Source organism: Tauraco erythrolophus, chromosome Z, assembly GCF_009769465.1.
Source record: "Tauraco erythrolophus isolate bTauEry1 chromosome Z, bTauEry1.pri, whole genome shotgun sequence".
Lineage (NCBI taxonomy): Eukaryota > Metazoa > Chordata > Aves > Musophagiformes > Musophagidae > Tauraco > Tauraco erythrolophus.
The window spans coordinates 44,735,432-44,857,327 of NC_141496.1; the positions used below are offsets into that span (position 1 = coordinate 44,735,432).

Below are 121,896 nucleotides of genomic sequence, written 5' to 3' on the forward strand. Positions count from 1 at the left end.
TGTGACACACTCTGTTCCTCAGTGCCATGAGAGAGCAGGAGGCTCAACGGAGAGGCTTATATCATACGAACAGGTGTGGCTTCAAAAGAAACTACAAACAATTTCCAACAGGAACTTATCCGCCACTGAGACTTTTCACTCATGAGAGTGGAGCTGGCAAACAAACTCTCATTGGGCAATAATGCTATGCATGGCATGAGGTAATCAGTCCATCAATCACACAGTGACTTACTCTTCAGTTAAAGGGCTGTGTGGCCAAAAAGTTGAGGCAGATTGACCACAGTGCTCCTCTCCATCCCTGCAGAGCAGGAACCAGGTGCCAGACCCTCCACAGGGTCCAGACACACCATGCAGGGTCTGAATGCAACCTCCTCGGGCATCTTTAGGAAAACCTGCTAGTAAAGGATAAGAGCACAGGCCACTGGTGTCCTACAGGGTTTGGGCACCTTGAGCAGGGAGATCAGAATGAGGAGCAAAGTTTTTGAAGAGCTAACTTGGTCTTCAGAGCCTGGAAGGCCTCAACACCCACCTCTCTTCAGTGACCCTGACGTCTGAGCACCTTTCTGGTTGCCAACACTCACTTTAGAACGTTATATGTGTGTTTATTGGCGTGGCACATGGACTCTTGTGGACACTATAGCTTGATGCTGAAGTTTCCAGCAATCTAATCAATTTGTGCTGTGTTCCTGTTCGACGGTCAAGAGCACCTACTGCCTAAACTTTGTTATATGACCCAGTAATTTTTTCATTTCAGTCCATCCAGCTTAATCTCTCTTATTTCCCATTTGAGATCCCTTTGCAGGCCCTTGATTTTTAAAGAGAGCTAGCCAAGGCACTCCAGCCTTTGTGATACAAATTACAGTAAAGTGAAGTACATCATAAGTCATACTTAAAATACAGGGTTTGAGATTGTCTGCCACAGGTGTGGCCCAGACAAAAAAAAGGTCATGGTAGCTGTAAACTCTCCAGGTACTTGGTCCTGGAGGACTAGCTGAAGTTCAAAAGTGTCCTGGCATGTTCTTACATGGTACAGGTCTGCTTAGACCCTTCCCAGCACATGCAGCTTGTCCAGCTTCCTCACCATCCCCAGCCATGCTCTGCCACAGGGCAGGGTTTCTGAGGAGGTCAAAGGCTCAGGGATCTGTCTTCTGAAATGTCTGCATGGAAGAAATCCTGTCCTGGCTAGACACAAGAGTTTTTCAAGACCTTTTCTATCACTCTTGCCTTAGATCTGCTGTAAAGGAGCGAAGATCTCACCCCACATAGCAGAAAATGGAAAAGGGATTCTGTACCAAAGAAGGGGATGAAATGAAAGGGTGGTAAAGTGTGAAAACAAAAAGCAGAGGTTATGATTTAAAACAAACAAACAAAGAAAGAAACCAACAATTTAAAAACAAACAAACAAACAAACAAACAACAAAACAGGAACAAACTTAAAAATGCTTGTTGTTACGGAACCAGCTTGGGTAGGCAACAGGAAAAGTGGATGAAGTCGGGGAGTTGCAGGCCTTCGTAAACCTTCAGTCACCAGAATATGTTGTAAGAATGTCGTTCAGAAAAGTATGTGGCAAGATTATTTGGAAATATAGCCATGTGCTGTACAGGTTTGGGGCACATCTTTTTCACACAGCCCATACGTGTGTCTGGCTTGCAGTAAGCCCTGTGTGTGCAGCTCACCAAACAGAGAAATCCTGGTTGCTGTTCTGCAAGCTGGAATTCTCATCAAATAAAAGAGTAGCCTGCTGGCACAACGATGTGCAGGAATGTTTTGCCCACAGAATTATATGTTTCTGCTCATATGTTGTCCTGGTTTTGGCTGGGACAGAGTTAGTTTTCTTAGTAGATAGAATAGCACCGTGTTTTGGATTTAGTATGGGTTTTGGTATGAGAAGGATGTTGATAACACACCGATGTTTATTGTTGGTGCTGAGACATCAGCTTCTCAAGTTTTGCCAGTGTGCAGGAGCACAATAAGCTGGAGGGGTACATGGCTGGAACAAAGGACCCACAACTTCTAGCTTATGATTTGAATTTAGATTTAGAATTGAGCGCCAAATTAGCCAATGGAATATTCCATATAATGCAACAGCACGCCCAGTATATAGATGAAGGTTGGCCAGGAAGTTTAATATTTCTCTTGGACTCGTGAGCTCTTGGAGTTCTGTCTTTCTCTTACTCCCTTTTCGGGCATCTTGTTTGTCAGGATTGATTTTTTGGGAGTTCTCTGTTTTGAGATTGCTTGCTGAGACTGGACTGGCATTGGTCACTGAGTGGTGGGCAAATACACTGCGCATCACTTTTTTTTGTATATATTGTTATCGTTGTACATGTTACCATATACTATTGTCATTATCGCTTTTGATTTTATTTTATTTTCATTATTAATTTTTTTTTTAATCTCAACTCATCAGTCTCCTTCCCTTTTCCTCTTTAATTCACTTCCCTGTTCCTTAGGGCTGGGGGAGGGTGAGTGAGCAGCTGCATGGTGTTCGGTTGCCGACTGGGTTAAACCGTGACATATGTAATGAAGTGCAGCATTAGGAGTCATTCCTGGCTAAGAACTTTACTGAGAATATCTGCAGCATACACTTGCATATCTCTAATGGCTGTGATGATGATGCATGAAGTGCCAATCATGCCATCAGCAATACAGGGCAGAAAACAAACCTCTCCGTCCTTCCTCAAGGTTCAACACATTTCTTACTCTTTCTTCCAACTTATATCCATTTAGTTTTCATTCTGTCTTTTTTAAGGGTGCCAGATCTAGAAAAACCTGATTTAAAAAACCTGATGGACAAGAGCGAAATGCTGTACTGATTTGCAGCCAGTAGGGTTTTGTTTCCAATCCTCCTGTCAGGGCAGAACCTTGTTTTTCTGTCACCAAGACCATAGTTGCTGTCACCCCACTGCAGCTTTTCCCCATTACAAACATTAATCTGAATCCTAGAATTACATGGTCTGTGTGTCTTTAGAGTCATTCCTTTAAAAATCTTTGAGAAAGCTTTCCAAATTTATGCCCAGACCTTGCTTTTTTCACTCCATGCTAAGCCCTGCCCCAGGTGGTAGGTGATATTTTAGTACTAACATAACATTCTATTGCCTTCTTCTTCTATATACATAGCCAGTTTCTGACAAACCTCCTTAAAAGTAAGATGATCATATTTATGCAACATATTTTGCAATCTTAGCTCTTAAAAAAAAGCTCATTTGCATCACTGTCAGAGAATGTGAATTCAAATGGTGTGAGATTTGGTGGTGCTGAAGCAAAACCTGAATGCATTGATCTGAAGTTTATGGCCAATGAGACCATGAATTTTGATTCCAAGAAGATTAAAAACCTTGGCTGTAGCAGAGAGAAGGAGCAGGAGAAATGCTATTCTCAGACAGTTTAATTGAGTGCCTGGGAAAAACGAAATGACAACTGTTTGGCTGATGGACATGAGCAAAACATTGATGTGAGATATCTTGACCAAGATTTTCACTTCTCTCTACTGTTCTACATCTGTTTGGCACTATTGGATTTTGAGGCCTGGCATTCCCAGAGCTCCTCAGCTTGAGGAACATACATTTTAGAAAGTGAAAACCTTTCTGTCTGGATGCAAAAAGCAATCTCAACTTGAGAATAATATATGCTCCCATATAGATGGAGGTGACTTGAACTGGTATCATCCATGCCAACAGCTGAGCATTGTCAGTGCTGTAACTATTTACACGGCAGTACAGATATCAGAGAATTTGACCATAAGAAGGTAGTGCATTATATGCTTTTTTATCTTGCCCAGTGCCTTGTGATGCCTTACTGTCTCTACGGCATTTTGATGAGTCTGAGTGACAGTGGGATCTTTCTATCCATCTCTTGCTTGCGTAAGGGTGTACAAACGTGCAGAAACTTGCTTGCCTAATTGCACAGGTGAAGCAACCATGTCCCATTTCCTGTTACCAAGTGTATGACTATCTGTAGAGCTCTGTAGTTTATAAATGTTGCTACAGCTTGTTAGCAGAACTACATCAACTACAGTATCTCACAGCTTCTCCATATGAAAATGTTCCCAGGTACCAGGGTGTGTTCAAAAAGGCCTGGGAAAAATACTGCCCAAACCCATGTTAAGCAACAGTAAACAAATGAGTTGCTTCTCTTATCGCTATATAATAACCCCCATCTTGTGTGCACATCCCATAGTGATCCTGACAAGCCATAAGCAGATGTTGCTGCAGTGCTGGCCTGCACTGGAAATTCTGCTAGGAGTGTCTTAGCATTGTTTTCATGTGCTTGGATTATCTTGTCATGAAGTGATTACTGTACTGGATAAGGAAACAGTGGAAAGTGCACCTGGGGAAGCAAGTTTTTACTATGAATGTTAACATTAACTGTTCTCTTCTCTTTTTGAATGTTTAAAAGGTATCCTTTTTCAGCATGCAAGCTGATTATGAACAGTAATTTATTCTCATAACCCTTCAGTGAGGCAAGTAGAATCATAGAATCATAGGGAAGGGACCTCAAAGATCATCTAGTTCCAACCTCCACTACACCAGGTTGACCAAAGCCTCATCCAACCTGGCCTTGAACATTTCCAGGGATGGGGCATCTACAACTTCTCTGGGCAACCTGTTCCACTGCCTCACCACCCTCTGAGTGAAAAATTTCTTCCTTAGATCTAATCTAAATCTGCCCTCTTTCATTTTAAATCCACTGCCCCTTGTCCTATCACTACACACCCTTGTAAAAAGTCCCTCTCCAGCTTTCCTCTAGGCCCCCTTTAAATACTGGAAGGCTGCAATAAGATCACCCTGGAGCCTTCTCTTCTCCAGGCTCAACAGCCCCAACTCTTTCAGCCTGTCTTCATAGCTGAGGTGCTCCAGCCCTCAGATCATCTTCATGGACCTCCTCTGGACCCGCTCCAGCAGCTCCATGTACTTCTGTGTTGGGGATTCCAGAGCTGAACACAGTATTCCAGGAGGGGTCTTACCAGAGCAAAGGGGCAGAATCACCTCCCTCGACCTGCTGGCCACGCTCCTTTTGATGCAGCCCAGGATACAGTCGGCTTTCTGGGCTGGCCGTGCACATTGCCGGCTCTTGTTGAGCTTATTATCCACCAGCACTCCCAAGTCCTTTTCCTCAGGGCTGCTCTTGATCCATTCTCTGCCCAGCCTGTACTTGTGCATGGGATTGCTCCGACCCACGTGCAGGATTTGCACTTGGCCTTGTTGAACTTCATGAGGTTCTCACAGACCCACCTCTCCAGCCTGCCAAGGTCCCACTGGATGGCATCCCTTCCCTCCAGCGTGTCCACAACACCACACAACTTGGTGTCATCTGCAAACTTGCTAAGGGTGCGCTCAATCCCACTGTCCATGTCACCAACAAAGATGTTAAATAGCACTGGCCCCAGTACTGACCCCTGAGGAACACCATTTGTTACTGACCTACACCTTAACATTGAACTGTTGACCATAACTCTTTGAGTGCGACTATCCAGCCAATTCCTTATCCGCTGAGTGGTCCATCCATCAAAACCATGTCTCTCCAGTTTAGAGACAAGGATGTCGTGTGGGACAGTATAAAATGCTTTGGATAAGTCCAGGTAGAGGATGTCAGTTGCTCTTCCCCTACCCATCAATGCTGTAACGTCATCATAGAAGGCTAGCAATTTAGTCAGGCAGGATTTGCCCTTAGTGAAGCCGTGTTGGCTGTCACCAATCACCTCCTTATTTTCTACGTGCCTTAGCATAGCCGCCAGGAGGATCTGCTCCATGATCTTGCCGGGCACAGAGGTGAGACTGACTGGCCTGTAGTTCCCTGGGTCTTCTTTTTTCACCTTTTTAAAGATGGGGGCTATGTTTCCCCTTTTCCAGTCAGTGGGAACTTCACCAGACTGCCATGACTTCGGAAACATAATGGATAGTGGCTTAGCAACTTCATCTACCAGTTCCCTCAGGACCCGCGAATGCACCTCATCAAGTCCCATGGACTTGTCCACCTTCAGGTTCTTTAGATGGTCTCGAACCTCATCTTCTCCTACAGTGGGTGGTTTTCATTCTCCCAGTCCCTGCCTTTGCCTTCTGTGACTTGGGCTGTGCAGCTGGAGCTCTTGCCAGTGAAGACTGAGGCAAAGAAGTCATTGAGAACCTCAGCCTTCTCCATATCCCGGGTAGCCAGGACCCCTGTTTCCTTCTGGAGAGGGCCTACATTTTCCCTAGATCTCTTTTTATTACTGACATATCTATAGAAGTTTTTCTTGTTGCCCTTGATGTCCCTGGCCAGATCTAACTCTATCAGGGCTTTAGCTTTCCTAACCTGATCTCTGGTTGCTCAGACAATTTATCTATATTCTTCCCAGGTTATCTGTTCTTGCTTCCACCCTCTGTAGGCCTTCTTTTTCTGTCCAAGTTGGTCCAGGAGCTCCTTGTTCATGCACGCAGGCCTCCGGGTGTTCCTACCTGACTTTCTTTTTGTTGGGATGCACCGCTCCTGAGCTTGGAGGAGGCGATCCTTGAATATTTACCAGCTGTCTTGGGCCCCTCTTCCCTCCAGAGCTTCATCCCATTGTGCTCTACCAAGGAGATCCCTGAAGAGGCCAAAGTCTGCTCTCCCGAAATTCAGGGTAGTGAGCTTGCTGTGCACCCTCCTTGCTTCCCTAAGAATCTTGAATTCCACCATTTCATGATCACTGCAGCCAAGGCTGTCCTTGAGCGTCACGTTCCTCACCAGCCCTTCTTTGTTGGTGAGAACAAGGTCCAGCAAAGCACCTCTCCTTGTTGGTTCCTCTACCACTTGGAGAAGGAAGTTATCATCCATGCATTCCAGGAACCTCCTGGATTGCCTATGCTCTGCTGTGTTATCCTTCCAACAGATATCGGGGTGGTTGAAGTTCCCGATGAGGACCAGGGCTCGTGAACACGAGGCTGCTCCTATCTGTCTGTAGAAGGCCTCATCCGCTCAGTCCTGCTGGTCAGGTGGTCTGTAGCAGAACCCTACTACTACATCCCCTGTCCCTGCTCTCCCTTTAATCCTAACCCATAAGCTCTCAGTTGGGACCTATCACCATTTTTCTGAAAGGATAATTGAGATGCAAAATTTAATGGAGTGCTTAAGGCCATGTGACAGTTAAGATCTTATTTTTACTTGCAGTTTTTTTGACAATTTGGAAAGTTGCGTTCAGAGAAGGGAATCTCAAAAGCATTGATCTGCTTTGTAGAACTGTAAATGAGATCATTGACCCCAGTCTAAATTACTTTTTTTATCTTATCCAGTAAGATCAGCACTTGGTTAAATTTCCTTTAACAGTCCATCTGACTCTCTCCATACCCAATGCCATCATCCTTCTCTGTGAGTGAGGTACTCAACAGCAACATTCAGCACAAGCTTTACTCTAAATTAGTTTGAAAGCAAGGTCATGGTATCACTGTGAAGTCTTCTGTCAGTAATCTTCACTCCTTGTAAACCTGTCTTCTATCATTCAATTTACCTTGGTGATGGAGTTCCTAAGCCACCTGTCACTTACTGAAGAGTAGGAGCACCTGCACAGAGGATCAGCTTGGAGTAATGATAGTAACTTCCCTCTTCTTGCAGATGTTTTGCTCTCCTGTATCTACATGACCCAACCATTCAATGTAGGAAGAAATCCCAGGAGCCATGAGCTTCTGCACTCCTATTTTCATCTTTGCACCTAATCAGCAATAGAGTAAGGTAAAACAGTGGTGTCTTACCTTACAGTCTGTTTTGTAGCAAAACAAAGTGAACATGCTAAGCCATGCCCAATGAAGACCAGTGTGCAATGGTCACTTCGTGTGCTAGCAAAAGTATCAAACTACATTTGCCAAATACATTCCTTTCCGAAGTTCTTTGAGGTGCTACTATATAAGAGACACTAGATGGAATATTTTTTAAGTCCGCTAAAGTTCAGACTTTCCAGGAAGGCAGAAATCAAATCATTCCCCCAAACTTAGCACGTAGTTTCTGCTACAAAACTTAGCTACCCGTTTAGCATGACTTCATTTAATCCTGGTAGGATTTAGCCAGGAGTATTACACGAACAAACTCGCCAGTAAGAACAGTGATTTCCAATTCTCATATTATAATTAATGCTTCATAAAATTCGAGGATACAACTGTGTGGTCTTAATAAATATACCGTTTGCCCTGCCAGCAAACAGAGCCTCAGGAAGCCCTGACACAGCTTTTACTTCTTCTGGGCAAAAACGTACTCCTAGTGTGGAAGCCCAACATTAGCACTGGTACCAAAGGAGCAGGAGCTAGGGTAATATACATGAGTGTCATCCCTGGCACTCGAGAGGGAAAACCTGGGCTGTAGCAAGGCACAGTTTCTTCGTGCACTGCCCAAAGCTAAGGACGCATTGCTGCTTCTTAGTTTCACATGCAGTGTCTGCATTGCTTGCACTTTACCCTGTAGAGCAAATTTTGCTCTTAATATGACAGTTTTAATAATGTGTGGAGCCATAAGCGTGCTATGTACTTTCAGCTGAATTTTGCCCTATATGGACTGCTGGGACCTATCGGTCTCATCTGCTAAAAAGACATAACTTACTTGTTGTGGTATAGAGATTTCATTTAAAAAGACTACAATTTCTTCCGTCCTGTCTCCTACCAAAACTTCTGTTGTTCTGTCTCATCTAGGCTACATGAGCTGCTTGCAGCTGCTCTTTTAAACTGGCTTAGATGAACTTTCTGAATATTTCCTTTCTCAGTTACCAGCAGCAGAGTCAGAGGTTCCCATGGAAACACTGGGAAAACAGTGCAAAGCTTATAGGATTGCTGCCTGAGCCCCAGCTTCAAATGGAGCTTCAGGGTTGTATCATGATTGTGCAAGGGTTGATGCTTGAAGTGCCTGTGCTAAACTCTTAGAGAACAAGGAAATGAGAACAGACTGACTTTTGAGATAAGAATTATACACAGAACTCCACGTTTTGTCTAGTATCATGGAATCACTTAAGAAAGGTTGTGATAATGTATGTTTTCTCGTCATTATCCTGTGTGTCCTTGTAATTCTAAGAACAAGCATATTTTCTTCATTACTATAGCAACACCTCTTAGTGAGGTGGAGCTGTTCAGCTCATCCTTTTTGGCCGCTGATTTTACCCAAACAGCTGCTTTTGAAACTAAAAGTTAAGAAGAAGTATCCAGTCTGTAGTCCTTGTTTCTCTGTTCCTCATGTGGTAAGTACTTGGAGATCGGGCAATGTGACCTCTTCCTTCCAGTCATTACATTACTCTGTCGGAACGTTAGGAAAAAAAAATTTTATCCAGTTATCGTTTTCAATATAAATAATCTTAGCAATGGTAACTTCATTTTTTGCTGTTACAAGGATTTGGGCAAGACCTGTGTCAGCTCTAAGTCTTGAGCTTGCAGATATGTCTATGTCCTATGAGTAAATTTAAGCTTAGGATCCTTCAGTTCTGTCTCCTTCCCTGAATAACAGTTCACCTGTCTTCCTGTTCTGCACCAGAGCTGACTGGCAGCCAGACGGGAGCTGGCTCAATGCCTGTCTTGTCGATGGGAGTTCATGGATGATGAGTTTTTATGTCATACGACGTGCAAGTAAACCTGGGGTGTAACACCACTGACAGAGGAGTGCCTGGGGGCTGTGGCCACAGGATTAGTGGTATCTTGGGTGTGCATGGCTTATGTCAGGTTTATGTCATGGACTTCTTCAGGGTGAGAGTGTTATCACTGTCATAGTGGCATCAGCTGACCATGCAGTGCACGGTGTCCTTAATCCTTACCCCTTGAGCAAGCTCTGTAGTATTCAGAATTTTATCTACAGATTAATCCAGGACAAGAATGGTTGCCATTATTCATAACTAAAACTATAAAATGTTAAAAAGTGGGCGAAATTCTGGAAAGTATATGACTTGAGATTTATGGAGCGCGATTTAAGAAGGGAGGATTCCACAGTTCTTTGTCATAGAATCATAGAATGGTTAGAGTTGGAAGGGACCTCAAAGATCATCTAGTTCCAATCCCCCTGCCATGGGCAGGGAAAAACCCTCCACTACACCTCAAACGACTCAGCTGCTGGCACACAGGAAAAGAGCAGACAGTCAGACAGCACTTACTGTTCTTCTTAGTTACTATTTACATTGTGGTCAACGCGTAGAAACTCCAAGCATGAATAGGGATGTCACAATGATTGATGTTGCACTGACAAAGGGTGGAAAGACAGCCTTGGTCTAAAAGGGCTTAATGTTTATAGTGCCATACACTGCACAGCAAGAAGTGACGAAGAACAGTAAATCAAACTTTGGATCAGCTCCTCGCCGTCGGGGCAGTTGGGCATTGTTGGTGCCAGAGGCATGTACCTGCTGCTGGTGTGCGCAGAAGAATGATGCTTAGCTCACACTTTGTTCTGTGTGAGGTCCACTGCAAAAGCAGGTGTAAGCATCTGTACAGGTTTTCTTGACACAATTGACTGGGTATGTAAGTGTTAAAGGAAGCAGACTTGGGGTAAAAATATTTCATTTTCATGGAGTTTTTCTTTTCCCTGAGGGAGCTCCATCAGCTCAGATGCCTGGAAAGAATGCACTGTATTTGCATACCCTGCCATGGTGCCTACAACAGGGCTCCACTAGCTGCAGACCAGAGGTGAGGTTGCTAGCCAGTGGGACTCCTGCCACTGTTCTGCAGGCGGACTTGTTCCCACAAGATGTTCTGTGTTTATGCTAGAGCACATACCATGTGTGTAATTTAAATGTGTCCATACATACAAATGTGTCCATATGTTGCAATGACATGGTCTTTCCCTGCAACTATTGGTGACACTAAGGCCCTGCAGATCTGAGGGTTGATAGCAGGCAGAGCAGCAAGATACTGTCTCTTCTCTACAACCTTCAAACAGAGATTTGTTCCAAACACACATCCTTAATTGGATGCCTGACCTGGCTCTTTAACAGGTGCTGGAATCCACCTGTTCTATGAAAATGAGGTAACACTTTCATCGCAGCCAGGAGACAGATTGAAAACTATTGTATCTGTGAGAACTACATTATTTCCAAGTCAAGGGATTAAAAAAATTAAAAAAAAAAAAAAGAGAAACATCTGATTTAAATTCTTTTTAGTTTAACTCTTTCTTTCAGATCATTTACCTTTTAATGATCTCCACCAGCAAATAAACCTACTTTTGATTGAAGCAAAAGCTGAGACTGTAGTGTAACTGAGACTTCAAGTAAAACAGCACTCATACCAATATTGTTTATCTGACAGTGCTTTAACCCTCTAGGATTTCTGTTTTGCTAGATACTGCACACACCATATTGAAGGATAGTCTCATCTCTATAGAGATATTTAGCTGCAGAAGACGAGCTGAAAAGAGGAATAACTATATTTTAACCACACAGTTTTGTAGATAATCAACTCAAACTTAAACTAAAACTTATAGATAATACATTTAACTTAGGCCTAGCTTCATATTACCTACATCTGATGACACACAAGCGAAATACCTGTCCTAAGTGAGACAGTAGATTTCTTCTATGGTAAATAGAGGGAGAGAGGGACATATCTGCAGAAGGGCATACAACTCAACTTAAATACATGTGAATAATCCCTCTTTTCAAGAGCAATATACACAAGTAGTTTAAATTAGACATTACTGCAGCAATAACTGGGGGGGGATGGATCTCTCTATGTGACTTGTCCAAGGTCACAGAGGAAGTTAATGCTGGAGTATGACTCAGAGTCCTCAGCCCAATGCCTCAGCTTTAAAAGCATCTGTCTTCTTTAATGTGCTGTATTTTACCTCCCTTCTGATCCAACAGGAAGCTCAAGATGTTGATGTTACGTAAGGAGTAAAAGGGAATTCATGCAAAATGTTAGTAATCTTGGGTCACTTCCGTTGCTGTCTGCTGTAGTAAAAGGTCATTATCTTTGCAATAATTTGGTCTGGGAAAATCGTATGAGGTTTCCTGTTCATCTGAAATATAGTCAGTTTCACTAAAGCTCTATGTGGTGTGAAATATAGTTTAAAAAATATTGGTACTCAAGCAGGAGACTAAAGCTGCACTTAGAAGCAGAGAACAGCTTTTTTAATTTAGAGATGAAGAAAAGCTATCTTTCCTCTCTACTGCTTTCATCATTTGTGTGCTTAGACACAAAAATGCTGCGTCTAATATTTCTGGGGTGATCTCTCTCCATCCTCTGACAGGAAGAGAACATCTGCAGTTGTTGGAGATAGACTAGAGCAACGTCAAGCTGGCATTTGATGTAGTAGATAGCCAGCATTGTGTCATTCCCTTTGTATTCTGAGGAATGCAGCTGTCTAAGGTGTCTGGGACTGGGGGAATGACGCTCTCATCATCCATGTTAACCTCTGGTGATGATCTGAAAGTGCAAGCAGAGGAGATAAAGGCTTGTTGTTCACTGACTGAGGTCCTCTGATTCTTCGTTGCACAGAGATGGCTAACGAGGTGGCCCCAATGTCCTTGCTGGCCATCTTTCAGCTGGTGGCCATCAGCAGTCTGTCACAAACCAGTGTTTCTTCAGGTTGTAAACAGAGCACAGAGAGTCCCTCAGTCCTCTTACATGGGACAGACTAATAGATTCTGATCCAGATTGAGAATTTCCACATTAGAGAGTCTAAAAGCTGTTGGTCACAAATGTGCAAATATCATGACCAAATTCATATCATTGGCTTTCTAAGACGACAGGTGGTAATGAAAACTACATTAAACTGCTGTCTGCAAGGAGCACAGACAATCACTTCCTAATACTAGGCTTGCAGGTGTACTGGACAGAGGTCTGTGGTTCTGCCAATACAGCTATGTATAATATCAGCAGATCTTCCAGCTTACCGAAGTTCCAGAGATGGTCTCAGAATTTCACCTTATGTTTCCTGTGTCAAGGCATGTTGCTACAAATGCTTCATGCAGAGAAACTGTAGAAGTTGCATGGGCAGTGACAACGTTTCAAACTATTTTGTCATACAACCTCCACACCACAGCATGGGAAAGAATATGGAAGAGATGGGGGAGAGAAGCCAAGTGCACTGCTCTACTGGAGCAGCTTTCTGCACAGTGCAAAATCAGAAAAGGGTACTCTCACTGGAACGAAATGTTTATTTTTATCAATGTGCCTCAGTGGAGGAGTCATCCACTGTTCTGTGGTGCTTTCTGTAAATCCTGGATGGATAATCTGAGGATAGCTGGGGGGGTTACTTTTGTCTGGGCTTTTTTGTACCTGGAAAAGAGCACACTGTGATGAATCTTGCAGTGTAATTCTGCAGCTAATAAAGAGCAGCTATAATCTTAGGCTGAGCATCAGTGACAGGATGCCTTGAATTTTTTATTGTTCGTGAATTCCCACCTTGTTTTTTTCCAACTGTATGCAGGTTTTCTGTCATAGGTATCCGGACTAAAAGACTGTAGGTTTGTAAATACCATCATTGCTTTGGTTTTGGTAAACATTCTTGTTACAGCAAGTATTTCACACATACAATCACGTATTTACTGCTTCCTTGGAGAGTTTCTATCTCATAAAAGACCTAAGAAATCCTGCAACATTCTGCAGACTTTGCTGGAGTGTCCAAGTCACAGGCACACACTCTTTGCACCTCGACTTCTGCAGTTACAACACTCCTGTAACCATAGCTGAAAGAGAGAACATAGACAAGTTGTTAATATGTTGGCTTTTTTCCTTTGGGTGTGGTTAATTCCTGACTGAACCCTCCTTATCAGAATCACAGGTGTTTTCAAAACAGGCTTTTCTTCAGATACACACATCTATGTTAGTAAACTGATCAGATGTAACACCATCTGCAGAAGCCACGTAGCATAGTTTGGGTAAGCAATTAGCTCAAAAGGCTTGGTTACTTGAAGAGTATCCTTGAATGTCGTTTGCTTTTCTCTTAGCAACAGTTCAACACCATGAAGTTCTTTGTGCTGCCTAGGCACCTTTGTATTGGAAATAAAAGACGACCATGCAAACATGACTTCAATGAAGGATCATGCCAAGAAGAAAACTTTCTTCCTTATTGATTTAGCTCCATGGACAAATATGACTCAATGCCTCTCTGATCCTGATTACATTAGAATTTATGTTTATGACACATAACTCTCCAGATCACTTTTCCCCCAGTACAAGCTTTTCATGTTCTTGTGGCACATGAAGGTTCAATATTTCATTAATGAGGCTCTTTGTCATAAGAAATTGGCTATATTTATAGGAGAAAAAAAAGAGTCCATGTCTCCCACCTGTTCTCCTGCATTTATTCTGTTCAGATGAAGCACACAACATCAATGCTGTGCTTCTGATAGACTCTATCATGAAAACCAAGGAAATCTCTCATCTATCCTGCAGGCTCTGTGCACTCCCCAGTGAGATCTGTATATTTAAAGACTATCTTATTTTGCAGTAGTTTTCTTGCATCTTTTTACCCACTCCGGCAATAGAAGGAGAGTGAATAACAGTCCTCTGAGCAGGGGGACACATCAGCCAGGGAATGTTTAATTGTAAGAGGACGTTCTTATACCTAATTGGAAGAAGTACTGCAAAAAGTTTTCTGGAATGAAGTAGTAGCCTGGTAGGGCACAAATGCATACAAGGTTTTGACCAGTAAGTTCCTAGTTCTAAAATAAGCACCAAGAACAGAAGAAAATGGAGTAGAAAAATGAGATAAATTTCGATCCTGTATGCTTATTTTGAGCTCAAGGGATATGGTAACACTCATCCCTTCTCTACCTGGAAACCCAAGCTGCATCTGACAGGACTGTGAACCTATTCTGCTTGCCTGTATGATACCGCCTTCACCTAAGATATTGTATAAGTAATGATAAATGCCATATCAATAGATTGGAGATTTCGTGTTTCTCACCTGTCTTCTTTGGAAATCATTTTGAATGAGACTTACCAGTTTGAACAGAAGTGTCTCCTTTCAGACACCAGCGTACCTTTATGATTATGTGAGCTATGCTGCTATTAAAATCACTGATGTGTCTATACAGGAGACAGAACCAAACTCAGAATGCAGAAAGCCCATACTTAGGACAATTTCCAAGCTGCAATTTTTCCAAACACACTATGCTTGCAGTTAAATACATCTGTGTGTATATTGACCCATTTTACCAATAAAGTCATGAGTCAGGACACCAAAATGATGATCTAGCCTAAAAATGAAGACATTTGCTTTTTTCTTAGTAAAACAAATTGGTATCTAGTTGCATTCAGAGCTTTTAATTTCTGCAATTTGAACTTTTGACCATACATCAAGGTAGCTCACATGTTCAGGCTTCTCTTTGTTTTGTAAAATATTGTATTTGTGGAAAAACCTCTAAGAAAAGAAAAAAAAAAGAGGAAGGGTGTTCCAAAAAAGCAGTGTAAAACATGGAAAGAAATTACAGTTCACTCCTATCATTGGTAATTATTGTTCTTTGCAGTGTGTTTGCTACACCAAATCAGTTTGGTGATCTTACAGTTAAGATCCAGTTTTAGCCCGCTGTGTCATTTGCATGATAATGCTACCAGCCAGTTGCACCAGAAAGTACTTTTGCTGATGAAATCTAATTATACAGGCTTCAGTTCAAAGAATCTCTGTAGTGTAAAACCAGTTCTGTGACAACAGTGAAACTGCCTTTATGCTTGGAGCTACCTATATATCTAAATGAAGTCAGTACCTTTCTTGTTCTTCCCCTTTCCCCAAGAAAATAGTCAATTCAGGTAAAAGAGACTTGAATTGGGTGGGTTAAACCCACCTTATTCCCATTCTTCTAAAGGCTGTACTTATTTATGGCACATCTTCTCAATCACTTTGTGCAAAGTATAGGACCAAAAACATTTCGGCTAATATATACAGCAAAAATTAACAAACAGAGCTTGGTAGCCTTAGAAGGGATCTTCTAAAGTATTTCACTAGATAAATAGCTATCTTATATTGAAATCAAGGAAGGTTTGACAATTGTGCATGTGAGTATCTTTATATCTTATTATTATTCAAATACTTTTAGAAATCTAATCTGCTCATGAGCTCAGCTGTTACTTATTCTTGTCTATCTGTACAAGATGCTATATGAGTAGTTGTTCCTTCCTGTTAATTTAAAATTAACAGGAAGGAACAAAAATAAAGCAAAATATAAAGTAACAGAAAACCACTCCGAGTTATAAAGACTAAGCCAAAGCTTGAATGAGCAGAAAACATTCTTTCCGAAGGTGCTACAAACACACCACTTAAAAGAAACAGGATAAGCCAGTAAAACTCTACAGGCTAAGTGGAAGGAACTATGCCTTCTGTTTCTCACATGGGCTGAAGGGAAAGGGCATCAGCAAAGAAGCGGTGGTAGGAGGGTATTTGAGACGAAATATTTGTTAACAAAAAAAAAAAAAAATCAGGCTATTTAATTCTATGCATCTCTGTGAAGTGTTGGTGCCGTGTGATATTAGCTGGGAATCCTCTTCAGCAAGCTGTTTTAAGTAGAGAGTGAGTTAGTTCATTGAGTTAGCCCTTGCTTAGAGTAATGACAGTTTTGAATCTTAAGTATTATTTTGTATTAGCCTGTGAAAAGTAGTCTTCCATTCAATTGAAATTTACCATTGTAAAGTAGGGAGGCAAAGCTGGTATACAAAGAGATGCAAAAAGTCAATTTGCAGCAGCTTTTACTCAACTCCAGCCTAGTGGCAAAGCTTGAACTGAAGATCTCCTTTTTGTGTCTGGAGCTAACTTTAAGGGAGGTCACTCTGTCGTTAGCATGTAATAACAAGTAAAAGAAAATTGCTATTCTCAACTGGATCTGAATCTTTTATTTATAAATCAACCCTACTTCAAGAATTGTAACAGTTATGATTTTTTTATTGCCCAATAATTTGTATGGCAGGAATACACAGGAGCGCAAAGAAAACTCTTTTCATATCCATCCCTTTTTCACTCAGACATAGATTTGTTGGAGCGTGTTCAGAGCAGGGCCACTAAGATGATCCAGGGGCTGGAGCACCTCTGCTACGAGGACAGGTTGTGGGAGCTGGGATTGTTCAGTCCTGAAAAGAGAAGACTTTGGGGGGACCTAATAGCTGCCTTCCAATACCTGAAGGGAACCTACAGGAAGGCTGGGGAGGGACTTTTTACAAGAGTGTCCACTGATAGGACAAGGGGAAATGGGTTTAAGTTGAAGGAGAACAGATTTAGATTAGATCTTAGGAAGAAATTCTTCAGTACGAGGGTGGAGAGACTTTGGAATAGATTTCCCAGAGAGGTTGTGGATGCCCCCTCCCTGGAGGTGTTCAAGGCCAGGCTGCACGGAGCCTTGAGTATCCTGATCTATTTGAGAGGCGTCTCTGCCCATGACAGGGAGGTTGGATTAGATGATCTCTGAGGTCCCTTCCAGTCTATGCCATTCTATGATTCTGTGATCTCCTTTTCCATTGCCGAGATTCACTTGAGGCTGAAACCAAAAGCACTTGGAGAAAAAGGTACTTGCCACAGTACTTTTGATCAGAACAGAACTAATAAATAGTATGTTACAGAACCAGGTGAAATTTTCAAGTTCATTTTAAGACTAGTCAGACAATTTTCTAGGGGTGATTTCCTCCTCTAAACCATCAATGTGCATTTGTCCCATTATTAATTTCAAGTGCCGACTGTGCAGAAGAAGGATACAGGAGTTGTCTTTCTGACTGCGGCAGAACATTCCAAAGGTTGGAGGCCCTTACAGCAAAATTAGGATCAAAATTCTATATTTAGAATGGATCTTGGAAATGGAGGAGAAAAAAAAAAACAATAAAACAAACTTGTAGCAGTGTCTTATTCTCTACTAATGCATATTTGCCACAGATGGCAGGGAGACATGTCTTCTGAAAGAGTTTTTCCAGGAACTGAATATTAGGATCTTATTTAGATCCTAATATGTTTGGACAAAAATGGTATGTTTGCCAACAACTTTTGCATGTAGAGACTAAGTGATTCCTGGAGCACCAGAAATTATCAGTCATGAGTATAACCACATATAGAAGAGTTTTTAAAAACAACTAGGTATTATAGTTGTCCCTCTTTTCCTGAAGTTTGTCAAGAGTAAACATGAATACAGAAAATTATTCCTCAAAAAGAGAAAGGTGGAAACTGAGCCCTTGGGTTTGAGACGCATCATGATCCTTTGTGCTGCATTCATAGCATGGGGGTGTTTGGAACTGAAGGTAGATACTGCCCTTACCCAGCATCTGCCATGTGACTGCAGGCAGGGTTGCATTCTGACCTGTGGCAGGGAGGTTGGAACTAGATGATCTTTAAGGTCCCTTCCAACCCTAACCATTCTATGATTCTATATGATTCTATGATTGTGTTCCTTGGTGCTAGGGGTATCCCATGCTGCTACTCAGAATCACCGACAGCAACCCTTGAAGTATCAGTAGAGAGATTTGCCTAAAACCATGAGATGGGCTTAAAGGACGCACAGTGCAAAAATGCTCTGGTTTCTTTCACTGGTTTTGGTTTCAAAGCCCAGGCTGCACTTGGGACACTTCTTAGCCTTCAATCTTGAGAGCTAGGAATGTCTACATAGAAATTGTGATTCTTCTGTAAGCATGTGAGACTGGAATCAGAGGCTATAAGGAGGATAAACAACTTCCCTGAGAATTGTGACATCTAAAATTCTGCTTGTAGTAATATTTCACTTCCTGTAGATCCAAGCTGCCTCAGTATGCAACTTCACAGATCCTTTTCTTGGCAGAAAAGCTGTCTTCAAAGGTTCCCTAAATTTCCCTAAATCTCTCACTGCCCAAACTCTCACTGCAGTGCACTGCTCCTGCTTTTGTACCGGTTTGAGGCCAAGCTATGAATTAGTGCACTGAAACGGTAAGAGATAAAAGTATGATTGTTTTCTCTATAATGTTATTTTTCATCTCTGTTGAGGGTTTACAAGACAGAGGCTGATGAGGCAGTTTCTGCTTTTTTCAGCAGTTTGTTTAGGCTGTATCACTTTTATCCTTGACTTTTGTGCAAGAATAATAAGATGAAGAGATTCTCTTCTGATGCAGAAGAGAGAAGCACTGGAAGGAATCACAGCTAAAGAAAACAAATTATGTTTACTTAAAAAATGTAATTATTTCGGACAAAACAGTGGATAAAATAACACTTCACTATATAACATCTCCTGATATTAAAATGAAAGGAAATAAGCAGTGATCAAGATAAACTTTCACATTTGTTGTGTACCAGCATCTCATTGCACTAGGACTTAAAGCAAAACAGATTTTTCAGCACTTGTAGGGCAAACAAATCTGTATCCAAGTTGATAAAAACTATTAATAGAGAGTCCCAAAGAAACTGCTTACTTTTCCTCATGATATCAGTGCAAATTTAATTAGTTAGGTGCACATTAATTAACCTGGAATTAGCTATTAATGAAGAAGCTGAACGAAAAGCTTCTGTGTTCCTCTTCTAAACCATCTACTAAGATCTCAGCTTGGACTTGACTCTCATGAACTTTGGCCGTACCTACCATCAGAAGTGATTCCAGTGTCTCACCACCCTCACAGTAATCAATTTCTTCCTAATATCTGATCTAAATCTCCCCTTTTTCAGTTTAAAGCCTTTACCCCTTGTCTTATCATGTCCTTTCAAACAGTTCCTCTCCAGCTTTCTTGTAGGCCCCTTTGAGGTACCAGAAGGATGCTATAAGATCTCCTCAGAGCCTTCTCTTCTCCAGGCTGAACAACCCCAACTCTCTCAGCCTGTCTTCAGAGGAGAGGTGCTTCAGCCCTCGGATCATCTTTGTGGCCCTCCTCTGGACTCGCTCCAGCAGCTCCATTTCATTTTTGTGTTGAGGACTCCAGAGCTGAACACAGTATTCCAGGTGGGGTCTCATGAGAGCGGAATAGAGGGGCAGAATCACCTCCCGTGACCTGCTGGCCATGCTTCTTTGGATGCAGCCCAGGACACAGTTGGCTTTCTGGGCTGCCAGCGCACATTGCCGGCTCATGTTGAGCTTCTCCTCAACCAGCACCCACAAGTCCTTCTCCTCAGGGCTGCTCTCAATCCATTCTCCGCCCAGCCTGTACTTGTGCTTGGGATTGCCTTTACCCACGTGCAGGACCTTGCACTTGGCCTTGTTGAACTTCATGAGGTTCTCACAGGCCCACTTCTCCAGCCTGTCAAGGTCCCTCTGGGTGGCATCCCTTCCCGCTAGAGTATCAACTGAGAAATACTCCTCTGTAAAAGACTCTGCTCAGTATTGAGCATCAGGACTGTTGCAAATTGCTTTAATTTTCCATATATGAGATACGTAACACTCAGCAGATGTCAGGTGGGTTTTTACTGCCACTTGCTACAAGTAAGAATATACTTGTATATATTGCAGTTCCGAACTATGTGGGGTGTTATCAGATACAGATGTTCAATCATCTGCAGCAAATTCTCCTTTCCCTACACATCTGTTTAACCACACAATCTCATGGAGTTGTGTGTGGGGAAGGAATAAAGGAAGGACATTTCCTGTTTTTTCTAACAAAACTCCCTTTCTGTTTCCAGGAAAGCTGCCTCACACTGGTGGAGTTCTGTCTTCTGTCTGTGAAAGACAGTTTCCTACATAAAATATTTCCAAAAGCTTTTCACAGCTTGCAGTTCCTCAAATAAAAGGATTTCCAACTCTTCCTCTGTGTGATCACCTCCCAGTCTGAAAGACAGAGTTATGAAGAAATATGTTTCCTGACAATCTGCCTACATATTCTTTAACTCATTTTATCATGTTACACTGTATTGTACCATGGAAATAAAGTGTTTCCTGGTCTTACAGCTCTAGGCAAAAGGTCTGATCAGGCCTGCTAATATCTATGAATATTATTAGAACTACAAGACTGGACTTGAATGAAGATATTTCAATACAGCTGTTAAAAATTAATTTTTTACAGTGTTTCACATCTAGCAAGTCAGACTTTATATGTAGTAGCAAATCAAACTTCATATGTAGCACCCAATTAAGGAATTGGGAATCTTTTTTCCTTTACTTCTTGTGTTTATATGTTCACATTCTTTTAGTTGATGAAGATGACCTTTTCTCACCCTCTGTTGAGAAAATGGTTTTCAGCTTAATCTTTCCCATTTCTTTGAATCTCATTACTCATTTACTTGAATCTCATTTCTGCTCAGAACTAGATTTTTTTATTTGTTTTCTTTTTTAAAATTTGGGGTAAAAGGAAGACAATGAGCTATAAATATTGGCTTACAGAAAAAATTGCTAACAAAATTGCCTTTTTTTAAAAAAAAAATGTCCTTCAGCTTCCAATATTTTGGGGTTTTTTTGTGTGTGTGTGATTCATGATCCTACAATTAAAAATAGGTCTCTGATTGTATGTAGTGTCAGCTACAGAGGTGATTCATAGATTGAGAATGATAGAGCACACCTAAATGTGACCCCACAGCATTTTTCAGCCAACTAATCTACCTTTTACAAACATGCTCTTCTTTAGGTAAGACATTATTTTTTAACAGGAACTACTGTACTCCATTCAAAACTTTAAAGATGACTGAGGGGCATAAGTTCAGGAAAAAAAAAATCAATTTCGAGCTGGTTTAAACAATAGGACTCTATTTCATTATGTGCTTATACTGAGGATCTAATCTTCACCATATCCTTTCAGGTGCTCTTTAATGCAAAAGGTAGAAATAGAAAGACGTTCTTGCAAATGGTTTAGGCTAAGAAAGCAGCTTTCATGCAGACTGAAATTATTTTACATGCACGTAGGCAGTCAATACCTGCTGTCATATAGAACAATGATAGACTACCTAAAAACATGAGAATAAGAATAAAAAAATCAAATAGAGAAATCAAAGATAGGCACTAAACATTACTTACCTTTATTTCTGTCTTCATCCATGGTGAAAGGGGTTTATTACTGCCTCCCTAACTTACCTGGGTGGTCATTTGCACAATATAGTAGAGATTCAGACTTTCATGATTTGAGCCTAGTTATACAAAAAATTGTTTGTCCACTAGGGATCAAACACAGCCTATGGATAGTATAGGTGTCCAGAGCCTCTTATATATGTAATTGCAAAGTCACTCTCTCTCTCCAAACCACCTTACCGCACTACATAGTGCTCAGCTCATGTGCCTTGAAATTAGGTCATAGAATAATTCAGACAGGAAAATACCCATATAGATCTTTGGTCCAACCCCTTCTCAAAGCAGAAGCAACTAGATCAAGTTGCTTGGAGTCTTGCTGAGTTTTGAGCACCTCCAAGAAGGGAGAACCCACAGCCTCCCTGGACACCTGGGCCAGTGTTGGATCACGTTCACAGTGAAAAATTTTTCTTTCATACGTTCTATTTTAATTTTCCCTTGCTGAAACTAGTGAATAATTCCTATTTCTTGTCTTTCAGTGTGCACCTCTGACTCTGTCTTCTCTGTGGTCCATCTTCAAGTGTTTGAATTCAATTAGATCTCTGCTCAGCTTTCTGCTCTGCAAGCTAAACAAACCTGCTTTTGCTAGCCTTCCCATGCATATCATGTGCTCTTGAATCATCTCAGTGGCCTTTCTCTGGACTGGCTCCATTTGTTGCTATCTATCTCTGTTGTTTTGCCCAAATCTGGGCGCTAGTGTTCCAGCTACAGCTTCATGAGTATGAATCAAGCGAATAAAAGGAAATAATCACGTCCCTTAACCTGGGACTATACTCCTGATCAATGTGTTCTCAATGACAAAGATGAATACCACCTGAATTTATCAATCCCCACTGGCATATTGATTGGAGTTCTGCAAGAATTTTCCACCACAGGAGCGGCTGGAGAAACTGATGCTGGCAAAACAATGTATTAACTGAGAAGCAAGAATGATGTGTTTTTACAGTCCAGAAAACAGGCCAGATAGGTCATCTTGGCTACAGAAGACTCATTATGGAGCATTCACCTGAGGACTAGGAGTGCAGAGTATTGCTCCTTAACAGGAATAGCCTACCTACAAATAGCTGTGAAGCTCAGCTTCCACCCACCACCTTGAAAAACTACTGTGTGTATATTTTCATTGAAGCAAGACCAGAATTTAGCAGGATACAACCCCTTCCTTTGGCTTTTATTAGTAAAGACACTAGTGTTTTTCCAAGGTGCATCCTAAGTCAGCCTGTGCCCAGTTTTAGGTAAAAAAGCAAATACCAAGAATGCAGTGTAAGAATGGGAAATCTCATAATCTTATTAGAAGACTGGAACTGCATCTGAAACATCTAAGCTAGCCACTCTGAAAAGCAAAACCTCTGTTGACCAAGCAGAGATTTCATGAGAAGTCTCAAAGCAGGCTTTTTCAGGCAAATCTGTCACCTTACTTCACCAGCCTAAAGGAAAAGAAAGGCCTTGGACTTTATAACACAGTCAGTGTATTTGCAAAGAATAAGTAGAGCCTTCCTCTTCTACCATCGATGTACTGTACTGCCCCTCAGGCTTCGAGATACTTTGTGTAAGAGAAGTGGTCTTCAAAGGTCAAAGAAAAACAAGTGGAGAAGTGACCTTCTCCTTCACAAGCCAAAAGTATGAGGAGTAGGTTGTACTGAGCTGTGGTTAACTTCTTTCACGTCCTGACATGGAGAGCAGCCAATGAATGTTTGTATAGAACCTGCCGAGCTACTGAGCAAAGTGTTGGCTGGGATCTAATCTTAAAACTAGCCATAACAAAAGATCCTGTCAAAAGACAAACAAATGAAAAAGACTGTACAGAATTTCAAGTACAAATTCCTCTGTCCTTGACCTTCCTCATATATGTGCCACCATTTTTCTGTCAGAACCCCACCTCTGAGCCTCCCCAGAGAATATATGTTAATTCTATGTTTCCCCCCCGATGTCTGTGAAAGCCTTCATTTGTTAAACTATTTTCAGGAACAGTAAGTACACTTACATTATTTATAGCATAGCTGAAGCTGTTTCCCGAATTGTAGCCGTTCTGTAATAATTTTCCTTCTCCTTTCCTTCAAGGTGCGTGGCAATTACTGTAACATTGCTCTTAGAAAATGTGCCAGAAACTCTCATCTCATCTAAGTTCAGCATTTATTTTTTTAGTTTTGACTTGCTGAAATACTTCAAGTATAGCACAGAAATATTTTAAGCATATGCCACCATACATACCACATGGAGACAATCAATAGATACTCTTTCAGAATATTAATTCCTCCATTCTGTCATACATGCACATTCATAAAACCTTGCTGATCCAACGTTTCTTTTACTAAAATAGATATAGCCACTTACCTCCCTGATAAAAAGTTGCTAATGCTGTCCTGTGATATGACTCCATCCATCCTGATAACCAAAATGAAGAGGCACAGCATAATTGGGCTCAGGCGTCACTCAACAGGAAAAAACACAAGCAGAGATTCTTGGCATGTTTGCAAATTCTCCATATAGACAGGAGCGCTCTCATGCAAAACAGAAGGAGGACTCTTTGGTAGTGGATGTGTCAAACAGCACTGATGTTCCTCTTACATCTCGAGGAGACACACACTTCCTCCACCAAGAGCTCTAGATGCAGTGGCTTGAACTCTTTTCAAGAAAGCAGGCACACACATTTACAGACGTTCACATTCCTCTCTCCTTGCTTTGGCAGTGCTTCTTTAACCACTCACTGATGAGTTGGAAGACCAATCTTGGGTTTATTTATGCTTTTCTGTTACATGACACCTAGCGCAAGGAAGTCAGATTAAGAGGAAGAAGAAAAGAAAGACTTCCCTTTTTGGTGACAGCTTCAGCCAAAGCAAGAAAATGCATCAGTAAGTTACAGTGTCGTGGCAGTGTAAGGAGAGACAACTGCTGGTTGTCCTTTCCGGGGCTGCAAGTTTCCTCCCTCAGAAAAGGGTCCAACAGATGCCAGAGCTTGTGCAAGGGAAGGGCTGGATGTACTCTTAGGGTGGGATCCAACCAGGACTGTGGCAATCACACCTTGTGCAGGATTGGGGGCTTTGATGCATACCCATTGAAGTTGTTAACTACATATAACTTCAAAAAAAAAAAAAAAAAAATCAAAGTGCTCTCTTAGGATGATGCTGTGCCACAGTGCTTACTAGGACACTAATTCTAAAGCTTCACAAAGAGGAAGCCAACTGTGTGTTAATTCTTCATTAGCTGATATTGTTACCAAAGTCAATGTCTTTTAAAGCCATCTCTCAATTCCCTTCCCAATCAGAAAAGAAATCAGCCCTTATATCTGAAATAACCCTACAGACCTCTGCAACATTAATGTGTAGCCCTATATGGTGATTAAAAATGCCCTGACTTGAAGATTCAATTCTTTAGTAGATATGAAGAAAACATAGCCAGCATGTTTAGCAGTTTACACTACAGACCTCACATTTGCAGACGTGTCTAAGAACAGACATTTTGTTCAAATGGAGAAGTGGTTCAACAGAGAATGATCAGAGCTGACATCTACTAAAAGCAGAAAGGCATCTATGGGAAATACATCTAAACTGAGAGACACCAAAAGGAAAGAGGTAGTCCCTTACTCTGAAGCAAGAAATGAAGTAGCTGAGATATGCACTTTCCTAAATACTCAGGGGATGACATTTTTTCCACAAGAAAATAAGATAGTAAAGCTGGTAGGTCAATGGAAAGTTAGGAAAACTAGATGACATACCAGCTGACAATACTGCACACTGGTAAAGCACACAGCCATCAAGCTTATCTTTTTGTAGCTGCAGTATTTGAAGCATTGTATTCAGTTGTGATGTATGGTTATAATTACAGTCATTTAAACAGTGGTAATACTTGGATAGTGTGTCCTACAATTAAGTATCTTCTGGTAGTTTCTCATCAGAACAAAAGCAGGATGACTCAGTGATACATTTACTCCAGTGATGAAGGTTGCCTGAGCAGCTCCTGCCTCTCTGTTCCTCCTACCCTGCTGCTCGTCATTTATGGCCCTCCCACACCCTGAGCCTCTCCTGTCCAGCTGTCGGGGGGGTTAAGAAATTATTTGGGTTAAGGATCAACCATTTTTTTCCTATCTGAGAGGGCTTATTTGAGACTCGGATAATTTCAGAAGCAATTCTGATCTCCCCATGTGCTTACGTGTTTATGCTCTGCCCCGTCGTTGTAGTTTCTGAATGCCATGTCATTTGACAAGCCTTACCTATGTTCCACCTTAGCAGGACTAAGGAGCGGGACTCATCAGTCATTATATCTATTATAAGCAACACCAATAACGTGTGTGGGGTAATCCTCGGGTGGGGTGTGGACACCCACATGGGATGGCCCATGAGGCACCCACACAATACAAACAATAAATAGTAACAAAAATAACATCAGGTCTTAGTCATCTTTGCTGGAAGAAAAGAGGACATGCATTCAAGTGGCCACCTTGTCAGCTGAAGGAAAAATAGCTCTCAGAGTCAGGGCACGGTACAAGTGAACGGCTTAAATTTTGGGTTGCTGCTGAAGACAACAGTTAAATTATCCAGCCGTCCCTGCTCCTCTCTCCCCTCTTCTGTCCTTGCTGCTCCTCTTTCACCACTTATTGGTGCTTGTTTGACCATCCTGATCACAGAGCTAAACTGACGTAAAACTGGCCCTACCAAATAAATAAGTGAATAGTTTCATCCTTTTTTGGCTTCTTAAACTAACTCACCTCACCCACTTGACTCCTGCAGCGGGTCCCAGTTGTTGTGCAGTGTTTACCTTACACAATCACGGCAGCAGTGCCCTATTTCAGATACAAGAAAGTATCATCATTAGCCTAGATTTATGTAAACCAGCAAGTATTTGTTTAATTTGTCTGGGTTCGCTAGCATTTGATCTGAGAGTAACATCTGTAAAAACAACCATGTGATGCTGAGGAAGTGTTTTGCTGAATGACTTAGCACAGAGCTCCTGAGGACAGACAGGATGGAAACTGAATTCCTGTAAGTTCAGAGAAACTTACTCAGCAATTTCCGCAACAAGCCTGTACCTTCTGCTTGAGAATTTCCGTACTTCTTTTTAGCAGATCACCAGTCCTGGAGGAAATGAAGAATCTCTGGGTAAGTGCAATTTCCAGTGATTAATTGGCTTCATTGTTAAAAATTCATGCCTTAGTTCCAGCCTGAATTTGGTTTGTACTGTTGGTCCACTGACACTGGTGTCTGTTCTACATAACTATGGAAACAGAGCACTAGAAAAAGCAGTTATATAAAACTGTTATTTCACTATCAGTCTCAAATGTCACTGATAAGATATATATTCACACTCCTGTGAATCTTCGTATTATATCCTTCACCTCTTTCCTAAGGGCTCTAGAGAGACCCGTTGGGGAGACACCTTTGTGCATCCACAGAATTTATCGCTCTGCAAAGTTCATGCAGTCACACTACCAAAAACCTGGAATGATTTTTTTTTCTGAGAATGACATACTCAGCTGCATGTATTAGGGATTTTTGTTTCTAGCCATTATCTGATGTGCTGGACAATGGCCACAGTTGGAGAAGAGACATCAGGTGATTGAGACCATGGGACAGGAGTAATGCCAAGATGTCTCTTCTTGGATGCTCAGATGATCTGTCAACCTCATCAGCATCTGGGATGATTTTTCTAAAGTTTGACTGGAAGGATCAGCTGGTTTTATACTTCTTTTGCAGCTGGGAGATAAATAATCTGGTGGATCATGGGTTTACTACATGGTGAGAAAAGAAAACAAAAGGAGTCCAGGCTTGCATTGGAACACATGCAAGCCACCCTGGTTGGTGATAGTTGCTTCTCCATTGGAATCTCATCTATTGTGAGGGCAACTGGGAATATCTATAGTCGACCTCAAGTCTGTGAGAGAAGCTTTTCTCTAATGGCTTTAAACTTCCATGCACAAAGACCACCTTCTCAGCCTTAGTGCTGCAAAAGATATTCATGACATTCAGTGAGAGAACACCCTAGGAGAAAGAAATCATGTAGAGCGCATCTTTTTTAAGGTTTAGGTATCAGTGATGCTTTGCAAATTATTTTTTCTTTAAAGTAACACATACAGAATCATAGAATCATAGAATCATAGAATCATAGAATCATAGAATCATAGAATCATAGAATCATAGAATGGTTAGGGTTGGAAGGGACCTCAAAGATCTTCTAGTTCCAACCCCCCTGCCATGGGCAGGGACACCCTCCACTACACCAGGTTGCCCAAAGCCTCATCCAACCTGGCCTTGAACACTTCCAGGGATGGAGCTTCACTTCCTCAGAGTGAAGAACTTCTTCCTTATATCTAATCTAAATTTCCCCTCTTTCAATTTAAAGCCATTGCCCCTTGTCCTATCACTACACGCCCTCGTAAAAATTCCCTCTCCAGCTTTCCTGTAGGCTCCACTCCTCAGATCATCTTCATGGACCTCCTCTGGACCCGCTCCAGCAGCTCCATGTACTTCTTGTGTTGGGGACTCCGGAGCTGAATGCGGTATTCCAGGTGGGGTCTTGCGAGAGCAGAGTAGAGGCACAGAATCACCTCCCTTGACCTACCAGCCATGCTTCTTTTGGTGCAGCCCAGGTTACTGTTGGCTTTCTGGGTTGCCAGCACACATTGCCAGCTCATGTTGAGCTTCTCCTCAACCAGCACTCCCAAGTCCTTTTCCTCAGGGCTGCTCTCAATCCATTCTCCGCCCAGCCTGTACTTGTGCATGGGATTGCCCTGACCCATGGGCAGGACCTCACACCTGGCCTTGTTGAATTTCATGAGTTTCTCACAGGCCCACCTCTCCAGCCTGTCAAGGTCCCTCTGGATGGCTTCCTTTCCCTCCAGCATGTCCACAACACCACCCAACTTGGTGTCGTCTGCAAACTTGCAGAGGGTGCACTCCATCTCACTGCCCATGTCACCGACAAAGATGTCAAATAGCACTGGCCCCAGTACTGACCCCTGAGGAACACCACTCGACACTAGCCTACACCTGGAAATTGAACCATTGACCACAACTCTTTGAGTGCGACCATCCAGCCAATTCCTTATCCACAGAGTGGTCCATCCATTAAAACCATGTCTCTCCAGTTTAGAGACAAGGACGTCGTGTGGGACAGTATAAAATGCTTTGGATAAGTCCAGGTAGAGGATGTCAGTTGCTCTTCCCTTATCCATCAATGCTGTAACCTCATCATAGAAGGCCACCAAATTAGTCAGGCAGGATTTGCCCTTAGTGAAGCCATGTTGGCTGTCACCAATCACCTCCTTATTTTCCATGTACTTTAGCATAGTTACCAGGAGGATCTGCTCCATGATCTTGCCGGGCACAGAGGTGAGACTGGCCTGTAGTTCCCTGGATCTTTTTTTCCATTTTTAAACATGGGGGCTATGTTTCCCCTTTTCCAGTCAGTGGGAACTTCACCAGACTGCCATGACTTCTGAAACATAATGGATAGTGGCTTAGCAACTTCATCTACCAGTTCCCTCAGGACCCGCGGATGCACCTCATCAGGTCCCATGGACTTGTCCACCTTCAGGTTCTTAAGATGGTCTCGGACCTGATCTTCTCCTACAGTGGGCAGTTCTTCATTCTCCCAGTCCCTGCCTTTGCCTTCTGTGACTTGGGCTGTGCAGCTAGAACTCTTGCCAGTGAAGACTGAGGCAAAGAAGTCATTGAGTACCTCAGCCTTCTCCATATCCCGGGTCCCCCATTTCCTTCTGGAGAGTGCCTACATTTTCCCTAGATCTCTTTTTATCACTGACATATCTATAGAAGTTTTTCTTGTTGCCCTTGATATCCCTGGCCAGATTTAACTCTATCAGGGCTTTATCTTTCCTAACCTGATCTCTGGTTGCTCGGACAATTTCTCTGTATTCTTCCCAGGCTACCTGTTCTTGCTTCCACCCTCTGTAGGCCTCCTTTCTGTGTCTGAGTTGGTCCAGGAGCTTCCTGTTCATGCATGCAGGCCTCCTGGTGTTCCTACCTGACTTTCTCTTTGTTGGGATGCACCGCTTCTGAGCTTGGAGGAGGTGATCCTTGAATATTAACCAGCTTTCTTGGGCCCCTTTTCCCTCCAGGGCTTCATCCCATTGTGCTCTACCAAGGAGATCCCTGAAGAGGCCAAAGTCTGCTCTCCTGAAATCCAGGGTAGTGAGCTTGCTGTGCACCCTCCTTGCTTCCCTAAGTATCTTGAATTCCACCATTTCATGATCACTGCAGCCAAGGCTGTCCTTGAGCGTCACATTCCCCACCAGACCCTCTTTGGTGAGAACAAGGTCCAGCATAGCACCTCTCCTCATTGGTTCCTCTACCACTTGGAGAAGGAAGTTATCATCCATGCATTCCAGGAACCTCCTGGATTGCCTATGCCCTGCTGTGTTGTCCTTCCAACAGATATCAGGGTGGTTGAATTTCCCCATGAGGACCAGGGCTCGTGAACATGAGGCAGCTCCTATCTGTCTGTAGAAGGCCTCATCCACTCAGTACTGCTGGTCGGGCGGTCTGTAGCAGACCCCTACTACTATGTCCCCTGTCCCTGCTTTCCCTTTAATCCTAACCCATAAACTCTCAGGTGGCTCCTCATCTGTTCTCAGGTGCAGCAAGATGCACTCCAGCTGGTCTTTTCAAAGTCCAGAGGGCAACCCCTCCTCTTCTTCTCCCCTGCCTATCCTTCCTAAAGAGCCTGTACCTTTCTATTCTGACACTCCAGTCATAGGATTCATCCCACCACATCTCTGTGATGCCAATAAGATCATATTCCAACAGGCGCGGGCACACTTCTAACTCCTCTTGCTTATTCCCCATGCTGCATGTATTAGTGTAGAGGCATTTAAGTTGGACCCCAGATGAATCTACTTCCTGGCTGAAGTGGCTGGAATTCCTTTCTGCGGCTCTTCAGTTGCTTATATAAACAGACACAAGTCCCTATGTAGACATATGATATCTAATTATGTATCTAGTAAAATTATATGATATACAATAATAGAGAACTAACACAATGTGTCCTAATTTCCTAGGAAGGAAAATCCTGGAATACCTAACAAGCTTTCATGTTAGTTATGAATTAGTTAGGAAATAATCTTCAACATCTTAAACCAAAATTTTGTGGTACAAGGCTTAGGAAGGCTTGCCACAGTTTCTAAGATATTCCCAGGTTTTAGTAACACGCAGAAAACAGCTGCCCCATGCAGCTGCATGCACGTGTGTTCTCACAGTCAGCCACGCTGAGCCTCCTTTTGTGTGCTGCTCACTAGCAGCAGCAGCTGCGACAGCAGTCCTTGCCGGTGGTAAGACAGTGAGCCAGTTTCACCCTCTGAATTTTGCAGCGCATTAGCTCCCAGCTGTCTTGGCTCAGTGGGAATTTTCCATCACCCCAGAACCTCGCCACACTTACCCACAGGACAAGCCCTACTGATAGCTGACCAGCAACGTTGCCCACAAAGAGGTCTGAGGCTGCACAGTGCATGTGCTGCTACAGCAGAACAAATGCCCTTTGCAGCCCAGTCTTAGCAGGAGAGTTGGCTCCCATCCTCTTCGCTTCCAACTTTGATCTCCTACAGCAGTGGAGGAAACGACTCAATGAAGAAATGGCTAAGCCCAAATCCAGCCATCTGTTTTTCACAATGACTCCTGTAATCCTTCATCCGCCTTCATACAGGCACAGTTTATAGTCCTTTGAGAGCAAGGACCTGGGAAAGTACTCTGCACAGCCGTATTTGTGGTATATATATACAGTCCATGACAGAGCTTAACTGACTACTTCAGGTGTGCTGACAGTACACATACCTCTCACAGCCGCTGACTTCCTTTCATAGGTGAAACACAGTGTGCTGACACACTCTGTAAACTGCTCTTCGGACTCCTCTTCTTATACGCTGTTCTGAAAAGTCATCTGTCAGCATGCAGTGGGACGTTTGTGAGTGGTGGTCAAATAATGACTGTCGTTTCTGCAAGGAAAGAGACCTGAAGGAAAGTCAGATCTATCATACCATTACACTGTAAGATCTGTTCCACTGAGAAAGATACGCTGCCTTAGGTATAGGACCCATATTAATATCTGTCTGAAATCCCCGCCTGGGATTGTAAACATTGAGCATATAAGACCCAATGGGCTGCACTGAAAAGTGATGACTAATGTCTTCGCAAGGCTGATTAAATGTTTGAAAGGTCCCTAACAACTAAAGAAGAGGAAACCTTTCTTCGACTATCTTCAGGAAAGATCAAAAGGACACACTGGGGAATCACAGGGCAGGCAACCTCACTGAGGCTGGGCCAAGTCCTCTTGAAACACTCTTCTGGGTACGTAAGGGGAAGAGGCAGTGACTGTGGACAGCCAGCATGAACAGTCTAGGAGTAAATCACATGTGACCAGCGAGGTGTGTTCTATGATACAATGACCAGAATGGTGGATGAGGAGAGGGCAGTGGATGTCATTTACCTTGACTTGAGCAATGGTTACAACATTATTTCTACAATATTCTCATATCCAAGTAGGGATATTAAGCCTGGGTGGGTAGACAACCAGATGGGTCAACATCTGGTTGGATGACTGAGAGGCTGGTGGATAATGAGTCACACTCTGCACTGAGGCTGATAACAAGTAGGGTCTGCAGGATTCTATAATGGGACCTGTCCTGTTTAAGATCTGTGTCACTGATGAGGTCGACATGGTGGTGGAGTACAGTTTCATCAAGGTAATAGATAACATCAAGTTGCAAGGACCAGTCGATGTTGCATGAGGGCAGGGCTGCCATCAAGAGGGGCCTGGATAGGCAGGAGAGAGGGTCTGATAGGGCCCACATGCACTTGGGACGGGAGCAATGTGCAGCCTTGTCCCAGGCAGGCAGAGTCCCAGTGGGGCTGGGGTCAGCACCGGCAAGAAGGTCCTCGGCCCTGGTAGGCAGCCAGCTAAGCAAGGGCCAGCCATGCATCTGATCAGCAACGTGGGCCAGCAGCACGTGCAGCAGTGTGAGCAGAGCTCGGCTTTGCAACAGAGACGGCTTCCCACCCCGGCATCTGTGGGAAGGGGGTGGAGAGAGCAGGGATAGGCTCTTCACAGTGGTACTTGGCAGGAGGGTGAGAATTAACAGCTGAAACTAAAGAGGTTCAGGCTGGAGATAAAGAACAAATTTTTCCCCACAGACACAGCCAGGCAGTGGAGATGGATTCCCAGAAAGACTGTGCCATCTCTGTCATTGGATGTTCTTGAACCCCAACTGGCAAAACCCTGAATATCCTGGTCTGATCTTGCAGATGAACTTGCTTTGGGCAGGAGGCTAGCATCCTCCCAAAGTCACTTCCAGCCTGAAAGTCTCCATGAATGCTTTTATGTTGAGCAGCCTTTTTTTTTGTGTGGAAAAAAAAAAAATCCTTGAGCCTAAAAATTCCTGTAAGTCTTTTCATTCTCTGTGGTTGTCTTTGCCAATGTACTGAGAGTGGATTCACAACTGGAATTATTCCTACAGAGTAATTGTGATAAAAGAGTCTTTGGGAGCCTTCTGGTTGTATTTTCTCCTGATTATTGGTTGCTAGAGATTGAACTCTGATGCAATGTCAGGAAAAGCCCCCTCAACCTTCGAGTCCTTGAAACAGATTCCTGTGGGTCTGTGTATAATTCTGACTTTTCTGGTCATTTCTTGTGGTGACTGTTCTTTCAAAGATGTATCATGCATGCTTTAACATCATAGATGGGGATTCATCAATGGAGATTTCAGATTCATTGATTCCCTGTTTTGTCCGTCACATTGTCTAAAACCAGTTTTTTCTTGCTTGAGATGATGCCTCCTCGATATCAAAACAACTCCCTGATGGGCACATTCCCAAGACTAGCCAGAGTCCTGCTAACTCCTGATCAAAGTTTTTCTGTGAGACTGCTCATAGATTGCAGTGCTATTCATTTTGAATTAGAGAGCCACAATCTGTGTCCGCAGAAACAGTATTCTATTAAAAATCCTAATAGGTTTAACAGATGCATACTAGTAAGCAAAGAAGCCTATTACCTTTCACTCCTATTCCCATTTCCTTGTGTAGTGTCACTTCTGTAGACCATATCTGACCTGAACTGCAGGCTCTTCAGGATGGATTCTTTCCTTTATCTGTTCATTTAAGTGACAATAATGAAATAATGCAGAACTAGTCACAAAGCCAGAGGTGGAGCTTCTTGTCATCAAGTTTCACATAGCTAAGCACTGAGTGGGCGTAGATTTTGGCAGGCCGAGGCAGAACACGAGTTGGCTTGTCTTTCTTCTCCATTGTGATAAATCTTCCAGCCATGTAAAAGTGCCATCTCAGGACACAGGATCTCAAGACTATTCTGCGGATGTGAAAATCAGGTGAAAGGTGACTATGGCATAAACCGCTGGGAGCGAAGTCAGCAGCATGAAGAGTTCTGTAATATTAAAAATGTTTCCCTCTTCCTAACAGATCCTACCGTGTAAATACTTTAGTATGTAATACTGAGTCTGACTAAGAAAAACCTGATTTGTTTATAAGCACACTTGGAGACAAGGCTCACTCTCTCACTAAGCGTACGTGCACAGTGGAGCATAATGGTGCCCTGGTTTGCACTGGTATCTCCTGACTACCATAATAAGTATCAGTCACAGCAAGGATGTTCATCTTAGGAAAGAAAAGACGAATTGCTTGATTAATGTAAGACTGGGCAAAATGCAGTGAAATATCACGCGAAGATCAGAGAACGGAGTATCTGACTTATTTTTAAAGGTGATTATTATGTTTGCCTTCTGTGATTTTTGTGTTTCTAACATCAGCTGCAGTCATGGACATCACTACCCACAGAAAATGACTGTCTTACTGAAGAAAGCCTTTGCTGGTTTGATTTTTCCCAGCAGAAACAAAGATTGTGTTCCCTCATCAAAACTCCATTTTTTGTCTGTAAATAAATTTTAGTTGATAACATAAATAAAAAAAAAAAAAAACAGGAGGACATGTAAATAGTATATAGTAAGTTAATACATAAAGAATACTTATAATATGCAAATTAACATAAAGGGGAGAGAATAATTGTGTGTGTCAGAGAGTGTCTAAATCTTGAGAACAACATTGTTGCCTCAAATTTCAGGTAATCTCAGACCCATGAGTTGCTTCTTTGCTTCTGGCTGCTTGCCAAAAAATTTCTAAAGAGGATTACTTTGTTGCCTTAACCTTGACCTTGTAGCTTTTAGGAAAGTGTTGAACATCCCAAAAGACATTTTGCATAATACATATTTCAAAGATGTACCAATCTACCCCAAAAGAACAGAAAGAGCCTGTCAGCTTACTTTAATACCTGTCTTCTTACAGGATAAGCTTTAAAAAAAAAATTTAAGATTTTTTGCTTCAAGTAAAAGTTAAGTAGTTGATTATTATAGTGCAAATGAAGATAAACCAAAAGAAAAGAAATGAAACACTTTTAAAACACTGCAACTATGGTATTGTCCATTAATTTCAGTTCATGGCACTTACTAACAAGGAAATTTCCTTGGCCGTGTGGTGTTAATGAATAACCAAGGTTTTACAGCTGAGGGTCTCATTCCTAAAATGAACACCACAGCCTTCAAATACTGCATTACAAAACAGGAGACAGGCACGGGAGGGATGCAGCTTACTAAACACAGCCGGAAGTTTTTTCATTTTCCTTTCAACTGAAGTATCAAAGACTTGTTCTTTTGTCTTGAACTCACATTAGATAAACTCATAAGGGATATGAACGTATCAGAAACATCTCTACATGGTGTTTTGCCTTGCTTCTCTCTGCTTAATTTATAAAAATACAAATTAAGCATTGTTAGGTTTGCTCCTCTGTATAGAAATTTAATTTTTATGCTTTTCCTATTCAAGAATTCTCTCCAATAGTAATTCTCTGCTCTTGTCAACCTGCTCAGCAGATGGTAGGGAGCGTTGACAGGATTTCAGCTTCAGCTGGACTTTTTCCTAGGCCACACAACAGACATCATGAAAACCTTCCCTTAATTTTCTGAACTCAAACAAAAGCTATAACCAATGTTATATTGGTTACGTGGGAACTCTGACAATCTCACAACTTCTGACAGATGCTGCGAGTGAGACACCAAGAGCATGACATGACACATCGACATTGCAGAAGACAGATGTGGCAGAGTCTCGTAAGTATGCACCTGTCCTCCCTGCAGTACTGATGGAACACGCAATTATGCTCTGAAGGTGTAACATAACCTGCGTTACGCAAAGCACTCCTTGCGTGACTGTGTCATTCTTATGCCTGTATGTTACAAATCATGCAGTGTAAGAGGCTTTCTCACTCAAATAACTTACTAATTTTATAATTTACCCTTGCTGCATGGCATTGCAGGGAAACTAAACATGATGCAAGAAAATGGATGGATGCTGGGAAATGGACGTCAGAATGGGATTACTTGGCATGCTGTGAGGATCCAGCCTTGGTAGCTTTCTGATCTTGAGGTTAGAGAAAGGGCATTTGATTTTCAACCTTACTCCTTTGTGGGCTTGGCTTTTTAGGCCTTCCTGGGGAAAAAAGAGCGGTGGTATGAGTCTGTGGACTAACAAGGCCCAAGACAGGAGTTAGGAGTATTAGCAGGAGTTACAGATGGAGTGTGCCAACTAAAGCTGCTCTCTCCAGCTGACTTTCTGTCAACTGAAAAATGACCCCTCAACTGACAGTACTGACAGGGAATAAAATGACTACTCAACTGACAGTACAGGTGTCTCCAGGTGTGTAGAGGAAAGGGGCTGAGACAGTGGTACTTGCACAGACCCAGAGGATGGTAAACAAGAGGACATCCTGGAGGCACTTGAAACACAACTGTGTAGAAATTCATCTCGGATTGCGGGTGCTCCGGGCACAAAAGCGAGTGAGGATGACACATGGAGGAGGGACTGAATCACGTTGCCAGAATACCCCTGTGAAGCAGAAGCAAATGCTGTTTGTCACTGCAAGCACAATCCAGTGGTATTGGGGACACCTGACAAACTGCACAACCTTCTCCTGCCTGGGTAGAGGTATGACAGGAACATTGTGATTTCACCGCAGAATATCTTGGTGATCCTCAAACTCGTTCACCTCAGGATTGCTCTTTCTTTAGTAACCTTCACACAACTGTTGCTACATGTGAACTTTTTGCTACTGCCACAGCTTTCAAAGCTGTGTTTCTTCCACCTTTTCCATGAGACGCATAAAATACAGGATGCTTACTCTTTATTGGAATGGATTCTGTGTATAAGCTGTTCCAACTATATTGACAACCCTGTGAATTTGCACCAGCTATCTCTTCCCTCTTTTCTATCTTGCCAGTAGTTAACATGAAACATAATGTTTCAGCAAGAAGCCAGGCAACATCACTGTCATTAATTCCCACAGTATAGAAGTCTGCCCTCATGCACTGCAGCCAAGATAGGAAGGGACAGTTCCACCACAAAACAGTAAATGCCCTTGGAAGGCCTCAGTATACGAAATCATTTGCTTGAATACAGTCATAGGCAGAAACCTGACTTAATAACATTTTGCAACGGTTATGACACTTTTGATCCATGATCCTGAAAGTACTTAATGAAGAAATAATTTACTCAAGATCAGGCTTGGAGCCAGTGAAAAGAATTGGTATCAGAAGTGAGAAGACAGCACTTAGATAAAATAAAACACACTGCGTGTTTTTAGTTTTATCTCTGGCTCTTGAGCAAATACTACCTTCAAAATTGCCCATCCCCCAGAGTATACATTAGACACTGTGTGTTAATAAAAGCTCATGGCTACCAACAGTAACGTGCATGTCAGAAGAACTAGACCTTTTCCGCAAATCAATCTATCCTTGCTATGATGTACCTATAGAATGTATTTTCTGTATGTTTTTTTTTTGTTGTTAAAAAAACCAATCCCATGTGATTACATTTTACAGACCGACATAAAGAGAAGCCAGTGGTGTTTACAGAGATTTGCTAAAGATCACAATTTGGAAAATGTTTTACTCAACGACGTTTACAGTTTCAGTGATACTACAGTAAACAATGGAGGGTGGCTTTTCTGTAGTTAATCTTTTACAGCAGTTTAATGGCAGTCCAAAACAAAGCTCCCCTCTGTGCTCCACCAGGTGTGGAACACGAAACCACACAGATGACTAACTAAAGTCTGAAGAAAAGTTAGAGTAAAAATGCCTGGAGACTCATGGATACTTTGACACATGAGATACAGCTTTGTAGATTAAATAAATGACTATTACATGCAGCCTGGTCTCACGCCTTCTCCAGCAGTTATCAATACTCAATGTTTCTGAGAAGGGAATAAACAGATAATAATTGGTTGGTGTGGAAACACCTAATGAAAGCTGAAAAGTGAAGGGAAGAGGGATAATCTGTCATTACTGCTGTATCTGAGGCTGTCCGACCACGACGCTGCCTTTCACCACCACTAGCTGTTGGAGGGATAGTTATCAAAGCGCAGCAGAAATAGCATCAGTGCACTCCTAAGGCAGACAGCTTGACATGGACATCTCCTGAGCTCAGGTAAGTTCTGATCCTGATCATTATGTCAATTATTCTATCTAGATAGAAGAACTGCGCTCTCCTCAGAGCCACCACTGCTGCTGTAAAGCCTTTAAATATTTAATTGCAGAGGTCTACTGATACAGCTCCATAAAAATCATATCTTGCAGGGTCTGTTCTTTAAGGGATCTTCCATATACCAGACATCACAATTCCTGAGCACACTCCAAATGCCCATTAGTGTGCTACCTGATGTATTAAGTCACGGCCTTGCAAAAATCTGCATTTGTTTTGGATTATAATGTCCAAGACGCTGTCAACACCTTATAATTCTGGAAGCATTCAGTGTACAGTTAAGCCTATAAAAAAGGAATTCACCACCAGCTGTTAGTCCTCCTCAGATCATGACATCACTCCCTGCTCACTGCCCACTGTAGTATGGACTGGGATACTTACCCCATATACAAAAGATTTCACATTGCGGTTGCTCGCTTCCTCAAACTCTCCAGCTAGGAGCAGATGATCCAGAGGAGATTAAGTTCAATGTCTGCACTGACCACAGGGAGATCTTTTGAATACTTTTTCTAGCCAGATGGATAGCACTGGATGTGGTCATGCAACTGAAGAAGGCTCTCAGTACATGTCTACCCAAATCTCAAAGCCCACACCGTCTCCTCCTGCCTCTGTTTGCTAAGAGCATCAGTCTTTCCAAACTTCTGATTGCTTTTTCATTCGGAAGTAAGTTTTCAGGACATCATATTCTCCTGAGCCTACTGCTTCCCTTATTTCCTTACAGCTTTGCTGTATTTTTTCAAGGTTCTCTATCCAAATGATCACAGGGGACTGCTGACTCCTTTGGCAGAGGGAAAGAGCATTCTTATTCTGTGTTTTTTTCTCATTATTGTCTGAAGGGCTTGACAAACAACAGCAGGCCATCCTTCCAACAGACATGGGATTACTCAATGTTTACACTAGTTCCCCTGCTCTCCCACTTGTAAATCATTCCTAACCACAGTAGAAACTTCTGAGATGTTATCTGAACTACAGTCTTGCTGCAAAGCTGGCAGTTATCTGGCTTCCAAGTTGTCTGAGCTGGATGATGCTACTACCTGTCAAATCCAGCACGCTGCAGAATGTCAGTCACTTGGCTTCATTTCAGCTTGAACCAGAAGATGTTGAGTCTGACTGTGATAAGGAAGCATCCAGAGGAACTGACAAAAGTTTCTGACAACCCCATCTATCAAGGAAACGTACTGGACCATAATTACAAAAGCCCATAAGTTCAGACACTGTCTAGATACATCTGTGCTTCTTTTCACCCTAACACTAGAAATACCTTCCTCTAGTTCCTGCACGGAAAAAAATTACTCTCTCTCTTTTCTGTAATTTAGTGCACATCTCTATCATTCAAGCCACTTAGAGCAGGCTATAGCAAGGTATTTTCTGTCTTCAGGAGACTTACAAAAACTTCACCTCATGAGGTATAATGCTTCCTACCACTGTTAGGATCTCCTTGTTTCTGTTACAGTTTTCTGTCCTTGTGAATGTAGCTTGCCAGGTATAACTGAAGTGCTATTGCGGCAAAATACTAAACATTAGCCGGTCTAGATGTTTAGAGATGCAGATCACATTACTGTGTCTTTACTACACAGTTATTCTTCATTTTATGTGCAAAAATGTTCCGTTAGAAAAGATCTCCATATTTAAACCCATATGTAAGCCTCACAAGTAAAAAAGTGTCATATGTAAATCAAGCAAATAGATCCTTACTAAGTTTTTGCATTTGAATGCAATAGTTGATAACTTGCATGAGCCTCATAGATTTGCCTTAGCAATCTATTGTCTACCCCAGTCTATAAATACATCATAAATTATTTGACTTAACAAATGATCTTTTCAGCTGTATTATTCAAAACTTGCTATTACGCTATTAATAAAAAAAAAAACCATGGCCACATCACCAATTAATAGTGGCCAGTGCTGAAGCACTTCGCTTCTCCGTACCCAATTCCCAAGACGCCTGAGATTGGCTACTCAAGACTTCTGCCCAAGATGGTAAAACAGTTTTATCCAGTCAAAGACCCATCCTGAATATAACTATTCAAGCTATTTACAAACATCCACTGAAGCCAAGAGAACAAAAAACTGCAGCTAACCAGCAACCTCAGGTCAGTATTACGAATAGCCTGACTGTTGCCTTCTCTATTAAGAATTTCATTAATATCTAACTTTTCACAACTCTGGATACACAGAAGAAAAACAAATGTAAACGCCTCAGATCAGTGAGCTCAGTGATCACATGAGCTCACAGTAAGTAGAGAGGCTGGTGATGAGTGGCGTTCCTCAGAGGTCAGTATTAGGACAGGCACTGTTTAACATCTTTATCGGTGATACAGCCAGTAGGATCAAGTGCACCCTCAGCAAGTTTGCTGATAACACCCAGCTGCGTCGTGTGGTCAACACACTGGAGGGAAGGGATGCCATCCAGAGGGACCTTGACAGGCTGGAGAGGTGGGCCTGTGAGAACCTCATGGAAGTCAACAAGGCCAAGTGCAAGGTCCTGCACGTGGGTCGGGGAAATCCCAAGCACAAGCACAGGCTGAGCAACGAGTGGATTGAGAGCAGTCCTGAGAAGAAGGACTTGGAGGTGTTGGTAGATGAAAAATTGTGCATGAGCTGGCAATGTGCACTGGCAGCCCAGAAAGCCAACCGTATTCTGGGCTGCATCAAAGGAAACGTGGCCAGCAGGTCGAGGGAGGTGATTCTGCCCCTCTACTCTGCTCTCATGAGACCCCACCTGGAGTACTGCATTCAGCTCTGGACCCACCCCAACATAAGGACATGGAGCTATTGGATTGGGTCCAGAGGAGGGCCATGAAAATGATGCGAGGGCTGGAGCACCTGTCCTGTGAAGACAGGCTGAGAGGGTTGAGATTGTTCAGCCTGGAAAAGGCTCTGGGGAATACATTCTAGCAGCCTTCCAGTACATAAAGAGGGCCTACAAGAAAGCTGGGGAGGGACTTTCTACAAGGGCTTGTAGTGACAGGACAAAGGATAATGTCTTTAAATTGAGAAAGAGTAGATTTACATTAGTTATAAGGAAGAAGTTGTTTACTGTGAGGGTGGTGAGGCACTGGAACAGGTTGCCCAGAGAAGCTGTGGATGTCCCATCCCTGGAAGTGTTCAAGGCCAGGTATACTTTATTTCACAGTGTTGTAAGCTTTCTATAATTTGTAAGTTTTATAAATTTATAAAACGACAAAATATAGTCCTTGCCTTCCTCCTGTGTCTTTGGCTACATGACCTAATGAGCCCTTGCTAACACATGCACAGCATAGTGTTCCCTGCACCTCTTCAGCCACATTGCTGTTAGCATGTTGCCCCCTTTCAGTTTTCCACCCTTTCCACTGGTTCTACTGTCAGCTTGGGTGAAAGACAAGCTGTCTTTCAGAAGTTGTGGATGCCCCATCCCTGGAAATGTTCAAGGTCAGTTTGGACAGGGCTTTGAGCAATCTGATCTAGTAAAAGATGTCCCTGCCCATGGCAGGGGAATTGGACTAGATGATCTGTAAGGGTTTCTTCCAACCTTAACCATTATATGAATCTATGGTTCTATATACGGGTGTCACAAAGTCCTGCATCATGAGTCCTCCACTCACACGTCACAGTGGAGCAAGCTACTATTGAGCCTGCTGGAGGAAATGTTAAAAACATGAAGTGTTTCCCAGCAATGATCCAGATACAGAGATGTTTTGTCTTATCACGCATTGAGGGCAGGCAGTCTAATGACCAAGACCACGAGCTGCACCAATGGAGGACAGTATTTCAGCTTCGTATCTCTATGTGAACTGCTGCCTAAGAGATCCTGGCAAAAGTTTCAGAGGCTGCTTTGAAGTCAGTGTAGACGGTCATGGCAGCACAACAACAGCAACCCCACACAACCAGGCAGACATGGATGTTGAACTGATGCTATTTCTAATGCCAGATGCTCACTGCAGAATGCTGTTTCTAAGCCAGAAATGCAACCCAGAACTGCTGGGAGCAATCCATCTAACTTTACACTTTGGACATGCCTGAGTTAGGAGATAGGTTTGATAGCTAAGAAGAAGAGTAATACCCCTTCACCAGTGTGAGCAACGAAACATACGGAGCGTTCCCCACAACACTGAAATATAGAGTACCTGTATCATGGCCTGTACACGGAGTTTTGACTCTAAATACCTGGAATTAAACAATGTATGTGCCTCCCTTGTGATTAAAAACACATTATGACCACTGGAAGGTCCACATTTTGATAAACTTCCTACCTGTGCAGAAGGTCATTGCTCTTCTGCTGTTTTGTCTTCAGATTTAGACTCATATCACCAAAATTAAGAGTCCCTGTCATTGCTTGATTCATCAAATATTGCTGCAGTTGTTCCGGACAAGCAGATGAAAAGGTAACCTGTTTTTTCTTCCTTTTTCTTCTTGATCTATACAGCTATGACATAAATCCAACTTTTTTTTTCCCTCGGAAGAATGCTAATCTCTTGTTCTTAGTCACCACACTCCTGCCTGAAGTGAATAGAATGTCTTATCACATAATATATACTGAAGTAAGCAGGCGGTAGAACACAGCAACAATGACTGCACTGCATCTTTTAAGCCACTGAAAACATACAAGGTGTTGACATGCTTCAGACACTAAAATGAAAGCTGTCATAGTTAAGACTATCCCTTACCATGCTAGAAATCTCTATGTCTGTAGCAAACAAACTAAGAAATGTGAATGGAAAGAATTGCCATCGTAATTTCTCTCTTTGCAATTAAGACTTCAGCTTGGCCAGGATTCTGACTGACTGAAAACTTGTTTTCTATCAGATCTCCAATCTGGACAGAAGGGGAAGATCCTGTATTAGTCACAGCATATCCTAACACACAAGCAGTTCAGAACAGTAGCAAGCAATTCTAAAGAAAGTTTTGTGGCAACTGATATTTAGACCGCGATATGGCTACAAGACTTTCAGGTTTTAAAATTAAATTTATGAACTTAAAAAGAAGATAATATTGTACTGAGTCCTTGTAAACTTTCTGGTTCCCTCTGTTATCCATAGTTTTGACCAGGATGACTAAAAGAGTGCTATGTTGAAAATCCTCTCTCAAACATGAAAGCTAAGAGCCCACCCAAAATTAGTAACTAGAAGGCTGGCAATGGTCATATTACCTGCCTGAGACCCTGAGGCTTTTGCAGTGTGGTCCCCTTTTGGGTGCCTGTGTTGTCCCTGTAAATTAAGGCTAAGCTCTTTTCTAAGATTATATGCATCCTTCCACTCAATGCCTTCCTTTTCTAAGGTTTTAGAGTATCCTTGCAAGCTCTCACATAAAGAACTGTAACCATGCTAGCTCCACAGATCTGAAGAGAAACCGTGGCCCATAAGCCATCATGAGGAAACTGCAAAACAATCACAATTTTCACATCAATATACGTAAAGACAACAACATACACTTCAGAATTGCCCTTCAGTTCTAAGGTTAAAACTGTGAATACACTCAGCAAGTACTATATGTATATGGCAAGAGAATGAAATTATATTTGAATGGAAACAAAAGCAGTGAAGGCAGAGTATAAAAATATGTATCACAGGTAACACACCTCTAAAGACAAGAGATGCACTAGAAGCCTATAAAATAGAAATTAGTGTCAGGGAGAGAGAATGTCAGTTTATAAGGTCATCTTTGACCCGTGGGAGAGGCATCACTGAAGCTGTTGATAATGTCTTGTTTAGTATTTCATTAGCTAGGCTAGTCAACAAATTGAAACATTTAATCAATAACCATCCTCATCTGCAATTTGTAAATTTAATCTGCTCCCCTGCATGATTTCATTGAGAAACTCTGAAACAAATCCAGCTGTTTTGCCTTGTGGTTTTCACTGAAACCATGCTCAAAGACAGTCTCAGTTAGGCAAAATATAAATGTTCTCTAAGGTAGCGCCTTACACTTTCACCAAGTTTCTACATCTGGCGTACCTGCAGCATGCTATAATTCTGCATTATCAGGCCACAGAACGTCTTAGTCTCATTTGTAAAATGAACCATGATACAACTCCAATCTTAAAGAAATCAATGGAATAAAAACTCTTCTCTCATCTTGCTAAGGATTTTATGTGTCTCCAGGGATGTCTGAGGCTAGCACATCTTCATAGTGTCACTTTTAAACGGGTCTCCTCTACCGTGCAAATGGCCTAGGACTGAAGCCATCTTCTACTGTCACTGTGATGCCTGCTTTGTTCAGTATAAGATGAGGTTTGCCAATGTACTTCAAAGAGTATTCTTGATATCAGAATGGTACTACTCAATTACTTCTTTCAGGGCTTAGTTGACAGATGTGTGACAGAAGTATTTTTCATACCAAAAAAAGAATTATGTAAAAATATTACACGATACTTCCTCCTCAAGAAACAGGATGTGCAAAAATAATGCAAAAATCTTTAGTGCTATATGTGAACAATCACATACCATACATACCTGTTTTTTCAAAGAGGATGACATGATAAATTGCAATATTCAGGAACTGTTAAACAAAAGTGTTTAAGTTCACCATGTGTCTGTGGCAGCATGTCATGGTTTTAACTCGGCTGTCAACCAAATACCACACAACCGCTTGCTCACCCTCCCCTGTCCCTGGGGGATGGGGGAGAGATTTGGAGGGGTAAAGGCAAGGATACTCATAGGTTGAGATAAGAACAATTTAGTAATTGAAATAAAATAAAACAGAATATATTAATAATAATAGTAATAGTAATAGTAATAGTAATTAATAGTAATAGTAATAGTAATAGTAATTAATAGTAATAGTAATAGTAATAGTAATAGTAATAGTAATAGTAATAGTAATAGTAATAGTAATACAACAAATGAGTGATGCACAGTGCAATTGTTAACCACCTGCTGACCAATGCCCAGTCCATCCCTGGCTAGCAATCCTGGAAGAGAGAAATTCCAATCCCGCAATCCCAGAAGAGACACAGAAAACTTCCCGGCCAACTCTCATTTACATTTTAAGCAGGACATCGCACAATCTGGAATACCCCACTGGCCAGTTGGGATCAGTTGCTGTGGCTGTGCTCCCTCCCAGCTTCTTGTGCACCTGCACAGTAGCAAAGCATGGGAAGTTGGAAAGTCCTTTATGTGTTAGCAACAACTAAAAACCTCAGTGTATTATCAACATTCTTCTCACACCAAATCCCAAACTAAATCCAAAACACAGCTACTAAATCCAAAATTCTAGCTACTAAGAAGAAAACTAACTCTACCCCAGTCAAAACCAGGACAGAGCATAATAATTTAGTAGTCACTAACTTCCGTTTCTTTTTCATTTGGAAGCAAGTAAATAAAACAGCAAAAAAAATACACCAAAATTCCAGGAAAGCATTGCACTTTATTTCAATGGTTATCACTAAAGCCAATTTCCCTTTTGACCTTCCTCTGTTCTGACAGAGGAGCTGTTTCTGTAGGCTGATAGGAAGATCCTCTGCTTGGGAGATACCCGGAGAGCTGAAGCCCTACTCTTTCAGTGCCTGTGGTATCTTTCTGCCTGCACTTTGGTTTTGCAAGTGGAAACTGTTTTCCTTAGATGTGTGGCAATGACAGCCCCTAGAGGAGCAAAACTACACCCGCTGCAGCCTTCCACAAAAACTCTTCCGCAAGCGCTGCAGGATTTGCTTCACTTGGATGTGTACTTTTCCGTAAACACCGGCGACAAATGAATATAACCACAAGTTTCTTCATTTTTCATGAACTCTAACTGGATATTAGCTATTGTCCTTGTTCATCAAGTTGTTGTGTTTTCCTCACTTTACCATTTATAGACTTATCAATCATTTTACAGTTACTTTTTTTCCGAAATGAAAGTGAGTATAAAGTTTTATTGCATTTCTCATTATTCTGATTCACAAGTTAAGTTAAAAAAAAATTATTTGGCATTTGTTCTCACTTGAGGTGGCACAGCGTTACTTACTACCAGATATCTTTAATATCTTTGCTTTTCTCTGCAGTCTTCAGCTGCGTTGTTTGAAAGTGGAATTTTTGTCTTTCATTCATGAAGTTGCTTGCCAATGTTAAGTGACTTCCTGCCGATAAGCGGGCATTTTACCTTGATGTAAAAGCTATTATTATACTGTTATGATGAAATTGGGCAATTCTGGTTGAGATGTTCTGATAAAAGGCAGTCTCTTAGTGACTAAAACAATCCAATGCATGATAAGATCAGCCCTGATATTATCTGATTCAAAGTACCTATTAAAAAGTAAACACTGAAGTATCACTGTAGGTGTGAGCAGTGCTGCAAAACAAAGGCCAATTTAACAAACGATAACAGATTATAAGATAGAGAATATGATTACTTGTGGGATAAACATAATCTCATCAACCCATATTTCTTTGTACTGAGGCACCAATTTTAGAGGTGCATTATACAGCTGATGTAACTAAAGCAGCTGAGACAGTAAAAACCCAGAAACTTCACAGTTCTTGTTTACCAGTCAAATTCTTCCAATTTCTTCAGTGAAGCACAATCCTATAATAATATCTCTCTAGGAATAAGGCAATATGATTCTACAAATCACTGTTTTTCCTGTTTGGACAGTAAGTTAGAAAGGGAGTTTTCCAGAGCCAAACACTTCTTCATCAGGGAAATGAGACTATTGCCTTGTACAAACTAGACCACCAACTTCAATGGATTCTCCAATTACAATGGATCATTCTTTAGACCTTTATATCAAATGGGATGAGCCTTACTAACTCTAAAATACAAATGATCTGGTACTTATTTAGTAAGATCAAACTTCTTCATGCCTCTCCTCTGTATTCTTGAAAGGAGAAGACCATAAACATGCAAGATAACATACAGACATATAACAATAGATTTAAGAGAGGAGAACATGGTTCACACAGTTTGTGCAGTATGCGCTCTGTGAAGGACAGACGATTCCTTGTTTTGTCTTTTAATTTAATTGCAAATAAATGTCAAGTAACAGAGAAAAGCAAAGCATCTATTTGAAAAAGTGGCTACTACGCCATGATGTGTCGTCTACCATTATTAAGTGTCTGTACCTCTGTAAATCAGAAAGCAAGCCCTGGAATCAAACTAAGTATGATGAGGAGGTGTAGGTGTCAAGAGATTGCATTGTTATGGACAGACAGAGATTTTTTGTGCTGCAATGACTGCATCAGCTGATTCAATCTGAATCCTAGCACTTTTAATGAAAGATGTTTAGATAACAACACCTAGATTCATTCACTACCTGGTGCTTACAGATGTATTCCAAGCTTCAAGTGCATCTGTAACATATGTCATGGATAATTCTGTGGGTTTTTTCATTCTCTGTTAGATACATCAACCACAAACTTCCCTCAGAATCATACATTAAATAGCAGGATCACTGTGACTGACACTTCTAAAGCTCAATATTGTAAAAGTAAGTCACCGGCACAGGAAGGATGTCAGCTTTCTTTGATGCTGTCCTAATCTCTGACTGCCAGTTGACTCCAAGGCTGGTGTCTTAAACATTGAGAATAATCTTTCGACTGTCAGAACGTAGCATATGTGGCAGCACTGAAACAGGCCTACCATGAGTGGACAATGTCCAGGCAGCTGTTGAAATAAACACAAAAAAGGCAAAAATGGCAGATTTCATAATACCAAAGCACTATTCTTCTAAGACAAATATTTTGCAGTAGAGGCAGAAATACAGGTTTAATAAATGGTAGAAAAGAAACCAAAACCTTTTCCATTGGGATTGTTAAGAAAAATACCATTGGCTTTAAGAACGCCGCTTCAGCATGTACATTGATAGGCTTTTGCTTGTAGCTGGGAAAAACTTTCGTCGATCAAGATAGTCTTGCTGAGATCAAGACTTCAGGCTTATCTGCTGTTGCCAATGTCTTCTTACTGAGGTGCCAAAGGATTTGCTACGGTTCTGCATTTAAGCAAAAATATTGGGACAGATGCCTTTCCAGAGAAGTCAATTACAAAACTTACAACTCCCTCGACCTCCCAGCAGGTCAAGGGAGGTGATTCTTCCCCTCTACTCTGCTTTCGTGAGACCCCCTCCTGGAATACTGTGTTCAGCTCTGGAATCCCCAACACAAGAAGGACATGGAGCTGCTGGAGCGGGTCCAGAGGAGGGCCACGAAGATGATCCGAGGGCTGAAGCACCTCTGCTATGAAGACAGGCTGAGAGAGTTGGGGCTGTTCAGCCTGGAGAAGAGAAGGCTCCAGGGAGACGTTCCAGCAGCCTTTCAGCACCTAAAGGGGCTACAGAAAAGCTGGAGAGGGACTTCTTACAAGGGCTTGTAGTGATAGGACAAGGGGCAATGGATTTAAACTGAAAGAGGGCAGATTTAGATTAGATATAAGGAAGAAATTTTTCACTCAGAGGGTGGTGAGGCAGTGGAACAGGTTGCGCAGAGAAGTTGTAGATGCCCCATCCCTGGAAGTGTTCAAGGCCAGGTTGGATGAGGCTTTGGGCAACCTGGTGTAGTGGAAGGTTTCCCTGCCCATGGCAGGGGGGTTGGAACTAGATGATCTTTAGGGTCCCTTCCAACTCTAACCATTCCATGATTCTGTGAAAAGGAGATAACTGAGAAGTCTTCAGACCCTTAGCTCGGTCAGACTGCTTCTGCATGCTGATCTAAAGAGCTGGGAGAGACAATTTGCCCTATTTCAGGCTATTCCAGTCTGCGAGTGTTAATCATTATCAGCTAAACATACATGCTTCATACCAGTACCAGATTGACTTCAGCTAGAGGATTTAGTTGCAGAAGGATGACAATGTGGCTTTGTTCCTTCTAAAAATTTTAACCAAAGTTCAGTCAGACAAGTGCTTTAGAGTCATCTTTATCCTCCAGACAACTTTTTCCACCTCTAACTGCAGCTGGTTAGATGAAAATCAATGACTGTAAAAAGTATTCAAAGAAATGGTACTCACAAATCACAGTGATGCAGTGAAAGGGTCTTAACTTCTATTTTCCTGTATTCTTCCCCCGTATTCTGTGTCTGTAGGCTTGGTTTATAAAGAATTTAAATTTCATTCAGATTTTTAATGACAGTTGGGTTATATGCTAGACATTAATAAAAAGTCCCCTTTTTCTTATAAAAATGATGACCAATTAAATAATGTGGTGTAATGTAACGCACATTACAACTATGGTTGAATTAATAGATGCACACAATCGGATTCACATTTGAGAAAGAATGGTGAGCTAGTATGGCCCTAGCAGTTCGACCATTTAAGTAGCTAACAGGCAGGATCGATTTGCTTTTTTTGATGGAGATTTTATCTAATGCGTTTTCTTTCAAAAAACTTCCATTTAATTAAGATGTAATGCACCATGATGGCAACCTACATAAAGAGACAGATTTCATATTAATATAGTATGATTTAAATAAAATTAGGCACCTGCTTACTGTCGAGGTTTAACAAGTGAGTGAGTGTAAGGTACTTAGTAAACTCTTGCAACGAAATGCAGCAAAATGCAAAGAGAGCTTTTGCTGTCAAGAACCTCTATGGTGGATGCTGAAAGTTTTCTTCTTCCCAGTTTCTTCAGCTACCACAGAGCAGTGAGCAATTCCTACAAAATTAAGGAGTTCCAAGAGCAGGAATTCCTTTTTACTGTTACAAGTTATGATTAGAAATTAGATACAAATATTACTAGTTCAGGTATGTTGAAAGAATTAGAAATGAGAAACAACCACTTCAATTCACAAACAACTCCTTTATATTAACAAGTTCACTTCAAATAGCAAATATAGTTTTGCATAACAAAAAAGACAAAAAACATTTTTTACAATTTATTGAATTTCAGTTTCTACCCAAACAGACTCTGAGAAAATAAGGAAAATTTGAGTCACACATTCTAAGCAGTATCACCTACCACTTGCAAACAAAATAAAATAGATCAAAATGAAAAATCAAAACAAGACCATTTGAAGCTATTTACTTTCATAAATATCCCTATAAATATTTTTTAATGGGAAAAAATATCAGGCATCATGTACCGTCTGTATTTAGTTGAAAATAAACAGGAAAAAAAACACAGGCTAATAAAAATCAACCTTTCTTTTAAAAATCTTAAGTAAAATTTGAAAAAAAATTAATTTGTTAGGAGAGGAAGCGATGAAGTGACAGTACTGTTGTCTGGCCTTACCAATGTTTGGAAAAGAGCTCCAAGCATTCCCTCATTTAATGCTTTGCCTTTACCACCCTTCCCCTGTTAGTTTTGCCCCACTGGACACGGTCTTTTGTTTTGTTTTGTTTTGTTTTGCTTTTTTAAATACAATGTTTCTCATGTCTGTCATTTTTTATGTTGATATCTTGTTGCTGTATCCATTGGTGAAGGCTGGCCGGGTACATATATATTATCCACCTTTTCCTATCTGTAAGGATCTGTAATTTCTCATGTTCTTGTCTTGTTCATACACCACAGGCCAGGGCTGGCCACTTGCATAACTCAACATGATTCAGTTTATTTAAAACATGTTTACCTGACAGCTGATTTGACTCATGATAATAACAGATTAGATCAATCACTTCAATGCTTTACTCTACCCTGCATGTCCACTTTACAATCAGTAACTTACACTGTTTAATTCCACTTTTCATAGAATCAACCCCAAAGATCTATAAATATCTTGTTTTCATGTGCAGATTCAGTACAGTATTTGAAAAAAAAATCACGGGTTGCCATTAACAAAACTGCTCCAAGTTGTTTCTGTTAATTCTGTGAAATTATGAAGCATCAAAAGGCTTTCCACCCCCCTGCATTTAAAATCCAGTAGAAACATTGATTTCACTGGACTCATTGAAAGTAGAGCTGCAAAAGCAAATTTAACACCATATTCATGTATCAAAGCTGTGAATGACTGCACTGAGACACACTCACCTGTTTCTCTAACTGGAACGGAGTACACATTAGCAGCATATTCTCTCTTAATAGTCCAGTAATAGTCACACCCAGATTAAGTCACAGAAGGAAAACCTTACTCACACAAAGGTCTGTACAGCCAGAAGATAGTGAGACTACGCACGGGGTCTGCTCACACAATCAGAGGTCAGATGCTACAACCTTCTTACTCACTCTACTGATAAGAAAGAATTCTTTCCACTGAATTCAGTGGGGTTTGCAACATGAGTAAGAGAACCAGCAGGACATAAAGGATTAGCCTCTAAGAGTAGTTTCCATTCTGAAGTGTGTGCTTACCTGTGATTCTCACCACTTTCAAGATACTGTGACACAGACAACTTTGTAATGACTGCAAGATGGATTCTCCCTGCTCTCCTTCCCTTCTTCATTCCTCCACCTGCACAGAGCAGTATTCTACCTTGCAATTAACTTAATTGCTTCATTCAATAGGAAACAGACAGCTCATTAAGGACTCAGTTGCATATTTTACAGGACCAGTCCTAAGCAGGATATGAGGCAATTAGACCACCACAGAGATATTTTAAGAAGCTGCATGTGTTCCTTTGTATTAGTGATTTTTCAGCAGTTTTTCTGCTGCTGGATGAGCATGTATATATAGGCAAGATTTTTCTCAGCTGCTGTCCAATGTCTAAAACTTGCACAACTGATTGTATTTATGCAATCATATTTACAAAAGATATAATGGTTCTACCAACAAGACCCATGCTGCCCAATTCACAGAGAATGAAGTACTGCCCACCGTAGAAGATCAGGTTCGAGACCATCTAAGGAACCTGAAGGAGCACAAGTCCATGGGAACTGATGAGATGCATCCACGGGTCCTGAGGGAACTGGCAGATGAAGTTGCTAAGCCACTATCCATCATATTTGAGAAGTCGTGGCAATCTGGTGAAGTTCCCAATGACTGGAAAACTGGAAATATAGTCACTGTTTTCAAAAAGCTAAAAAAAAGAAGACCCAGGGAAGTACAGGCCAGTCAGTCTCATTTCTGTGCCTGGCAAGATCATGGAGCAGATCCTCCTGGCAACTGTGCTAAGGCACATGGAAATTAAGGGGGTGATTGATGACAGCCAACATGGCTTCACTAAGAGCAAATCCTGCCTGACAAACTTAGTGGCCTTCTACAACAGGGTTACAGTGTTGGTGGATAAGGGAAGAGCAACTGACGTAATCCACCTGAACCTCTGCAAAGCACTTGACACTGTCCCACATGACATCCTTGTCTCTAATTTAGAGAGACATGGATTTGACAATTGGACCACTCAGTGGATAGGAAGTGGCTGGATGGTCACCCTCAAAGAGCTGTTCCAACAACAGCTTGATGTCAAAGTGGAGACCAGTGACAAGTGGTGTTCTTCAGGAGTTGGTGTTGAGGCTAGTGCTGTTAAACATTTTTGTCGGCGACATAGACAGTGGGATTGAGTGCACCCTCAGCAAGTTTGCTGACGACACCGGGACTGGTGGTGTGGCTGACAGTTTAGCAGGAAGGGATGTCATCCAGAGGGACCTCAACGGGCTGAGAGGTGGAACCGTGTGAACCTCATGAATTTCAACAAGGGCAAGCATAAGGTTGGGGCAGTCCCAAAGAATGTGCGCTGGCAGCCCAAAAAGCTAACTGTATCCTGGACTGCACACAAAGAAGTGTGGCCAGCAGGTCAAGGGAGGTGATTCTGCCCCTCTACTCCACTCTGATGAGACTCCACGTGAAGTATACGTTCAGCTCTGGGGCCCCCAATACAAGAAGGATGTGGACCCGTTGAAGCGAGTCCAGAGGAGGGCCACAAAGATGATCTGAGGACTGGAGCACCTCTCCTGTGAAGACAGGCTGAGGGAGTTGGGATTGTTCAGCCTGAAGAAGAGAAGGCTCTGGGGTGATCTTATTGCAGCCTTCCAGTACTTAAAGAGGGCTTACAAGAAAGCTGGGGAGAGACTCTTTATTAGGGAGTGTAGTTGTAGGACAAGGGGTAATGGATTTAAACTGAAGGAGGGTAGATTTAGACTAGATATTAGGAAGAAGTTGTTTGCTGTGACACTGGTGAGACACTGGATCAGGTTGCCCAGAGAAGTTGTGGCTGCCCCATCCCTGGAAGAATTCAAGGCCAGGCTGGATGAGACTTTGAGCAACCTGATCTAGTGGAAGGTGTCCCCGCTCATAGCAGCAGGGGTTGGAACTCAATGATCTTTGAGGTCTGTTCCAACCCAAACCATCCTGGGATTCTACAATGATTCTATGATCTTGCAGTTGATAGACCAGGAACAGACGGTTAGGAAAAAGTTGTTTTAAAAGCTTCTTAAAACAAAAGGAAATGTTAGTCAACTATGAAGCATCATGACTCTGCATGCTTTTTTGATAGTCCTTTTTAGGTTTTGGTGAAAAAAAAATTAATGATTTTGCTTGCCTTACTCTTATACATAACATCAAAAAGAATTTGCCACGAATAGTTGCTGAAGCTTCCTTGTTGAAAAAAAAAAAACAAAAAAAAAAACAAAGCAAAAAAATAAACAGTCTGAATTTGGAATTTGAAAAGAAAGCTGTGGTTAGAATGGGTGAAGAAATAGATGTGTAAAAAATTGATTGGATGGTCAGTCTCAGAGGGTGCTGGTTAGTGGGTCATACTCAATATGGAGGCGGGTAAAAGTTGGATACACCAAAGGTCTATCCTGGGACCTGTCCTGTTTAAGATCTCAATCAGTGACCTATACAGGCAAGGGGGTGCAATTTCACCAAGCATGCAGGTGACACCAAGTTATGGGGACCAGGCAATACACACAAGGGCTGGGCTTCCATCCAGAGCGGTCTGGACAGGAAGGAAGAAGGAGCTAACATCAACAACATGAAACTCAGCCAGGACAAACGCACAGCCTTGGAAAGGCAGAAGCCCAGCAGTGACCTTGGCTGGGACCAGTGGGACAAAGGAGCACCTCTGAGGGGAAGGCCTTGGGCCCTAGCAGGCAGCGAGCTGAGCAGGGGTCAGCAGCACACTGGGTAGCAACAGTGGTCACAGGCTCAGAGAGACTCAGCCTGGAGATGTGGAAAAGGTTTTCCCCCAAAGACAGCCATGCAGTGGAGCTGGGTCACAGAGAGGTTATGCCACCTCCACTTTTGAGATTTCTAAAACTTAACCAGACAAAACCCTCAGCAATCTCATCTGATCTGATATTTGATCCCGCTTTGAACAGGAGGTTGATCTAGAGACTTCCTGAGGTCCCTTCCAACTTAAAATATTCTATGATCCTATATCTCTTTCCTCATCATTAACAAACGCTGTATTAAATAAACATAAATTAAAGCTGCCGTTTCCACCTAACAGAGCTGAGGCATCTCATTCTAGCCCCTAAGCAGCTACCTGGAAAGCTGAGAAGGCTACTTCATCAACAGCCTCTACAGCCGACCAAATTTATATAAAATACAAAGCAAATAAAAAAGCAATGTATTGTGTTCAGGTTCTTGGAACTCTTCTCATTTGAGTAGATAAACATCACAGGTGAAGTACAATCACATGACCCAAGGACACACTTTGTGTGTTTCAGTTCCCCCTACTTTACTCTCAGCAGCGACTGCATCTTTCACAGAATTTGCCAGCCTTCCACCAATGGCTGAGGCAGAAAAGAATGTCTCTTTCAACATTCATTTCCTATATAAATATAACTACATGTTATAATACAGTAGTGACGCAAAGAAGTAACTTGATTAAAAGACATCATAGGAAAGCATACTTCTGAACGAATGACTTTGGTACATTTAGGAATTTCTATTGTGTAGCTAACTTTTTCTGTGTCTTGCTTTTCTCGATGCTTTAGTTCATTGTGCTGTCTTCAAGTTCTACTCCTGTAGAATGAACACTTGGTTTGTTCATTTAAGCTGGCTTATAAAAATTCTGGATGAATGACACAGAAAATATTTATACTGTTTATGTTTCTGTGGAGGTTTTGAATAACTTGCACTCAATGAATACACTTCCTGAGACAAGAAATCAGGCATAACTCCATTAGGTGTTAATCAAGGAGCTAAACTCTCTGAAACAAAATTAATTGATTCCTCTAGCAAAAAAAAAAAAAAATCCACAACTTCACACATTTTCAGTCTCTTCTGATCTCAAAGCAATATGAAGCAAAATTCTTCTTTTCTGCAAATAACAAATATGTCTTTACATCTTTACTGATTTATTGCCTTAGCAGTATTTTACATTCAGTTCTTGTTTGTGTGACTAACACAAAAGGAAATGAGGAAAAAAAGAGAGATGTAAAAAAGACACAGGACTAAATTCTCAGTTAACATGAGTTGGTGTCGCTTATACACAGTTAAGCTGAATTGGACCAGTGTGATCCAGCTCACAATAGATTATTTTCTAGAGAACCATGAGATACAGTCATGATTATAACTGCATTCATACTTATCGTATGCTCAACCTTCCAATACATTCTCAAAAAGGTCTTTCTGGATTTCAGTGATAAATTTTACGAAAGTTGAGGAAAGAGCACAGCAGCAGATTCCATAGCAATGGTTAGGGCTAAAACCAAGTATTTCTTCATCATTTCTGCCAATTCTAAAGAGCCGCGCCACTGCAAAAGATGAGGATGAGAAACACATGGCAGCTGCCTAATTTCATCTCTTCTCTCCCAACACTCCTTACCCTGATAGTGATAACTGGCATTCACGTTATTCTCATCCACAATGTTCTCAGCTTCACTCACAAGAAATACAAGATGCAGCACATAGTCTTATGAGGAAAGTATGTGCTTGCTCAGGGAGTACCAAAGCTACCACTTCGATTTCACACAGCCTCCACTGGCATCCTGCATAGAAGACGGCTTTGCCTGGGTTCAGGTAGTGAGATGGAAAGGCTTCTTCCATTGACGATCTTAATCGTTAACAGTGGTAATATACTTAGTATATACCACTTACTACTTTTCATCAGCCATATAAACAATCCCCATGCATCTGTTTAAAAATTGTATGTAGAGACATTGAGATCTACAGGTATATCTGAGGACAAGAGACATGGAGGTAACTATGAACTGCTGCCAGTTTACTTCTGCAGGATGCGTACACCATTAAATCTTCAACCTGATGAAGAAATACTGGAGATATCATAGTCTTCATAGGATTTCTCTGTCCTCTTAATCACAGTATGTGTTGCTACACTGTTTCTTGGAGGAGCTGCACAAGGTACTTGATCTGCTTTAGTGGTTGTCATTACTTTTACCTTTTCCAGGTACTTTTTCCAGGCTTTGCTATTGCACGGCATTTGTGTGCTGTAACATCCAGTTCAATTCCCCATAATACACTGTTATTTTGTTTCCTAGGTTGAAGGAAAAACATGCATTTCTCTATATTTCAACTAGGAGAGGAGTACTTCTGAAATAATTTTAATTGGAAGTTCCTGTGTTTTGAGTATTAGGCCTAATTGGCCCAACAATTTGTCTTCTACTTCTTAGAGAGTAGAATAGAAATATATTTTAATAATATAAATACTGAGATAACAATAAATTATTGGTATTTTCACTTTTCATATAACTCTTCGGGCAACATTTGCAATGTGCCTGTGCTTGGAAAAACTCTGTGCTAATGCTAGGCTAAACCTATTATCTCAGTTCAGGAAAAAAAAAAGTGCTTTGTAGCAGTAAAGACAGCAACTATCCATATGCTTTTTACTTAACTTTTTCACTCACTGGGATGTACAAAAGCTAACAGAGCTCTCAAAAACAGAGTGAAAAATGCAACTTTTTTTCCCCACAGAACTCTATCCTCACCTGGGATTCAACCTGCAAGGAGTTTGTGGAGGAGCCACATTTTCCAGTGTCCAAAGACTATTGTAGCAACAGGCTGAATGCACCTGTTGCAGCATTATCAGAGATCTCTGCACTTCGGATGCATCCTCCGTAAATATCCACTTCTAAGGTAAGAGGAGGAGTAGGGATATGCAATATAATGGCTTTGTGGTGCCAGGCACAGTAAGGAGGTGCCGTTCCAGCAAGCAGAACTGCATCTGGGGCTGAGTTGCAGCTAGGACGTGTGTAAAGTCTAGGGGGTAAAGAGGGAGCATTCTCACAACTAGTTTTGAAATTTGTGTCAGGCCAGGGCCTGGACCACAGCAGAAATTTGATGCCAAACTGCCTGCTGAGAAACACAACAATTTGTTCAACAGACAGCAGCCTGAGAGTGATGGGAGTAATTTAGGAAGCCAATTAAATGAAAAAAAAAAAAAAGCCTTTTTCCCAAAGTTGACAGCTGTTTGTAGAAACTGACGTTTCATGTGCTTGCTGAGCATCTGAAGCAGAAGCATTTCTGGATATTAAATTCTGGCCTTGTTCAGTTTCTGTTCCCAAGGTAACAGACAGCAGGTCAGCATAACTTCTAGATATAACCACTGTGAAAACTTAAATCTTCCTTTAGCTTCTTCTCCATATAAGCTGCTACTGGTGGACAGATGATGGAATTTAGTCACTTAATTGTATCTACTTCAAAAATATTTTCAGCTTGGCTTTGAAGATCACATAACTTCTCCTATCTGCTCCTCCTGACAATTTTTCTTTTGTACGGAGATTAGGGGACTATCTGCTTCAGACCCCTTGGCAGTGCTGCTTGTAAAGGAAAGGCTGCAGTATTAAAGAATAACGCAATATTCTGAGGGGGGACCTCATTAATGTTTATAAATATGTAAAGGGTGACTGTCATGAGGATGGAGCCAGGCTCTTCTCACTGGCATCCAATGACAGGACAAGGGGAAATGGATATAAACTGGAACACAGGAGGTTCCGCTTAAACATGAGGAAGAACTTCTTCCCAGTAAGGGTAACAGAACACTGGAACAGGCTGCCCAGAGAGGTTGTGGAGTCTCCTTCTCTGGAGATGTTCAAAACCCAGCTGGATGGGTTCTTGTGTGATCTGATCTAGGTGGTCCTGCTCCGGCAGGGGGATTGGACTAGATGATCCTTTGAGGTCCCTTCCAATCCCTAACATTCTGTGATTCTGTGATATCCCTGCTCAGTTTCAAGGATCTTCTCGCGGACTGCCTGATTGCAGCTCTGAATAACTGGCCCTTTCCCTGAGGTAACATGGCTACGCCGGGACCCGAGAGGCCAGGGGCCGGGCTCACAGTTAAAAGGAAGGCTGTCCCGTCATCCGCAGGCTTCTTGCAGCTCGGCGGCGGCTGAGGGCAGAGCGAGCGCACAGGCCGCGCGGCCCCGCCGCCAGAGGCGCGCAGGACAGCCCGCCGGGGGCAGAGAGGGAGGGAACTCTCCGCCGGCCGCGGGCACCAAAGGCGGGAAGCTCGTCAGCCAATCAGAGGCGCCATTTCCATTCCCGCGCGAGCGGAGGGCGGGCGCGGCCGGTCGCCGCGGAGGTGCCGTCGCCCTGAGGGGAAGGGGCTGGTGCCGACCAGGCGTAGCGGTGGGGCGCCTGGCTCCAGGTCAGTTTGTGTTTCTGTCGTATGTCGCTGCTTAGCCCCTGCCGGTTCTTCGCCGGTTTTGAAAACGGCGGATTTAAAAGCGTTTGATGCTGGCAGAAATACCTGATACTGCGTATTTGACTTGCTTAAAGTGGTGTTCCCTAGAGTTCGTGGAAAGTGAAACAGGGTCGTGTTCTTTTGCAGTTTTATTGTATCTCCCTGGAAAACGTAAAAGATTTGAAAGTATGCTTGGATTTCTTTGTTTCCTCACAGACTAGTATTTCTAAGTCCCACTCTTCTTCTCCCACGTTATGAATGACAGGACGAGAGGGAATGGCCTCAAGTTACGCCAGGGGAAATTTAGGTTAGCTATCAGGAAGAATTTCTTTACAGAGAGGGTGGTGAAGTATTGGAACAGGCTGCCCGGGGAGGTGGTGGAGTCCCCATCCCTGGAGGTGTTTAAAAACCGTGTAGATTTGGTGTTGAGTGACATGGTTTAGGGACCCTGACAGCGCAGGGTGAATAGTTGGACTCGATCGTCCTGAAGGTCTCTTCCAACCAGATGATTCTATGATTCTATGATTCTTCCCATTTTAAATTGGAAACTTGAAACGTACCTGATTGAGATGGTTTTAGTGTTTACTGATTGACATAGCCTCAAGAAATGAGTAGTGCCTTAAGTGGCTATTAAGCAGTTCTCTACTATTAGATGTATTAATTCACAGTTATATCACAGCATGTAATAGTTGCAATTCTATTGCTTAGTATTTGTATGAATACGTGATTATATTGCTCTAAAGAAATTTTAGTAAGTGATACACATGAATACTATGAAGTTGCAGCTCTATTCCCTATCGTCCTGCACTTAATAGTAAGTTACAAATCTATCTCCTTACAAACGCGTCGCTTCTTGCTCCACCCTGCCACACCAAGCCTGTTGGATGTAGACCTGATGGAAGGTCCAGCAGGTTGTTCAAAGGGTTTTCCTTAGCATCTCCAGCATTTTTGGTCCACTGGTTGGGTTCACCACTGTTTATTAACTACTCATACTCCTTCCGTCAGAAGATTCCCCTCTACTTTGTTCTCCATCTGATTTTATACCTTATTCCCTTATTACTTTTTCCTCATTCGTCCCAGTTCTGTTACATCCCTACCCAAATTTGGTATTTTCAACAGTGTCACCTAAGCAATTTTAGCCTAATATCATGTAACTGATACCTACTGATATCTATATGAAAACAGCCTTGTGTCACAAGTTTACCTTATGACCCTGGAATTCACGTGGGTTACGTTTCAGTTCCGTCATAGGCTTTTTGCATAAAAATATCTTACTTTAGCTTTGACTCTCCTACGTAATTTTAATTAAGAACAAGTGTTCTCTTACCTTATACATACCTGAGCAACAATATATCCTCTTTTCCACTCACACGGTATCTCTCTCTGTGTATAGTTTTCACCTCACTCCTGATTCCTATCAGAAGCATTAATTTAGAGACCTGATGTTCCAGCAGACCCTCCTGCTCACAACTATCTTTTTCCCTTGTAAAACTAAAGGAGAGAAAGAAAGTCCCCGGATAAATACATGAGGCAGAGAAAAGCTAATAGTTTAGATTGCTGAACTACTGTCTTTAAAAGCTAATTTAGAATCCATAAAAATTAATCTGTTCAATTCTCAAAATTATGGCTTAGGGGAGGTAATTTGTATTGCTTACATTCACTTAATGGTTTGAAAGGTTTTCTGTGAAACAATCTGCAAGAGGCATAGCTAAAAAAAAACCCAAAACCCCAGTTCCTTTGGCTAAAAATCAAGTGTCTGTGATCTGTGGTTAGTCTGTTAGATCTTCCCAAAGGAAGGGTGTGGAATGCTTTGGGTAGCCTTATTCTGTAGGAAATTCAGTCTAAGGTGCATGTGGCAGCAGAAATTAGGAAGTTACTCTTGTTGAACCTTAATTTCAACCTTCTCTTTCAACATTTTTGCATGATATAGGAGGTTTTTAACTAATCCATATTCTGTATATCTTCTAGACAAACGAAGTGTTGAAAACATCACAAAACAAGATGTTTGCAGCTTTAAAGTATCACTCAACAGACTATTTATATGAGGTTAGTTATATTACTTCTATCAATATTCTGAAAGAAATACGGAAGTAACTGAAGAAAAGATTGAGTGTATATTAAAAAAAAGATAAAGAGAACTACTTACTTAGTTCTGTTTCAGTGAGGTTGTTGTACTGCACTTGCTGGGATAACAGGGTTTTTAAATAAAAAATTAAAGTACAATTTTGCCAAAACTGAAGAGCACCTTTTTTTTTTTTTAGTGCCTGTTGCACTTATAATTGTGGTTTATAGCTAGTTTCCTGCTTAGAGCTTTCTTTGGAGAGTGCACTGTGCCTTCTAATGCATAAAATTAAGCTAATTACTTTTTTGGAGAACAAATCCAATTTTCTAGCTACTTTAATATGTATTAGGATAGTGATACACAACACTGTATTCCCTACTGATGGTGGGGAAGAGTTTTTATAATGTTTTAGATTAAATTAATTAAGAGCAGATGTTTTTTCACACCTACAATCAATATTTTGGCTTTATAGATGTTGATCAGTTAAGACGTAGAAACTTTATCAAGTCTTGTTTTCCTTCCTATCTACATCTGTGTGACATTACCAGCTGCTCATCAGTGAAACACACTGCCTTATTTGAGTTTTTACTTGTTTATATTTTCAAAGAAAACCTATAAGCCAAATAAAAACCTTCTCCAGCAGAGTGGTTCCTTGCCAAGAGGGGACATTTCTAGTGTGTGAGCAGAAGAACGAGGCAGTGAGACATGATGCCTTCAAGAGTTCAGGGAGAGTGCAAGTACATAAGCCCTCCTGGCACGTAGCTGAAGAAGTGCAGCCTGGGAAGTAGTCCAGCAATAGTACTTGTGGGTAAACTGAGATCCACATTATGAAACACATCGCCAACATCGTTTTCCTTAGAGTGCAGGAATTGTTCCATATAGTACCTGTCGATGTGCTTAGTGTTTTCTTAGATTGTAGTAACCAGAAGTGCTTTTTCTGCTGTAACTCCAACAGTATGCAATCTGTCATTCAATATTTGTGTGAAACCTTCTCACAGTAGTTCCATTCAGTTTGATCTTCAGATGTTTCTGTGTTATCTGTGAACAAAAAATAGATGTGTTAGCAAAACATGTTGTGGACTATTGTGCAGAAGAGAAGAATTACAATTCATAACTTTTCTTGCCTGAATTTTGAGGAGTAGGGCGGTGCTGACAGCAGGACAAATGAGAAGTGATTAGAGGAGAAATGCTTAGTGACCTGCTGAATGACTGCTCTGGAACAGAGTGTGAGTGTTGTTCTGTAATACTACCAGAAGGGGTTAATGGATGTGATCACACATTTAAAAATATTAAAGACCTCACCGGGCAAGGGATACGCTGTGCTAAAACTGTAGCTTCTTCTTCCACTTTTGTGCCTAACTTCTACCCTCCTGCTAGAAAGTACATGATAGTTAAATTGACTTTTCAGGTATCTGATATATCAAGTGCACTTGCCTAAAGCTTCCAGTTCTTAGGAGATGGTGGAGTTCAATGAGTGTACCAGACTCTGATTCCTGCACACATGTGGCTCAAGTGGATGTAGAATCCTGCTCTTAATGTACTTCTTACGCATTTTTATCAACCCTAGATGAAGTTTTTCCAGCTGCCTGGTATAAATCTATCTTTGAAGAATGGGGCCTTTTCAGTCATTAAAGACACAAGCATTTGCTTCCTCGCGTTACTGGGTGTTGTAGGTGCAATTACAAAGTCGTCTTAGAAGTTTGACATTGTCCTATGTTATAAACTGGCAACATATGCAAGCTATGTGCAGCTATAAAAATGCACGTAATATCTTTCGGTTACAAGAGAAATTTGCTGAGATATTTACATTTCCTTGAGAAATAGGGGTAAATATGCATTGATTAAATGCCATAGCCATTAATAATGGTGTTGAAAAACACTTTTATATATTTGAGAAAGGCAACAAAGGCTATGTATTAGCAGACTTCGTAAAGTGAAGAAATTCAGCTTAACCTGTACACTTAAAACAAATTAATTTAAAATGTTCTGTAAAATGCACAATTTTCCTGTTTTAAGGCCATTATCTGTGACCATAGCCCTAGGACGTAATTGTTCCACTTTACAAACATCAGTGATTGAAAGCAATTTTAGCTATTAAGCTAAAGTTAAGCTCAGTAAAAAACACATACTGGTGTTTAAAATTTCTTTCTGATCTCTGTCATATTATTACTTGCCTTTACTTGTTCAGTAGTTTCTACTTAAGCTCCATCAGATCATTATTCTGTAGCGTAAAAGTACTTTGAGAGCTGTTATGTCACAATCCTTAAAAGAAAGGTTATCATCAGCTCTTTCTGTTCCTGCAATCTCTACCAGGAACTTCGCTTGCTATGCATTGTTTTATGGTAAATGCTGTTGTTTTAGAAGTAACTTCAATACAGATTACTTAAACTGGTGTATGGCCAGTAACATGTAGAAGACCCAGGTCCGGTTGCCTGTAGTTGTCTGTTTCTGCCTTCTTTGTTCAGAATTTGTAGAGAAGATCACTGAGGAAACATAATGCTTTGACTTAGGCAAGAGGGAATGCATTGGATCAGCATGGTGTTTATCAATTTTTTTAAAAGAGCTTTCTAAAGAAAAGATGCTACGATGGCAGCAGTTTTTGCCTTTTTTGTTAAAATTAACTGACATTTACAGAATTGTAACTATCTCGCAAAGGATTAAACTGAAATGGACAAAGATCTGTAATATGGTGACCTTTCACAGAAGTCACAGTGTTTGTTCACATTGCTTCCCACATCTTCTTTTTCCTTTTTTTTTTTTTTTTTTTTTTCTGTTTTCTCTCTGCCTGAACAGGGTGGTTTGAAAAGTTGAAAAGTGCACCAACAGCACTGTTATTCTGGTAGCAATCCAAGTCAGTGAACTGCTTCTAGTTTGATACCCGAGATGTCTAACTGTCTGGCTTGACAGCATATACTGAAATGGGAGGACATTTCTAGGACCTGAAGCAACAGAGCTGAAGTCCGGCTGACTTAGAGCTAGAGAGAAATTTCTAGTCTCATTCATGATGTTGTCTCACAATTCTATAGCTAGTTTCCTTTTCCAATATGCCTTTTAGAGCCCAGGATTTTTGAGGACAACTTGTTGCTAAGCTACAAACTTGTTAAATCAAAACTTCTGTGTAAGAATCATTTTTCTCTGCTTCCTAAACTCACTGTTTATGCTGTGGTTCTGTGCTATTTATAAAACTGGATGTGTGCTTTTGTGACCGAAGAACTGTTGGATAGTTTGTTGAAGGTGGTCTTCAGTGAAGAGTTACTGAAGTTGTCTCGTTGACTATATAATTCTAGAATTCAGTTGATTACTACCATGCTCCCCTGCTGTTTTTATTGAAGAAAAAAGGACTTATATAGGGCTTTTGTTAGCTCATAATGGCACATAAAACCTGAGAGGCTGTAGAATATTATGAGCACTTAAAACAGCAAAAGTAGGAATGATTTTAAATTGTTTCTGGTCAGCTTATACACGTGTCAGTTCAGGAGACAAGTGTTAAGATAAGCACTTGTAATTGCACACGCAAAGTTTAGGTAAGTGTAGCTAAGCATATGTGCAGTCTTGCATATGCAGCAGTGTAGATTAAAAGTTAAGTATCAGGTCAGGTAAATATTAGTATCTTCCCTTAGTTTGGTCTCTGTCAGTTTTTCAAAAAAATTGTTTAAATATAAAATTTGAAAACAGTGGGACTGTTTAAAGAAGTAATGGACAAAAATAAAAAAATGGAACTGTCTCTCTCATAATTTTATCACACACCTTTTTTTTGTGCAGAGCATGGCAAGGCAGAAGTTTTCCATCTGGAGATTATCACTGTGCTTTCCTACCTCTTTACATCAAGATGAAAAGTATCATCTCACTGGGCTCTTTGCTGATGATAAGTATAGGAAGCCATGGACTAGAAGTAGGTTATATAGTCCTTAAATTTTAGTTTAGATTTACTGTGGATTCAAGCAAAAGCTTGTGTTTGTGCATAATATGATAAGTCAGGTAAAAAAAAAAAATTATTTCTGGGAGTAGCAGTATGTCAGTTCATATAGCTCTTGCAGGTAGAACGTATTCATTGCCTAAGTAGAAACAAACGAGTAACAGATATTTATTTATGTATAGCACCAAAAATAAGGATGATATTTGACTAGTTTGTAGAGATCTCTGGAAAACCTACTGTATGGGCATGTGATCATGGAAGAAAAGCAATGATCAGAGAAAAGTAAAATGCTAAATCTGATTAGTTGGGAGAGATTTGAAAGATGATGTTGAGGTTTTGAGATGTGGAAAAAAAATGGAGATTTCCAAGCATAGAGGTAAAAATATATATAAAACTATTTGCATCTTGCTAATACATTTGCATTTACTTTTTCTAATGGAAACTAAAAGTGTTGTTTCTTCTGTGTGTCCTGTGTAAAGTTTTGTTAGCCTCTGCAATGGTTAGATCAATACATGAAAATAAAAACCAATTTTAGTATTTTCTGTGTGATTCTTTTTCTCTTTTTTTTGTGTCAGTTACTTCAACACAGAACATGATTGCTGTTTCGGTTTTGGATCAATGGAAGAAAAGTTTACCTGTGGAGGATTTCCTGGAAAAGTCAGTGACCTTAAGTTAAAAACATATGATTCCTTTGATATCGTTCAGGTATTTTGTGAATCATAAGCTAATGGTGATGACAGAACATAGAAACATTTTCTGACAGTAGCAACTGTACAGTGCACTGGGGCTGTACATGGTAGCAGACAGCTTAAAGATGGGGTTTTTTACTAAAAGTAATATTGTGTTTTTATGAAGTTCTCTGCCTCTTTATCTCCTTTTTGTAATGGTTGTGTAATCTATTTATGATGTTGGAGAAAGTGTCTGAAATCTATGCATGAACATGAAAGTAAACCATGAGGACATCTTCCTCCCCTCCCTCTCTAAGACAATTATCTCTCATAGCTATAGATGAAGCTATGTGAAGAAATGGTTTTTATAAATCATTGAAAAGGTGTAAAAGGCAGCTATAAAAAGTCAAACTTGCATTATAGCGATTGAAGATAGACATATTTATTTTAAAATTAAATGTATAAAGTCAAAATGTATCAGATGAACTCTGCAATAGAGTTCATTTTAAAAACAGTTTGCAAAACAGTCTTCATAGCATACATAAGACATGGAAGAAAATATGGTTCTGTGAAACCAGTGAATTGTGTGTGTTTCTGCTCTCAAACAATTGTCAATGTGAAAGAAATAGAGAAATGATGTTTTTTTGTTTTACAGGCCAGTCTAAAATCTTTATCATCTTCAAATCTGCATAAAAAAATGCAACTTATGGTTGCAGAATTAAGTAAATGCCAGCACCAGACTTGCCAGTACCTTACAGTGGCACTACTCATGATTTCACTATGATACAGTATTTAATTACATTGCTACATACTGGGTTTTTTTTTTGCATAACCCTCTGCTCATTCATGGTACGGAAATGGTCGTGCTCATGGCGTTAATCAGGGCTGTGCAACGAGTGATGTGGCTGTCTGTGAAATTCAGCCTCTGTTACAGCAATGGATGAGTGCTTTTCCTGTAGAAGTGGTACTGCAGGAAAAGGAAATCCATAACTCTTCAAAAATGTGGTTACTGCAGGATAAGAAAACTAGAACAAAGAGCACATAATGGGGGGTTTTCTGGAAAAAAAAATCTTTACCCTTAATTTACAAGAACAGTTAACTGTCTTCATAGTTTTTTGCGTAATTCTTCAAACATCAGTTGATAATCGTAATAGACTCTGGAGAAGTTGCATTTTCCTAGTTTTATATAATTCCTGGAGCTTCATTAAGGAAGTCGAATGCTGCCTGGGGAATTGATTCTGGTTTCGTCTTTGTCAAAACTCCTGTGTGATTTTGGACAACTCATTTAAACCAAAAACTGTACAGTTATCCACTGAATGTGCTCCTTTTATTTTCTGGCAGACCTAAAGAAGATGAGGGTTCGTAACTGAAGTTATTTAGAGAATACTAGTGCATTAACACAGAAAAATGCCAAAAACTTTGAAAGACTAGAGGTTTGATGTCTGAGATTGGCACCCATCATAGAATCACAGAATCATGGAATGGTTTGGGTTGGAACAGACATTACAGATCATCTAGTTCCAACCCCACTGCCACGAGCAGGGACACCTTCCCCTAGATCAGGTTGCTCAAAGCCCCACGTAACCTGGCCTTGAACAGTTCCAGGGAGGGTGCATTCACAGATTCTCTGGGCAACCTGTTCCAGTGCCTCACCACCCTCAGAGCTAAGTGGGTAGGCATGAGTGTCTTGGTTTTGTTCTAAAGAATGTAGATTATAATATTACTGGTTTTATGAGAATCTTATGAATATTAATGAGTTCATTTTCTGTTTTTCTCACAGTGCTATTAGAGATATCCAATCCGAGATAGTCTGTTTGTATTCAGCTTGGGTTTTGCTAAATGGCCTACAGCCATATGCTAAATAGTGAAGGTAACATCATTGAACAATTTTCATTACTCAGTCAACCAGAAGATTTGAAAAAATAAAGAACTGTTTATGATCGCAGCTTTACCAAACACAGTACCCAGTAGGGCATGGCATAGTGTCAGTTTTTAAACAGGATCAAAGTCCAGTTAAAAGTTTTCTAACATTTCAATGACTTCCTTTATAGCTTTCCACATTATTTTAATAGAGATTTTTAATACAACTTCCCTTTTTCTTTTTTGAGAAATAAAAGCAACAAACAACTAGAAAACATTCTCAGCTTTGGTCATTTGGATCCACAGTACTAGTCTTTACCTTCTGAACACAATAGTGAGACAAAGATTTTATAAGGGTTTATAGGAGAATTGAGTGGGTTTCCTTGTGGTGCTTGCATTCTTCTCTTGGGTTGATGGGAAATGTGCTCTATAGGCTAACAGCCATTTTCCTCTTGTCATTTTGCATCTCTCCAGGGTTCAGATAACTAACAGATGGTGAAGTGGCAAGCTGTTAGATTCATAGATTCATAGATTTCCAGGTTGGAAAAGACCTTAGAGATCATCGAGTCCAACCATCCCTAATCCCCATTAAACCATATCGCTAAGTAGATCATCCACCCTATTCTTAAACACATCCAGGGATGGGGACTCAACCACCTCCCTGGGCAGCCTTAGCTGTATAGGCTGTCATTTGCATCTTGTCTTCAGCCTTGTGGTACTACACAAAGAAGTGTCTGAGAACTTTGAAAAATTTGGACCCGAAGCCCTACCTCTCCCCTAATGTTTGAGTTATAAAGAATGCAAGTTATCTGAAAGTTGGGCTGATTTTAACTACTGAACATAAAAAATGGAAAATTTAAAAAAAATAAATAATATTAAAGAAAAGTTTTGCACAGATGCAGAAATTTTATTTGCTATAGAAATCACAAAATCAAAGCAAAAAAAAAAAAGTACTTACTTGTTTAGGTTGCCAAAACCAACCTGGAAGTGTTACTTTGGAGACTTGCATTTGAATAGCTTAACTGGGGTTGGAACAGACAACCTCCAGAGGTCCCTTCCAACCTCAGCCGCTTTGTGGTTCTGTGATCCTGTGAACTGGAAGCATTTGATTATATTTTCAGGTTTTAATTCAATCCAGCATTTATCAATGTAACCACGACACCACTACATTCTTAAGAAAAACTATATAGATTTTGAGATTTTATGACAAAAAGGTAATTACCAAATGAACTGCATCTGAAATGATTCTGCCTTATAATGAGCTTGAACTATAGGTTTAGATTAATGCCGAAAGCTGCACTGAAGGACAATTGAAATTAAATTCTGCATCTTCAGAAAAAAAAATAAGAATATTATGTGTAATAAGTCATCTTTGCACCTTCAGAGAGTGATAAATGTTATGAGAATGCTGCAAAGACCCACGGAAAGATGTCACCCAAGACATTGCCTAGACTAGTAACAGTAACAGGAAAAGAAGTTCCCAAAGAAGTTGTTACAAAGACACAGTGTGGTTTAGATATCAACAGTGAGCAATTCGAGAGTCAGTTAGATGCCATCTCAAGGGATATTGAATGGCAAGGATGAAGAATTTTATTAGACCAAACAGCATTTACTTCTACCTGTTGTTTTAGCACTGGTTAGTCATAACATCTAGATGAATCTGAGGCAATCGGTGCATGTATTAGACTCCAGTTATAGAAAATTTGAGATTATTTCACTTAATGTATTTTAAAATCCTGTGGGCTTAGTCTGTGTACCAGTGAAAAATTAGTTGGCGTGAAACCAGGGAATAAGGAGCAAAAAGTTAAACTGAGGAGGAAAGGATGTGTTTGTGGTTCATGTTCTTCCAGTGCTTTACGTTCTGTTTAAGGTGAGTAAAGAGAATCTAAGTAGCTCAGGTTATTTTAGGATAGTGGTTTCCCTGTAAGTGGGACTAAGCAGTATTAATACACATAATTAATGACAAGTCATTATAAGCATTCCTGGTGGGGAATGTAGTATACTGCCATGTATTTGCAAAGCAAGACGTGCACAAAAAAGAGATAGAAATGAGCAGTAAATGTGGTAGGTGGTTTACTTTGGATATTTAAAACTTGACCTACAGTAAATGTTTTTCAGTAGATTTATTGTTAGTAAGGAGCAAGGAGTGAATAGCGTGACGAATAAATTTATAAATAACACTAGTTTCTTTCTAATGGTCAGAATGACAGATGACAGGAAATAAGATGTTATAATCTTTTCAAAACTAGTTAGAAACAAGCACTAAAATGTTCAGCTGTTATCATTTAAACCTGTGGTAGGCATTTTTTCTGGAATACAGAGTTCACTGCTGAGTATGTCTCACAGGAGAACTGTAGTCCTGGAGTTGTACAAAAAAAAAGTATAATTGTCCAGTTGAGAGATTCTAGCCATACTTATGGTTCAGCATAATAATTATCAAAGTGTGTCTCAGATATGCTGATACGTGACACGGTTATAAGCGAGTTCAGTATCTTTGTATTGCTGATCGTAAGACTCAATACATTCTATTCTGCGACTGGTCAGAAGATGACTTTGTTCTGTTTTAATGGTAGGCAGAAGTTTTTACTACTAAATAAGAGTTAGTGTAGTTTTTTTGTGCTTTTCTTTGTGTCTGAAAATTTAGGTAACTAGATTAGGAAACGTCATGCTTTGACACAAGCTTGTCAACTTGGGTTTTTTGGGTTTGTGATTTTTTTGTTAAAAGTTCTTCATTTAAACCAGTGAGGAGTGCAAGTGTGAATGACTGATGAAAGAGGTCAGTGAAGTGGACTAATATATTAGGGAAAACTGGTTCAAAGTGCAAGGGAGCCTAATTTCGTCTTGGAGAGGCTGAGAACCAAATAGAGGACAAGAAACAAGTGGGAGATAACCACTGAGGAGACACAGAGTGCCTAGGCAGGGCTGAGAGGACACCTGGCAGGAAAGGAGGTAAGGAAACGAGTCTGTAATTCCTAGAAACTGCCAAATGACTTAACTGGACAAACTCCCTTACTAGCTTTAGTACATGCACTTAATTGCCATGCTTATTTTGATCATGGGACTCAGCTGTCCATATTTCAAAGATAGTGCTGAAAGTTTTATTTCCTATTGTAAAGATCTAATTGAAGCTAGATGCATTAAATCAAGGCAGTGCCTTCTGTGTTCAAAACACTGTGCAAGCATAGCTACGTGACTTGAAGATATGATTCCATACTTTGTCATTTAAAGTCTTTACCGTTTTTCAGAACAGCCTTACTAAGGGCTTGACTCTGGGAAAGGCTGGCCCATGTAGTCTCGAATCAATAACTCACTTAGGCGTGATCTGTCTATAAAACTGTATAGTTTTAATTTCTATAAAAAAACCCATTGGATTTCAGTGAAGTTGGCCCACGTGTAACTTGGCCCTGTGTTCTAAGGTCCATGGATTTACAACAGCTCATGCCATGTTAAAGTTTGGACATTAATTGTTGCCAGTACTGCACAGTTATTGCTTGTGAACTGTACTACTTGTGGTTCCAAAACTAGCTTTCGATCTGTACTCAAAAATGTTGTAAAATAGTTGAGGGTTTTTTTAAGACATGTGGTAGACGTTCCTCACTATTGCTGTCTAAACATGAAAGTTAATACTGAAATTCAGAGGTGTGTTCAAATACCGATTCCATTTACGAGATTTACCTCCACATGGCTAGGAAACAGCAAGATGATGTAATGCAGAGGGTTGTTAAAAAGCTGAATAAATCAATAGGGTGCACAGTTCAGAAATCAGTTGTCTGAAGTTAGAATATTAGGTTCAATAATTATAGATGAGCAGAAAATTTGGGTTCATCAGAAATCTCAGCACTCATCAGTCAAAGTCAATTTATTGTTCCGGTCAATTTATGTGAATATCATAGCATTAACACGACTATATTATAATTAGCAACTACAGATATTTTGTCCAGATGCACAATTAGCTCGGGAGTATGATTATTTTTTTTTCTGTAGTCAAATAATTTTGCTGTTTATTTGAAAAGCAAATTTATTATTTTTTCCTGACAAGTAACTATAGTATTGAGATGAGTGTGAAAAGTGACAGGGAAATGGAGTGGTTTTGTTTCTTCGTTATCCTGTCTTTTCCCTGTTGCAGTTACTTGCAATTTCTGCATGATTTTTGAAACATGGCTATACATTTAACCCAGCAGCAAATTTTTGTTATAAATGTTATGACATCAATAGGTTTGATGCTTTTTTCCAGCCATTATTCTTTTGTTCAATTTAATGCTGGGGTAAACTTAAAGGGCTTTTTCTTGGGGAAGAATTAAATATGTAATTTAACCATGGATCTAGTGAATAGTGATAACTCTGTAATTTCCCATCTTCTTCAATGAATACAGTGGTATTAGAGTATCTTTTTGATTGCCATTGATTCCCTGAGGAGTCAGAAAAGTTATGACAGTGGTTTTACTACAGCTTAAGTATCAGATATTTTTTTCTGCTTTTTAGGAAACCTATCTCCTCAGTAGAGTTCCATGTTAGTAACGAATTAATAGAAGTTGTTCCAAGTTCAAATCCCTGCTCTCAGACTGACATGGAAGAACCTTCTTTACTTACGAAGAAAGTTTTTAAGGAAGAATCCATACAAGACAAATATTTGAAGACTGACTATGCCACTGAATTTAAAGAACAATGGCAAGGTAAAGTAATTCACTGTTTTTTAACTTCTGGTGGAGTCAGCTTGTTAACTTCCATAATATTTTATGCATGTTCTGTAGACATTGAGGAGATCATTTGGGTGATCACAGCCTTTGCAGTTGCAGAAGTTATAACCATTTAAGAGAAATATATTCCCTGGAGAAGCAGGACTTGTCTTAACAGTTCAAGATCGATGCAAGCCAAAAGAAGTTTCAGGCTGATCAAATATATGGCAGAAGGTGACAAAAAGTGTGACAATAAGTGGATCTTACCAGGCATTGATCAAAATGGTAATGATCCTTTGTACCTGAACAAAATTCAATCCTCGTGGCGTGTTCTTTTACCATGTTAAGGAGGGAAAGAAGCAAGCACTTTCTGCATTGCTGCTGGGATGAAGATAGTTCAAATTGGGTAGTATTCCTATGTGTTTTCTGAAATTTTACCCTTAGTAGCGCCCTAGTAGATATAATGAATTCTGATAACAGAAAGCAAAGTGTTGAGAAAGTATTTGATTCAACTGTATTATGATTTATTGTTCTGAACTATCAGGCTTATGTTTTCAATACAGTTTTTTTTAATATCTGTCCATTGTATTACTTTAAAAAAGGAAAGTTATGTCATCATTTACTAAGAGGTTTTTTCCACAGTCACACAGAGGAGGCAGGTGATTCTTGATAAAATATTGTACAAGATAACATTTATTAGGAACATGGTATCAACAATCCAAGAGTATTACAGTTAATAATTGAAAGACAGTAATCTTTATTCATCTGAGTAAGTAATTCCCTGATTTTTTTTTTCCAAGTTAGGTGGCATATAGCAGAAAGTTTCGATAATTAATAAAGCTTTGTGTGCTTACAAAGGAAAAAAAAATAATTCAGATGCTTTCATAGAATCACAGAATAGTTAGGGTTGGAAGGGACCTTAAAGATCATCTAGTTCCAACCCCCCTGCCATGGGCAGAGAAATCCTCCACTACACCAGGTTGCCCAAAGCCTCATCTAACCTGACCTTGAACACTTCCAGGGATGGGGCATCCACAACTTCTCTGGGCAACCGGTTCCAGTGCCTCACCACCCTCAATGTAAAAAATTTCTTTCTTATATCTAACCTAAACCTGCCCTCTTTCAGTTTAAATCCATTGCCCCTTGTCCTATCACTACACGTCCTTGTAAAAAGTCCCTCTCCAGCTTTCCTGTAGGCCCCCTTTAGGTACTGGAAAGCTGCTATAAGATCACCCCGGAGCCTTCTCTTCTCCAGGCTGAACAGCCCCAACTCTCTCAGCCTGTCTTCATAGCAGAGATGCTCCAGCCATCGAATCATCTTTGTGGCCCTCCTCTGGACTCGTTCCAGTAGCTCCATGTGTCTTAGCTGTTACTTTCTTAGGAACAATCAAGAGAGCTAAATTTCCATGGACAGGAGTCTGAAGAAAAAAGTACAAATTTCATAAAATATTTTCTATTTTTTGAAGTTACACATTATTATTGTGCTTAAGCAAACACAAATAGGCAAGCCAAAGAGACTGGATTTTTTTTTTAAATGGGAGAACATTAAATTATTCACTATTCTGGTGACTGGTTTATTGAATTAGCAGATCAATAATTACCTTTCAGTAAAACTGGCATGTTACTGCCAACCCTTCTTCTAACTTTCTATTTATGCTGAAGAAGGAAATGTTAGCAAAAGTCTGCTGACTTATGAGGAAAGAGTTCTAATGTTTTTAAAAGCTGCTGTTCTGAAAGATTAGCAAGCTATTTTATGTCATTGAGAACCTGCTAATTAACACCAGGTAATCTGCTAACAGCACAAAATTGACTAGGTTTCACTAAAGGCATGAAGATATATTCAGAGTGTGCAAAAACATGGAAATTTACCAATAAATAAAAATTTTTAGAAATGGAATATTATGGATGATATGACATAACTATCTAACCTGTATTAAATGAAAAAAACAAACCACAAACCAAACATGATATAGGATGTGAAATTATAATCTAAAATCTGTTTTTCCAATAGAGGAAGATTATATATGAATTCTAAATAGCTTGGTTTATTACTGAAGGAGTTTTTTTCTTCTTCCTTTCAGAGAACAAATCAATTTCTTCAGTCATTTTACTGTTTGAGGTGTAATATAAGAAAAAATGCATATAATACTTACTAAGAGTTGTAGTATTTAAAGGTTCTTGTTTAAAGCAAAAAGTTTCCAATAAGGTTGTGAAGTTTAGTGTAATAGGTTATGCATACATTTGAAATGTAGGTACTAAATTATTACTGGACTATAGCAATGAAAAACGGTAAGAAAGTTAAAACCTGTGACCTATGAAGCACATTGAATGGAAAAGTTAAAAACTTAATTTGGTTCGGTTAGTAACTGTAGAGATCTAATCTTTTTCCCAATTTATTAGATTTATATTAGATTGCAAACAGATTTTCAGTATTTAACATTCTGTTAAAAGCCTTTCTGTTTTGCATAGGCTGTCTGTTGTGAGAAAGTCGCAGTGGAATGATAACTATCTTTGTACCCTTAAGCTGAGGAGCACTAATTTTACAGCAGCACGTGATAGCACTGGCATTGAAACTCCCATTCAAACAGGAACTGAAAATTTGCTCCCTGATATAGTACTTGAGCACGTGCTTAAGCCTATTACAGTTCTTTTCTTAAGTGCTTTGATGATCAGAAATTGCTGAGTCAAAGAAAGTGATGATACTGCATTCAAGTTACAATTCTGAAAAATAAGCGTATTTGAAAATGTGGAACTGTGCTTCCTAAAATCACAAAGTGGCAACTCAGCTCAGTTTTGTATGGATTTCGAACACTGGTGTTTGTGAATTTCAAACTCTACCTATTGCTTCAATTGTAAAATTATGTGTTAAGAAAGCAGTTAGGTATGTGATTCGATCTGTTCCACTTCAGTAAATGCATAAGTGCATTCTTGTGTGGGCATGATTTCCAGAGGTGGGGAGTAAGAGATTAAAAAGTGTTAAAATTAACGAAGGAATGTACTAATTAAAATATGTTAATCACATTAGAATAATGAGATTAATTGGAAAAAACCCTCCTTTTTTCATACACTTTAAGTGCTAGAGCCACTTAGAGTAAAAAGATACGATACAAATGAATATAATAAAACATAATAACAACTATGGCTAAATTAGGATAATAAATGCAAATCAAGGGCAAAGTTATGCCTTATTTGACCTGATTTAGTATTAGGATATTAAGAGTTATCCCATTTTCTTTGAATTAACAAAAATTAAATATTATTGGAGGAGAGCATGATCAAGTTTATGTAATTGTAGAATTCTTTATTTTCTGATAGATTTTAGCACCTAATTTTGCAACCACTATTTGCCTGAATACTGAGATGCTTCCTACTTTGTTTTCCTGGTTGCCTGAAGAAAAGGAAGAAGAATAAATACAGGATTTTGTAAATTGGATCAGAAAACGTGTCAATTTTTTTATTGGAGGTGCTTTAAGCTTTATAGGCAACTAAAAGCTTTAGTAGCCTCTCTTGAACTGTTCATCTCATTAAACAGAGGAATTTATAATAAGGCATTTATTTTTTAATTGATAGATTAATCCTCATAATTTCATTATGAGGATCTGTTTGTGTTAGCAGCATGAACAGTTTGGGGAGAATATAATCAATATCTATCATTTCCAGCCACTAGGAAGGAAAGGAGGGTTATTACAGTTAGGGAGTCATCCAGGGAGTGAAAGGGGGATGTGGGAATGAGGAGGCTTCCATGTTGGTGAAAAATGAGGTAGACGAACAGAAAACTCCCTTTTCCCTCTATGTATGTATAATATGAGTGTGTGTATATATGTATGTGTATATTATATCGCAAAGAATTGCATCAAATAGAGTTGTGATTACTGCATCAGTTCTATCTCATGGCGAGTAGTAGTTTAAATTCAAAGGAAATTAAGGTCCATAACATCGTCTTTCTTGAAATCATAATAATTTGTAACCTGTATTTTTGTCTACTAGCTTTATAAGTAAAGTCTTTTGTTACTTCAGAATTAGATAATCTGCATTTACATTTTACAATTCTCTTTATTTTGATAATTCTTATTCTGTTAATGTATTTTTGTTATTTTTGTTCAGATTTATGCATGGAAGAGGAACTTGTTTTTATTGATAATCTTGAGAATTTTCGTAAAAAAATGCCCACTTTGTCTGTACTTCTGAGCAGACTACCTATTTTGTCAGTGAAAGATCCCTTCTTAGATTCTGAAGGACAGAATTTAACAGAAGAGAACGTTTTCAGGTATAATATTAAACATAATAATCTGTGTGTGCCATTAATATTTTAACATCTTCTGTTGTATGTTTATTTTTAAACTAATTTTTATTTGCAACAAGTAAAGACTTCCTCATTTTTTCTTACTTCTGGAAAAATAAGTAGGATGATATTTTTATGCATTATTTAAGAAAACTGAGTAAATGAAATTGTCGTTTTTGCATTCTGTAAGCGTGAAATGTGCTTAGGATTTTAGTTGTGGAATACTGAAAAAAAGTCCATCTTTAAGGGACCTGGTCCTCCCTCAGACTGACTGATTCCCCTTCAGTAAAATGCCACTAAATTTAGTTGAGCCAGGATTTTACATATGCTTCCATGTTTCTTCTTTCTCTCCTCTCAGTCATGCTGTCAGTAAATCCATGCTTTTACCCTGCTGAATAGTATTTCTTCAAGTTCAAATATTAATTATTCTTATGTTTTTGCTCACTTTCATATTACTAGGTTGATTAAATTTAATTGAATTACGTCTTATGTCAGGAATTTGAACAAACTGGTACAAAAAAACAGGTGTAAGTTATATTCAGAATGTGCCTAGTAATTTGTAAATATGTTCATCTGTGTACATACATTCATGAAGTCTGGCTAAATTTTGCACTGATTTACTCTATGTCTGGATGACTTTTATAGTTTCCTTTTCACTTGATAGGGTTGCATGATTCACAAGCAAGACAAACAAGATTTTAACTGATTTAACTGTATCTGTAGAATAAGAGAACAGGGAGGAGTGAGGTTTGCCTGTTTTTTCAAACACAAGCCCTGATCTCACTGTGAATCTTGGACACAAGACTATGTGCACATGTGATTACTGTAAATACCTAGTGAAGACAATATGATCCAAATTCTGCAGTAACTTTCAGAAATACCAGTCACAGAAGAAAAAAACTATAGTGTGAACATTTACAGAAATAGCTCTGACCTTCTGGTCTGCAGTTTTCTAGCAAAGCCACCAGCCTTCTCAAGGTGGCAGTCCAAATCTCCTAGTAGAGCACAAGAGAGATGCGTTTAGACAAAGAGATGCAATTAGACAGAATTCTACTTAAGATAAAATTCAGTGAGCATCTCAAGGCTAGGCATGGAACAATGTATACTCTTCAGTCTGAAGTATTCCTCTGGGGAAACAGTGGTGTCAGGGACCGATGAGGAAGCTTTACCCCTAAAAAGTCATTATAGATTTAGTGCCTGTAATGGCCACGGGGGTCAAGCCTGGTAAAAGGTTTTCTTTCTACCTGATAGATCTTCATCCCTGTTCTGCTTGTATCCTTGTTTTATAAGGCAAGCAGTAGCCTCACTCCTGAGCTTTACTTCTTGGTATTTTAAAAGTTTGTCAGTTAAACCGTGGAACATACTTTTAGTTTTCATTTTCGTTGATAGTGAGCACACTCTGCCTTCTTTGGCGCTGAATGATTACTGAAAATAGAAATGAAAAGTGACAAAAGATAATGTTACTGTTACAGAATACGTAAATTTTATATATAGCAGAAAAACTTTACATTAAGCTTTTGCAGAAACCCTTTTTCCGTGACAGGACTTAGATATTGAGATGAGGAACAATTTTAATATGGTGTTTTATTCTGTAACTTTTTTAAGGCAGATCCCAATATTAAGTGGTTCTACTGCGGATATAATGTACTGTTTCTTGAAACATAATTTCAGTTAATTGCACAGATTGTTACAGTGACTTTTGGAATTGCTTCCTTAGAAAAGCATGGATTTAGAAAAAAATAGCTTTTGCCACATATATGGCTATCAAAGCTACTGCTAAGACTTTCAGTTTTAGATATGAAGTAATACAAAGAAGTAACTTGTTTTATTTTATGGTCTTTTAAAGGGAATGTTTGACTTTCCAAAATGAAATGGAGGTGCAAGAGAGTAAAAAAGAATTGCAGGGGATTAAAGAGGACTTCTGTACTATATCTGTACAAGATGAAGAGGTATCATCATGTTTTTTCTTACTAATTATTATATTAGTGGTCGCTTTATGTTATGCATGTGTTTGTTCATCTGCAAGTCATTTTATGGAATTCTTTTCATACTTGCCAAATAATTGTAGTTTTCATATTTCCTAGATTAGAAAACACTGGTATTATTTGTCTTTTTTAAATTCTTAGATGCTCATTAGCTTTTCCTCCTAGCACCTGATGTGTTGGCAGTTTTAGGTAGGTACTGTTACACTAAGAATAAAAATGAAGCAGAACAGAAAGCCATGAAGTGCATGGGAAGGGGAAAGTTCCAAAACATGTTCTGGGATTTGGGGGACCAACTTGAAGTCAAATCTATTTTTTTGGTCAATTTTTCAAAATTCTAAAAAACCCAAACTTTCAATGAAATAGATGAGGATTTTACTTGATTAGAAACTGTAAGTTCAGATTCACTCCTTATATTCCACTGACTCAATCTGAAATACTGTAACACTATTTTTTTCTCTGTATTAAGCAAAGCTTTGTGTATGATAGAGTGGTTTAGAATTAAGCTATTTCAAGAGTTTGAAAAAGCTTAGATTGTGAAACATCAAATGAAATTTACTTACCATTCCGTTGTGATAAATATTTTTCAGTATTTCATGTTGCCTGTTGAGTTACAATTCTGCAAACCCAGCAACAGCAGATCAGATTCTGTTAAGATTCCATCATACATGGAACTGAAAGAGTTGTTAAATTTAGCTCCAGAAACTATGAATGATGAAGACATATGCAAAGAGGTGATCAAAGAAGGTGAGGGTTGGTTTTCTTAAACGCTTGACCTGATTTTTCTTTCATTCCCACACATTTCACACAATCTATCTCTTTTCTATTCTGTTCACTTATGAATTACATCACAGCCTATCAAATGAGAATTCTTTATGAGACTGCAAACTGTGCTGTACCCAAATTGCCGAGTGTTAGAAATGTGTCCTCAAGTAGCCAAGGGGAACTGAACTGTTTGCCGTTTGATTCAATCCATGGTTGTGTTGTAATCTTGGAAAGAAATGTAACATGAGCTGTGATTCACAATATTTGGTCTACCGTGAATATAATAATTATGTGTTATGTTTTCTTATCTGTAACTATTTTTACTTTCAGAGGCATCCTTAAGAGGATTGTATGCAATGCAGTCATGCCATATAAATTGCTTGTATTACATTGTAAAAAGGGTTAAATATTTCCATTGGTAACAGGAATATTCAAAATTATAGTTGTAATTTCATTACAGGAATTTTTGAAGTTACTAAATACTTTTATGCTACAGAGAAGTACAACTGATGTTAGTTACTGGCTATTGGATTGAGATCTATGACAGTATTTTGTGTGGTTAAAAGACAGTGCCTGAGATGTTTTGATTAAAAGTTTGCTTTAGTTTAGACAAACAAGTCACGAAAATCACTTCTTTGGTGGACTGGAAGCAGCTCAAAGAAGCAAGAGTCATGCTTCTGAGTGTGGAGGGTGTGTGTGCTGAATTCTGTTTTTGATAGGGCAGCAGTTTGGAGTAATCCAATCTCTTACTGAAGATAGGAACAAAACTTTAAAAAGTCTGTATTTGACTAAGGCAGTTTCAAGGGCATTCCTCTGATACATTTAGTACATCACAACCTACATGCGATGTTCCATGGTGAATGACCCAACCTCCACTGCATAGACATAAACCTATTATTCTTTTTTGTTATGTTTTAGTCCTTTTTAGTAGCAAGAGAATCTACATACACAAACTGCTGGTAAACTACATTTAGGCTACCTACTTGTTCGAGAAATCACATCACTCTAGTCATAAGAACATTGAATAGTTCAGCTAGTGATTATACTATATTTTTTTTCTGGCACCTTTGAGGGACAAAACTGAGTGCTGCTCTTATCAGCCACAGCATTTGGGATTACTAAGCATAAATGTAATTTTTCATAACAATATATTATGGAGATTCAATTAAAAAATTAAAAGAAAAAAATTGCTCTAACAGGAAGAAGGAATAAATGGTTCGTTTATGGCACCTTTTAAAATCTGTTTTCAGATTTCAGAGCAGAAATTACACACGAAATAGAAATTTCCAAGTACTGTCCCATGCCACAAGAGGCTTGCTCCAGTAACAGCGGAAGAATGTTGGAATTCTGTGAGTCAGGTAGGAAGATCTACATAAATCAAGGGGTGACATTTAAAATAAACTCTTCAAGTTATTGTCCCCATATTCTGTTCTTGGGAGTACATGCACCATATAGATATAAGAACTTTTGCTTCGTGTAATCTACCATTTCGTACCTGCACCATAAGCAGGTAGAAGTGTCATACTCCTTTCAAGAGTTTTAAAAGCTCTTTACACAACTTTACAGTTCCTTCATGTTGCTTTTGGCTGCACGTGGTGCCTGTATCTTTTCCACTTGATTGGCTTTTTAGATTTTTTTTATCTAACTTATCTACCCAGAGGGCACAGGAAAGTTAAGACAAATTGATTAAAATTGTGGAGTCGAAAGGCACAGATTAAAGTTTGTTAAAGTCTTACAAAAATGCTTTCAAAGAGGGTGAAGGAGGACAATTTAGGGAGAAGTACTCAGTTTATAACTTGTAGAGGCTCAAGACTCTTGTGCAGACATTTTGTTTTGCAAATGGTTCAGTAGTGCTGTGTGATTGAGAAATTAAGTCACGTAGTCACCAGAGCTGTTTCCCACAGCAAGAAAGTGAAAGTCTTGATATTTGCTAGCGTGTGCGTTGAAACCTGGCTTCTCCTACACTAGCGTCAGGAAATCCTTTTTATGTACCCACCTTTAATAGCTTGAAAACTGTCCTGGGTTTGGCTGGGATAGAGTTAACAGTTTCGCAGGAAGCTGAGAGGAGACACAGCGCAGGCTGACCTGGAGTGGCCAGGGAGCTATTCAATACCAGAGTATATTTTGGGGGAGCTAGCCGGGGCAGGGGATGCACTTTGTGGGTCAAGAGACAGATGAGTTCTGGGTTCCGCGTAGTGAGCAGTTGTAGCACTCGTTTTGTATTGGTTTTGTGCTAGTATTATTGTAGTTACTACCCCTTCTTGTTTTTCGTATACACTGCTATTAAATTGTCCTTATCGCAACCTACCAATTTTGCCCTTTTCTCCCCATTTTCTCCTCGCCACCGAGGGGGAGGGGTGATCGAGCAGCAGTGTGGTGGCTTAGCTGCCAGCTGGGCTAAGCCACGACAAAAACTCAGTCAGGCGTGCTAGTTACAGCATAAACCAATGCCAGACAGGTTTGCTGTCTGACTGTTCAGACTAACTATCCAACCTCAGTTAAAATTTCTTCAGGTTCCAGGTGTAATCTCTCAAAGTAATGGATATTATTCCCAACCGTCCTGTTTTCACAGTTTCATGTTGACTGGCTAAGAGAGGCAGAAAAATGGCTGCGCTGGTAACATTTTTCGCCTTTACTTACATGCAGGAAAAACTGTGCAAAGAGTGACGTTTACAAATGGATGTGATCTGGGCAGAGTGACAATACTTGAATAAACATGTACCTCTCATCCTGATATATATCCTATCTTGGAAAAAGTCTATACGTTAGTGCATTGGACGGTAGCCGTATATTATCCTCCAGTGCATGTTCACTTGATGATTTTCCATCCAGCAGTTACTAAAATCCTTGAGAAATTTTGAATTATCTCTCTTCTTGTCTTAGTTTCAGTATGTTTTAAACTGGACTGATGCCTATCCACCTCAGGCTAATAACATCACACTCCTGACATTGTATTGTAGTCAGCTTTTGGTGGAACTGGTCATATCAACTCCAAGTGTCTGATATAAAAGCTGAAGGCAAACCCATCGTATGTTCTCCCACGCAGACAAAGTTAAACTTAGACTCCATCTGGAGATTATTGCCTAGCATAATTAACCATAATCTGAATCTAGTGATCTACCTGATGATTCTTTACTTCTAAAGCTTACGATAAGCAGGAGGAGCTGAAGTGCCGTAGATCTGAGCAGTTTGGGACCTCTTCCTGTATACAGTAATAACAAATTGACTGTGAACTCATCTAGGATGTTGTCCATTCTTGTGACGTAGATGGGTAGTCAAACCATCTTGAATTGTTTTTAAAAAAAAAAAAAGTGATGGCATTATTCTTTAATGCTAGTTTACTGTAGTAGCTGTGCCATTAAATCAGGCAAGATTCAATCATTGGGTACAGACAGCTTCCAAGTGTTGGTTTGTTTTTTTTTTTAAGATATACTCAGATCTGTAGGATCATGCACTGCTAAGACACTTTGCTAATGGAGGTTCCTATATTGGGTTTCAAATTTCAGCAGAGATACTCTGCAGTCTGCTCCTAATTAATTTTGCTCTTTATGAGTTACCAGAGTGAAATATTTTTGCTTGAACTCAGAGAAGAAGCAGTCATAAAATAGTGTCATTTTCTGATAATAATGACTAAATATTTCAGTGTTTGCCTTCCTCTTCTGCTAGCTATGGGGATGGATTATTGATAAAGGGGTTGAGGGATGTTCACGCAGTCATCAATGCTCTGAGAAAGAGAATGGCACCCTGAGTGTAGGCAGAGTTTAACTACTGTAGCTGGTCAAAATGTTCAGTCTCAAAGGCAAAAATAAGTAGACAAAAATGAATGTGAATAATATCACTCAAAGAGAAGTAATTGTTCTTTTTATATATGTCAGGAATTTTTGCTGTCCTGAGATCAACTCCTGTCCTGTTCAAAGACAAGTGCTAAATTTGTTTCTCCCCACAAAAAACAGTTTGGAACTGAAGCTTACAGCAGAAGTTCAGTGAGCTTTTTTCGTTCTCAGTAGATAGGAAAGAAATTATACTGATTGGCAGTCTGTTTCTTTATTTTGTAGCCACTTTTATTTCTTACCTTTTTTAGTTTGCCCCCAATACATAAAGTACATTTTCTGTCATTCTTACATTGTCCTTTATCCTTCCTGCCATACAGTCTGCTTCTTAGGTAGGGCAAGGAGCAGCTGTAAGCAGCTGGGCAGGTGGCTGATTCATAGCCTGCTGTGTGCCAATTGGCCAAACAATGTGTGTATGGTGATTGCAGCTGCTTACTGCCTGTTGGAATGAATAGGGAATTTGTTACGAGTGTTTTTCCTTATGGAGGCATGCACGCACTTACAATTTTTCTGGCTATTAATTTTCACAGAACACGGAGGAACTGTGTTTTTTAATGACCTCTGCTTTGTGGTCAAGCTTAGTAAGAAATACTATTAGAAGAATGCCAGAGAGATGAATACCAGGGCACCACCAATTTGTATGGAACGACACCAAAATCAAGGAAGTTGCAAATTCCTTGTTAGATTTGAATAGAAAGCAATAATCTATTAAAATGTCCACATTTAATATGATTGGCAAAGAAAGAATGTGGCAAGTGACTTGCAGGGCACTTTTAACATGCTAGGTTTGTTTATAAAGAACTGGAGTTGTAATGCATTTCAGTGGTTATCCCTAGAAATTACAATGAGTACTAATTCTGCTTGAAAGAGTAATTTGTCTTTGAAATTCAGACTGACCATTTCTGAAGTGCCTGAGTCCATTCATCTGAATATTACAGCCACCACAGTGCTGTCTGAAGCCTCTCTCCCATCTAATTAACTTCAGTGGGAACTATCTAAGAAGGCCAAAAAGGATGAAGGTTTAATATCAAAAACTTAGCCATAGTACCTGGTGATATAATAATAAAAATAATCTTACATGGGAAGAGTATGTAGCCAAAAGGACATTATAGAATGAGTAAAGGAATGTGATCAACACACTGTTATCCACAAACTGGAAATTAGGTGTGAAGTATTTGAGGTTTATTGCTTAAATAGTGTATGGCCCCATGAAAATATTTTGTATTTTAATCCAAAACTTCACTAGTGTAGAATTCCTAAGTATGTGTGTTTCATTCACAAGTAGCTTTGTGAATCAGATTTTTTATTTTTGTTTTGGGTGGGGCTTTATGCAATTTCCAGCTAAGTATGTTCCATATCTGAAAGACGAAATGGAAGTACCTTTAACTCCTCCATGCAGACAACAAAGATCATGGGATAATTTTCCAAGAACAGGACTTCAAGAAGAACCTATTCCTCTTTCTGGTAACAGGTAATGAAAACTTTGTAGCAATAAATCCTGTCATAAATCTTCTAAATCATAAATCCTCAGAATTAGTGCAAAAATAATTTTAGTCTATTTGTGAATTGGTAGTTATGTTCTTTGAGACAACTGCATGTATTTTGTGTTTTGCATGAAAGAGTGAACAGAGTGCATGATGCATGATGCATATCTGTGGCTTTTCAGGGGAGCTTGAAAAAGGAAATTATAGTCACTACTGTAGATCTTTCTTCTGAGGGACTTAATAGCCTGAAAACCCAATGTCCTTTTTGGAGTAGGCAACAGTAAATATTTATGTATACAGCGAGTACGTATGTGTGTATATGCGTATGATTATACTTGTGGCAAACAGATATGTTGTGCAAATATCACTTACAAAATCTCCAGAAGAGATACATGAAGAAAGTACTGTCTGTGTTTTGGAGATATCTCTCAACAATGGAATTTAAACCTTTTCATGCTGACATAGCGTCAGGATTGCTTCACTCTTTCCTTCTCATCTTGTTTGTGAGGCTAGTATTTTTGACCTTCGTATCTTTCTCGCGTATGCACGAAGGATTTAAATAACCTTTTTGGGAGGGAACCACAATCTAGATATAATTATCATCCAATGCTGCTTTACTTCATGAACCAGCCTTGATGGCTTCTCTCGCTCCTTCCTATTCCCTGCTGTGTTGCATGAAGTGACCCTCTATATGGATAAGAAAAAATTTTAGTGAATGAGTGAATGAATGAATGAACTGAAAATTTAGAGAGAAAGCAGACCTTTAAAAGGTAGCTTTGTATAAATCAAAATTGAACAGATAATGCTGTTAAACTTCATACTTTCAAGTCTTGTTTCATGTTCTTCTTAGTATTTTGATTACAGAGCCCTCTAGGGAATACTTAGAACGTTTGCTATGGCAATCAGAGAAGTATCGGGATAATATGTGCTCTCTTTTGCTTGTCGGTAAGGATTTCTAATTGATGATCAATTTCTAACTTATGTTCAAGTGTTCCATGTACGTGGAGAACATATAGTTTAAAAGATAATGTTATATTACAGAGCACAGCTTTTGAGCCATTGAAGTTTGTCCGATTAATGTAAGCCTGTGAAGTTTGGATTATCTGATACTTTTAGTACATATAAAAGGTACCATATAGCAACACAGAAGTTGATATGTCAGGTATCCTTCTATGGAGGTAATTCGAACAAAGCAAGAGTTTTATTTCATTATGAAAATGTTCAGCTCACTGATGCTAATCATATTCAATAACTGTGGTAACAGAAATTTGGTAATCTGTTGAACTCTTTTCTGCGTGCTGTTTTGCCTTAAATGTTTCAAAATACGTATCAATCAATAGAAAAATACTGTTAATGGAAAGTAGTGTTATAACTTGACAAGAGCAGAGTTCATGTTAGGAAGCAAAATATACAAAACCAAAATAAGCTGCAGGTTATTTCTGACAGCACCAGAATACGCATTACCACTGTTCTTGCATTTCATTTTACTTGCCCTCATTTTACAATTCTCAGGATTAAGTTATGCATATTGACTTGTAATGTTGTCCAATTCATTTTGTATGTTCATTTATAGTTGAAGATAATGTGTGGTAGGCTCATTACTGTTTAAGTTCTTTTTTTTTTCAGGTAAGGATTACATTAAGTCTTTGTAAGCATGGCAAGTAAACTCAGAGTTAATGAGCAGGATAATTTTCAACCTTAGTAATGCAGCTACATATTATTAGATCTGAAAAAAATTTAAACCCCCTCTTACTCATACACTCAATAAGAAAAAAGCACACTTGCTCTGCTAACACTAACTGCTTTGCTCTTAAGTCTATTGGTGAACACTGAGTTACAAATGGAAGTATAAACAATGGATATGTGTAGTAGGTCATCAGTACTTGGGAGCTTTCATTTCCAAATGACATTCTGGTTTTGTGTTTCTAGATTTTTAATATTATATATTGATTTCTGTTTTTGTAGAGCATCAGACTGTTGAACTTGCCTATCAGCGTCATTCGCTTGCAGAACTGAAGGAAATGCTACCAGTGGAGGTAGAAGTACCAATGCTTAGCTCCCTAGAGCAGGGCTGGTGGCTTCGTCTGGGTTTCAATCCAGCCTCCATAGAAACTTTGGAGCAATTAAGTATGGATGCCAGTAATGCAAACAGTTTGCATCCTACTGAAGTAGAAACATTCACACAGTTTACATCATATCAGTTAGAAAGTAAGTATCTTCTTTTAAAAAAGTGATAAAAAGGAAAAGATAGATACTTCCACAGAGAATCACAGTGACAATTACATATCTCCAAGAAGGAAGGAAATGTAAGATTTCTTATTCTAAAGAACAAAATGTTTTATATCAATACGACATGACAACACTACTACAATTGAGGTGTACTTTCACAAATTTAGAACAAATTGTAGGAACAAAAGGATTTAACTAGACAAAGTTATTTTTTCTGTTAATGTGCAGGTGAAAAGTGGCCTCCACTAACCATAGTATTTTTTGATAAAATAGTTTCATACAATAGAATTTCATAACAAATAGTAATTTTGCATTGAAATATTTCAATAAAGCAGATGGTTGTACAGTCCTATCTGCAGAAGGTCAGCAGAGAGAATATGTTACAGTGAAAATTCTTTATTTTGTGTTGCTATTCAGAAGGTTTTTCTATACTGGGTATGGTTTCAAATATGAACCACTCATAAACTTCAGAATTTCTTATGGACCATTATGCATACTTATAATCAAACTTCAACAGAAAATGCTAAAGGTTATTTACATTTTATTATATAACTATGGCTTGACTGCAAAGCACCAGTTGTGGTTGTAGAACTCCAAGGACTGACAGTAACATGATATATTGTGAAATGGGCATTGCTCATGAAAGAACATTTCCACTTAACTACTTTTTACATATTACAAAGTTTTTAGCTACTGTGTTTAACAGGGATGTGCAGCAGCAATGGAAAAAATTGCAGTTCTAGTGAAGCACATATTTGGAGGGACCAAATTGCATGCTTTACCTGTGTTTTTCCTCTAAAAAAACCTAAACTGTTAATCTTTTAATCGTTCTTCCTAATGAAATGTGTTGCATCCAACTTCCTACAAATCTAACACCTGTTAAGTACCATGCAGACGGTGAATACTTCTCCAAACAGTAGCATGGCCTTTTGTTTCTCTATATTGTACATTTTCACTTAGAACTAATCAGTACAAATTTTCTAAAAGCAGATCGTAATGACCTGGGAAGGCAGAAAGAAGCAATTAAAAATGCTTTCTCTGTAATTATCCAAAAATAGTTAACTCCAACTGGGAGAAAGAAAATAAAAAATCTATGTTGCAGCAGAAAAATTAAATTTTATTTTTTTAGGATGGCTTGAAGAGAGGAATTCTGTGACAAACCAGGAGCTGCTTTCTGCTGAAAGACATCAGTCAGACAAAGTAATAAATCTTTGCATGTCGCCACAGACTCAAAGGCAGTGCTTTGCCCCGCATATGGGTGCTGCATCATCTACCAAAATTCACAGTACAAATACATCTGTAGAAGAGATTACTGGAGGAAGCATGAAAAAGAATAAGGTAGAAGAGGCAATTTATTTCTTCAACCAAGAATATAAAACCCCCAAATCATCTGAATCAGTCAGCTGTAAAGATGCATCTTCTAAGCAAGACAACTCATCCAGTAGTCGAAAGCCTGCATCATTTCCACTTGCCACAAAATGGGACAATGATGATTCTGATCTGAGCAACTTTATCATGCTGAGATCGAAACATACTCTCACCCAAAGAGAGAAAAAAAATGATGTAAATAGTACTGAAAAAGGTATGTGAACCAGTTTATTCTGCCATTTTTCCAGGTTTAATTGTGCACTTGTATACCGGTTACAATAGATGTTAGTTTATGCCAGATTTATGAGGAAAAAATCTTTTGACGTCAATGGTGACATTTTTATGATTTTTAATGTAGCTGAATTTTCAGCTAAGGATCCTATCTTTTGTTTTTTCCTTTAGATAATGTTAGAGGATTTTTGTTTGTTTGGGTTGGGGGGGTGCATTGGCTTTGAGTTTGGGTGGGTTTTCTTTTGTGCTGGAAGTGTTTTTTAATAAAATAAACATATGAGTTTATTCCTGTTCTGACAAAGTTGCTGTAAATGGTGTTTACTCCAGAAGATCTTTTTTGTCTGTATGTTCTGAATTGGATCTTCTGACCTCTTTGGAGATATAGTAGTTATCAATTGTAGTTATCAAATAGTAATTATCAATACTGTTACTTTTGTAGGACCAACATAGCCTAGACAATGAACAAGAGTTAAAGGTCTTGTCTGAAAAGAACTGTTCGAGCCAGTTACCTTGGTGCAAACTGCATCAAACAATGAGACAAAACAAATCTTAGGGAGAACAGGAAGCTGTTGGTAGCCCTGTCCTTGTTGATGACAACGCTTATGAAAGAATCACAGGCTATGAGTTGAGCATTGCAGAAATGCAAAATAGCAGAGAGGGAAAAGAAAAAAGTCCTTATTAATTTTAGAAAGATATATTTGTGACACAAAGTATCAGGAGACAGTGACGTATTTCCAGATTCACTTTTCATAGATTCATAGATTCATAGACTTCTAGGTTGGAAAAGACCTTAGAGATCATCGAGTCCAACCGTCCCTAATCCCCATTAAACCATATCGCTAAATAGGTCATCCACCCTATTCTTAAACACATCCAGGGATGGGGACTCAACCACCTCCCTGGGCAGCCTATTCCAGTGGCTGACAACCCTTTCAGAGAAGAAATACTTCCTAACATCCAACCTGAATCTCCCCTGACTAAGCTTATACCCATTTCCTCTTGTTCTATCACCCATCACTAATGTAAAGAGCCCTTCCCCTACCTCCCCACCATCTTTTCTCAAGTATTTGTAGGCTGTAATCAGGTCTCCCCTCAGCCTCCTCTTCTCCAGGCTAAACAGCCCCAACTCCCTCAGCCGCTCCTCATAAGTTTTATTTTCCAGCCCCTTGACCAGTTTAGTCGCCCTTCTTTGGACTCGCTCCAGGAGCTCAATATCTCTCTTAAAACGAGGAGCCCAAAACTGGACACAATATTCCAGGTGCGGCCTCAATAAATAATAATAAAAGGCCTCAATAAATGCGGCCTTTATCCTTTCAGGATAAAGTTGTATTAAAAAGAATATTTTTCACTTCTTGGACTTGTGTGGCAGAATTTTCACAATCTATGCTTCAGCTATATGTCCAGCATTAAAAAAAAAAGATCAAAACTGCTACATAATTTGCCGATCACAAGTGGTGTTCCTCAGGGCTCAGTATTGGGGCTGATTCTGTTTAATATCTTCATCAATGATGTGAATGAGGGGATCAAGTCCATCCTCAGTAAGTTTGCAGATGATACCAAGTTGGGTGGGAGTGTTGATCTGCTTGAGGGTAGGAAGGCTCTACAGAGGGATCTGGGCAGGCTGGATCGATGGGCTGAGGCCATTTGTATGAGGTTCAACAAGGCTGAGTGCCAGATCCTGCACTTGGGTCACCACAGTCCCATGCAATGCTACAGCCTTGGGGAAGAGTGGCTGGAAAGCTGCTGGGTGGAAAAGGACCTAGGGATGTTGATCGGTAGCTGACTGAATACGAGCCAGCAGTGTGCCCAGGTGACCAAGAAGGCCAATAGCATCCTGGCTTGTATCAGAAATAGTGTTGCCAGCAGGACTAAGGAAGGGATCGTCCCTGGGTACTTGGCACCGGTGTGACCACACCTTGAATACTGTGTTCAGTTTTGGGCCCCTCACTTCAAGAAAGACACTGAGGTGCTGGAGTGTGTCCAAAGCAGGGCTACAAAGCTGGTGAAGGGTCTGGAGCGCAAGTCTTATGAGGAGCAGCTGAGGGAACTGGGGTTGTTTAGCCTGGAGAAAAGGAGGCTGAGGGGAGACCTTATCGGTCTCTACAACTACCTGAAAAGAGGTTGTAGTGAGGTGGGTGTCAGTGTCTTTTCCCAGGTAACAAGTGTTAGGATAAGAGGGAACAGCCTCTAGTTGTGGCAGGGGAGGTTTAGTTGGATACTAGGAAAAATTTCTTCACTGAAAGGGTTGTGAGCATTGGACCAAGCTGCCCAGGGCAGTGGTTGAGTCACCATTCCTGGTGGTATTTAACACATGTGTAGATGTGGTGCTTAGGGACGTGGTTTAGTGGTGGATTTGGCAGTGTTAGGTTAGCAGTTGGACTTGATGATCTTGAAGGTCTCTTCCAACCTAAATGATTCTGTGATTCTGTAAAAGCTTTCAAGAACAATTCCTATAGAATAGAATTACGATGTTTATTTAGTTGTAAGCTTATGTAATCTGGTGGAGGAAATTACTTCTTGGTAAAATTCATCTGACACTAGTGGACAATGCGTAAAACACTTCCGTGGCCTCAGAAAGCAAGAATCTCGATTTTCAAGAGATCAAGATACCTGAACTGAAGTATGCTACCATCTAGTGAACTCGGACCAGAACTGCATCTCCTAACAAAGAATCCAGATGTATTGGAAAACAAGCTATGTTACGTTTAGAAGTAGGCTTCTGGAGGTTTGAGTTCAATGCTGTTTAGAATATGTTTACAGGTGGAGCTCAGTGTTGCAGATCAGGTATGTCTGATATATACAGAGCTCATTAAATGATATAGGTCTTACCACACTGATGTAGAAATTATGTAGATTATTGTATATTTTTTGTAATAATGAAAAGTTTTTATTAAGACTTATTCTAAATTTAACTGAAAATAAGGAATACAGCACTACTTGTAGGGCTCTTTCTCTGTCGTCTTTGTTGTTTGGCTTATTTATTAAAGATGTCATTGTGTATAATATTTATTTCAGAAAATACACAGGGGGGAAGCAATAGAAACAGTTCATTGGTCCAATTTTGAACCCTGTATAGCTTTTCAAAATCAGGAAGGTTTTATAACTTAACTAGAAGAAAAATTCTTTTTTTTTTCTTTCTGTCTCTTTATGATCAGTTGGTTTTCTGAGGAAACTGACGTTCTTAACTAGAAAAAAACAGCATATTTAGGAAACATCTATTCAGCCAGAACCCCTTTCAGGAACAAAGAGGTAGAGCTGCCAAAGGAAGCTTTGTGAGCAGAAGCTGTAGCTCATGCTTCAGTATTTATAAGGAAGAAGGGAAGGAGACTTAGAAATACTAACAAATTGCAAGAGATAGCTATAAGACAGGAGTAAAAGTTCTTTTCAATAAGCAGGTTGTTTGTTTGTTTGTTTTCCCTGCCATTTGCAGCTTCCATGTTCTTTCTGGATTGTTTACAGTATCTAACCTTTTCTACTTACGCCCACTGAGATATTTTTCATAGTCTGAGCTCCTTGTAGTCAGCAGCATCTTTCCTTTCATACACGTTTTTGCTCCATATAAAGGCATATGAGCTTTCCTATGGAGCTATATTATAGACCTGTAGTACCAGCTCCTTAATTTTCCCAGTTCTGTATTTCTGCCCTAAGGAAGAGGAAACTGATAATGCCTGACTTCTCGGGCTGTGAAGGCTGACAGGGCCCCATCTCTCTCTGTGTCTCGAAGGATTTTTCATACTATATGAGCCCATGAAAACAGTAAAGAAGTTCATTAAAAGAAAATGTGTCATAGAAAATACTTAATTTCAAAATACCTTTGTATGAAGAGTCATTTGTAGAATAGTTTTCTTATTCATTGAGCTGATTTTGTGATCTTTGTATCTAAATGTTCACTTGTGGTTTAATGATGTAGTGGTACAACCTGAAGAACAGCATATGCACGTTCACAAAGAGGACAGTTCTGTTTGTGAGACTGTAAGAATAGAGGAAAAAGAAAAAGAGAATGAGGACAGTGTCACAGTTGATATTCAAGCATCAGGTATAGTATTTTGGGATATGCTTGATTTTATATAGTTGGCAATATAATTTTATATTAAATAGTACTACTCGGACAAATCTGGAAATTACTAGGCTTAGTCTCTACTCCGTGTGACTGAAAGCATTTCAAATAGATGGATATTTATTTTGACACATGTGAGAACAGGATGTGGAATTCTGCCTTAAGACTAGTGCCTATTGCATGCAAACTAAAAGCTACTGACTTTGAGTTATGTCTGATCTAAATCAGTGGACATGAAATCTCTTCATGCTCATTGGTACCCTCAAATTATTATTCTGCATTTTTTTCTCTGATAGAGTAAATGACAGAATTGGAGACGGAAGAGATTGGCAGGAATTTTGGTAGGAAATCTTGTAACCGGTTCGAAGGATTCCTATGCGCAAATCTTACCCAACACTCTATTTTTATGGAAAAACACAACAGTATTTATTGCTGTGTCATAACTTTGCAAAAAGCAGTTACTAGCAAGAGCACAACAGTATTTAGTGCTCTGATATAGCCTTGCAGAAGCAGTTACTACATATTGTTTCCCTTTCTGAGAGTCTTACCATCCCGACTAAGCCCGAGACTCCGCTGAGCAGGAGGGTGTCAGTTAATGAGTTTATTGTGCAGAAGGGAGGTAGGCACGGCACCTTCAAGGTGTCCCCTGTCTGTTTGTAGAGTGTGCTCTGTAGCTTCCCCCACTCGGCTCTGAGCCATCTCTTTTATACCCTCAACAGAGTCTGTGGAAAGGTACTGACTAGGTGTTGCTGCACGCATGGCCAGTGCGTGCAACAAGGCCTGCCAAGCATGTGCTCTGATGGCTAAGGTGTTTTTTTCGGATCACCACATGTTGTTCAAGAACAACCCTCCCAGCTCCCTTTTTCAAGGTTACATTCTCACAGATGAGTCCAGGTTGTAATTGTATCTGTTAAATAACAATCCCCCCCACTTCCCTTTCTCACAGTTGAGTCCAGTTAGTCATTTTCCATTGTGGCCCTACACGGACCATCATCTACAATCCCTTACGCAAATGTCTTTAACACAGTAGTAATCCACAATGGATTTATCTCATACGTAACTGATCCTTACCCTGTGAACTCTAACTGTTCTACTTTTCAAGGCATTGTTTCAAAGAACGTGCACTGACAACAGTTTTGTCATGCAGTAGGAATGGTGGAGAAGAACCTGGAAGATATTTATCCAAGATAAATATCTTTATTTATCAGCCTCAAATTAAGCACATCCATTGCTAGAAAGTTGTTGACCTAGCACAGAAATACGTCTGTTCCAACCCTGTGCTTAACGGGAGTCTCCTTCACAGAACCAGTGAAAGAGTAGATCAGTATTTTCATCTGTTCCCATCTGAGATGGGAATCACATAGCAACTATAAGCTTATTTTTTAATAATTTTTTAAAATAAATTTTAAAGCAAGCCTCCTTTAATGCAACTGGGAAAAAAATTAAAGCTTTTCTGCAGTCAAAACAAAAATCAGCATTTTGCAAAGGTAGTATTTGTTGGGACTGAATGTCCTATTACAGTCCTTGAAATGAAGGCTGTTTCACCATGTGGCCTTGCACATGAAGGAAAGGAATCTCTCTTAAAACCAAGCTGTAGCCAAAAAAGAGATTAGAAGGATTCACACCAGTATTTACTTAACAGTGAAACATTGAAGATGCATGATTAGAAATACACTTTAAAAAGAAAATGATGCATTAGTACAGGAATGCCTAAATAAAATTATACAATGGGCATCCAAAATACTATAGTATCTGACCTCTTTCCGTAAAGGCTGAAAAACTGGATGTAATAATATACATTTCTTTATAATCCTTAAAAATACGAAGTTATTAATTGCTCTTATGAAATAGTGCATTGACCAAATGAATTTAAGTCAGCTGCTATTCAAATAATTCATATAGATCAGTTGAAAATGTTTTTGAAAAGTGATAGCAAATCATTCCATTTTCATTGGAAATGAAGAATCACAGAGTTCTGGTCTTGGTGATGTGATTAACTCAACTATAATTTTAAAAAATGGGTATGGAAGAGTTTTTCACTTTCTTACCTGAGGAAAAGCACATCCCTTTCAACTCATTCAGCAATCGACAGCTCTGTCATGGTTGCTAATAGCTGGAAACTTAGTTGTAGTTGTAAACAATTGTAAAACAGCCACCCAGAAGCTGTTAAGAAGTGTTAGTATGAAAGAACAAAGAGACTAACAGATCGGCTTGTTTTGCCTTGCTAGGCAAAGACGTTAGAAGTTAAATACCAGGGAAGGAGAAGGGCTGTTTAAGTTGAAGTTACAGTAACAAATGGATATAAAGGGACTAAGTCTAAGTTTAGACTACAAAGTAGAAGGCGACTGCAGAACAATGGAATAATAGTACAAGCTTAGTGGGAGTCAGAGGAGTAGAAAATCCTAAATTTTCATTATGGATTTTGATCACTTTATGAAATGCATGGAATGACATAGTTGCCTGCTGTAAGAAGCAGCTTAATTCTACCACCCAGGAGGCTCCCAGGCAAGAAACTGTTTTCTATTAATGTTAAGCCTTTAATGAAGAAGACTGTTCTTTGTGTTTTGCTAGGTCTTTCCAATATTCTTGTCCAGTAGTAGTATATGAAACCAAACTTTATTATTGTGTTTTGTTTATTGTGCTATCCAGAAAGCCAATGCCAGGCATACTGCCTTTTGGAAGAAGCAGCCGTTCCTGTTCTAAAAGATTTGGCACATCTGGGTGTACTTGCTTCTGTAAATTGGAGCTTTGACAGTATTAAATTCGATCACACAAGGTTTTTCTTAAAACAGCAAGAGAAAGTGATATGCGATAATTTTAAAGAAGGTATGTATTTTTTTAAAAAAATTGGTTTTTTCATCTTCAATACCAATACGTGTTTAATTGGTGACACAAGGTTCAAGACGTTTGGTAAATTAATGATAAAACTTTCAGCAGATGATCTTGTAGAGTTACAGTAATTGATTTCCTCTTTTATTTTCAAAATAATATCTCCTACTTCTTCAGCATTACATTTATTAACCTGAATATTGTAATACAAATAGTATTCTAATTTAATTTTCTTTTAAAATATTGTAGATATGCTTCAGAAATGTTGCTTTTATATCAGACAAAATGTTTAGTTTTTTTAAAGTTAGATTTTAAAATTAAAAGCTGCCTAATTGTTTTTGTTGTTTCTCTCCTTTTAGTAGTTATTGTTTGTCACACCTGTATGATCAAAAATGCTAAGCTTAAGTTAGAAATGAGGAGAAAAAAAATCATATTAATTTGATGTCTTTCTAACTTAATTTCTCTCCTATCTGGCATGTGAAAACCCTATAGAGCCAGAAAAATGAAAGCAAAAACCAGCAAAATCAGTGACACCTTACAAGGATTTTTTGGCTGTAGATAAAAGAGAGGGGCAGGAAAACCTCAAAGCAAAATACAGACTGTGTTTTAGGAAGATTTAGAAAGCTATTGTGTATTTTGGATTATTTTTTGAGTTGTACTGCCCATAGTTGAGAACTAGTTGTGAGAATAACATAGCAGGCTGTCTACTACCTGCCAAGTTTTTATATTGTGTCAAAAGTTGTGCTATAAACTTTAGCTACCTACTGTGCTTAATGTATTTTTCTCAAAATAAAACACATGATAATGAAATTACAAATGAGAGAGAAGGCAAACAAAAATAATGTTAGTGGTCTCCACAGAATGACCGCCTATGATCTATAGAATTACTATATTAAAAATGTCAGCAGAAGGGTTCTCTTAGTTCGAGAAAGCTTACAAAAAATCAAACATCATCTTCACAAACATGAGGGAGAAACTCAGTATCTATATCTGTATCAGTGAATCACAGAAAGGAAAACATGGCTGAGGAAAGTGTACAGAGAACTACTACTGCTTCTCAAGATCAAGGAGAAAATATGTGAGAGTCTGCATTTCAATTCAAGATTATTTTTTGTTTAAAATACCAAAAAAAAAGTCAAAGATTGATTTAGCTACTCTTATGTGCACTGAAGAGACAGAAAAGTGCAGGGGAGGTCTTGTGTTGTATTTTGTCCCCGACTAAATAAGCAGAAGGAGATAAGAATTTTCCTGCTGGAAGGTCCCTAGAAACATAGAAATGAGGAAGACTGTAACTTATCAAATCTATTCCTAATGAATATTTTTTTAACTGTGTGGGAGATTCCAAAACGTCCCTGATAACTTACTTCACTCTTTTATTGCCTTCCTGGTTTTAAATACTTTCACAATATCCAGTCTCATTCCACTTTACCCCAGAGTGTGATGATGCATTTTCTCACTAATCTCCCAGTGAACATAGAAAACAATCACTTACTGTGATGGTATTGGTCTATTAGAATATTATTGTTCCCCTGCTGGTCTTTTCTTTCTGCACTAAATATCACCAAATGCTTCAGTCTTTCACCATAAAATGTGGTTTCTTACTGTCTTGCTTTGTTTCTAAATGACCTGTATTCCTCACCGAGTTTTTATGGTAAGTGGTATCAAGAACTGGAGACAGTTTCAGAACTTTCACTGACAGAGTTGAACAGTCACTTTCTATCTTTTGATGCAGCATAGTGGCAAGATCTTTGTCTTCCATGCTGTTTCTAGCTAATTCTTCAGTATGCTGTGTTCGTAAGTTTGATTTTTCCTTGCTAAGTGCTTCACTTGTCTTTTTGAATTAAAAGCTGCGTTGATCGCCTTACACAGAACTAGCTAATATTTTTCTTGTATAATACATCTCATTCAGTAATTCCTTGATCAGCTGTAGTCATTTGTTCTTAATTAACTTCCTCAACCATTTTTTAGCATCTTGAAGTATCCTTTTTATTACGAAGTCCACTTACTCTGCAGGAGTCACATATTTCCTTTCTTAACATAATGAACTACACCACTCCCTGTGTGCAATTCCTCAAAATACCTTCCTTCTTCAGACTAGGAATTCCTTCCTGTTCAGTCAAATCCTTGAAGATTTATTCAAAATGGGTACATAATACAGAATAGGTAGCCCATAAATTGTTCAATTTACTCTGTTGGTCAAAGAAGAAGCAGATGTCCTCCAAATTTACCTTCTCAAAGAAGGTTAAGAGGTTAATTGGATGTGGGCAAGGTGATACCATAGGTTAAGACTCTACGTGGATCCTTATTGGAAGACAATAGAAATTTTTCTCGTGATATGTGTGAAGACTAGCCAAGTCCAAATCATTTGCCATAAAGACTGTGGCTTTTATAGTCTACAATTTGTTGGAAAGGTTCTGCATTGATTAGTGGATAATCTGCCATTTTGATTTCTTGGAAAGAGTTCTGAAATGTTTGGAAAATGGGTTAGATGAAATTACAGTGCTGTTGAAAAATATAGTGATTTGACTAGTCAGATGAGGAAGTAGTAGTGTAAGTAGCGGGGCTTGTATGACAGACCAAAAGGTGGGAAATTTGTCAGTTTCCATGTGTATTTAAAGATCGCCTTACTAAAATCAGACGGACGGTGTGGATTTAATGGCACACCTAGGGGAACTGTTAATCCTTCCTCCAGCAAGCACCATCTATCCCTACACACCTTTCACAAACACTTCCCTGTGTGTCACTTGCTCTGAGTCAGGTGACGTGGGAGAAGTTGTGCTGTATCATAAGCTATTCGCCAAGACCACCAGATCTGGCCTTTCAAGATTGTGTCCGTTTGTCCTGGTTTCAGCTGGGACAGAGTTAGCTCTTCTTTTTAGCAGCTAGAAGAGCTCCGTGTTTTGGTTTTACTCAGAGGCTCGCTCTGAAAAGATTGTTGATAGCAAGTTGATGTTTGTGGTTGGAAGTGAGACACCAAGGACTTTTCAGTGTGTCGTGTTCTGGCCGGAGTGCAGAAGCACGGCAGGATAAGGGGGGAGCATAGCTGGGACAAGGGGGACACGATTCCCCTTGTGATCTGTGGTGGAACTTAAGATTGAGGGCCGAACTGGCCAATTAGTATTCCATATCATGCAGCGTCATGCCCAGTATAAAAGTGAGGGGCAGACGGACAGAAGGGCTTTTGCACTTCGGCTCTTTCGCCGCTTCTGCTCCTTTGCGCTTCTGCGCTTTTGCTCTGTTGCCTTGTTTTTCTCTCCCTTCCAGTACTCCCACTCTCGGAGCACGATCTCTCTCTCTTCCTCTCTATTTCGGGGCCTCGCGTTCGTCCAGGATTGCAGCTTTGGGATGAGACGGGCTTTGGATAAGAGGGGATGGTGAGCATCTACACTGTGTATTAAATCATCTGTATTAAATTGTTCTTATCTCAACCCACGGGTTTCCCGTTTCTCCTTTAATTCTCTGCTTCTTCCCTGGGGCTGGGGGAGGGTGAGTGACCGCCTGTGTAGGGTTTGGTTGCCGGAGCGGCCTAACCCACGACACTGTTTAAGTGTGTTTAATGAAAATTCTGAGATACCAAGATCTTTTAAATTGATTACGTATGTATAGAATGATTTGTGAAATTTTATACAGACCACACCTGTGTCTTCTTTTTATGCAGGTAAAATGGATGAGAAGGAGATCATGCTATTCAGACATGCTGCCCTGGTGCACCTGCTGGTGACAGTTCGAGATCTTCTTTTAGCATGTGGCTTGGACACAGCACTAGGTTTGTTTTCTGTAGTGAATAATGATACTCAGAAACCCGATGCTGAGTCCATCCTTCAGGTTTGTAGGCTGTGATTCTTTACCATCGGTATATCTCCAGCATAGCTTCTGTATGGTATTCAACCCCCTTGGTTTTATTTCTATTCTATCATTTGAAATCAATTCACGACAGGTTGTACTTGATAGTGTATAGGCTCAGTTCATGACTGATATACCACTGTTTATGTTATTACATGAATTTGCCTAAAAAACATACATGTGAACTACCGTGTATATAATACGTTGTCTGGTATCTCAGAAGGACAAATTTTCATTGGAATCTCTGTGTAGAAACTGAGAAACATATAAAAACGGGAGGTCTTTTGTTGTTTACAGCCGATCTTCTGCAAGTGTGGAACAAAATATTCTTCAGCTCCTTGGAAATTAGGTACTTAAAACTGAGAGCATTTTAAGCAAAATCTGGAATACTATCTAAGGTATCACGAGGCAGGGAGTTTGAAGTTACAGTCCAATTCTTAGCACTGAACTCACACATATTTATTTTTTTTTTTAGCTTTTCTGATCTCCTGCTATTCATATTTGGAATATGAAAATTTGTTGTAACCCAATTTTATCCCTGAATTAATAATGCCATGCTTGTCAAGTTCCCATGTTGTGTATTGTAAATTTTCAGATACATCTATTGGAATAGATTCATAAGGAGCTGAAGTCAACTTTTATGAATGCCCTAGAAAGTCAAGCTCCCTCTGTCTTTGCAGGAGATAAGACAGTTCAGAGCATCTCATTTCAGTCATTCTGAATTGCCCCTTGATGGAGGGTGTTTCCTTAAAATTGATGTAAAATGGAAAACATCTGCCATAAATCGAACAGCGGGGAAAGGACATTATTTTGTATTCTCTTATTTCTAGCAATAATGGAGTAGGAAGAAAAATACGGAATGAATATATAAGTAGAATCCTAAGTAGAATTCTTTTCTACAATTACTGTAAACAATGTAGGAGGATGAGAGGGAGGTAAATGAGTAGTTCTTTCTCCTCTGTTCTTCTGGAGCAAAAGCACTCCTAGATGATATTTCAGAATTACGCAGCACCTGTCCTTCCAGATCCCAGCAACACCTCACACAGAAAACTGCACAAGTAAAAAAGATATGAAAAAATCTTAGAAAATTGAGCCAGTTACTAAGTAAGCCCTATAATACTCACTACTGTGGTGATGTTGTGCTGTGCTGTGTGATTTATCGCAGTTATCTAGAGAGTATTTATTCTTTATGCATTTTCAAATGACCCCAGCATTGTTTACCGTTTATATACAAGAGAATCATAGAATCATAGAATGGTTAGGGCTGGAAGGGACCTCAAAGATCATCTAGTTCCAACCCCCCTGCCATGGGCAGGGAAACCCTCCACTACACCAGGTTGCCCAAAGCCTCATCCAACCTGGCCTTGAACACTTCCAGGGATGGGGCATCTACAGCTTCTCTGGGCAACCTGTTCCAGTGCCTCACCACCCTCTGAGTGAAAAATTTCTTCCTTATATCTAACCTAAATCTGCCCTCTTTCAGTTTAAATCCATTTCCCCTTGTCCTATCACTACACGCCCTTGTAAAAAGTCCCTCTCCAGCTTTTCTGTAGCCCCTTTAGGCACTGGAAGGCTGCTGGAAGGTCTCCCTGGAGCCTTCTCTTCTCCAGGCTGAACAGCCCCAACTGTCTCAGCCTGTCTTCATAGCAGAGGTGCTCCAGCCCTCGGATCATCTTCGTGGCCCTCCTCTGGATCCACTCCAGCAGCTCCATGTCCTTCTTGTGTTGGGAGGCATCATTCAGAGTTGAGAAATAGTTATTATAATAATAAGAAAAGTGGTGAAAGCACAGGACAAGTAAAGCTTGGGACAGTGGAAATATGAATAAAGTTGTTATTTATTAAAAACTATATAGCCTAGTTAAACATGACAGTGCTGCTGCTACTATCTGCGGCTATAGAGCTCAACGTTCCATAATTCTAGCTGGACTCATATAGCAGATGCTAAAGGAGGCATAGCGGTTTTATAAAGTCCACTTATGTACCTGGTTAGTAGTAATAGTATCCTTCCATATTGATGAGCCATTAAATTTTCATCATTTTTGTGCAAGATACCTTCACATAAATCTTAAATTTATGTGTAGATTAAACACAAACTTTGGCAATTATCATTTGTCACTGCAATTATTTCTTTTGTTGTTTTATTGACAGGTTATTTGTCTAAGGCAAAGGATATCTATAAAAACATCTTAGAATCCTGTTTGAATAACATCTGGAGGCAGTTGAAGGTTGTGCAGTACAGCAGCCAGAAAAAGCATGAAACAAATCCCAAAGTAACAGAGCTTCAGTGTCAAATGTTAAAGTGGATGCAGAGTTATGGAGGGGGACACAGTGTTAAGGTTAACAACGTAAACAATTTCTCTAAGCAAAAAACCTGCTCCAAACTATTTGAATAATTTTAAAACAATATTTCAACAAGGGTTGGTTTATGGAAGAAAGTCTTATAATTACCTACTCAACTCACAGTATCTGTTAAATAAGGGTTACATAAAGTTTAAGACCTCCTCTGTCAGGAGCCGTGCAGGTTTCTGTTTAATCGAATCTTCCCTTGTTGCATGACTGAAATAAGATGCATACAAGTTTTAACATTGCCAGAGCTTCATCATGTTGCAGGTGGTTTTGTTTCTCTGGGAAGTATATTACATCACTTACTGAAAATTTGTTATAACCTTTTATTTGAAGGCCTCAATCTTCTGGTGCAAAGAGAATCAGAGCACAAGTCAGGATTGTGTACTGGTACGGCGTGGCTCAGAGGACACACGCCATGAGGTATATGGGTATTGTTACCCACAGGTGCCCTTTGCTTGCCCATGTATCAGGCCAATCCTCTGGCGTTATAATTACATAAGCAAATATCCATTAGTGATAGTTACGGCAAGGAGGATAGAGTTGTGGAGGAGATTCATGTTACCTGAAGATATTTTTCTTCTGGATATGTGAATGTTTTGGGTGATACCATGCAGTGCAAAGCACCTTTTTCTTTTGCAGAATATTTATTATTTATTTGCAGAATATTTATTATTTATTTACAGAATATTTATCACATAATGAAACAGAAGGAGTAAATTTTTAAGTGTTCTGACTGTTTGGAATAGAATTTATGCTGCTGAGCACTTAGCCAAAAAAGATGAATCTTCAAGCTTACTTTAATTTATTTTAACTTTTTTCCATACTTCCTGGAGCTTTCTTCTTTTGTTTCTGTTAAGAATTATGTTAAGAGCTCTAAACGTATTTTCATTAAATTTTCCTGAGAACAAAAATATAATAGCTTATTGTACACCCTTTTAGAATTTAAAATGGAAATGTAGCAACCAAACCTGAATGGTGTTGATTGTCCTGGTGTTGATTGTCCTGTCCTTCAATAGACCCTCTAAGTTGATTTCGGCATCATTTTCTTCTTTTTAAGAGTAACACATTTTGCTGTGTGATACCAGGATTGTGCTGTACTAGGAGACATATGAGAACTTTGTCATCTTAATGTCAGCTCAGTTACAATTTTGCTTTTCTTCTGAACTCCACTAAATATGATTTTTTAAATTTTTAACTGTAAATCTCCTGAGTTTTGACTTGCTTGCTTGGCTCAAATTTAAAGTCATGCACACATACCCATGCAATGTAAGAATATATATGATTTTGTACCCATTACAGTATTGTTTACTGTTCCCTAAAATTCAGAGACAGGTTTCAATGAGCCCAAATAGGCAGAAGACGTATTCCAGTTTTAATAAGAAGTTGTACTGAACAAGCCGTTTCCTGTGCTATCACATCAGCATCAGTTATTATCATGTGAAATATGATAATCTGTTTATCCCTTTATTAGTCAAAATTGTTATTGATGCAGGATTATAATGAGATGTTTCCTTTGCAAGCAAGAAGTTGCTAATGGAATAGAGTAAACTGAACTTTACTCTTTGTTTCATTATATTTGTACTCATGATTAGATAGAGCATGACTAGAAATGTCATCCAGCTCACGACAACATGTAATGAGTATGCTGTTGTACCACATGTGAAAAGTAGATCTGCATTTTAAAACGCAGTTGTCTAAAACTGCTTAAAATGAGCCAGTGAGTTGTGAGGTAGCTGTTCTGTGCACCAACATATAGAAATTGAAATTTGCCTTAAGCTTGTCAGGCTGACCAATATCCAGAAGTTCTTTTCTGACAAGATCTAACACACTGTTAATATTTACACGTATAATTATCTCACGTCTGTAAGTCTTAAGAGTTAGACAGTGCCATGTGCCTCCTTAGAAATTTTATCTTGTGTGCACCATGAAAACTGTCTATACATTGGCATAAAAGTTCAGAGATCATCCTGTCTGAAAGTATGGTGTAAATCCTGTATGTGTGCACATATTCTTCTTTACATGCTTTGATTATGTGGCACAAGTTCAGTTTCTTTCAGTTGAAATGGTGGACAAAGTAAATACCTTCTCTGGTAGTGATTCTTTTTAAAACTGTGTCAGTTTGGTAGATTCTCATCCTTTTCAACGTTTTCACCTTAAGCAGTATTTAATGAGTCTCAGAGATAAGTGATCTCTGGCAGGAGCACTTCAGTGTACTCCGTCTATGGTCTGGAAAATATTTCTACTTAGATCAGCAGTACATCCAGTACCACTCTCTGGTACATGACCATCTTGAAGGCTGAATTCTAGATATCTTCAGTTTAAATTTTGCCTCCATAGGGATAATGCCTCTAATGTGACAGTAATAATGTGTCTAGTGTAACGGTAATAATGTGGTATAATATCTTTAGATAATATCTTTAAATAGCATTTTTACTTTGAATCAAATATTCCTGTTTAAGATTTCTTCTAGAACAGCTTTTTTTATAAAACTGAATTCCGATGCTGATGTCTTCTATAATATTGTTTCTCCAACTCTTGTAATAATGCACGCATACACCTGAATTTCAAATTGTTGGCGATAAGAGAAAAACTGCCAGCAAAACTTCAACGTTGAATATGGGGAAAGCAGACTTTGTGCTGCTGAAGGAGCTAATTAGTAATGTCCCCTGGAAATCTGCTTTTGAAGGTATTGGGGTCCAGGAATGCTGGTCAGTTTTTGAGAGCCATCTCTTAAGAGCACAGGAGCAGGCAACTTCAAAGTGTTGGAAGTCAAGCAAGCAGAGCAGAAGGCTGGCTTGGCTGAGCAGAGGTCTTCTTCCAGAACTTAGATGGAAAAGGAAAGTATACAGACATTGGAAGCAAGGACAGGTGACACAGTAGGACTACAGAGATGCTTGTTCATCACTGTAGGCAGGAAATGTGTGCAACCAAAGCTCAGAGTTCAAGCTGGCCAGCACTGTGAAGGACAACAAAAAGGGCTTTTTAAAAATATGTTAATAGCAAAAGGAGAATCAGAGATAAAGTTGCTCTGTTGCTTGACGAGGTCAATCACCTCACAAATAGACATGTAGACAAAGCAGAGACATTTAATGCCTGCTTCACCTGTCTTCAACACCGATGATGGGCCCTGGGACCCCTGGAGCCCTGTGCCAGAAGATCGTGACTGAGGAGACAATAAATTCCTGGCTGACCCTGAACTTGTTCTAGATTTGCTGCTTCAGTTGAATGCACATAAATCTGTGGAGCCTAATGGGATTCATCCCAGGGTGCTGAAAGAGCTGGCCAATGTCATTATGGGACCTCTCTCCATTATTTTTCAACAGTCTTGGGAGTCTGGAGAGGTCCCCATTGACTGGAAGCTGGCAAATGTCCCAATTTTCAAGAAGGAAAAGAAGGAAGGTCCTGGTAATTACAGGCCTGTAGTCGTACTTCAGTGCCTCATAAAATTATGGAGAAGGTTATTCTGGAAGTTATTGAAAAACACTTGAGAGACAATGCAGTCATTGGCCACAGCCAGCAAGGTTCACAAGGGGAAAGTCCTGCTTAATCAACTTAATTTCTTTTTATGACAATGTCATCCATCTGGTTAACTAAGGGAAGCCAGTAGATTTGGTGGTTTTGGATTTTAGCGAAGCTTTTGATACTGTCTCTCACAGTGTCCTTCTGGATAAACTGTCCAGCACACAGCTGGACAAGTCCATAATGCATTGGGTGAGCAGTTGGCTAACAGGCTGGGTTCAAAGGGTTATAGTAAATGGAGTTACATCAGGCTGGTGGACAGTCACAGGTGGGGTTCCCCAGGGCTCAATTTTAGGGTCAGTGCTCTTTAATGTTTTTATAAATGATCGGAACGAAGGAATTGAATGTACATTAATTGAATTTGCTGATGATACTAAACTAGGAGGAGCTGTGGACTCCCCTGAGGTTTGAGAAGCCTTACAGAGAGATCTGCATAGACTGGAGAATGGGGCAGTCACTAGCAGCAAGTGTCAGACTCTCCACCTGGGATGGGATAATCCTGGTTATACATACCAATTGTGGGAGGAGAGGCTGGAGACCAGCCCCACAGAAAGAGATCTGGGGTTTTGTGTTGATGTCAAGTTTGATATAAGTCAGCAGTGTCCTCTGGCAGCCAAAAGGGCCAACCATGTCCGGGGTGCATTAAGCACAGCAGAGCTAGCCTGTCGAGGGAGGTGATCATCTGACTCTACACTGCGCTGGTGTGGCCCTACCTCAAGTACAGTATGCAGTTTTGGGTGCTTTAGTGTAAGAAGGACATCAAACTATTGGGAGTGTGTCCAGAGGAGGGCGACCAAGATGCTGAAAGGCCTCGACATCAAGACTTATGAGGAGCAGCTGAGGTCACTTGGTTTGCTCAGCTTGGAGAAGTGAAGGCTGAGGGGTGACCAGCAACACGCAGAAGTGAATGAATGAAGCTGCGTCGAGGAAAATTCAGTTTGGGCATTAGGAAAAAGTTCTGCACTGAGAGGATTTTTGGTCACTGGAACAGACTTCCCAGGGAAGTGTTCACGGCACTAAGCCTGTCAGAGTTCGAGGAGCATCTGGGTGATGCTCTTAGTCATATGGTTTAGTTTTAGGTAGTCCTGTGAGGAGCAGGGAGATGGACTTGATCATTATAGGCCCCTTCCAACTTGAGATGTTCTATGATTGTCATTCTGGAAAACTCCAAGGTTTCCATTTTTGCCACCTGCTTAATCAATCCTGTGCTTTCTGTGCAAAGGAGAGCAAAAGATGTTTGCAGACTGAAAGAACAATTTTTTTACAGTACTACAATTTCTTTTACTTGTCTTCTTCCAGATACTAATCATGACAAGAATGGACTCAGAGAGAGAAAAAGCTGCCCTCATTCACACTTTATCTAGAGTAGAAGGTAAATAATTATTTTTATGTGTATTTTTGAAAGAAAAAGCGGCTGTTTTTCTGTGCTTTGCTGCATTCCTGTTTATTTGCCTTTTGCAGGTGTTTCTCCCTTTTCTCCTCATTAGGAACCTTTCTATACACTTTTCTCACTATTTTCTGTTTCCTTGCTCTTCCGTCAGCCTTTTTCTTTCTTGTAATTATATTTTCCCCTATTAAGAGTTCTGATATGATGTTTTCTATTGCAAGAGAATGATAGTTCATCTGTCAAGTCAAACATTTATTTAACAGAACAGGCAGCCCATTGCCTAATAATAATTGCATCTGTTGTGTTCATCAAATTGTCTCTTTGTTTTTAGCTGATGGGTGGTCACAAGTTTTCTTCCTTGCAAGCTTATAAAGAGCAGTTAGAGTTTAGAAGTCTTAACTAAGCTCCCTAGCATAAAACCTTAAATAAGTAGTCAGGTACAGATCATGATTTCTCTTAGCCGTCTGTTGCTGACCTTGTTTGCTAAGTTGCTAAATATGTAAGCATAAGCTGTAGCAATCTATTAAACTCAAGGAGAAAAAATACTGTTTCTGATATCTCGGATCCCACTGATGCAAGCAACACTTTCTTCAATTCATCATTTTACCTGTGAGTAATTTTTGTACAAGTTTGTTCAATGTTGCAGATTCAGCCGGTAAAACAAACACGTTTCAGGAAGATTGTTATTTGAGGCTGTGCTTACATTTAAAGCAAGCCACTGATTCCTTTCATACTGCTTCCTAAAACCCATTTTTGTAACTCCTTCTTGCTTGAAGCTTATCAACAGTGTCATGTATTGTATTATTCTTTTGCCTTTAAAAATAAAGTTAAATTTCCTGTGCTTTTAAAAGAAGAAAGCCTGTTTTTTTAGAATGTTTTGAAAGGGAAGAGGCATGTTCACAATGCTTTTACTACTAATAATATTTAATAAAAAGTATTTTATTTGTTTGAAGATCTTAAGACTTGGTTGCAAGCACGGGTCAATCCAATTAACTCGAACATTTCAGGAGAGGCATTTGTGTTATACAAATATCCCTTTTTAGCTACGTCTTCCAGTCATACTTGTAAAACTTGAAATATACAGAAAGTACAAAGGAATTTAAACGATAAAGGGGCAAAGATGCTTCCTTTTGCACTAGCCTTTAATTTTCATTTTAAAATAATTGGATTGTGAGTTTGTGAGAATTGAAACTTGTTTTCGTTACTTTTTCCCTGGATTTAAAAATGGAAGTTTCCAAATTATTATACCCACCAGTGCAATAGAAACTGAAATTGTGTAGGACAGACAATGACAGACAATGTTATACATAAAATTTTAATGTCCTGTGTTGTTCCACATTTGCTGTGTACTGTTATGCATTGATTCATACCTGCAGAGGCTCATTTGTTTTATTAAGGCTTTAATTCTTTTTATGCAGGTTTAAAAGCTATAGATTTGAATTCTGAGAAAAAAGGAACCTTTCTAGGTTGCAAAGATATCATAAGCAAGTATGTTAAATTCTTTATTTTTGAGAACAAAGACTTTATTCGGGACTAATGTCAGTGAAACTTTAGTTGCTTTTCTTCATTTCCATGGGACTTTCCAGTCTGGAGTAAAAATTTCAGAATATGGAGCTTCTGAGAGGGGAGAAGTTTGTCCACAGTCTAGTAAAATGCTTAGTTGTGAGGCTCAGATAAACTTTTAGAAAACATGAATTGCATGTTTTTAACTTGTTTGTTTGTTTGTTTGTTTTGCATGTTTTAGAAAAACTTGCTTACAAAAATGTGTAGAAAAACATTTCTTTTCCATGTTTTAGAAAAAGGTGGGAGAAAAGGGCATAAGAGAGAAATAATGACAAATTATGACAGTGCAGGAAAATATGATTACTTCAAGTAGATAATTGGAGGGAGGCAAGTACAGCTTTTAATTTTAAAGTTAATTTTTTAATAAATTACAGTTTAAATTCAGAAGTGGTAAGTTCTTTTTTTGTGAACAGACTTTAAACAGTGATAATTCTTCAAAGTAAAAATGTATTCATTTTATTGTGAGGGTAATTCCACCTGAACTTAATTTTATTAATATTTTCCTTTTTTTTAAAGCCTTAGTAGATATTCATGTGTTATTGTACATAATCAGCAAATTGGAGCTGACTTCCCTTGGACACACTTCTCATTAGTAATAGAATATGATTATTCTGAAAATTCTTGCTGGAAAAATCTGTGCAAAAATCTGAATGTTACCTACATGACTTTTAAAACCACCCTCCCTGAAACAATACAAATGGGTAAGCGCTCTCTAGAATTGTAATAAGCAATTGAGCTAGCATATGAAAGGAAAGCATTTTCTGTTCCCTGAAATGCTACGTTCCTGTGCCTGTGGAATCGAATGAGTAACAAATTATGAAAGCTAAAGCCAAGCAAACAGGGCTTGTTTATCTATACAGCAAGATAGGAAGGTGTTTTTCTTAGGGTATGATCTTGGTTTTGGCCAGGATGTGGTAGACGTAGTTGGTTGATAGAAGACTTGCGTCAAGTTCACTTGTTTACAGTTGCTACAAGCTGTATCCACCCTTCCTCATCCTAAGGGAATGTTGTTATGGATCTAAAGAAACATAAATCAAAGCTTAATTTCAAAGGGATTCAGAAGAGTTTAATTTTGAAAAAAGAAAAAAAACAACACATAATGGGGATGAATAAAAGCTGCATTTTTCAAAGATATGTCTATTTGAATACCTAAATATATCTTTAGTTTCTTGCTTATGAAACTATTATCTTGCATGTACAAAATATTTCAGGGAGTCACTGTGGTTCCTTTCTTCTGGAGGTACAGATTCCATATGTATTTCTGGCAACCGAAGGTCTTCTTAATATGCCAGATATTCTTCAGCTTTTGGAATCCAAGTGAGTGAAAATAACCTGTTTAATCTTACTATTTTCAGTTTTCCAAGACATGTGTCTTGTCCTACTATATCATGTAGTAGCCATCTACTTGGGTATCAGGTACATTACTGCAACTGCACTATTAGCATTTTAAGAGACAAGAACATAATTTTTCTGCTGAAGTTGATAACTTAATTCTGTAGATTCACATAGATGTCAACCAGAGTGGAATCGGCTGGTTTGTTTCTTTTAATGATGAGCTGGCACTTTTAATCAAAACAGCTTTTTTAATTGTCTGCTTTTCCCTGAAAATCACAATGTTATTACCTCAAAACATTTTTTACTTTAGTGCTTGTTGGTACTTGAAAGACTTTGCATTTAATTCTTCATAAAAATTGCTTTTTGATTTTGGGAGTTTTAACTACCAGAGCTATGCTCAAAAAACAAGACAAACAACAGTAAAACAGTCTCATTTTCTGATGCATCACAGCTTTTGGGAGAGGCTAAGTTTAAAAATGAAAACTACCTTATTTGTAAAATTCAAATCGAATATTCACCAAATTTTGAATACTGTACAAATTTTGAATTTGAACCTGTACAAAAGTGTTCATGTTTGTAAATCATTGCACATGTGCATTATTTTCTTTGACATAATTTTCTTGGGTTTTGCTTTCACAATAATAAATACCTGATAAAAGTACCTTTTCTCAAGGGGATTAAAAAAAAAAAAAAAAAAAAAGAAATAGGAGACAGCGTAGCAGCATCTCTAAAACGCAGTGCCAGAGATGCAGGTAGTTGATTCCACCATGTTGCTGAAGAGATATGCCAGTTTCAATCCTTGCTGTATCCTAGATTCAGCTGTGAAGCTATTTTTGAGCTATGTCTAATGACAGTTCAACAGGAAAAAAAATTATATGTTCGATATTTAAGATTTGAACATTTAATTTGACAAGCACTTTTAAACTCTGACCTGTTCAAATTCTCTGTTCGGCCTGCCCATAAGCTAAATTGCCAGGAGTGCTTTTTGGTACTTTCTCACTAGCTCCCTTTAGCTCTGATAAAGTAATTAAATAGGTAAGCCAAAAGCTATATAGTTTCAGAAGAGCTTATAGTTCACTTCTTTTGTCTGAATACACTGTCTATACAAGTTTCTAGAGGACTTACTGTCGGCAGATTCAGGTTTAGGTCTGTTGTGTTTCCTAGCGATGAGGCCAAGTAGTGTGATGATTGTCCCTTCTCAACTTCCTCCTTTAGTCAGCTAGACTCCCAGAAAGCCCTAAGCATGTGATGGTCATTCAGTGAGTCTTTGCTAACACAGCTGGTGACAGGAGGCTGTGCTGCTGGCACTTCTCATTCACTCAGAAAAATTTAGCATCATACTAATGGCAGTCAGGGAGTTTTCACTCAATTTACTTTCGCTGTGCTGCACAGTCATGAAAAGAAGAAAAGAAATGCAGTGTACATTTAATTACTCAAAAGGAGTATCTAAGTGTATTTTCTTGGTTTATCTATCTTAGTTTCTCTGCTACGTCTTTTTTTTTGTAAACTCAAAGGCTGTATATCAAGGTCGTAATCAGTGTGCTTAGCAACATATTAATTAATCCACTAATATTTCATTAAGTCACTGCTACACTGATGGGTATTCTTTGAACGTGTCTTAAAGTGAGCTTGAGCATTTGAGAAAAATCAAGGCAAGAAAAGACTGTAATTTTAAAAACTGTATTGAGATGTAAGTTATTAATTTCCTTTAAGAAAATATTATTTTACTTAACTGAGATTTAATAAAATAATTTTACTTCTTCAGGTACAGCATTACCTTTGTTGAAAGAAGCAGTAGTTACTCCTTAAAGCTCTTCGGAAGTACAGATCGATATGTTGTGTTAACAATAGATGAATGTACTGCTATCTTTTTGCAGGTACAAAATGAAAGTAGTATGTCCAAATTCTGTTATGCCTTGTGTCACTTCTAGGCCATATCTGCAGCCTTCTTCCATGTCTTTTCTTCCTCGTAACCATACTTAATTCATACGTTGTCTCACAACACAAATAATTTTGAAATTCATTAAATCCAAAATCCTTTCTGTGCCAGTTTGACTAGTTTAAAGTGTTCTCATATCTATACCTACATTTCTTCAAGGTCCCTTCCAACCCTAACCATTCTATGATTCTGTAATTCTATAAGTATAACATTTGACCTGAGATTGGATTGTATTGAATATAGTTAAAGGATGCATACTTGAAAATAGAGTTGTATAAATCATAGAATGGTTTGAGTTGGAAGGAACCTTAAAGACCATCTAGTTCAAACCCTCTTGCCAAAGGCAGGGACACCTTCCTCTAGATCAGCTTGCTCAAGGCCTCGTCCAGCCTGGCCTTGAACACCTCTAGGGATGACGCATCCACAACTTCTCTGGGAAACCTGTTCCAGTGCTTCACCACCCTCATTGTAAACAATTTCTTCCTTATATCTAATCTATATCTACCCTCTTTCAGTTTAAGTGTGTTATTGCTCATCCTATCCCTACACTCCCTAGACAAGAGTCCCTCTCCAGCTTTTCTGTAGGCTCCTTTTAGGTACTAGAAGGCTGCTCTGAGGTCTCCCCGGAGCCTTCTCTTCTCCAGACTGAGCAATCCCAAGTCTCTCAGCCTGTCTTCACAGGAGAGGTGCTCCAGCCCTCAGATCATCTTCATGACCCTCCTGCGGACCCACTCCAGCAGCTCCATGTCCTTATGTTGGGGGCCCTAGAGCTGAATGCAGTATTCCACATGGGATCTGATAAAGAGCAGAGTAGAGGGACAGAATCACCTCCCTCGACCTGCTGGCCACATTTCCTTTGGTGCAGCCCAGAATACGGTTGGCTTTCTGGGCTGCAAGTGCACATTGCCAGGTCATACGCAGTTTTTCATCAACCAACACCCCCAAGTCCTTCTCCTCAGGGCTGCTCTCAATCCGTTCTCTGCCCAGCCTGTACTTGTGCTTGGGATTGCCCCCACCCACGTGCAGGACCTTGCACTTGGCCTTGTTGAACTTCATGAGGTTCTCACAGGCCCACCTCTCCAGCCTGTCAAGGTCCCTCTGGATGGCATCCAGCGTGTCCACAACACCACACAGCTTGGTGTCATCTGCAAACTTGCTGAGGGTGCACTCGATCCCTGACAAAGATGTTAAACAGCACCGGTCCCAGTACAAACCCTTGAGGAATGTTAATACATAAATAAATAAATAAATAAATACATAAATATTATAATAACCAATTAAATGTATCTGTGACTGTTACTTTACCAGTGTGCATTTTAATTCCTCCCATTTCAGAGTTATCTGAATTAGTCTAGAGAATAATTTGCCCTACTTTTAATAAAAAATAATAGTTTAGACGATAGCATAATACTTAAATTCTGGTATGCAGCTAGACAGATGACTTTACAGGTAGAAGAACTGCTACTGGAAGACAGATAAAGAATAAAATAATTAGTATTGCAAGCACAACACAGAGGTTTCTGCATGCTACTGCAAATTGTACTGCAATTAGCGATTGTGCTTCTTATGCTCAGCATAGGTATAGTATGATTTGTGTAAGTTAAGTAAGTACATCAGAGGTTTATATATTTTCCATTATTAAAGTTCTCGAAAATCTTAAGAACATCCTAAAAATTTAGCAGCAGTGTGATTTTTTTACTGGAGGGAAAAAGAGATGTGAAGCAGTGAACTAGCTTTTTAAAGGTCAAACAAAATAAAAGTTGGGAATACAACCTAGTTTTCCTGACTCCCAGATGTGTCTTTAATAATTATATTATTTAACTGTATTTATGTTTGATCTAACTTCTGCATAATGCAGCAATGAAAATTAAAAGCTTCTGACAGCCATGGTAATACATTTGTTTAGTTTTTGCTTTTTATGTTGATTTTATGGTAGAGTATAGAAGAACTAAATTATGAGAAGTCCTGTGACGATGTAATATTGAAGCTGATGGCACTGTCGTTCCAATATACATGCTGTTGCATTGTTTTCTATTCCAGAGAAAGACTGAGTTCAGAGTAAGTTATGATATTCTTTCGTTGTCTTGGTATTTTTAAAACAAATATTACTGAAGGAAACTATTTATTAGAACAAGCTAACACTCTTTGTTCTTTGAATTTCTTTGTAGCAACACGTTTCTCTTAGAACAATATGAATATTGTAAGCTCCTATTCCTAGTGTGCTTTGGACATTTCATTTAGTTACAGTGTTGCCATGTTCCTACTGAAATAGTAAGTTGCAGGATGGAACAGCATCACTGGAGACCCCAAAAAAAGTTAGCAACGATGTTTTCCGTATGTTAGGTTCTTTTTAGTCTTACACAAGAGATAAAGAAATGGTTGCTATAAAATAACAGGATTTGAGGCAGGTAATGCTAACGTGAGGTGTATTTCAAATCGACAGGTACAGAAATTTCACAAGGCTAAGGATATTAACTGCTGGAATTATTCTTTATAACTCTTTGAAGTAAATTAACCCCTACAAATACATGGCTATGAATTATTGTTAGCATCACTGTATATCATTTGCAACAGGGAGACGAACTTCAAGTGTTCTTCCAGTCCATCAGTATTTCTCCTTTTGCGATGAAGCACACCTTTTGTTTATTTAGTTTGTAAGCATTCCTTTATTACTTATTCTGATGGTTTTTTGCTATGAGCAAGTGGTAAATTTCCCATACATCGCCGTTTCTCTCTGTGTAATTTTTCTCCAGTGACCGACCCTGATCCAGTCCTTTTGCTTCAGGCCAGGCTTGCTTTGCTGTGGGCTGACTCCATTTCTTCCTCACAGTGCATCCTTCAGCGCTCAGGCACTTAATGTGTCCTAGTTCTCCTTTCACAGTTATTAATGCTCAAACAGTACTAGTATTCTGAATTCCAGAAAATGAAACAGACATTTATTAACACATGGAACAAACATTTTGGAATTATTACGTGTGTATATTAATTATTAACAGTCCAGTTAAACTGTTTTATAGGTACAGTCTCAAGGGAGATACTCTGCTTAACCTTGTCTTAATTTATGCCACTCTAACTGAACTTACACAGAAGTCAGAAGACTTTGAAGTGAAGGTAATTCTTTTGCTAACAACCTTTCTGTTTTAGTCTTCACTGTATGATATTTCTGAAGTGCCTTATCAAGTATGCATTCTACATCAAAACCATAAACCAGCTCGAAATTACTAAAATAAGTGAGAGGAGCTTAATTCAGTGCTGCTGAAGTCAGTGAAAAGACTGTGTTGACCCCAGTACGAGTTGAATCAGACTCAAATAACGGCTGAAGTGTTTTTATGACTAGGAATAAAGAAATTAGATTTTACCTTTAATCTTACAAAGTATTAGAACGTGTATTAATCCTGCTTATGTCTTAATTTAAAGTTTCAGATTAATATTATGTTACTAATATAGTAGAAGAAGAGAAAGTGTAATTTTCTGTGCTGTCAGCTAGTTTGCTTTTTTTTTTTAATGTGGCAACATAAATTAACTTTTTTCATTACAAATCAAACAATGCAGTATCTAGAACAATCAACATTAAAAAATGGGGCAAAAGTTTCATTCGGCTTACCAAGTCCATGTCTGTAACTTACTTCTCTTCCATGAAGTAACATCTTTTTAGGAATTTTTTTACTTATTTGCATATTAAAATTTGTTTAAAATTAACCTTCTGGTTAAGTGAAGGTTAAAGAGAGAACAAAGATTTTTTTATTCCATGTGCTCATCAGTGTAGTTCCAGTGGAAATTACTGACACCTTCAAAGCGTAACACATCTTCTTAAACTGCATTAGGCATCTCAGAATTACCTATTTCATTAGGAACTCATTTTATACCCATAAACTCAGTCACATATAAAAGACCTATAGGATAAACTGATTTCACCTACATAGGATTTGCATAAATGAGGAGTGTAATTTGTGGCCAGGCTAGTGGTCAGAGTTTGGAGTTTCTCCTCGTGATAAGCATGGATCAGGTTTAATTACTCCCCATTACCAGCTGTTGTGTTCAGGGTCACCTTTAAGCTTTCCCATTTAACTTCTGTAGTAAATTAAGACATTCCTTAGTGTAAGTTTTAACCAAAACTATTATGTATCACTTTTAGGTAGTTCTTACACCAGGGATTGAAGAGACAGCACTGATAATTCGTCAGATTGCTGACAACATTTTGATAGCATCGAATATCAGTCCTCATGAGTGGCTGGACAAATCCTGGCTTTCTGTCTTGCCATCTGAGGTTTGCTTATCTTTCCATTAAATTACCTGCTGGTTTTGTGTTTCTCAGACTCTTAAGGTTCTAGGCTTTTTCCATTGTTCTCTTAAAATATATTATTAAAATAAGCATTATTTTAAAATATATACACACATACATTTTATATATATATGTATACATAGACACACACACACATACATATAATGTTTCCATCATCCTTGCCAAGACAATTAGGTGCAACGTGGACTTTCCCTGTGCTTTCACAGTTAACCCGTAGACAAGTTTATCCTCCACATCCACCAGACAATATGTATGATTCTACAGTTCTAGGCACTAAGTTTAAAAAACTATCCAAATTGTAAAAGATAAACATACAATGGCTCACTTGGGCAGGAAGCCAAATTCGTCAGTGTTGATCCATTACTGTTGTCCATGCTGGTGCTTACAGACTTGCTTTAATACAAGATGGTAGAAATTTGTATTTGTATTGAGAACTTCTCATGCAGTAGTTGATATTGGATATTTACAGTAAATGCTGGAACAGGTCCATCAATCACAGTCCAATACATGATGTTCTTTAACTTTTGTATTGAGGTTTTCAAATTAAACTTATGGATTTGTTCATTTTACATGGAAGTTCTGCACTCTTGTAGAGAGTCCAAAGATCATTTTTGGCTTTTGCAAAATTAAAAAAAAAAAAAAATAAAGCAGGTATTGGCATAGTCTTTCAAGTGTGGGATATTGGATTATAGGTTTTCCACTTCAGAGGTTAAGAATATTGGCAAAAAACTGAGGGAAGTCATTGATTGTAATTGTCTCTGTTAAAGGTATTAGACTCTGGCATCTGTTGAGTGCTGAGCTTTGTGAAAGTCAGGAACTGGAAGGTGACGTTCTTAAAATGCTAAAGCTCTCAACCTGCTGCTCTCTGTGTGACATTCAGCCTCCCCCTAGAAACTCCTGCTTTTGGCACCTATCTCATTGGTATTTACAAATGTAACTTTGGTGAAACAAAACCAGATTTGTCATTTTATCTTGACTTAGGTAATTCTCTCCAAAACGAGGAGTAAACGGTAAATCTGCTAATGCATTTTCACATCAAGTTTACATGATTCACTGGTTTCATCCTCTAGAATAGAAACATCTTTAGACTGTGCTTGCTTTTTTATCAAACTATTATGCAGAACTTTTATTATGCAGTTTTAATTGGGCTAAAAAAGTGCACTGTTTGAAAGCTCTATTTCTATGATGTACTGTATGACCTATTCATAGGGATGTCATTCTGTAGAAACAGAAAAAAAGGGGAAAAAAGTTTGTCAGATATCAATCTAACAAAATAATTTCTATTTCCAGGCAGAGAAATGCCTCCTTACTTTTCCCTGTATCAACCCTTTGGTTGCTCAGTTTATGTTAAAGAAGGGGTCTTCACTGAACAGGTTGTTTCTTGCCAGCTTTCATCAACTTCAAGAACTTCTGCCAGAGGTTCCGAAAAAGGTTTTAAAGGTTGGCCAAAATTAATTTATGTATTAGATCAATCTTTTTGCACTGTTGTAATACAGTGGGTTTTTTATCTGAAGCTACGTGCGCTGATATAATTTAAAATTTAATTATATGTTCTAGCATATCATTCATATCTAAAATGTTCAGCCTGCTAATTCTCAGCAGATTTTGTCAAATCACAGTTATGTTCATGGGAAGATGATTAGAACGTTTCCTTAACTGGAAAAATACTCCTTTGATCACCTGCCTCTTCAAGCTTCATTTTATCCAGTATTATATCAGCATACAAGCTATATGCTTCCCTAATATAGGAAATGTTTTTCAATTAAGTATTTCCACGACTTTTGTCCATCCTCCCCTCCTTCCCTTTCTTCCCTCCTTCCTTTCTTTTGTCCACCTTCTTACACAATAATAAACCCAACATTTATAAATTCATAGTACTAAGCATTTCAAAGAGCCCTAGAGTTTAGGATGACTGAGTAAGTGTCCATTCTTGTTAAAATTGTGTGCTCTTGCTGTTTCAGTTGGGTCCAGTCTGGGAAAATTATAGACTGACTATAGTCAGCTGATTAGATAAAAGAGGCACAGCTTTTATCAGTCAAGAAAATGAGAAGACAAACAGTTAGAAGAAACATTCAGTTAAGGTGAAAGAGCAAGCAAACAGATATTTGGGCACTGAATATCAACTTGTGCATGTTATTTTAATAACTGCATATGTGTAAAGCCATGTTTACTGACTGAAAAACAGAAAAAAACCTCAGCAGTTTAATTCCTCTGCGATTTATAATATGCACCAGCCCATTGCAGACACTACTCCCTACAGTCCTGGACTAAGGAAAGAGAGTAAAGTATATTAAGGTATTGATTTTCCTGTGTCAAGAGACAGGCTATTACTTACTCTGTAACAGACTTAAGACAGGTGGCATGTTGCCTACTGTACATGCCTTTCCTTCTGTATTGGTAAGTCTTTTTTAATCTTTCTGGTAAACAAAAAATTATACATCTTAGAATCCTAACAGCTGCTTTAACTTTTCATATTTGACAGTGTAGATGTGCAATATAAACACTCAAGTACAGGGGTTTTTTTGTTTCAGCATTTTAGTGACATGACATCTTCGTACAGCCAATATGCTGCTGCTCCACCGGAAACGGCAGTGAAAGGTGCATCACCGCCAGAAAACCTGAATACCTTCAACACATTCTATCCAGATTATAAACAAAATCATCAGTCTTTAGAGCTGCTTGGGAAGGCACAAAACAGAACAGGTAATATCTTGAATTACTAGGAAAATGTGTCTCCTCTGAAACCAAGTGAAAATCTGAGTGTATTAGAGTCTTCATCTTCTAATCATGGAAATGTCCATTATTCTGAGGAGACAGACTGCACTTGAAATGCTCAATGGCATCTTAGTTTTCTGTAAAATGTAGAGAAACAAGCTAATTTTTCATTCTCCAAACAGAATGGTTCAATTTTTTCTCTACCAGGAACATATCATACGAATTCTGAAGCAATAATTCCTCCATTGAATCATCATCAGGGTGTTTTTGACTCTGATCTTCCAAGCTATATGCAAAAGAAATCGTGTTCTTCAGAAGTAATTACAGGGAGGGAGCAGAATTTCTTTACTGCGCCAAAGGACTGCGAAGATTTTGCTCATCTAGATGTTACAAATTCTCTTTGTGTTCAAAGACAGCCTTTCACAACACAGTATAGCTCTGATCATTCTTCCAAAAACTTGGAAAAAGAAGATTTCTTTGCAACTTTCAGTGACTGTGCACCTCAGGAAACCTCTAAGAGTTTTCTAGAAGAATTTAGAGACACAACATTTAAGAGCCCAGAAATTCTGATTGACCAGATGCCATGGAATGACTCTTCATCTTCAGGCCCACGTAATTCATTTGCATCTGATGGTTTTCTCTCTGATTTCTTTGTTGACCCAGATGAGCTTCAAAATCTGAGTTTTCAACAAATAGGTAGAGAATGTAAAGGAAAGAGAAAACAAAGTCCACCATTCGTATGGACAAAAAAAAAAAATAGAACAGGTATGTCCAAAGCTAGCAGAATTTGCTGAAATTCCGTTTGTAACTTGACTAGAAACAGAAGTATCTGTAAGGCTAGATTTTGTATTTTCTTCAAATAGTTGTTAAATCCAATCCAACCCAACAGTCGGATGTTTCCTTTACTAAAAAACTTACTTTTGTATGTATTTCTTCTGTGATAAAAGGTTCCTAAACATTTATTTTCTGTTTTGAGCGTAAAGAATCTTTGCAAAAAATAAAGAATTGTGTTATCACCATTATTTTTCCCTAGTAAAATACTGAAAAGTGTAGTTCTCCAATATTGTAAGCTTCATCCTCTTCTCTCTTTGACAGTGACTGAAATGTGCATAACAAACATGCCTTGATTATTTTAAATGTTATGGGAAAGATTATTTTGTAAACACAGGTTTGGACAAAAGGGAGAAGAAAAGACTAGAAAATATTTTCTCTAAAGGACAAAAAGTAGATTCAGCAAATTCAAGGAGTGAAATTTAGATACTAGTAGAATCATAGAATCATAGAATGGTTAGGGTTGGAAAGGACCTCAAAGATCATCTAGTTCCAACTAGACGGCTGTGTTTTGCTGTTGCCGCTAATGGAGTAAGAATTTCACTCGGAAAACTTTCTAAGTTTGTTTCATATAGTTTCCTTATTCTTAGAATATTATTTTTTTTTTTAGCTAATGTCTCCAGGGCTAAACTCTCCATCTTTAAATCATTCCAAAGCATACTTCTTCAAATAGAAATATAGTGTGTACTTCAAAACTTTGTTTACTCTGAAAGTGTGTACAGTCCTTATATAGATGCTTCAGGCTTCTCTTTTTTTTTTTTTTTTTTTTTAGTTTTCTTATCTCTGGTTTACTTTCTCAAATATAGTTAGCTCGAGACCTTTTCTGATAAGCCATGATATGTATCCATAGAGTCTTAAAAATAGGAAAGCATCACTAGTCCCTGTCAGATTAAGTATTGCTGTATTTTGTGTTGTAACATTTTTTTAATTCTGCTGACTACCTATAGGTGAGGTGCCACATTCTCTAAAAATCCAAGGTTAATCTTCTTAAATAAAGTGCCTAACTCCTAATGCAGGTGATTTAATTCATGTTTTCTCTGTTGCTGCCTGTCATTAAATCTCTTGATGGTACAGCAAAGTCAGCACAGCATTAAATGTTTTCACTAATTAGATCAAACTCGTTCATGAAAACATAAGTAACTAATTGATATCATTGTGTTTCATGGGCTGCTTAAGGCAGTTATGGAGCAAAGAGAGGAAAAGTTAATTGGATTTGGTGAACTGCATTTAATTTCCAGCCTATGTAAATTAAAATGTCCATACAGAAACTTTGAACAGACCTGTTGCCTCTCCATTGGGATTAAAATTGAGACTTGGAGTATTGCTGGGTAGTTAACAGAATTTCAGTAACCTGTAACAGGAACTGATAGTATAAAATTCTAAATACAACAGTTTCAGTAGAGATCAAGGAGATGCTTCTGGTACCACGTTTTACAGTATTTTGAAAACACTGTGATCTCCTGACTGCTAAGTTTTCTGTAATACTCTTGCCCAGTACGGCAAAGGTATACTTAAATGTGAATCAAATAATTTTTAAAAAGTGCCTTTTTTTTTTTTTTTTAGGTTTTGGAAGAATAGGATTATTTTACCTTATTATTCACTAGCCAGGGAAAAAATAAGTATACTGAATAGTTATGCATACTAATGCAAAAAACACCTTAATACAGTGAAAGCGTTCTAAAGTCCCAAATTTAAGAAATGTGAAATCCCAAGTTTAAGAAATGTGTACAGAGTCAAGTTAAAAAGACACATTGCAAACCCTCAGTGATTTCTTTAGGCTTCAGATCAAACTTTTATTAAACCACAAACAATTAATGCCAGTATTCCGAGCCAGTATTTCCACTGGAACAGAAGAAATCCTTAGGCCAGTGTTCAAGTTTTTCTGACAATACTTTTTGTAAAGACTAAACAGAATTTTCTTACAGTAATTTATTTTGAATAAGCAACTACTCAAATGTTTTATTGTAAAAATAATGGAATCTTAAGAATGAATATTCTTTAAACAACTTAGAAACATGAACATGTCTCTGGTCAACAAGAATTAACTTTCATAATTACTGAATAGTTCTGAGTGTAATATAAATGATATAGAAATAAGCATTAAAATCTGAAATACTGTGGTTAAGCATAGTGGAGGTTGATGTATTTATTTTGTATAAGGTCCTGTATTGTTATTACAAGGCACTATGAGTAAAACTGATCAGTAGCAGTAAGTAGTAGTTAATATTAATCTGTAAACATTTCATTTTATGGCAAGTGATACTTGTCATACAGAGCACACTAGTTAAAGCTAAAGTCTGTTACAGCTTCTGAGAATCACATAGTTAAGTCTGCATACATGTTGTGTTTGTAGTTTATCATACATACATTTTCTTTCCACTTCTTTTACAGATTCAGGATTTGCAGAAGTACCAGAGTTCAAAAAAAGGAGACTGACATATGAAAGAGTCCCTGGAAAAAGTGATGGACAAACACGTCTTAAATTCTTCTGAATTGAATGGGGATTTGCATACTACACATACTTTTTAAAATTCTTAAACTCTTTGAAGGGAAATAGATTAGATTCATTTTTCTGTTCATTTTTAGAGAGAAATTATGGTTTGGGAATCCTTACTAATTCAGGATTCTTTTGTATGTTTTTAAAAATTTACTAAACAAACTAGTTTCTTGAACGTGGAGAATTGTTGCTTCTCTGTTCTCGTGGATGATATAAAGGTACGTCATCTCTATGACACAAAAAATAAAATATAAATTAAAAAGAAAAGACACTGAAGCTCATAAGAGTTTTCAAGGCACCTATGTTTGCTCCATGAGCATGCAGCTTTCCAAACTTAAAGATGGAGTAGATCTGCTGGATTCTCAAGGCTGCTCATGAAGTCTTAGAGCTGTCTTGCACTTACAGCTGAGACCCTTTAGCTCAGTCTGCTTCTTTCCTTCTGACAGCTCCTTTAGAAACCATGTGATGAGTTCCTGAACTGCCTTTAATCATAACCAAGCTATAGAAACAACCTGGTTGTTTTAGGACAACATGTGAAAGATATGTGGAAAATTAGGATTCTAGATTTGATTCAGGGAACTAAGCTGTGACCCTAGCTCTCTGCATAATCCATTGGAGGCTGTTTGTTGGCGTCCACATTTTTCAGCCTGCTACAGTGCATCAGCAAGTAAGG

General features: G+C 39.2%; 1 protein-coding gene across 2 annotated transcripts; it reads left to right on the forward strand.

Moving 5' to 3' along the window:
- Positions 1–60,689: 60,689 nt before the first annotated feature.
- Positions 60,690–121,218, forward strand: SHOC1 (shortage in chiasmata 1). Of its 2 annotated transcripts, XM_086629949.1 has the most exons (28): positions 60,708–60,752; positions 64,531–64,660; positions 65,260–65,341; positions 71,695–71,885; positions 75,993–76,155; positions 78,017–78,119; positions 78,743–78,899; positions 80,168–80,275; positions 84,089–84,218; positions 85,082–85,176; positions 86,197–86,439; positions 87,590–88,042; positions 91,970–92,095; positions 94,766–94,942; positions 98,604–98,711; positions 100,937–101,124; positions 105,953–106,025; positions 107,459–107,528; positions 108,120–108,304; positions 108,815–108,920; positions 110,704–110,815; positions 112,814–112,935; positions 113,895–113,988; positions 115,013–115,144; positions 116,471–116,620; positions 117,712–117,883; positions 118,103–118,660; positions 121,118–121,218. In XM_086629949.1, the coding sequence occupies exons 1-28, from the start codon at positions 60,708–60,710 to the stop codon at positions 121,216–121,218; spliced, it is 4,374 nt and encodes a 1,457-aa protein (XP_086486075.1). The 2 variants fall into 2 exon arrangements, with proteins under 2 accessions (XP_086486077.1, XP_086486075.1); XM_086629951.1 differs by lacking the exon at positions 115,013–115,144 and having other exon boundaries at positions 60,690–60,752.
- The last annotated feature ends 678 nt before the right edge of the window (positions 121,219–121,896 follow it).

Excerpts from the sequence above, each read along its gene's own strand:
- SHOC1 (XM_086629949.1), top strand. The coding sequence starts at position 60,708 with ATGTTTGCAGCTTTAAAGTATCACTCAACAGACTATTTATATGAG. Across the intron at positions 85,177-86,196 it reads GTGCTCTCTTTTGCTTGTCG|AGCATCAGACTGTTGAACTT; the intron begins GTAAGGATTTCT and ends CTGTTTTTGTAG. Across the intron at positions 107,529-108,119 it reads TGCAAAGATATCATAAGCAA|CCTTAGTAGATATTCATGTG; the intron begins GTATGTTAAATT and ends TTTTTTTTAAAG.